General features: G+C 39.1%; 5 protein-coding genes across 6 annotated transcripts; 2 read left to right on the forward strand and 3 right to left on the reverse strand.

The window, feature by feature from the left end:
- Window positions 1–2,032: 2,032 nt before the first annotated feature.
- inka2 (inka box actin regulator 2) lies at window positions 2,033–13,565 on the reverse strand. Its single transcript, XM_026350075.1, has 2 exons — window positions 12,912–13,565; window positions 2,033–5,232 (listed from the first exon to the last, which is right to left on the reverse strand). The coding sequence occupies exons 1-2, from the start codon at window positions 12,981–12,983 to the stop codon at window positions 3,997–3,999; spliced, it is 1,308 nt and encodes a 435-aa protein (XP_026205860.1). The 5' UTR covers window positions 12,984–13,565; the 3' UTR covers window positions 2,033–3,996.
- An 8,012-nt stretch (window positions 13,566–21,577) lies between these two features.
- On the reverse strand, window positions 21,578–74,085 carry LOC113154748 (potassium voltage-gated channel subfamily D member 3-like). The gene is made up of 6 exons (XM_026349106.1): window positions 72,968–74,085; window positions 33,461–33,623; window positions 27,739–27,840; window positions 23,375–23,467; window positions 22,801–23,054; window positions 21,578–21,809 (listed from the first exon to the last, which is right to left on the reverse strand). The coding sequence occupies exons 1-6, from the start codon at window positions 74,068–74,070 to the stop codon at window positions 21,578–21,580; spliced, it is 1,947 nt and encodes a 648-aa protein (XP_026204891.1). The 5' UTR covers window positions 74,071–74,085.
- Window positions 74,086–90,371: 16,286 nt separating this feature from the next.
- Window positions 90,372–102,005, forward strand: LOC113155491 (CTTNBP2 N-terminal-like protein). The gene is made up of 7 exons (XM_026350259.2): window positions 90,372–90,466; window positions 92,841–92,945; window positions 98,426–98,659; window positions 99,049–99,156; window positions 99,286–99,474; window positions 99,595–99,765; window positions 99,866–102,005. The coding sequence occupies exons 1-7, from the start codon at window positions 90,428–90,430 to the stop codon at window positions 100,829–100,831; spliced, it is 1,812 nt and encodes a 603-aa protein (XP_026206044.1). The 5' UTR covers window positions 90,372–90,427; the 3' UTR covers window positions 100,832–102,005.
- Window positions 102,006–106,572: 4,567 nt separating this feature from the next.
- LOC113153307 (protein Wnt-2b-A) lies at window positions 106,573–115,109 on the forward strand. Its single transcript, XM_026346874.1, has 5 exons — window positions 106,573–106,857; window positions 109,514–109,734; window positions 110,646–110,923; window positions 111,975–112,239; window positions 114,382–115,109. The coding sequence occupies exons 1-5, from the start codon at window positions 106,679–106,681 to the stop codon at window positions 114,609–114,611; spliced, it is 1,173 nt and encodes a 390-aa protein (XP_026202659.1). The 5' UTR covers window positions 106,573–106,678; the 3' UTR covers window positions 114,612–115,109.
- Window positions 115,110–119,932: 4,823 nt separating this feature from the next.
- On the reverse strand, window positions 119,933–137,650 carry st7l (suppression of tumorigenicity 7 like). 2 transcript variants are annotated; one of them, XM_026350243.1, is made up of 18 exons: window positions 137,535–137,650; window positions 135,576–135,722; window positions 135,390–135,498; window positions 134,092–134,274; window positions 133,260–133,342; window positions 132,323–132,482; window positions 132,183–132,237; window positions 131,921–132,036; window positions 131,743–131,821; window positions 131,391–131,479; window positions 131,142–131,242; window positions 130,901–131,015; window positions 130,718–130,790; window positions 130,507–130,609; window positions 124,566–124,716; window positions 123,923–124,015; window positions 123,661–123,800; window positions 119,933–121,788 (listed from the first exon to the last, which is right to left on the reverse strand). In XM_026350243.1, exons 4-18 carry the CDS (start codon window positions 134,258–134,260, stop codon window positions 121,693–121,695), a joined length of 1,623 nt encoding a protein of 540 aa, XP_026206028.1. In that variant the 5' UTR covers window positions 134,261–134,274; window positions 135,390–135,498; window positions 135,576–135,722; window positions 137,535–137,650; the 3' UTR covers window positions 119,933–121,692. The 2 variants fall into 2 exon arrangements, with proteins under 2 accessions (XP_026206028.1, XP_026206029.1); XM_026350244.1 differs by lacking the exon at window positions 135,390–135,498.
- Window positions 137,651–144,179: the final 6,529 nt, after the last annotated feature.

The raw sequence follows: 144,179 nt of genomic DNA on the forward strand, positions 1-144,179 counted from the left end.
GCTTTAAGATGCAGTCTTTCATTTCCATTTTGGGGGGGGGGGGGTGTTTAAGTGCTACTACAAATGACCTGTGGTTGTTCTAGCTGCAGTGTGTGAAGAGGTCTCGTGTTTCTTGTGGGAACTTCTTGCAGAAAGCTGCACCGAGCGACGAATCTGGATTTTTAGTTGCTGACGATTATAAAAAGTGAAATGTGAGCGCATTCCTGAGGGTCAAGGTAGAGCAGTGCGGCTACACAGCTGAGGGCTTATTGAAAGATGAGTACTTAGCAGGAAATTAGCCTGCAGCATGATCGGGGGAGGGGGGGGGGAATTGTAGAAACGGGCATGCTCACACATAAATGCCTCCTCATGATACTTTTTTTTTTTTTTTTATATGGATGTAACACTAGTCCTATCATTATGACTTATGAAGGTAATAAGTCACTCTTGCTGAATCGTAACATGACCCAGTCTTTGTGTTCAGGCCTGCCATGAATCCAGTCTGTGCAGACTGTCTGACTTGGAAAGTTGTACAACTGTGCTGTGCTCAGGCTTTCAATGCCCCAGATTTGGGGTGGGAGTGTGGCAGTGCGGCTGTGGGAGAGCGACAGCTGACTAACTGGGACCAGAGAGGATGGGGAGTGAGGGGGGGACGGAGAAGGAGGAGGTGGTGGACAGACAGTCGGTGTCCACTGTTGGGGTCCCGGGGGAAACTGAGCCAGAAGAGAAGGGACTACAGTTGCAGCTGTTGTGGCTCACACACAGACACAGATTATTCTTAGTCCATCTGTATATGACTGTGGCATCTTTCAAATTTTATTAGAAAATTTACACTGTTATGTAAAAGTAATATTTTCCTGTGAGATGGAGGGAAAATAGACACACAAGACACATTAATCATCTGTGGAGAAATGATTGGAATATGTGTCCACATAATTTAGGAGAATCCTCAAAAAACCATTTTTAGAATTTCCTGTCCATCAGCTTTAATCAATACTCAGTGTTTGTCTGCTCTCAGAGCCACTGAATGTGACGTTAAACTGTGATTTTCAGGACCTCTGCAGTAGACATTACTTTGTTTTCTTGGGCAAAGTGCTCGGGGACAGAAATGAACTGACTGATGCGGTTTGATGTGTATCTCACAGAACGAGTCTCAGGGACCGAGTGTCGTGAAGTGCCTGCTATCAGCTGCAGCAGAGAGTTCATATTGCCTTTGTTTATTTATTAAAGACTGATGGAGTTGTGGTACAGATTTAGAATCAATTTAGTGCACAGTCGATGCACAGGCAGTGAGAGACCTGCCGTCTTTGCCCTCAGTGAACCTGTTAGTCATGCTGCAGCACTTTACCGTTGAGCAAAACAGAAAAGAATCAAGATCCTGTGTAAATAGTATATACATTTCACATTTTATCATGATATTAAGGACTACAACAGTGTACCCCAGCCCTACTGTTACGCCACTGCTAACCTTCTCTGTCCTATTCTCTAATCATTTACTGTATCTATATTTCTGGGTCTCTGCAGAAACATTTGATAGTTTCCAAGACCAAGACTGAACTATCCATGTCAGAAATAAGAACAATCAGTTTTACAACCACCTAGATTGAATGAAGCTACAGTCAAAGGTTGAAATAACCACCGACTGTGTCCATTTCATTTGTTTTTGTGCAGATTAATTAAACAATTTAGCTTCTCTTTTTATTATGAGAATGGTAAAAACGATTACGTCTAACGCTTATCATAGAAGCAACTAAGTGTATTTACAAAAGTGTAGGAAAGCTGTGTGTGTGGGAATCCCCACTAGAGCTGGGTAATAACCAAGTACAGCTATTTTTACTTGTAGTGGAAGTGCCACATGATTACATTGTGTTTTATTCCAATTTGCAACTACTACTGAACTGTAACTCATCATAATCTAATATTGATTGCTACCACTTTGCCTGAGAATACATATCATGATCCAATTAGTCGGATTCCACAAACTAATAAAGGAACAAACTAAACCTACTCAAGAACAAGACACAGTGACATTTCTTTCTGAAAGCAGATTTAATTTATAAAGAGTCAGTGACAGTTTCACGGTGCACATGACACAGAATCACTACTGAAGGTTCGCAGAACCCTGATGAAATATATCAACGACAGTGTTTAAAAAATTACACTTTGACAGCTGTAAATAGGAAGAAATAAATGTTTACATACACAAACTGTGTGATATGACATTTCAGACTGTGCCTTGTAGCACAATTGTCTCATCAGAAACCCTCCGTGTGTGTGTGTGTGTGTGTGTGTGTGTGTGTGTGTGTGTGTGTGTGTGTGTGTTGGACCCTCTTCTGTATATATTGACCTGAATACTGAGACGACACCATATGGATCTACTGGCCAAAACTCTCAAAAGGCCTAAGGCCTAATCCTGTTGGCTAAGTGGATCTGGTATCACATTTAAAACTGAGCGAAATGAATAAACTTTATTTTTTTTTAACAGGAGTATCAGATTGTCCTTGCATAACAGTGGTCCTGTATAAAACGAGTGTTTTGAGTCAGAGCAGGCAGTGCTATATGCAATCCTGAGGGAATCCTGATATTTATATAAATTTGTGAAGGAAGCTGTAGTTGAACAGTTAAGATGCTGCTTGAAATGTAAAAAAACATTGAAACACTGGACAGATACTGTACCTTTTTATAATGATGAGCTAATCAGTTTGTGGTTTAAATACAAGTGTTGTTGCATTGTTTACATGTTACGCTAGGACCTGCACTGTTACTGTGACACATTTATCTGTGCAGACTAATGAAATTCATGCGATGGGTTATTACAGTAAATGTTATGTGTTATTGCTGCAGTTTTGTTGATGGCAAATATGTACAATATTCTGTACACTGAACCTAATCTTATCTTTACCTCCACGTCATCACTATTACAGCCCTCTAATGCGTAACCTGTGTATATACAGCATGGAACACCATCGTCGTAATTTAGTTCATCCAATGCTTCAGGATTAACAAGCCATTTCGCATCTTCTTCTAGCCTGTGGCGAACAAGCTTTACATAACGTCCGGGTACCAGATGGCAGTCAGTCAGTACTTGTGGTTGGCTGTGCCATCTTTACCCCCTCCTCACTGTGTGTAACAACCCTGGAGGAAAGACGGTTGACTCAACATGTGCCATGTGTTCATGGCAGACAGCAAAATTAGTATTTCAACATGACAGCAAGCACAACATAGCTGAAACGCATCTGAAAGTTTAATGTGCACTCTCTTAAAAAGTCATGCACTGTATTGCTGTTGTGTCTTATCGGGCAAGATGAGAGGCGGCAAGACTTTAAACTCTATTTGAAACCTATTTAAATGGCAGTGTCACGCTTTCCTGTGTAGCAGTCATTCCCTGAGCATGGTGAATGAGAATTAAAACTGAGTTTCCAAAGCTTCAAGAGCTGTCGGACACAAAAGGGAAGTTGTTAATGTGTTTAGTGGCAGTGCGTTCAGTAACAGCTGTTTGTAGCATCCTTTTATAAAAACAGTAAACATGCAAACTAACTGTTGTTGTGTATTCATAGATACAAACCATTGAGATATGAAGTGTCCTGTACCATAGACAAAAATGGACAAAGTCTGTGTGATGTGACAATCTGAGAAAGATCATTTCTATGTACCGTCGTCGAAGACAGATCACTCACTCATACATGCATACACCCAAGAAGAAATTTGAATAATACAAAACTTGCAGTTTATAGAAATCCTCTCTCATATGCTCTGCAGCACACACTCTCAATCAGAAACGCACCGCAAACGAGGTTTAGGTTTTAGGATTGTCAGACAAAAATGTTGCCCTGATAATCTCTCTGTTGCAGGAGAAACAAGTTGTGGGTGTGAAGTTCATTAGTTAGTTTTTGGAAGATTACTGTATGCGAACCTCTGTCATTCATTCATTCCCTTTCAGCACAGTCTAAATCCCCCAGCACCCCGTCACTCATTCAGTCTGGCATCACTGGCCATTTGTTGGCCTGAGATTCCCTGTCAGACCCACACAGCTGTGTTGTAGTCAAACAAGGGCTGCATTTTCTCCAGACCAGTCTCAGGCTGTCTCCTGTCTAAATAAATCCCTGCAAACGGCTGCTGGTGGAACTGAGGGAAGTGTTGTTGGTGTTGGAGGTTCTGCTCCGCTTCAGCTAGATGTGGACACGGCCTGCCCTTGCCCGGCTGTCCATTTGCCCAGAATGGCAGGTAGAAGCTGCCTTTTGAACTCTTAGGAACTAGTTTCTTTGGTCGTTTGAAGAGGTCGCCCTCTGGCACCTCAGGAGCCATCCAGCCCGGTCTCTCCTTGAGTAGTTTGTCTCTGTCGGGCCGGACGCTGCGCAGGAACTTCTTGAAGATATTTGTGGTGAGCGAGAACTTCCTGCAGATCTCTTGTGAGCGACTGAGGTGGAGAGGATGAGCTGGTGTGTCCGGTCTGTCCAGTCCTCCATCAGCTGTCCTCTCCTCCCTTCTCTTCCTCCTCTCTTCTTCTTCCACCTCCTCCCTCTCCACCTCGGGCAGGTCCAGCCAGTTGCCCACAAGGTCGGCGAAGACGTTGTCGCCCAGCACTAAAGGCTGTCTGTTGCGGCTGCGACTCATGAGTGAAGAAGTCCAGTCACTGGCGTCATCTGTGCTGTCCTGCGAGTAGTCGCTGTCTAGTGAAGGACCCTCTCTGGAGAGGCTGTGCAGGATGCCAGGCAGGTCCACCACCTGAGCACGGCGAGGAGCCTGTGGGTGAGGGTACGGCTTTGGTGGAGGGTTTCCCACCATTGGTCCACAGAAGTCCACCTGCGGGGCGGTGTATCCTGACCACCGTCTGGGTATAGAGTCAAGGTCATTGTCACATCTTGAAGTTGTTTCACGTCTTTCACTTGTTTCGCTCCCACTATCTAGACTGGATGCGAAGGAAGACGAGGTATGCAGGCTGCCTCTGATTTGGCATGGGCTGTGGTCGTCTTGGCTAAAGGTGTTTCTGCTATCCAAAGATGGCCTTGGGCTTGGAGTTGGACTCGGGTTGGGCTCCTCGGGCATAGTTTGGCTAAAGTTGCAGGACCTCTGATCCGTTTCCACAGTTGAAGCTGCCGCGGCAGGATGTGGGATCCCTCGATTTATGGGCCGACCTGAAATATCGAGGTTTTCAAGCGCAGTCTGGACCTGAAGGAGCTTGAGTTCCTGGAGGGCTCCCATCATTGAATTCATCTGAGCGTGGAGGCCATCTCCAGCTTCTTTCATAGACAGCTGCATAAAGACAGAGAGAACAATAATGAGACACAAATCAGGACAAGTCTGGTTCGGCTGAAGTCTTGTACTGCTCATCACTTACACACAAGAGAGTACAAGAAGCATTAAATACACGTATTAATACAAATCAGAGTAAATGACCTGCTTCTCATCTCTATCAGTTATGTTCTTCACCTTGTTTAATTAAGGGTCATGTGGCCTAGTTTTGGATGGTAAGCCAGGGTCCCATATGGCTTGCGTATGAGAGGATCCAACCCGCGACAGCTGTAAAACAGACTCGCTTGGCATTTCTTTCTTCACTCTAATCCACTCTCTAGTTTTCTTCTTTCTTTCTTCCATTTACCTTATTCCATTTTTGCTTTCTCCTCTGAGCTCTTTGTCTTAACTCTTCCTTCCCTCTGCTCCGCACACTCTGCTTTTATCTTCTGCCGCCTCTTCCTCTCTTTCTGCTCCCATCTGTTTAAGAGCCTGTGTCATGTGATCTCACTAACCGTCCTCCACTGAATGGAGACAGAAAACCCAGAGGCAGCATCTTGTCCTGACCTGTGCCGTAACTCGCAGGCCCGAATCATTGCACACTGTTACCAATACACTGAATCGTTCTTAGATTTCCAAAGCACACCACCACACACTACAAGTTGTTTTTTTTTTTTTTTCTACACAAACCAACCTGTCAGTCAAGATGTTTAGGTTAAACTGCAGCATGTCAGTGATTAAAATTAAAATGCATTTTAATGCAAATAAAATAGACCGCTGTTGTGAAAACACAGCTTAATTCTAGTTCTTTAGCATTAAATAACGTGAGAATAAAACAAAAACTACAAGGACCACTTTCTTGACATGCACCTCATTCTCCTGAATAAAGCAAACATTAGAAATCCTTGCTAATAAAAACCCACCTTACCTTTTATAAACTCTCAAAGCAGGAGGTATATATCTGTCTGTCTCTCTGCTGTTCTTGGGCTACACTTCTGCCAGCCTGTCACTGTCTCTCACCTTTCAAACTGAGCCGTCTGACTGGCCCTATATGTATCGGTCTCCAATGGGGGGACACCGCTGGGTGCAACAGCCAATCAGCACTGCCCGTCTAGACTCTAATGCCCAAATGGTGGGGTGGGGGGGAGTGGGGTTACTCGGGCGGAAATGGACTGACAATGAGAGGAGTGAGAGGGGAGATGGTGAGACGGAGCGAAGGGGGTGGTGAGAGTCGGGAAGGAAGGGGGAGAGTCGATTGGGGAGGGATCCGTCGCCATATGTTTGGATGTCGAAGAGAAAACTGTTGATGAATTTAATTATGTATGACACCATAAGAACACATGAGGGGAGTTAGAGATGGGAGAAATGGGGGAGTAGGTGTAACACCAGGCTGTGATACTTAATCTTGGGGGAGCAGGGATTGTGTTAGCCCCCGGGGTGGGAAAAATAGCTGTGTAGGACATCTGACAGTATGGCATCGTCAAGCAAAACGATCCATAAGCTCTGTGAGAGCTGTTGACACAGGGTGGGTTGTATGGGAACACTCGCGTAACAAGAATGTCCATGTGTAATACTATTAATAACAAACACTGGACTAAAAATAAGCAAATATACTAAAGCACAAACCAACTTGGTTATTGTTGGGACCCTAATATCATGCTCCCTACAAAATTAATTTACTTTCCTATCAGACGTTTTCTGAAATGCTAATTTGGAAATGGTGGCGGTGGGTGTGGATGATATATATTTTACAGTGTTTTTGCTGTAACTGTACATGTATAAATGGTGATGATATGAAAGTAATATGACTCAACAATATATTTTCAGTCACATCAAAATAAGGTCTTTACAGCTCAGCAAACAGTGATTAGAGAATAAAAGGTTATCATCAAATACTTAAATTTCCCATTTATATCAGCAGTATTGTTTTGTTGTGACGTCTGGTACTTCTATCCAATACCCACGCACCTTCAACACTGACACCGTTGCTCATCACCAACATATGGCTGAGTGAGTAGGTGCACAGGGGCGTGAATAACATCAAACATCAGATAATAAGCCTATCAATGCAAATGCTAGGAACAAAAGCCTCTGAGCTTGAAGGTTCATATAATTGGCACAATCAGGTTGTCTCTTGTCTTTGTGCTTTCCACATGTGGCTGACTTAATAATAGTTATGATTTACTTTCTTCCACATCAAAGGTCAACAAATCTGAAGACAAGATCTGTGGCTTTATGTATTGTTGTTACATGTCTACAGTAAAGTTTTATGCACGTATGAGCTGAGGGGTTACATCACTCTGAGCTGCTACTGAACCACTTAAATGTACTAAATTAGTTTTTTGAAATATTATCTCCTGCACACACACACACACACACACACCCCATTCTTATGCAGTCTGAAAGGGTCCCACCTGTTTACATGCGAACCAAAAACACCCTAATTTCACACTCACAGTCCCCGAAATGCACACATTCCCCCAGGTTATTTAAAACCATAGTTTGGTTGTTTACTGGCAATTCTATTTTTAAGGCAGCATTAATAATTCATATTGGTCCCTGGGCAACAAACGGAGAAACAGCAGTAAACTAAACCCTATTATTCCACCTTTGTCATGCCAACTAACTCCAGGCACCCCACCATTACGTTTTCAAGGCTGAACTTTGTGGCCCAAATATGTCAGCCTTTTCAACTTTCATTCAGCCGTCTGCTCACGATACTAAAAGTGACTTTAAAACAACGTCCTGCGGCGGTGGCTAGTTTAAACACAGATGTTTGTCATCCTCCAAGATGTCTCACTTTTACAACGTGTGACTCAGCTGAGGGCCTTGTTAGAACAAAGACATGAGGATGATGCAGACTTGACAGGAGCTACACAAGCACCTTAAGGTCTTTAAAAAAAATTGGAGATGAGAAAAATGTCTGTCTAGTTTAATTTAATACGAGAACTGGGATGAAATTAAGGCTGTAGGGAATTGCTGTACTGCTCAGAAACACTGGCATGATTAACCCAGCCTTCTGAAGTTTAGCTAAAACTTTTTTTTTTTCTTTTTACTGAAGCCTCCAAGTATTTCTGCCTATTTTTGTTGTTTGTTTTTACATCAAGTCCTAAAAAAATGATTTTAATAAAACAAGCCAAGTGAAAACCTCCAGAATGATGAGTGGGGCCTGTCCAGATTTCCCCCCTTTCTCCCCCGCATCGTCTTCTTCTGGCTGCAGTGATGCCAGCCAACCAGACATAATTGCCAATTAAGGACTGAATGCTTCATAGTTTAAGAACAATGGCTGGCAGCATTGAAGTAATGCTGAAAGAAAGCTTATTAAAAAGCTCTGGCCATTTAAATAATGATTTAAAAAAAACAGTCGATTAAGTTTCATTTTACATCCTCCACCTTAAGATCATTCAATGTACATGCAAGTAAATTAAAATCGGTGCTTCTCCTCTTCTGTACTGAAGAACTTCACTTATGGAGGGAAAAACAAAGTCACTGTGTGAACACACCAAGCTCACATATCCACCAACGTGTTGAGACTCGCCGCGCTTGAATGAAGTCAGTCTTTTTTTTAAATGTATGTATGTGTGAATGCTTGCGTGATGTGTTCATTGACATACATTTCTAGTATTATTAGGTGGAAAATAAACACAAATGGTAAAAATAAGGAACAAACACCGCTCTATATAAAATACAGGCCATTCACTGTTGATGTTTGTTTGTTGTTGGCCAGAGGGGGAGGAGACAGTGAGGCCAAGGTTATTGGGCCCAAAGGTCTTCCTGTTTTGGAGCTGGGAAGCTTGTGTACAACATTTAAAATGAATAGTGGGCTGTGAGGGTCAAGGACAGGAATGGGGGTCTCTATCCTGGGGATACAGAGAGGGTCTCTGTAACTGCCCCAAGGTCATGATCAAGAGGGCAATAAAGCTGCACAGCATTCACCAACAGAAACAAATTACTGTTCACGTGGCAATGAATGCCTCTTTGACTAAACTAAGTCTTCACTCGTGTTCAGCAGTGTGAACTGTCCAACACCGACTCGCTTCCCAACAAAGATTCCCTGATGGCCTTTTTAGAAATGGGAGGTGGTTTAAGAGCTCATTTCCTACTAGCTCATTTATGCTATTACAAAAAAATCTTCTATGGGAGACGCTGAACAATTTGTATCCTCACTATCGTCATCTTTGGCAGATATGCAAAGATAGTCCGTTGTCTTCCTGGCTATAAATCCTCAGTGCAAGTAGTAATCAATTAGAAAGATGCTTGATAACGCAGCAATTGACGTCAGCACCTTTTTGTGTGTGGGCAGTGAAAGTGCTGGGCCAATTCTCCTGCCCACTGCTGTAGGAGCAAGTGTGACGTTAATTTTTCTGACGCACCACATCTTAAACCCACTCCTCGCCTAACATCAAAAGGAGTGTAAAGTTACATAAGCATTTTCCTGAAGAAAATGAGTGTGTGATTGCTGAAAGCAGAGCTGCAAGCACTGAGTTTGGTGTTGAAATGGAAGTGAATAGATCTTATATAGATATTATCGAATTCATCCGTTCAGCTCTATGAAGCGTTTTATAATTTTTCAGCTCATTGTTTTGGTTTTATGTCCTGCAGCTTTACTGTTTTGGTTCATTGCTCACCAATTAAACTGCAATAAACCAACTCCATGCTACCTGGTCCTCAAACAACAGACGGATCCCAACGGCGGATACTAAAACAGAGCTAACAGAACGGTGAATATTGGAGTTAGATCAGTCAGATAGCCAGAAACACAGCTTCAAATGAGTACTAACAATAGTTCTTGTCTGTTGGATGTGAAATATAGCATCCATGTGCTAACATAGTAATAATTGGTAGTATTCAGTATACAGGTTGTTCAACTGCCCTCTAGTGGCCAAAAAAACCCCAAAACAGAAAAAAACAAACAAAACAAAATGTAATTTTAAGGCTAACAACAGTGGAGAGCACAATACCAACCTAACATCAGCGTTAGACCAGCGGGTTCACGTGGGTTTACAGCGGAAGCAGGCTTAACCACTCAACTGTCTCTAGAAACCGTACATCCTGAATAAATCCGCTCTTTGACATCTCAGGTTGTCGTCTGACTTTCCATTCTATGGTAAAACAGGTTCTACTGTATTGTACTGTATGTGCAGTAATGGTAAACAGGCTTTGTAAAGGGTTGGTGCTTCCACCTCTAATACAATGATCACCCACACAAAACCCCACAGCTGCCACTAAGAGTTGGTCCAATTTTAGCTGAGGGGAAGGAAGGGCAGGTTGGAGAACAGAAGCCATGAGGGAGGCACAAAACAAATGAGCTGAAAGTTAAACCACAACACTGCTTTGTGTTTTGTGCAGCTTTCTGATCCCACACCCCAAAGGTAACAAAGAATATTCAAGTTCAAGCTTAAAGGTTTTGGCACTTGTAGTACGTGTGTTTCTCCGATTTCGTGACCTCATGTTTGCCAGCTTTGGCGTCGGATTCCGAGGTGACAGTCGCGTTTGAAACTTGCCTCAGATGAAGAGTGATGCATGTGAAATCGGCTTCAGCTCTGGTGATTTGAAAAGCTCAGATTTGGTCTTTGGTGTCTGACGTGACGTTAAGCAGGTGTGAACCCTACATTTAAACACGATGAGTCAAAGGCATGTCAGGGTTTGTATCTCCCACTCCAAGCAGACAGGAGGGGATTATGCTTCTTTTCACGACTCTTTGTCTGCCTGTTGTATGAATAATGAGTCATACATGAGTTTAAAAATATTCCATTGTATCTTAAGGATTTCTTCAGACACTGTGATGCTTTTACGTGAATAAATGGAAGCAAACAGCCTGTTGACAAACTGTTGTCAGAGTAGCAACTAAAAGGAAGAAATACAATAATACATTTCTGACACGTGCTTGATATGGTCAGAGAAATGGCTGCAGACTCTGTCAGGTCAAGGGTCAAATGTTCAAGCGTGACCTGACACTACCCCACACAGACCGACGACCCAAACCCCTCATGCAGCGGTCACACTTTCATATGACCCTTCTTTTTTTAGAGTTGACAATGCATTTGGTTTCTGGGTGTCCACTGTGGAGCGCTGACTTCAGCTGTGATTTACGTGACTTCACACAGACTTTGAATGCCACACACACATTTGTGGAATGATAAGCTGATTTCCTCTCATGTAAATAAGGTTACCTGAAATGTATCGGTAAACATTTAAAGCACCATGGTGGTGTTTTGTTTGTTTCGGCTCCTTATTTAAACATCGTGTACACTTAATAACTTTGCACACCACTTTGAAAAGCAAGAAGTACAGTTAGGTTTTTAAATGCAGTTCACCACCTGTGTCGATGAGGAATTCATCCATCACTACTTGGCCAATGACTGACTGAGCCATACAGTATAATATTCTCTTTCCAAACAGTGAACTTCTGATTTAAGGTGTATGTGATTTGTAGGAAATGGTCCAAATTATGCAATGTGCATATTAAAGAGCCACTCGACTCAGCCTCCCGGCTGCAAGTCGGTTGTTAGATGTTTGTGATCTGTGCCTTGCAGGTGGAGCCGGTTTACCACTCTCCAGTGAGCACTGGATCAGAATCTGTCACAGTGGAAAGAAAAGTGACAACCTTGGCAAAGACGCCGCTCGTTTCTGTAACAGATTGCATCCCACATGGTCCCGTGCAGGGGGAGACTACCTCGGCTTTTTAACGGGCATCTGCTCCCTGTCCTCCTGTTTGATCCGCGGCGTGGCGTGACACTTTCTCTTTTATGTTACCAAACTGTGACAAGGCTGCTAAAACGCAGCACGTCCTCCTGGCATCAATGTTTACTCCCCTGAAATCTCGAGTGCCACTTCACAGACTTGCGGCTAATTTGGAGCAGCAAATCAAGAAGTCACAGAGCAGATCATGTTGCAAAACACGTGGCCATGTGATGCTCTTCTGTGGGCCAGTGGCTGGATAGAAAAGGAGGTGGGGAGAAAAAGTGTATCTGCTTTGTAGATGATTCCAAATTAAATCTGTGCCAGTTAAGTCTCCTTTGAAAATGGGTGTACTGTGTGCCCCCTGCCAAATAATTTGGGTGTGAGGGTGCAGCGTACAGATTTTGTTTTACATTTCAAAGAAGAGGGTAAAAAAAAATGGCAGTCTAAATTTGCCATCATCAAACACATTGGCGCATTAGAGGAGAGATGTGAACATATGAAATGAGGGAGACTGACAAATGAATTTAGGGCATGATAATGTGATGAAACTCTCTGGGCCTGAGACTCACTGTGTGAAGGCAAAACCTCACCACAGTGGGTTTGATTCAAGTGACTACAGATACAAATGTTCTGTGGATCTGTTTATTTTAGGTCCTGCTTGGCAGAAGAAGAAAGCGGTCTTGAGCTCATTAAGCTTGAAACATCTGTCCCAGATGCGTGGACAGAGTAAAAGGGCATGCACATAATGCCTCTGGTGTGCTCAAAGCTTAAAGGCCACACAAATGAATGCGATTTAAAAATACACATGCACATACAACTGATGATGACAGTCAGGAAACCTAAAATGAACGGAGGCGACATATTTAGTTAATTTAGACATTTTACAATTAGAACACACTGTAGGTTTTGTTTGCGCATCCATGACCGAGCATCATAAAAATGAAGGTTTAAACCATACATTAATAAAGTAGAGCAGTGGTGATGGCAATGATAGAAGTAGACACAACAGGACATACCAGCTCTTGCTTCAGTCGCCTCAAACACGCATCCATGTTTTTGCATTCTGGCTTGGAGTGCTGTTGTTCCATTATTATTATTATTTTAAATACATGAATTTCAGAGGAAACGCTTCGATAGGAGCCGCTCCAGCATGACTACGAAAGCTTTCTCCTGGTCAGAAATGTTTTTAAAACGGCGCTCTTTTGGAGAGCTGGACGCAATTTGCGATTTGCAGATGCGCAAATCCTGCTGAGGAATGCGCGCTGTGCTCGTAATGACGCGAATCCTGTAATAAAAAAGAAAAAAAAACTCCTGATGACGACAACGTGTTTACTCCAAGAAGTAACAATGAAGTCCTTTTCTTTTTTTTTTTCTGGCTGCGTCAAGAAGCTCAGTCCGTGTCTGTCCCTCTGCTTGGCTGCTGTCAGCCTGCTCGCTCCGTGCGTCTCTGTGTGCGTTCTGCCTGTTTCTCCCCCTCGCTGCTATTTTCTCATTCAAGAGGAGCGCTTACGTTGCCCGTCCAATTTCCTCCAATGACTGAGCCTCTCGGGGCAGACTGAATCTCATTCAAACCAGGGTCAAACGGGACCTATCGCTTATTGTGGACGAGTAGATTTGTGCGCAGCAGTTGTTCCAGAGAGGAAATTATATCATGTGGAAATATTTGACTCTAGTCTGAAGAATCAGATAGTTGGAGCTTCACAAAGAACACAAAATACAAAAGTAAACCTCTCTAATAGAATCGTGCAGTCATGATTGCATCACACTAAGGAGGAAGTTTAAGGGGGATGAGCCTAAAAGAAACCAGATGTGTCATAGGGACAGTTTCCTGCCACCTTCACTGCAGTCGGAGAGGAAACACCTGAGCCACAGGCTTTTGTTGTGTGACCTGGATATAATCCTTTATTAGCAAGGGAAGGAAGAGTGGCACATACAAGGCAGCCAATCTGTTGTTTATCAGCCCTTCACTCACAATATAGACTTGACATTTGGGAAAAGGTCGCACGTTTATCTGCCACAATCTATGCACAATATGTAAAGGACACTAAATAAAGTAAATAAATGAAATGTTTGCAATAACAGTTGTATTGAAGAAATGTGTGATATTGTATTTTCTGCACAAATATATAATCATTTCAAAAGATATGTGTCACTACAGCAGAAAAAAGTTAATGGGGAGTCTCTGTACAGTAATGGGATTACATAATTCACCACATACACGATAAAATCTGCCTTTTTCTGCACCTTCATCCATTTTCTGGTTGTCCAGCGCACACTCAGGAAACCTGGTGTCTTTTTAGATACTTCGCTCATCTGGAAGTTTTAATATCACAGCTGATGTTGGTGATTTATTATTTTTTTTCCAGATGGATGGACGGATGTTTAGAGAGAGAGAGAGAGACGAGGAAGTAGGCCAATCTAAGATTCCAAAAACAATGAAACGGGTGGAGAGATGAATAAATCATCTTAGCACAAGTTAACTTCTGAGAGAGAGAGGGAGCTTTAACTGACTTGTGTACTTTATTCTGTTATCCTTTTAGAAATATTCAAAGTCCAGCCTTGTGCTGTGTTTATACAGTAAATCTGTAACCATTTCATGGCAATAATTATTGTTTTAAAAAAATAACAAACAGCAAAGGTTTCCACATGTGATCCGTCCCAACCTTTACCCTCACTCTGAGCTTTTATAGGTTATTTTTGACTGAAGTAGCAAAACATGTGCATCACTCTGTCCTAGAGCCTGATGTAAAGTGTTCAGCTTGTTTTACTTTATCTCATAAACCATTCAAAACCCAAATATGTTCAAATTGCTGTGAGATAAAGTATTTAAACTGCTGCTGTTGGTTGATTGATTGCATCATCAATTTGTTAATGGTTGTTGTTGTAAAGCCCCCAAAAGCCTTTGTTATTACTATGAGCTCAAGAACTACATCAAACTTTGAGACAGTTTAGTTATTTCTTCCTCTGAACGTCTTCCTGCTGGTCTGAGGTGATCTGGTTTCTGTTGGAGAAGGTGGTATCACGCAGCACTTCTGTGCACCAATCAGGCTTTTGCAATATTTGAATCCAAATCTGTTGACGGTTGTGGAGTTGTTACCTGTCAGATTAAACCACGCCCAGACTAGATTTGGGTTTTAGCAGCAACTCTAATGAATCCGGTGTTTGTAATTTGCTCTTGCGTAGAAAATTATTTGTTTAAAACTACAAATGTGTCTTATATAGGTCAGATTTTAGCAGCCCCTCCATGACGGAGCATGCTGCACACTACAGTATATCTTTTTCAGTCGAGACAGCCATGTCGTGACACGTGCATCTATTTAACGTTCGTCAGGCTGCTTCACGATTCAGAGCAGTTTCAGCCCCAACGTGACCCTGACCTGCAGCTGCTTTTTGTACATGTGTCCGCTTCCTCCCAGCTGTCGGTATGAAGACACGCTGGATAAGGAAGTGTCTCCTCAAATTACTCAGCACTGAAACACAGACAGCACATGAAGCAACTGTCTATATTTTGCTGCAGTTCATGCAGCGCTTTATCTACCTCACTGAGAGTTGGGACTTGTTTGGTTATTCTGGAGTTTTAGGATAGAAACGCAATATATCTGGTCCTGAAATGGAACCGTTCCCGTGAAAAAACAGAAGCTATGAAGCTAAAATGTGTTGCAGGTCCTGTTTCATGTTTACTTTCAGGAACCAGGCATGAAAAATATCCTCTTTTATTACTTTTGGAAGAAGCTGTCTTTCTTATTTTACCGACCAGGAAGCGAGGGCACTCCTAAAACAAACAATTGATTTATTACCCAGTATTTGTGATTACATGACTCAAACTTTATTAAATTCTTTAAGATGTGGCAATTGTTGTTATGTTCGGAGATGAATAATTAGTTATTGCAGTTTTTACTTAATATTTCATCATTATGAAACTCTAGATGATGGAGTAATAGCTGCCAGTATTTTGTGATATTTTATAGACCAATCTATCAAATTGATTAGAAAATGGAAATAAATGGAGAAATGTAATGAAAGTATTACAAAGATAACATTAACAGTGACTCCAAGCTTTACAGTAATATTATCTACTGTAATCAGTAGAAATAAGACTGGTGTATTTGTTTTTGACTTGTTAGTCAACTGTAGTCTTTTCTACTAAACATGTTAGTGCACTGCCATCTATAGTTCAGCATGTGTCATCACAGGAGCTGCAGGAGTTATCTCTTGTATGCTGGAGGACCCTGTGTGGTTTGATAATTTAATGTCCTTCAAATCATAGTTACATAGTGTAGGAAAACCTGACGTCTTCATTTGCAAAACCGCAAATATGTATTGAAACATCATGTAATTACTCTTATACTTTCAACCGTAAATGAATATTTGTAGGTGGACAAAGTATGTGAACATGTTGAATTATCAGTTCTTTGGAAGAGAATGTCAGTCTGTATGTCAAACAGTGGGAGATGTGAGTCTATGAACTCTGGTCTACTAGAGGAATCTGGTTCTTGATCACAGTCTGAAGTGTGTCATGACTCAAAGGAGATTCTGAAAGACCTTAGAAGAGTTGCTGGTTTTCGCCAGACTGTAAAGAGTAATTTAAAGAGTCTGAGGATCAGACAGATTGTTTCCAAATGGAGAACATTCAGTACCACGAGCAGCAAAGATCACATTCAGAAAAAGGCGTTTAATAGTCAGGGAGGTTGTGAGGAACAGTGAAACTCGTTAATATCAGTGTTCAGGAGTTCACCACCAGGAAAACTGTGAACGACGTGCACGGCAGAGTTGCAAAGAAAAAGCCATGTCTCCCCAAAAAAGAGCATTCCTGTCATCTACAGTTTGTTTAAGGACACGTAGATAAGCTGCTGGAAGGATTTCCTGTGGATGGATGAAACCAAAGTGGAAAAGTTCGGCTTGAATGAAAAGTGCTAATGTACGTTTGGCAAAAACCAGACGCTGCTTTCTATTATACCCATCGATGACGCACGATAGAGGCAATATCATGGTTTGGGTTCATAAACTTTCAAACTCTGATGATGATGATGCTCTGTTTGAGCCATTTCCTGAAACTGATTTGTGGGGCAGTTGGATGGGTGTTTAATCTGCAAACAGACTTAGTCATAGTGTGTTTGGGGCGATCAGCTCTTCTGTGTGACGACATCAGCCAGAAAACCACTAATGACAGTGAGAATGAGGATGGATTTCCTTGAGTCTTAATTAGTTTCAGGGTTTAGATGTTTGTTTTGTTTGGTTCTCTAGGTCTGCGAGACCGTGGTGTGATGTTACAGGACTATCCTGTTAAAGGTTTTAATGTTCCCCTTATATTGTGTTCAAATTAAATTTTAATGTAAGAAGTAAAGTGACATTCCAGGCTAATAAACCTACATTTATATTTTAATATCAGTATATGCACTGAATCCATTAACTCTCCTTATGAACAATAGTATATATTTTATTCGATTTACCAAACAAATAAGGGTAATAAAATATGTTGTACTGGCATTTATTTAGGAAACGTGTACAATAAGCTGTGAACTTTGCTGCCATCTAGTGAAGCATAGGCATCTACAGGTCTCTGCTTTCAAATGTGCAATGTTGCCACAAGAAGGTTTTGTAGGACAGAGTTGCACAGTAACATAATTTTTACAATTATGTTTTGTTTTATTTAACATGTTGTTGTAGTGAATTAATTCCTAAAACTCTGTAGACACCACCTGATGCTTAGTATCTTTCTGGTGCTGCTCTGTCCGGCCTTGACTGCAGATATCCTCAGTTTCTGTCTGTTCATGGGATATTTTCCTTCAGTGAGTAAAACGCCTGCTCATGGACTTTGCTCTAGCAGAACATTAAAACCAAAAGTTTGACTCGTGTTGCTTTTGCAGTAAGCTGTGCGTCACAGTCCATCTTCACTGTGGAGCAATAAGTACTCCACAGTACGTGACATGATACAGCTCATTGTGCTTTTTTCTCAGCAGCCACATCATCAACAAATACATGGAAGTGCTGTAGATCATGAGACATTCCTTCCCCTCTTCATAATCTGTTCGTCATAATGGTACAAGTGAATCTTCTGTCCTTAAGACTTCGTTCCACAGCTGTACAGTTTTTTTTCCTGGGTAGAAGATTCTACAAAGGTCCCATCTGCTATGATTAAAAACTGTGTCGCTGCCCGATCACTTATTGACTCGGCTGTATGTGACATTTTTATAGCTTGACCTCGAGATGGATGGATGTGTATATTGTAGAACAGATGTTTTGAAATATGTTGTGTTTCAAAGTATGAAAGTGAATTTATACATTTTCTTGCAGATATTACTGGTTCGGGGTCAGGAGCAAGAGATGAAAGGTGACACGCATCTGTTGTGGCAGATTTTAATTTTCACCTGACACTTCATCGTAGTTGTAACAAACAAACTGACAGAATACTGAAAACACCACAAACAGACAGAAAAGCTCAATTTTCACAAAGGATAATAAAAAACACAAACGGCAATGTCGAGACTTTTTTTTTTTAAAGTGAGCTCCACAATGCGGTTCGACTCAGGTCCATAGTAAAATAACAACCAATAATCATCATACAGTAGTCACACTGGTGTGACAGAAGTGCTGTTTAAGAAAACAAACATGATGGTGATCTATGATACCTTAATGTGTACAGTAGATAATGTATCAACAGTTATGAACACGACAAAAAAAAAATCTAAAGGTATTGTAATTTGTTGTAAAGCAGCATAGAAAGTACTATGATTTCACAAAGGATGGTAAAGGGACCATTGTGGCACAGTTTGTTTTTAAAACATATGCAACACAAAGCGTATAACACAGCAAACAAGCATCCACTTCCATTTTCCAAAGACAAAGAAAATTAAATCATAGTTTTTGCTTAAAGAAAACAAACACCTATTATTTTTTTCATAGATAACCATAGCAGACTTTTCAAGTGGTCACAAACAAGTCCAAACACCATGTGTCTATCAGCTTCGAATGAGCAATAAGTATCTTCTCTCAGGAGGAAGTAAGGCATAAACCAGAACCAGGGCTCAGTTCATTTTGTGTCAAAATTCATCTTTGCTTCCATGATTCATTAGAGATTCTCATAACGTTTGAATCCCCTTAGTTTGACAAAATAGTCTCAACACAAAGTCCACTTATGAACCTCTTCTGGTGCTTTCAGCTGTATAACTCGGTCTACGTCATGTTTAAATGACCTCATCGATCATGGAGATGAATCTTCTGCAGCTCAGTAGCTGTTATGATTCAACCACAGTACTTCTACAGTTCACCAAATGTTATGCAAGATTACTGCAATATTGTTGAAAGTACTGGGAAATGATAATAAGTGGATTTTGAATTTTATTCTTGGCCCACTTAAAATTATTCACAACTTTGAAAGTTGTAAAATACATGTAAAACTCATGCTTAGCTGATAGAAACAGTCATAACAGTTTTATGAAAAGTTCATTATTTCAGAAGGAAAAAACATTTTAATCTCAAGTGGAACCACATGTATTTTCAGTTGAAATCAAGATGCTAAACTGGAGGTGACCAATGATGACACAGACTGTTCCAGATGTCTGACAGGCGGTGCTTTGTCATTCTGACTGCTCTGTCAAAATGTATCCCAAAGGTAAAAAAGACAGGAGAGACATTAAATGATTTCCATAGACATAGTGACTGAATGTCTCCAAACATTATGATATTTATACATTTTGATATAATCAGGCTTTAATCTGAGATTTTAGTTTGAAACAAACATTATGCACATGAATTGGCCCCAGTCCTGTAAAGTTCCAGATACGTCTTTTATATCACAGGTGGTGCTCGAGCTTTTTGGTTTCAATGCCCACTCATGCTCACGATGAACACACACATTTCATTTTCCTGCATGCGAGACAAATGCAAGAGTTGCAGGATTTTATTTTTCCACAGAACGAAAAGCATCAATCACACGCATGAACAGGATCATATGTTTGACACAGTGAAAATGGATACGTCTGTATTTAACTTTTAGAAAGGATAAGGCTATTGCTATTCTATTTTTTTTTTTCTTGCTGTCAACACATTCAGTAGTAGAATGTAAGTAAAGGATCTACTTCATACTTCATAGTACTGTAGTGAATTACAATTCAGGGCATTCAAGGCAAATACACAATAGTGTATAGTTTATTATTTTGTTACTAGTTATGTATGTACAAAACCTAGGAAGAGGTTATAAAATACACACGGTTGTACACTAAACTATTATCCAACGCTATTTAAAAGTACTGTAGATATTTGAAGGTGTTGGCACGTGTTAATTTTTTAACAGTAAAATATGCTAAAATATTAATGTGCGAGTAATAATAATCAGCCACAGACTCTATATCTGACATCTGAACAGTAGTTTGTTCATTATTCTTTCATACTTTAACATTTTCAGTGCCGGACTCTTACTCCCCTAAACAAAGTCAAGACCAAAACCCACAATGAACTGAATGTATTGTCCTTCATTGTTCTGCTACCTTGACTGTGACGCTGAATTTATTTTATGTTTGCAACTTGTCTTGCATTGTTATAGGAATGAAATAGAGTAGTCTTGGAAAAAAAAAAAAAAAAAAAAAAAAAGCATCATCGCGTGACACCGTTGTAGTACGGCTGAAAAAAGTCTGCAACTTCTGTTTGTAAATGTTTTCCAACAACCTCAGTGACCTGATATTTAGCTAGTTAATTTTCCTTTTGACAAGTGAATCTATCTTACATTTTGATGCCTTTTTAAAAAGATATATAACTTATTTCAGTGGGAACTGATAAGCTTAGGTTAGAAGTCAGAAATTAAAGAGACTGTGTCAGTACTGGTGTTTTCACGAGACATGTTGACAGTAAGAAAATGTAGAATAATATTACAGTAGCCTCATCCTTTATTCAAAATATCAAACCCTATAGAACCTTGAATACTGTGCCCTGCTCGCCTTACACTCTGCAGTGAATATCCAGTCATAAATTTAACCAAGAAGAAAGAAAATGGCAATGGCATTTGGTTTAAATGATTTGACAATGATAAAATCTTTCTACAAAAACATACACAAAAGAGGGAAGGAAATAACAACACATGTTCCAGTGTCAGACCATTCAGCGATAGCAGCAGTGGGTTCTCTTCAAAGAATGCTGTAAAGAAAACTAAATTATTTTAATTTCTGTTTTCCCCCCCCAAAATACTTAAGACAACACATAACAAAGACAAGACCAATAAAATTCAAGTAAACACAGTCAATACTGTCTTTTGAAAAATACTCTTCACACTTAAATCTACTGTGAATTTGTGGCATGTTGACAGCATCTGCTGATGTATGAATATGCTAATTGCACATAGTCTTTTTATTTTTTTTTTTAACCACAGTACTTGCTGTAAAACACCTGTACTGCTGATAGAAACTATTAGAAATGCAGCAAATTCTGTCCGTATCTACAGAACATACACGACATGACGAGTGCGTGATTCTGGGTTCATATATCTACAACTGTCTACCTCAAGAGTCATCTCTCTTCTCCTAAACATCAAGCGGTAGCTCCTCTGGAGAACGGTAGCGGTAGCTCCTCCTGTTGTCCTGTTGAGACAGGACATTGCGCGTCCATCATCGTAGTAACACCTGCTTTTCATCGTCCTCTTCTTCTTTTCTTTTCTTCTTGTTGAGCTAAGTTTCATTCTTCAGCATTAGAGTCACAGAGCAGAGATTTTCACGATGTTGGTGCCAGCTGAGCTCGCAGTGGTCTGGATGCTCTGGGTTGGAGGGTGACTGGGGGGTGGAGGCGGCCTCCGCTGTGGGGGCCCGTGGAGACCGTCTCCATCGGGAGTCAGAGCAGGGGGTGTCGGGAGGCTGATGATAGCCGTTGTGATTCGGCCACCTTTGCAGTTGATCCTGTCATCAGTCTTAAGGTTGAGGTTTGAACGACTGGAGAAGGGAAGAGTTGAGATACTATGAATAACGTACATCTGCTCGGACTGTGTAACACACTGAAGCTCCAGGTAATCTGGACCTCGTGTTGAGTAATGCCAGAGATCTGTTTGTATGTCTAGTTGAATCTAAATTTAAACAGCACAGATTATGTAGCTGACAGTTCTGTAACTTCTGTTCTTCAATGAATTATTTTTAAGAAACAATGTCCTAGTTCCTCTTGACAATTCAGACTTCAGTCATTTGTAAGGACTAGAGTTAGAAGAGGTCTGGCATGCGTCTTACAGTAGCCAGGAATCTTATTTTAGGTTTGTTCTTTACCTTTCCTGTTCATTCAGTCTGGAAGGATGAGCTCTGGAGCATTTAAAATAGTGCAGCAGATAACATTTTGACATAAAACTTTCTTCAACAGAAAAACATGAAGCAATCGTTGTCAGCTAGGATGGACAGGATCTGCCATTTCTTATGTGTAGTCACTGGTGACATATCACTGCGCCATAAATGTAATATACTGAGTTTGAAATAGTTTGATATTTTCATGACATACAATGACGGCCACAGATATTAGCTGTGCCAGACATCTCAAACGTCTGCACAGCCACTGCGTCTTCTTACTCTGATGATATGCTTTATGTCAAAATGTTATTAAAATCTATTATTACTGTGTTCTCAATATTGAGCAAAAGCTTAAAATATTGTCAAATATCTGAAGTTGGGATACCGTTTCTGAAAAATTCACACTTCTAACAAGGATTTCAAATGTTACTTTTCAAGGCTTTGTTTGGCACAGAGTTGAATGCAGTGTTTCAAAACCTAGACGCATTAAATGGAAACATATGGCGTGGAATTACGCCACTTGGAGCAAGTGAGAATATGAATCATTCTGTAATGTGGCTCAACAACAAAGTGGCATTATTCAGCTAACAACCTGGATAACAAGCCTTTGTCTCTTGTTTGATGCGTGTCTGCGTATGCTGTTGAGTTTTACCTGGTGGTGTGTGAGGGTGGGTCACCACACTGTATGTGGATGGCACTGAGCTCCTGCAGGGGGCCCTGATGTTTTGCGGGTGCAGAGGGCATACTGGCATTGGGCGAAGGAGTGTTTCTCTTTACTCTGCGGCCACAGCAGGTACCCGTGGAGCTGTCGTGGCTGGACAGAGAGGGGCTGTGTGAAGGGTATGTCTGCAGTGCTGTTTCTGAGCAGTTCTGCTCGTATATCTGCTCGTCCACAAACTCATGAGCCTGCGAAGAACAAACAGGGTGAACAGGGAGGGAGTGGGTAAGAAGAGAGGGAAACGGTAAATAAAATAGTAAAAAACTAGAGGGAAGAAGACACAAATAGTATCTGAATTCTATATTTGAGTGAGAAAAACTCAAACATTACCTGTATTTGCAGACATTGCAAAATGTATAATGATTGAAGCACCTTTAATTACAGTGTATTCACTGTTTACACTTAAACCATGATCTTAAAAATCTACAGAGTGTACATTATATACACATGTAGGTAGTGTGCAAATACGCAGATAGTGTTATGATCAATGAAAGAAATGTGCTCTCACTGTGGTTTTCTCCAGACAGTGCAGTAGGTGGTGGTGTTGACTCTCTAACAAAGAGGTGGACTTAATCAGCTTCTGCTCATCCTCTTCAGTACCCTGAGTAGATGCACAGACATATGGTGAGTGTCAATTACTGAAGTCGCTCAGAAACGGTGGACATGGATCGCTCTGTGCATAGTGAGCCCGGCCCTAAAATGACTCCAACATTCACTGAAGAGTCTGAAAATTAACTTTGTCATCAGTAATGAAAGAAGTCAGTGATGTGACGCGTTCATTGTGCTTTGTTTACCTCCATTTTTTTTTTAGCGAACTGTCTTCATGCTCGTTGGTTTCATTCTCATTTCCATTATGAGCAGGTAGCTAACAACTCGTGCTGTTGGCTTTCAAATAATTTACTAGCCAATTAGTTGCATAATGGACCACATTTCTGCTTGGTGTGAATTGATCCCTCAGCCTTGGGCCTGCCTTGGCAAGTGGTTTGTTTATAATTTATTTTCTCTATTGTGCATCTTTTGTATCATTAGCATAGTAATTGCCCTTGGTTGTGTAAGCATGCTACAAAATAACCCTCTCTTACAATTTACTCGACTAATAACATAAATTCTAAAACCGTGTTGTTGCCAGCTCTCTTACTTAATTATTTAAGCATTATTTGATGCTTTGGGCAGGTATATAGTTATTGATTTATGAAGCTTTAGAAAAGGGAAAATAGCAGAGTTGAGACACACAAAAACTTATAAACCAATTTTTGGTATTTCTCCAAATGGGACTTGGTTTTAAGGCTCAGGCTCCAATACAGCTTAGTCTCAAAGTAATCACAATTTCCAAATAACATGAAAACTGAAAACAAATTAATTTTCCACCCACAGTGCACATTGTTACTCAAAGGATTTGGGTAGGAGGCAATCCAGCCCAAGGACTCTTCATTCAGATTCCAGACACATGAACAATACAGATGTAGGCACGAGAACAGAACGCCCTCTGATGTCTCAATATGTGGATTTACCCTCTGGCAGAAGCGGTATCAAAGGCATTATGTAGCATGAATCTGAGACTTGCCTCGAGGTTCAAAGTTCTTTACATGCAAAGAAGAAAGTCGATTTGCAGGAGTTCATTTGGAATAACCTGACCGTGATAACCTAATTGTAGGAGGAAGTTTTCTCACCTTGTTATTTAACTAATAAAAAAAAAATGACAGGTTTCTCTGATGGAGGAAAAAGCTAGCTCTTTAATTCCTCATAGGAGTGAGTGAGTTATTTTATAAAGCTTCAGGGTTCGGGGTCAAATGGCCTACAGTAGATATAATAGACTTTCACATGTTGCTGCATGACTGTCCTCCAGAGCTTGGTCTTCACAGATAAACCATCTTTAATTGGTGCATTAACTCGAGTGAAAGGTACATTTTCTTGTTTGCTGTTACTTTATAGCTCGCTGACTGGAGTAGCTCCTGCATGCTCGGTAAACCTCTCAATACTGTAAGATGTGGTGTATGGCTGTGTACACTTTGCTTTTTAAAGGCATCTTCGGCAGAGCTGTAACAAGTACTACAATGCCCTTAGTTTGTAAAGATTACCGAGTAGTTAATCACAGCTTTCTAAAGCGGACCGTCATAACTCGGAGCACCCGGACCCCAGCTGTGCTGCTTTCATCTTTAATAACCACTCTATTATTTTATAACTAACTGGCAACAAGACATTATGGGTTGGTGATATGATGATAATAAACTGTACATAACCAAGTAATGTTTGTTAAACCACTGTTGTAGACACATGACTGTCCTTTTACTATATTAACCTGTTTATAGGGATGACTAAGTGTTAGATTGGATTTATGTTATTTTAACATCAATGTGATGTAGAACTTTTTGTTCATTTAATTTCTTGTATTAGTTAAATGTATTTTCCAGCTTAGCTTTTTTTTCCATCAGGGTTTTTTCCCCAATTGATTTTTCAGACCATTTACTCCATCTCTTCACAATATACAGTACATATATTAAAATATTTATATAACCCTGTCACTCTGAAGGAGAAATCAAGTAAATATTACACAAAGGGAGAACACAGTAAGGGCTAGGCAAAGTTATCATAAATGTTTATAATCAATAAATCGCTCTCTGTGATAATGAGCCAGGGTCACAAAGCAAACAAACCCTTCAGAGGAAACTGAAAAAGACCAGCAGTGAACTTCTAATCTCGCTATAGGCTATAAGAGAACTAGTCATTTTGTCACATATTCCCACTCACTCCAATCGCAGACCCATGCAGAGCTGCTGACTGACAGCAGTGACACCGCCGTAATTTGATGCGCCAGAACTCTGGCAGCCTCATCACAGACATGCAGAAGGGATGAGGTCGCTCAGCACTCACAGATGGCATTTATATGATAATTCTAAACCACTTCCAGACACCCATGAGCTTTCACACCGGCCTCGATTAGATCCAAATGGATTTTGGTAACTATCTGCAAGAACGGGAGTGTGTCACTGAAAGCAAGAGTGATGGACTGGATGAGAAGGATATAGGCAATTTGCTTATCCATTACCAACCACATTTTTTTTCATGGTGGTGACAAGTTTAAAAAAAAAAAAAAAAGTGACTAGAAGTGGTGGGAATATGGTGGTGATTGTTGTTGTTGTCTGCAAGTGGACATAAAAAGAGCAGCATGTAATTTACATGTATTAAAGTGATTTGCTTTCTTCTATTTAATAAGAAGATTGATACCACTTGCTTCAAATCAGGGATCATGAAACTGCTATTGACTCCTTTTGTAACGGACAAGCAGCGTTCCCTATGAGCTACAATAACATTAGAGCCCTCCAGACTACACACTGATCCAGATTTGATCAACAGCCTCCCATGGCACATTTGTGCTGTAGTTCAGAGTAGTACCAGAGTAGAAAGAAGCCGGCGTGAGCACCTCTCTTTTATTCCTACAGCACCAGCAAAACAGGCCTGAAATTTTTGGTGCTTTCTCTCAGGCAGTGAATGCAGAGCATCCTGACAACTCCAGCTGCTAGAGCTGCCAATCGTAGGGCCAACCAGATCTGCTACCTCAACTCCAGGGGTTTGACCTAAAGAGCAAAATGGTCACTTAGGCCTTTAACTACTGCATTTATAATAATTTTATTACTATAACATATTACTGAAACCTCTAACCTCTTGGCTGATGTCAATAATTTGTGCCTTCATTACTAGTTGAATGGATTACGCTCTACTCTTTATCAGAGGGAGAAAAATCAGTAGAACTACAACTTATCCAGAAAACTCAGCTGCCAGGCTCTTACTTAAATAGAAGCAGGAAGAGTGAACACACTGCACTGACTTTAGCATAAAATGGATCTCGTTTACTTTTAGATTAGATTTTAAAATCATTTTAATGACTTAGACTGAGGGGGATGTAAGACGCAGATGTAAGATGGGGCACTTGTGTAGTCTTCGTTGATTTGGTGCACTGTGTATACTAACAGAAATTACAGAGCACTAAATGACCCAGCTAAAACTGCATGTCCCAAACTGTGCCCACAGGTCCTCTATTACCTCAATGCTGCTCTCACACCCACACTACCACAGCCACAAAAGCATTTGGGACGCATTCAGTAACAAGTAGCATAATTTCAAATCCATTTTAATGTTTAATTTTCCGTACATACAGTACTTTATGAAGCACCTTTTAAAATCAAAGTAAATGTTGCTGTGTCTGCAGAATATAGAAATGGGCACATGTCATTTCAACAGTATAATGTCACGATAGGCCCACAGTTTGTTTCTGTTTCTGAGTTTATCTCATTGTTCAGTACAGTTTTGAAGTTGGCTGCATCACCTTTCAAAATGCATTAACCATATAATCATCATACTCATCAGCACGAACAGCTCAAGCAAAGTAAGTGCAGTTACAAAACAGACGGTCACCTACCTCTGAACTTGCTGTGGAATAAGTCAAATCGAAGATGGGAAGACAAGTAAGAAGAGTACTTTCTACTACTTTGTGTGATTCCATTGATAACTCCCACATGGAGGATTATTAGCATCAATCCTCTGCTATCACCCTTGGCCTGTATACCAACAAGAATGTAATGACTGCAACTTCTGCTGCACTTTTATAGCCTCCAAATGACTTTTAAATTGTCCTTTGGGTTAATTATGGCAGTAAATTTTCTTTAGTCTGTGTGTGGATGTTTGTTTGTGTGTATGTGTACTGTGTGCACTGCGGTGAACTGAAATAATTAGAAGACGGGTGTTTGATGAGAAATAATATGATTAATCTCTCATTTTGAATTTCAATTTGGGGACATCTCATGTCATTTTGAATAAAACACATTTGAAATTACTTCCCTGTAATCATCGCGCCCACTTTGTTGTGTTTCTCACCGTCAGCTCCAGCAGTTCGTTGAGCAGTCCGTTGCGTTTGCTCTGGAGGAAGGCGTTGGCGCTGCCGGACTTGGCTATTCTTATCCTGGCCAGTCTGGCTTTCTGGGTGTGGGAAGAAAAGGTCACAGCATCAGACAAGGTGGGCGGGAAGTTACAAAACATGACTAATACCTTATTTAATGGTGAGAATCTGCCAACTCATCACATAAGCTCTGTAGTAATCTTCACAGTCACTATTTTCCTGCTTTTACAAATTCACATTTCTTTCGTTCCTTATAAGAACTGAATTATATATACTCCAATGTTGCTGCTTCTTACTTTGATCAACAGACGGCATGCACTGTGACTGCTGAACATTTCAGGAGTCATACATGGGTACAACTATGTTTTGGCAGATATTCAAACCATGAGAGCATGAAACCATATTCTCCAACTTTCGATTTGCATTTTAATTTCTCCCAAAGGTGTTGACAGGGTTGAAGACAGGGTGCCGGTGCAGCCCGCTATTGAGATTCAAAGCACACATGGACTATAAGGATTAAAGCTGAAAGAATTAGCAGATTAACTGATTTGCCGTTGAAGATTCGTCCAGGTGAAGTTATCTGGTAGTGTTATTATTATCAGTAATGGTAATTGGACTTCTAAAGCAAAAAGAAACATTCTCGTTGTTTTAGATTTTACAATCTGAGCATTTTTGGTTTTTCTTTTCATTGGTGAGGAGACTGGACACTTAACAAGCTGTTACAATAGGTCACCTTGAAACTGTTTTGCACTTTATGAACTAATTCATTATAAAGTAAATAACTGCTGGATTAATCAATCTTTAAACATACTTTGATAGTTGCAGCCCTAATGAAGATGGGGTGTCCAGAAATGTTTGGACATTCATTATAGCACAAATCAAAACTTATTTTATTCACCTATTTTACGATGCTTCCATTTGGTTGGTTCTGCCTCCCTTTAAACTATTACTTTGGTTTATTTAAATTTGCTGTTTAGTTTTATCATTTTGTGTAGCCCCTGGGGAGATCAGTAAACTCAAACTAATGAGGATCCAAATAAAGAATGAAAACTATCTTTGAAACTGCAATGTTTGCAGCAAGTTGCAGGATCTCTGTCTAAAACATTTGAAATTGATTCTTTCAAAGTGGGACGCGGCTGCAGATTCCACCTAAACCACAACTTAGCAGACAAATATAATCACAAAAACAAACAAACCAAACAAAAAAATCCCAATGCAGATGTAAATCCACGTGCTGATGACATCTGTCAGTGGCTGAAACACGCCACTAATGAGATTCTGAGCTCAACTTGCATCTGTATGTTGAATATAAAATGTGCTAATGTCAAAGCTAATAGTATATTCCATCATTTAAAGGATTGGTAATAAAATGAACAGTGCACTACACCTATTTTAGAAGCAGAAAGATTGTGGGATTTATCACATTTAACAATAGATATGAGAACAGAGGAGGGGAGATGGACAGATACAGGAAATGAGAGAGAAACTGTATTGGGAATTCCTTAAAATGAAGAGGATATTATGATGACTCTACACTATATAACACTACCTCAAGTTCTTCTGGACACACAGGGTGAGAGTTTTCTTTAACCTTGTCCTGCTCGCTCTCTCCCCCATAAATGCATTTAAGAAACACGAGGCAGCAATATCTGCTTCCCCAGAAGTGAATCAAAAGTAATTGATTTGGTTTGAATGCTCCAGAAAGTGTCTGTCAGACTGTAGATACCTCTGAAGGTGTGAGGAATGCTAGAGACTGAGATGTAATAATAATGATTGTGTGTGTGTGTGTGTGTAGTATATGCAATGAAGGGCGAGCTTAAAAAAAAAAAAAACAGAGCTGTTGACGGCGCCTTTCTTCACAGCTTCAGTTAAAGAGTGAATGAATTTGAAAGTGAAAGCGCCGTCTTATGATGTCTGCTTTTCTTGTTGATCAAAGGTTCAATTTGACACAAGGAAGGAAAAATATGAGAGACTACGTAACTCTGATCCTTCAGTAAGTTTAGCTGCACCACAATCGGTTGCACTGATGTTCCGATGCACATCCAGTCTCTTTGATGGTCTGTTGAGCCCAAATGCTTATCTTGAAAACCTCCACTCTAACTAACGTTGTGATCTGATTAGGTTTTGGCCTTTTCTCAAGTCTAGGAGCGACCAATCGAATTTGATTAAGCTCAGGGTCTGCCTGAGTTTTAAGTCACAATGGTGGGTCTCGCAGAAGGATCAGGGTTCGACAATACAATATGTATGTGCATGTTGATTTCTGTCCTTATTTTAAGACGCATCAGCATCCACTGACTCACAATCAGACGTTTGAGGTTTCAATACATTTGTGTGACATTTTTCCATAAAGGGCTCATTGGAAAAGCTGGTTGTGAAATGCAGCTGCAAACAGAAACTGTATTAAACAAACAATGATACTGGATAATTAACTATAAACTTTGTTTCACTACTGAATCTTTACTGGCACAGTTACACATGTCAACATGAGTTTTTTTCTTATTTCTGGATCAGAGCCTTGCAGAGTGTAGGGTCACTGTCTGAACTTTCTCTGGTGATTTGTGTGATTTGGCCTAACACTTGCTTATTCAATCATGTTGTTTCCTGATTTGTAATCATTATCAATAAACTTGTACTGTAGCGTAGTTATACTTATCAGTATTTCATAATTAGCTCAACCTGTCAAAATGCATTCATTAATAAAAACTTTTATGATTAGCAAGATTTTTTTTTGTAAAGACAAGTTGAAAACTAAGGTAATTAAGGTAATTTTCCTGATACAATCTTGTCACTTCTCTTAATTGTAATAAAGCAGCCATTATACAAGTATGCATGGATATAATTTTTAATATAATTGATCAGTTCCACCTTTGGAAACGTTTGTAGAAACTTTAAAATGATTATTTTTTCTTGTTTAAAATCCCTTTGACGAATGCCCAAGGGACAGAAATGTTGTCAATTAACACTGTAGACAATATATCTTGAGCAAGACAGTGTGTGGGAGTTCTTTTTTCACGTCTTTATTTTTGTTTGCTTGTCACGAATTCAGTGTTGGTTCTTAGTTTAAAATCAGTCTCTCTGTTACAGGAATTCACAGATCTTGAATGTCAAAGTAAAAGCCTCCTAAAGAAGACCTTAGAGCTAAATTACGCTCAATGTAAGGTTGGTTCACTGTCATTCCTAATGGGCCTTCCACACTCTGCCCAAAGCCTGGTGATGATGTATTCACATGATGATTTTTTTTTTTCTTCTTCCCCCATCTCTCATCTTGGTTGACCGAGCAAATCAACCTTACGCACTCCAACATCACCACCCACAGTCGGACAGACTGCAGCGGTCCAGGAAAGAGGCATGAAATGTTCACCTCCAAGACATGTGAGCCTTGAAACTACTCCACTCAGACCTTTTTCTTTTGCACTAATCAGACTCTCTCCTTTCTTCTCTTCCCTTGCTTTCTCTTTTTTTTTTTATTTGTCCTCTTCGTTTCGTCTCTCCTCTCCTTTCCTCTCTTGCGCTTGTCATCTTGTTTTGCCCTCACGTCTCTGGGCTTGGGTCTTTCTTCATCTTTTTTCTTTCTTTTTTCGACAACCTGCCATCTCTGTGTGGCTCCACTTGACTTTGCTGTCCCATTACCGGTGTGACCTCAGTCCATTTACTGCTTCGACACTCACCGACACCCTGATGGAGGCTACACTGCTGCACTGGTGATTTGTGCACGAATAAAAAAAGAAGACTTCAGCTTGGCTTCTTTAGCAGAAGTTTTCTTTTAACTTATCGAGGAATTAGGCATATTAGTCTTTAGAGGTTGTGTCTCTGGCTAGTTACAGCCTCTGTGGGTGACTGAACATGAAGAGGAGCCACTGCACGCTACACTTAGACTTACACACACACTAAAGTAGTTAGTACCGAACGACTATCATTAAATCCAATTTAGATTCTGTACTTTCTATTTTCTGACTGTGAAGCTGCGATAGGTACATGAGAGGACCTTATTGTAAAGTCAAATCCCAGATGACTACATAATTGTAATGGGGCCCTGGAGCAGCCTGTTGTTCAGGAAGAATGAAGACAAATGAGATCCGTAGAGGAAGGGAAGGCCAGGACAAATGTGGTATTAGTAGGGAGAACAACCTAAAAATGAGCTTCTTGTTTGTCTCTTTTCCTTCATCTAGTCGCAAACTCATAGTATAGCTAAAAAAACAAAGGGCACATATAGATATGGGGGTGGGATTTCTGTGCTCTGTTAAATAAAAATAGCTGAACTGTGCAGAGTAAACGTTTTGGTGACTTCACAGCCTCCGTAGTTGTGGGTATTTAACAATATTTAACAAATAAATGTCCGGTAAGAATATTTAATTACACAGACGGGTACAGAAAAAAATAACTACTACACACTACAACATACATAAATACGTTTAAATGTGTTGCCTTTCTGTTAATGGGTTTAATCTATAATGTCCTATTTTATGATCTATCTTTATAATCTACAACTAGCTACTACTCTTATATCAGTATCACTTTCCAAAATGTATTGCATCAATTTTGTTCATGACTCCTTCCTTAATGTCTTACCTGTAAAAGCTGCAGAGAAGCTGCAATAAATTTTCATTTAACAGCTCAATGTTAGTCAATTAGTTCTTCATTAGTTGTGGGTTGTGTATCCAAACATTTCACTTCACTGTTTTTAATGGGGTGGGTTTGCCCAAAGAGTCACGCACGCATGCACATGTACTGTAGTATCAGGCTGCAACATGACAAAACTGGAAACAGTAAAAAGGGGTCTCAATACACTGCATAATAACTTGAAGCGTTGGATGTATTTATTCTATCACTTATTGCCTGTTTTATATTTGTAATTAAGTTGAGCTGTGTTTTCACTTTGACATGAAAAGAGTCTTTTTTTCTGTTTATCAAAGCTCTGAAACACACAAGCTTTTTTAAATCCATCACTACTGTGGATTCAAACAAACACATTAATGGGAAAACCACCTTGGATTCTTACATCAGTATGGATTCAAACCAGACTTTTCCCCTACTCAATTAGCTATCAGCGGCTGCTCTCTAGCTTAATAGCGCTCTTATCCAGCCTGCAGAAAGGTCAAGTCCACTGGGTGAGTGTAGTCAGTGGATGGCCAACATTTAGTACTTGGATCAAAAGTGCGTTTCTGTGATAAAGACAGAGGGATAGGGAGTGTGTGTGCACACTTGAATAATGTGGGTCTGAAGGGCAACAGATTTCCTGAGAGTGTGTTAAAAATGTGAGACGATTTGGTTTGAAGGACAGTGATTTGCAAAGCAGACGTATAATTCCTAATTGGGGTCAATGCCTTTCACCATCACCTTTTCAAAATTTGTTAAAATGTGTCCTCTGTACTTTCTGTAAAAGAAACCCATCTGTCACAAAGATCTTTTACCCCGCTCCTATTATTTTAATGATGTGAATATAAAAAAGACCTTCAAAAGGTTTATTCTAGGCAGAACTATTAGTATCCACCTACGTGATGTTTTACTCACCACTTCAACCTCCCATTAATTCTCATTAACTCAATAATATCTAATAATGTGGAGCTACTGTGGCTTAAAAAAAAAAAAAATAAAATCAGTGTGCAGTCCTAATGATCACGTAATGTTTGTGCACACACTCAAACACAAACACGGACTTGACCCGCCCATAACCCTACAGCTAAAGACTTAGACTTTTACCTTCTGGGCGCGTCGTTTGTCCGCTCTCTGGTTCTGGTGGTAGATGCGGCTGAAGTTTGAGACGATGACGGGGACGGGTAGAGCGATCACAAGCACGCCGCTCAGGGAACAGATGGAGCCAAAGATCTTCCCAGCAATAGTCTTTGGTACCATGTCGCCGTATCTACAGATGAGATAGTTGAGAAGATGTTACAAAGCGTTTAGATAAACGGTACATAATCTTGTAGCTTAGGTGGTAGAAGAGCTGGCATATCAGAAAATGACAGGATAGATTTCTTTTTTTAGTACACTTGACACTGTGGGGCCTCTGCTATTGTTAATAAAGCATTAATTTTACACTGGCTGCCACTCATCAGAGGGACCCAAAAATAAAGAATAAAAACAGTAGCAGTAACAATATGTGTCTGAGAACTGCTGGAATAATTCAGTCTCATGTTATTGTGTTACCAATAAAGCTGTATAATGTATAAACATTTAATTGGCAAAATGACACAGGATGTGATCAATTTATCTAGTTTTATTAGCCACTATAGTCATACAGTACTGTATCTACCATTGGACTTAAAACATTTCCCTGAACTTAATTCAGTTATGGCTGAAAGCAATGTTGATTTTAATAATTAAAATAATAATTTGAAAGTCAATCCCACAACACCTGTGAGTGTAGTTTGCTTAAGAACTTGTTATTAACACATTCGGAAGATAAGCAACATAACCACACATTTGAAACTGCTGGCTCCTCAGCAGCTCATTTGTCCGATGTTTGGTGCTGGGCAGGTAACATAGGTGTTTTTTACCTGTCTGCGTTCTAAGAGTAGGTACAATGAACCCAAACAGTACAGTTGCTGGCTGTGAAACAAAAACAATGAGCTGAAAGATGCTGAAATGCTCTCATAGACATCCATGGTTACCATAAAACATTTAGTCCAGTTTCAACTATTAAGTGTCTCTAGTGATGGTGAAAGAATAAACCAGGCTGTGATAAATGACGCAGAAGCAGCTTTTGCTGCTTTTCTTTCTTTGTTCCCTACTTTAAATCCTTTGGGCACTGGATAATTCGATTACACAGGTGAATGGCTGCTGTAACAGTTGGACAGAAGTGCAGAGATAGGACCATTGTTATCTATTCAGTTCAGACAGGGTATACATGATGGAATCTAGAGCCAGGAAAAAAAAAAACACAAGGTGTGACTCTCCGGTCAAAGCTGTGGGACCTAATGGTGCATTGAAACAAATTCAGTCCAGACTTGTACACAAGTAGGAGAAGCCACAGGAACAGTCAACACAAGAGGCTGCTAACATCAGATTTATGTAGTGTGACGTGAACCAACAGGAAGCCATGTTTGCTGGTGCGTGATATACTGGTTTGTGAGGACAACCGTAATTAGAAAACCCAGTGGTGAGACAACAAGCAGCAGAGAAGCTCTTTCATCAAAGAGACCAGTACATGTTCTGCATACTGTATGACTAAAGTCGTCTGACCAATTTACTCAAGAGCCACTTAAAAAAAAAAAACACACACACACACAGGAGTTAGATGTTGATCCTTAAAGTTTCACTAAAACACTTGCACTTGTCAAAGACCCCCTTGTCTTTCTTCTCTTGCTGTTTGGCCTCTTTTGCTCGTCTGCGTTTCCTCTCCACTGCGTTCTCGACACAAGACTCTTGACAGGTAAGCCCTATGCACTGTTGACCACTGGGCCTCTTGAGGGCTGCTCTCTGCTCACATGTGGGTGGGTGCTGGCTTACCACTTTTCTCACTGTTGTTTTTTTTTTTGGCCCAGAGCTCCTATTCTCCATGATGAAAAGTGCTATAATCACTAGACTTACCTACCTCCTGCTTTCTACCCACAAACTGAAGCACAAGAGGATTATTACAAGCCCAGCCTTCTGCTCTGCCTGAATAAATATATGAGCGAGGGAACAAGATGTTGCTTAAATCCTCTCTCTTTTGAACAAAATAAAATAAAAAAAAAATAGAGAAAAGGTAAGTTTCACAGTAGAAAATAGCACAGATGACCCTGACCAAAATTAATGACGCAAATACAAGTAAGTTACATAAGAGTAGACAATGACAAGACAACAACTAAAGAATAACAGTTTTTAGTGTATAAGTGTTAAGAATTTAATTATTTATGGTAGATTATTAAAATATTCTGAGAATCCAGAGAAATCTCTGTATGCAAGGGATAAAGCTAAATGGAACTACATGAGTACAGAGGGAATCACTGCATGGGCTCAGAAAAACCTCCTCTAACATTATAGTTTGTCCACGAATCCAAGCTGAAACTCTGCAACGCAAAAGAAAAATGACATATGTATAAAGCACAGCAGCTTTCTCTCAACTCCATATACGCCACGAACGTTGTTAAAAGAAAAGGTGATGCAACACATGGGTAAATAAAATTTTCTGAAATGTGTGGCTGGCATCAAATTCAAAATTAGCATTCGATATGTTATCTTTGAAGTTTTTCCAATCGCTTTTAAATGATCTGCAAATCATTGCAATCCACTTCTATTTGCATTTTACACAGTGTCCCAACTTTTCTGGAAATGGGGTTTTACTTAAAACGGTCACACTGATGAAGCCCAACTCACAAGCTGCATACCAATGACTATTTTGAGGGGTTCACAGATTATGTTAGAAATACCTTCACATCTGGGACATCCACTGTGTTTTATTTATTGGTTCTGTTTGCCACTGCAGTGTAATGAAATAGTAGCAGTTTTGTCCTGGTTTGATCAAACTCACACTATTCCTGCAAACTTTTCCCGATAGTTGGTGGAGAGCGTTTGTTAGTCTCCGTCATCTCTTTACATAAATGTTATAGTAATGTTAATGTTAAAAATAAATATTTTATTTCCTTCAAACGGCCAATTATGATGGATCTCATTTATTATAGATGAAAGTAGGAATAAGGTATTCTTGTTTCTCTCTGTTCACCAAACTGAACGCAACTCTTTTTTCTCACTTTGTAAAAGTTTTTTCATATTGTTTCAGCACTTCTGGCAGGCTGGCTGATGTGCACCGCAAGAACAGAAGGTAGAGAGACAGAAATATGAAGGTTTATTAACAAGTAATGGAAATTTGACCACGGGGCTTGTTGTTATTGTTGCCGAGTCCTGCCCCTGGCTGCCAGACAAATCAGACAAATGATTTCACAGTTTGCTCCGCTCTCTGTCTGTCAGCTGATGAGAGATGACATTCTGCTGGCTGTGACTGCTTTGTTGTAATAATGTTTGGCACTTCATACTCACTATGATGTATCCAGCATCATTACAATTTGTATGTACTGGAATATTCAGAACACTGCTCTTTGCTGTGCGTTAGTTCACAACAGGGTGTCATGTTTAAAGGAGATGGACGGAAAAACACAACTAATGAATAGTTAGTTATTTCGACTTTGATGTGGGCGCGGACGGAGGTCGACCTCTCTTCATTCTGGAGCCAACGCCTGCTGTGACCAACCCCTTTCTCTCATTATAAAATGTAAATGTTTTTAATAATCAGTACTTCAGATGGTGGAAAAGTAACAGTAATTTAATCAATAAATAAAGTCACTCTGACTCAGCAGGGTATTAGGGAAACCAGAACTGGAAAGCTGCTCTCAAAATGACACCAAGTCGCCTGCTTTATGTGGGTCTAGACTAGAGCAGCTGTAGAAAAATGATATACCATTGTTGTTATTGTTAGTGGCTGTTAATGAACAACATCTTACATAAGCCCCAGATGTTCGTAGGCCAAGTCTCACAGTTTGATGTAAGAGGTGACTGATGAGTTCCGGTTATCAGACATGTCTCTAATAACTAACTACAGAAAGTATAAAAAAAACATTTGTGGTACAGTGAATGACTTTGTGCCATTAACGTGGTATTTCTTGTTCTTTACCATGCAATCACCATGAAGAAATATACATTTACTGCACCTGTGGTAACTCTCATGTAAAATACCATACTGTGTTTTGGGGACACAAAACGTTCCTGGAGTGCTACACCTACTACAACTACCAACACTATAACTGACACCAACAACGTACAATGTTTAAGTGTAAAATACATTAATGCTAGTTGACTAAAATAAAGAGAACATCAGTGAAATTGCTAGTGCTGCTAGTGCTGCGAAACACAATATTATTAATATAATTTTAGTGACTGGGATGATATGTATGTATAAAAAAAGCAAAACAAAAACAACAATTCAGGTGCAATATACAGAAGGATGAAACTAAATTCCTAAAATCTATGTGCTCCATCTTTTGTCTAAAATAGTTGCAATCCTTGATCCAAGACCTTGCACATAGACAATCTCCAAAAGAATGTGTGCAATGAAGATTTATTACGAGCAGCAATAAATGAAACCATCTGTATAGATTCCCTGTATCACCAAGAAGCAAACATTCCTCATCTGCTGCCTACACTTTTCAAATGCGTATACTTTTGTTTCCATATTGTTATAACTGATATGTCATGGCTACAACTGCAATAGTACATAAGTATTTTGTCATTCTGGGAGGCATTTCTGCTACTCCCATGGGTGGGGTGTAGTTTGCATAATCAAAATTGCATCCGTGTCACACAGCACTGGGGGGGAAGAAAAAAAAAAGAGAAAAGTCATCTGCAGTGTGAAAAGTCAACAGTTAGAAACGTCCCATCTGAAAAGCTTTTGACAGTTGGAATCAGAAATATAAATATTTCTGTATAAATAATGCAAAATGCTGCAGGTCAGGAAAGTGCTCATCTTCCAAATACGCAAATATAGTGGAAATGATTTTCCACGATGGCAGAACAAGCTGTTAGACTAACAAAATAATATAGTGGTGCTCATACAGAATGCTACCATGACATGATAGACCCTGCAGTGGGACTATTTCTCTTATTTCTCTCTCCTACCTGCCTACGTTGCTTTGCTTTTTCTGCCACAGTTGAATACACAAACTCTCACGGGCGAAAAAAGAAAATCAATTAAGAACTAATTTATTCAGCAACGTAGTTTATCATTTACAATCTCTTACTTGTTTTGCTCCTCATTTAAATAACCTCTGCTGTTGCGTCCACAACACAGGGTAGAACAGCATGTTCCCCGTTGGATCTGTAATGGGCATCAAATAAAAAAAAAAACTAAACAACTGGTTCGAACGTGCTGCATCAAAAAGGCACTACGAAAGCAAAGCAATCAATCTGGCTGAGCGATTTGTGCTTAAGGGAGGCCGAATTGAAAGCAGCAGAGTGAAACCAAGTCAAAGTTTGTACAGCTGTGATAAAAAAATAGAAACATATGGTGAACATTAAAAACAGTTACCACAAGAGCAACCACTTTTTAAATCATAGAATAAAGTACCAAACACCAAAAAACAATGAATCATGGCAGAGTTCCATGAATGATTTAAAGTAATGCACGATTGTTTCATGTCTTTAGTGGATTAACAAAAAAAAAAATTAATCTCTTTAATATTTGCTAAGCTGCAGAATCCTCATTGCTTTTTGTCACAAGCACATACCTGCTGTGTGACAGCGCAGGTTAATAGGAGATCTCTTTGCATGATGTTTACATAATCTGCCTCGAATCTGAGTAGCTCTAACAATACGCTGCTAGAATGGATAATTCCCCATTTTCAGATACAAGTGCACAGGGTGGAGAATGTCAGTCGACTTTGTCAGGCACTTGAACAAAACCCCCAAAGAAAAAGCTAAAAGCAATAAGCAAAAAAAAAACAAAAAAAAAAAAACAAAGCTTGTGCTGAGTGAAAAAAAACAATTGTGATTAGACATCAGGATCAATACAATAATTCCAGGCAGTGTTTATCTTGTCCCTTGTAAATACTGACTGTGTCTTTGAGCTTTACTTTGCTTGGTTGGGTTGGGTTGGAGGAATTAGCATCTCTTTTTGCACTCTTTCATTTGCACTTTACTCCTTAAGATTCTCACCAAACTTTCTCTGTGCTGGATCCAGATCGCTTGGTACACAGGAAACAACGCTTTATTTAAATCTGGCATTGCTGTTTGTGATTTTGCCTCATTGATATTTAGCTTCATCATTTACTTATCTCTCTTTACATCATATCAAAGCTGTTTTAAATAAGTGCTGTCTCACCTTAAAAGGTGAATCACCCGCTGGCTGTTATTGTTATAAAAAAAAATCAATGGATCACTTTTAAATACTACAGCATAAAATCAGATCACAGTTGTTAATGACATGATGGAGAAAGGCCAATTGTGTGACGGCCCCTTTTTATTAGAATATACTGAGTTCGTTTGGCTGCACTGTAAACAGAGGAAGCAGCCAGATGATCAGAAACACTGTAAACATGACAACAACCAAACGACGTTGGAGGTTAAAACATTGAATACAAGCATGGTAAATTACACTTGTGTGTCACCGAGAAGCTTTTCTCTAATATACGATTGGATGCTTTTAGAAATCACTTCATACACTTCCACTAGAAGTAAATCAGCGTTCACAGGTCGTCCACCTCACTGCAGCACCGCCGCTGTCTTGTTTGCTCTCTTTCGCACATTTATGATCCCCTCTTTTCTTCCCATCACTGAAGAGCCAACACAGAAGACAATCTGCTCTGCTAGACCTTGAGAAAGTGAAAGTGAGAAATAACTGACCTTACCATCCATCTAGGGGGGCTGCAAGGGTACACAACCTGCTGTATTGATATTCCCACACAGTCTCACCTTTCTGTTTTTCTACTCCAGGGAAGCAGGAGAGTGAGTGATAACAACGGGAAAAAGAGGGATGAATGAAAGCAGGTGGACTGGGATTAAACAAGAGGAAAAGAAGCTATCTGATGTCTGTTATTACACACGTGGCACGTGAAGGATGCAAGATATTAGTTCGTGTGACCTGCTGCCACTTAACCAAGCTGCCCCAGAGGGCTGAAAAAAATAACACTAACAACAGAGTTTATACAAAAGCATAATTAAAGTAGGTCCACTGCTGGCTAAAGGATGATATGAGACCAACATCTGGATAATTACAAAAAAAACAAAACAAAAAAAAAAACAGTACATTAGGTGTTCTCTACTTTGTGCAACAGTTACAGGCATTTGAGCATAACGTTGATCATTGCTCAGTTTAATGTTAACCTGCCTCTTGGTTGCCTGTGAAAATATTTTTGGCATCTTACTTAATGCTGTATTTCACTGTTCCTACTTTATTTCTGTCACCGTTCAGCTCTGTGATTAAGCCGCACTGACAGCTGAAGTAACGCTTTCTCATCTTCGCATGCTCTCCAACACAACTGCTTCCACTGCTAAATTTGCTGTGAGTTCATCTGCTGATTACCAGCGGCGGGAGTTGGAGTGGTGTACTGTTTAGTTTTTACTCCTGGGAGACAATTTTTGTGAATGAAAGTTGCCCACAATTGGGGCAAAACACTGTGTCTGCACAGGAGGAGCAGTGAGAGCTGTACATTAGTCGCTCAGCAGCAGCAGCAGCAGCAGCTGTATTACTCCGTTTGTCACAGTATTGACTACATGTGGGTCACCAGTGATTTGGCAGCACCAAAAGCCCTTTACACAACTGCTAACACAGGATGTATAAAAAAAAAAGAAGAAAGATTTCAAATGCAGCCTTGAAGGTGCGACTGAAAAGCCTTGGTGTGTAGACGTCCTACAATATGTGCACTGCCTCATCAACATGTGGCATTCCTCAAAGAAATGTGTGCAGCTACTATCAGCAACAACAAGCAAGCAAGGCATTGAAAGAAAAAATTAAGAAAAAAAAAACAAACAAAAAAACTAGATACTGCATGTACTGCATACCTTCACCTTCAGAGATCATCATTCTGAATCACTGCTCTCTGCTTTGTGTCTGTTTGTCAAGGCCGTGCAGGCTGCTGCCTCTTACTCTCTGTGCTGTCAGACAAGTTTCATTGACAATTTCAGCTACACAATCATCAGAAGTAATGAAGCAGTGAGTCCTGGGGATGCGACAGGAAATTCATATTTGTCTTTTTTGCTTCACTGTGCTGCAGAGACGTAGCTGTGTTTGCGAGTTTGAGGGGTGCGAGGGCAGCAGAAGAGTTAGGAACATTTGCGTGTCAGTGCTGAGCAAGAGAACATTAATGTATTGATTTTCTTTTTATTGTGCTAAAAAGACTACGGTGAAACAACATAAAGCCTGATAAACCTGACATTTCAATGGATGCAGACATTAACAGTTTATTGCCAGAATCAATTATAAACAGAGCTATAAAATACAGCTGGGTTCAATAGGCTTAGTTATAAACCACATCTCTCCTCATGATGAAAAGAGGAATGGCAATGGCAACGACAGTCTAACGAGGGCTGAATAATTAACATTTTTGCATGTTTGGAATGATTTAAAATGATGAAACACGTGGTAAAAAAGCGACCGTGTGTCCATGTTTTAAAAGACCCATGATTTAAACAGACTCTTTGGGGCGAATGTATTTGAGTGCAAACACTTCAAATCCTTTCACTGCCTGATGAACCATTGTTAGTAATCTCCTTTTTCATTCATTTCTAAAATCTGGTTCCCGATGATCATTCTTGCATACGGTGCATACACACAGGTCACCTTTTCTCCTTTTTAATGTGCGAGTGCCGAGCTGCTATGAACTTCACGTTCCAAACGACTTTCACTGGGAACTTTCCAATACATGTGACATCTGGTGAGTCTAATACCGAACTGAAGGCGTCATAATTGCAGCCAACAATTCAAACTATACCCAATTAATCTATCATCTGTTTGAATTCTGCTCATCTTCCTCCTGGCTTTAATGTCTATAGCCAGGGGCGTATCCAGCAGAAGAAACTCTAGCTCTTGATCAATGGTACTCGAATTGCCTCCGCCATGACATGATGGAACGCTACACAATTAGCGGTAGATCTGGGGAACTTGCCTCCTATGTTGTATGTGTGGCGAGGACGTGAAAATGTGAAAATTAATAATCAGGAAGTACTGTCCTGTCATTCTCTCCCTAATGGGCCAATCTGGTAATTCTGTGATTGTGCTCCATCACCTCAGCAATAACAAACTCCGCACTGACAAGTGTGTGCAGGAACCACACTGAATTCACATATCGGCTGGATATAACGTTGCCACACTCCTGTCCAACAAATGACTCTGAAATAGATGCATTTTGCATTTAGCAATTGGTTTCTGGGGGAAACCTAATGTCAGCCAGAGACATTTATACTGAACAAATTTACAAAACAGCAGTCATCTTCCGCAATAAGATACAGTGTGTGGCAGTAGCACAGAGATATTCCCCTCTGAAGATTTTGAATTGGCCCTTTGAACCAATCAGAGTCAGGGTGGGGGCTCATGTCACTTCTGCTCTGCTACTCCTTTCACACAGTCAAGCTCTAATTAAGCTCTTATTACACAAACATTCCCTAATTAGCACTAATACACAACGTGCACATGAAGCCAATGAGAATGTCATAAATGAAAATACTGGACACAAAGAAATAATACAGGTTTATATTCACTGCGATGGGGACGTGAATGTCTGTTTCAAACAGTTACTGGGACATTACAAAAACAAAAACGCCAACCTGCTGGTGGTGCTAGAGGGAGAAACAGGGGACTACTAACGTAATTAGGATGCATCCTACGAACACCACTGTTATCTGTACCATATGTTTTAGCAGTTCACCCAATAGCTGTTGAGATATTCAGCACTAAAGTGATGAATCGACCAACAGACCGACACGTTTATCCCTTTAACCATGCCACTAGAGTAGCTAAAAACATGCCCAAGTCTTTATGTGTTGATTGTTTTTGGGGAAGTATGCATCCATTAGAGAGTAAGACCACAGATGGTCAACAGGCACAGCTGATCACCAGTGAGTAAGAAGTGTGCTGAGTGGTTTGCTGGATTATAGCCACCTTTTTGGAAAAGACTCAAAACAGCTGCTTAATTACACTTCATCTTCAAAATACAGGCTTGTGAACATGACCAGGGACATTACGATACTGTTTCAACGAGCCAAAACAGAAGATGACAAGAGAAAGCCATAACATTTCTTGTTTATTAGGCCAGAGGAATTTATAATATTTAGAGGAGAATCAGTGAGATGTGAACAAAGTTGTTTGCCGATTAATTCTGCAAAAGAAAATATTTTAATTTACTACATTTGTATCTCTTACTTACTGATTTAGCAATAAGATCTGGTTCAGGGGGTAAGAAGAGCATGGGGATGGTTCTACGTGACGAAGGCTTGCTGCAGAGGTTTGGAATTAGTGTTGCTGTTATTGATTGGTGATGGAAAAATGAGGCAGCATCCGAATCCTACTCTTCCACAAAGCAAATGTTCAGAAAATGCTGCTTATTTCACACCTCATTTGACTTCTCGTTGGCTGACAAGAGTTCTGGCACGCATCACTGTTTGCATTTTGATTTCTGTGTGTCCAATTGCACTTTTCCATGTATGTACCTTATGGTATCACTTATGGTATATCCCTCTATGGGGTATGTCCTATGTCCAATCAGCTTTTTCTCCATCTGGTTCCATTAGAGAATGTGAGCTGAGAACAGAAATGAAAAAGCTTTTATTGGGGTCTTTTTAAAAAGCTTCCTAAGTAGGTTACAGTAGAAAGTAGGCTGCCAGAGAGGCTCAGGAGACCAAAGGAGCTACTGTTGTATCACTCGAGAGGAGTGGCATCCCACTTCAGGAGTCCACATAAAGAGAAAGAAGATGGGAGAGGAGAGATGTGGTATTTGTGATGCAGCAGGTAGAAATAATTGGCCTCAAATGTATCCTGGAGCACAGGGTTCATTCAAAGTGGGATGATGATACTTCACTATGGATTTGGCAAACTAATCAAACGCTTATGTTGTGTTTTTATATTGTGTTAAAAACCTATGGCAAGAAAAAGTATGTGATAAATAAGTATGTGGAATTTCATGGTTTTCTGCATTAAATGTGATCTGATCTTTATCTAAGTCAAGAGCATTAACAAATATAATGTGCCTAAAGTAATAACACTGGCCGCTCACTTCTTGGTAGATTAGCCACAGTCCCAAGGTGTCTCCATTTGTAGATTATTTGTCTAACTGTAGATTGGTGAATTTCTAAAGTCTTTGACTTTGAGTGGTTTTTGTCAAACTAGCTCTAGTCCACACCTTTAAACTAATTTTCTTAACTTAAACCCGACTTCTTTCTGTGAGTTTTTTATGGTTGTTCTCAATAAAGACATGAAAGATCAGATCACATTTTATGACAAATGAATACAGAAAACCATGAAATTCCACAGGGTTCACATACTTTTTCTCGTCACTGTATGTGTCACTTGTTTTAGTTACAATTTGACTATGCCCTCCTAATTTTTTAAAGCATTACCCTGAAAAAATCTCTTGCTCTCTTATTTCTAGGTACCTTTCATTTATACATGGGTAACCTATTATGCACATTTCATTTATACTATGGCTAATTTAACCATATATATAACCAATGTAATTCTCATTATATAAAAATTAATGTTTAAGAATTAAATTATACCTAAGCATGGCATTTGTAACAGATAATTATATTTCTGTGTGCTCCATGAAAAATGTCATTTCACTAAGCATCAGTGTCCACCAGCTTTCACTGGAGACTCTGAAGACTTCATCTAACAATAATGTATTGTAGTCACAAGGCTGTAGTTATTATTCTGATTTGTAGTATGGCCACTTTTTTGTAAACGAAAGGATTGTTGCTATAGTAACACTCATATCCTCCTTAAATATAATAAGAGTAGTACATATCTATGACTTGCTCAAAAATAGTAAATACAAATTTAGGTATTTTAGGATTTCATGTTTGTTTATGTGCTACTCCACTACTAACAGAACAGACATCTTGTAAGAAGAATAACAGCAGTAAGATTGATCAGTGTGATAACTTGGTTTCATTCCTGCTCTATAAAATATAAATGTGAGACACAGCAAATGATGGCAAATCGTCTTTTGTTTAGAGACAACTCTCAAAAATGTACACATGTAAGCTCTTGGTGAGCAGACCAAGAATATATTGTCTTTTCTAATCAAAGCTCAGATACCGAAAGAACCCTTGGACAGGTTCATATTTAAGGAAAAGGCTTACAGTCCTTTAAATCCAGATAAAACATAAGTGTTAACAACCTAGTGTTATCAACAGGACGATTTACGATGCCTCTGTTCAACTCCACAAGGCACCAAAACAAACATCAGCAAAACAGAGAAGGGGACCTTTAATAAAATTTCTTAATTAAAGTCTGGAGACAGCGATAGAATCTAATTAAATCATAACACTACAGTTAGTTTAGTTGTTTTTTCTTTTCAGCAGGGACAAAACTATTGGGAGAGAAGAACTAAGTGTACACAAAGAAAAGAGAACTACATGCTTGAACAGCACAAACAGCATCAGCTTTATATAACAAAAAAACATTTCTCGAAATCTTTTCATATGCTGTTTTAGAGGAATTCAATGAAATTAAAAGCCAATAAACTTAGATGATAAAAAACAAAAAAAAAAAAAAAAAAATCACCTGGCCTTTGGGTCCACTAATGCAGTGAAAAAAGTATAATTTTATCAGACTTGTAAATGTAAAACATCACTGTGTTGCTTCCAGAGGAGTAAAAAATGCATGAAAAAAATAAAAAATAAATAAACTGTTGCCGGAAATTTCATCATAAAGTCAACGTTGAGCATATGTGGGTAGTATTTCAGTACCTTTTCTTTGAGGCTTGTCAGTCATCTGTGAAACAATTTAAATTGCATGAATGGGCATGAAAGGTGGTACACAAATAAGATTTGATAGACTTTTTTTCCATTTAATTAAAAGAAGGAAATGATAAAAATAATTTAGCCAAAAAAATAATAACATACTTCAACAACAATTTCCCAAAAGGAATCAATGGACGGCTGACAGACAGTACATGTTGGTGCTACTACTTCACCTCCACAAATAGTAAGGAGGAACCAGGAATCAAACCTCTGAGCCTGGGGTTCATAGGCAATTAGGATACCCACTAGGCTACTGCCGCCCTGAATCATATTTACTTTCATTACTATCAAATATATACATGTAATCAGCTACAATATGCTGTGATTTTGCCTAAAAAGTATGAAAAAATTCTTTGTCATCAGACACATGCACAACAACTACAGGCATCCATATCGTTTAACTCAATCCTAACTGCAGCGGCTTTCAGTCCTCTGACGTTGCTAATGAAGGAATCTGAGTTGTTAGCGCGTAGTTTCCCCTTGTTGATCTGGTAAACGGTGCTCCTGGAATAACTGAATTCATATAAACATGAAAAAAAAAAAAACAATATCACAGCACTGCTATAGCTGAAATTCTGGATTTTAATTCACTTCATTAAAAAAAACTCAAAATCTATTTTCATACAAGTATGAAACAAGTTTAACAGAGCGGACTGAAGGTCTTGTGAATCTGGATTACACAGTGCATGCTGCACTTGAATGGCACAGATGAACCAACCTGTACCATCAGATGGGGTCAATTGTGATAGCAGCAGGCATTTTAAATCAGTAACAAAGGCATCACCCATCTCAAATGTGAGGCAGAACAAATGCACTCCAGACAAGGATTTTGTTATTATGTCAGTTTTAAGCACACATTCAGGTAATTCCAAGACTATTACCATCTGTTTGTGCTCGTCTTGCCATGTACTAGGCCTTTAAACAAACAGTATTTACTCCGTCGTTCCCTGGGCAAACATCTGCTCAGCTGCGATAGGTTTAAAAAATTAGGCAGCAAAGCTTCCCCAAGCTACCTGGCAATCGCAGAATAAATTAGACTTGACATTTTCCATGAGGGTGATAATGCAGGGATTCGGTGCCACTGGAAAACACTGTTTATTTTCTTGTTTTAGTTACATACTGTTTTTTTTTTTTTTATGTTTCTCAGCCATACATGATGCACGTGTCGTAAATGAATGAAGAAAACATTATCTTGTGGATTACCTGCCTGTGATTTTCACCATCTTCTGTTGACTTTGGGTCTCACTTTGTATTTCATTTCAGTCTCTTCATCTTCCAATCACTCTCTCCCTATGAGGCATTTCAACTGCAAGCAGCCGTGTGAGCAGAATGTAATATCATGGAAATGTGAGTTATTAACATGGAAAAGAAGAAGATGTAGATCTAATACATGTGTACATTAAAAATGCTCTCAATCCTCATTGACCTTACTTCACATATCTTTCCACTTTTGTACATATTTAATGGATAATTGCAGATTTCTAATATTTCCTTGGACCTTGTAATAATGAAATTTTCCAACTCCGTGGCCCAAACTACGTTTAGCTACCACGTGGTTCTGGATGGCTACCCTAGTTGCCTATATCTTGATTTTGCTTTCCTTTTTGCATCAGAGATATGCATAAATAAATATTTGACTGAAATCATGTTTATTCTGTGTACTCTTGGATGGAGGACTGATGAGCCCAAATGTGGAGGAGACGCGTTATGTTTGGCAATGACCAGTCACTGGATTCCAGCATCAGCATCTTATCTCGTCTGTGGAACAAGGTTGTTTGCCATTTCATAATTTGGCCCTGCTGTGCTTAACATTGATGGAACTATAAATTGTAGAAGGCAACAGAAAGTGGATCATTCAGCAAAACAAGAATGCGAAACACGCAAGTTCTACTGATAAAGGGTTAAAGCAGGGGAAAATTTTATGCCTTTGAAAAGCGGACTCAGAGTCCTGACCTTGATCCTGCAAAGATATTTAAGAGCCAGAAGCAGCCAGTTCACGCAGCGATGAGAGCTAAAATCCATCCAAGCTAAAGTGCAATGCTGGGAAACAGTTAACACAAAAATAATTTGAATTCGTCAACTTTCTATATTAGGTAAGTGATTGATTTAATTTTTATTTTAATTTAAAAGGGTTCACAAACCTTTAACTTAACTGTCACTTCATAGTTTTCCACTACTGTTCTAAGGCTATTAATTGTTTATTGTTGTGAGCTCAGAGGGTTTCATCTGGGTGTCTTTTCATCAGAGTGAGCCTTCTATAAACCCATTCTCAGATCACTTTCTTGTTTGGATTACAAAGAATTACATGTACATTAGGATAAAGCACAACGATAAGAACATAAAATAAATTCAACATCCTACTGGACATCTGAGAATCATCATGGACCCTGTCAGGAGTTGTCTGTAAACACCTGTAAAAATAACCTCTATAATACTGGACAACACATGACTTTGTGAATTTCCACGATCAGTCAGTTCAGTAACTTTAAAGCCCTGGAGAAGATACAATATACTATCCACACACTGTGTCTCTATAGAGGTATGTGAATCTGTGCAAGCGTGAGTCATGGTCACAGAGTCTCACATGATTATATCCATCATGCAGAGGTCACACACACATCATAATGTGTTTACATGCTGTTGTCCAGGTCTGCAAACCTGGGAAAGCACAGCCGCAAAGAGAAAGGTGAAAAGTGAAAAAACCTGTGCGAGTGTCCTAATGAAGGGAGCGGATAAATAAGTAATGTCTGTCATGTTTTCCAGTGGGGTTGCTATATGCTGAGAGGCATTTTTATTTTTATCATACTTCAGTTGATTGAACGCTAAAGGAAAGGATCTACAATCTATTTTGATCCACATGTCGAGCACTTGTATTAGTAAATGGATATCGGAGAAATTTCATTTGTCAGTCTATTCATTGCACTTCAGTTTTAGGTGTGCCGTTTCACACAGATCAAAACATAACATCAATGCAGCCAGTAAACTTTAACAAACCTGTCTCGTCTCTCTAAAGAGGACAGTATGGCACAACGCATCTTGTTTCTGAACTTTCTCAGCAGTGCAGTTTAGTTCACCTGCTGCACCACTTTCTTATTCTCATTTCAAACTAATACTAGTGCAGTTTCTTTTACCCAGGTTTTTGTGTCTAGTGTAACTATAAAGAGTCTGTTATTTTTAAACACACATATTAAACTGTGATATTAAGCGTCTGTGTCATATCTACAAAATGTAGTTTTTTCTCAGTATTTCCTTCTTCATCATTCTCAGTTTCACATGGCACATTGTAGTGGTAGAAAATATGTAAAAACTGATAATGCGGAAGACAAGGATGTGTGGTGTTATGGTAACTGGACTGCAATGAACTGGATTGTTTGGCGTAACCAGGTAATACATCATTAAACTAAATTTAATGAGATGACGTTACATGTGTTTGCTGAGTCCTAATGGCTTTCTTTTTCAAATTACAAAAACAAACAGACCTCACTGACAATGAAAGAAAAAGGACCAGTGTGATTCTCTATGCTCACTGTGGAGTGGTGCTAATGAACGCTCCAGCAGAGCGTTTTTGTGGCAGCTGCCTGGTTTTGCTAACTAACACCATCTGAGGGTCATCCTAACGCCAAACTTCAACACAGGCAGCTGCTTGTTAACACAGGCTGGGAGCCGAGTGTCGGACAGCTGAGACTGATGCTGTAGCTCTGGTGCCGATGTTCAGGACATGTGGTACTTCAATTAAACATGCTTGAGCATCATCAACACAAAGCGACACCCCCTGCTCTGATTATAGATGAATATCAGTTGCAATAACTGTTGACTTCTTTGACTGAAAGTGTGTGTGACAGTATACATGTGCTCCTGCAGGACAATATTTCTTAACTCGTTAAAGATAACATCAAACAACATCTGCTCAAAGCGACTGTCCTTTACATCACCTGAAGGAACTGCAGTGCTGAGCATCTATTAGTTACTCTCATCTGGACTCACAGCACAGTGGTCAGCACCGAGTACACACACATTACAGCTTGCACCATCTTATTCAACTATGGATAGGATGAGAGCAGCTGAAGACTAGCTCCATAGTTCTGAGGTACTTACTAAAGAAAGAAAGGGGGAGAAAAAAATAAAAGATTTTTTCCAGAAGCATTTTGCCAGGCTCCTATTTTGAAGTGAGAGGGAGCAAGGTGTCCATTCTTGTCCCCTGAGATTAGTCCTAACTCTCTGACAAGGTGGGAACTGTAAGGCAGTGTAAGTGATGTGTAATGAAGACAAGGGGATGAAATAAAAAGAGAGCGTAAGCCTTGGTTTGATAAAATCAGTTGCATAATAGCTGAAGGCATGAGGAGATCCGATGATAGAAATGACAAGCAGTATGTCATGAGTGCCTGGAAAAAGATAAGTGGAATGTCTACGCATTTCAAAGTATAACAGAAAAGGGGGAAAAGGATGCACATGTGTATGCACGGCCCTTCCTGACAGCCAAAAATAAAAAAACACAATAGGAACCAGAGTCACACACTTCAGCACAACACTCAGAAATAAACTTATCGATTCATCTGAAGCTCCATACTCCCCCTCACGTCACATCTCTTCCTGGGGTTGGTGAGAGGGAAGAGAACATGTTTGTGCTATTCAAAGCTCTCCACCCACTGTGGTCCTCAGCAGGGGAGTCCACGGCCCAACCTATCCCCCCCGCCCACTCAGAGTTTGAGATGTCACTTCGTGCCCTTTGAAACTGACCTCAACATTTAGTAGTCAGCAAAAAATAAATAAAAAAAATAAACAACAATAACTGCCTGTTTTGGTCTGTATGGTCATCAAAGACTGTATTACCAAAACACTAAAGACAAATGACAGAAAGGGGTTAGTCTTAGCTGGAGTGTAATGAAATGATCCTTCACTTTCAGTGAGAAACTACATTCTGGCTGAGTTTAACATGTTAATATGCTAAAATGATCACTTAAGACAAAGTAAGGTTAATGGAAATATACTGTATGTATTTAGTGATGAAACGTGAAGGGTCCCAAATTTGCATTTCACTGTGAAGGCAACATGAATAACTAACAATTTCAAGGCAATTCACACAATACTTCTTGGCAAAAGAAGTGAACATTGTAGTCGTAAGAATCACCTGAGAGGCATGAATGTTAGCCAGTAGAAGGTTTTCCACATAGTGTATTAAGTGGGAACTTTAACTGGTGGTGTTAGATGAAAAGTCACACGATTACGTTACGTTTTATTACCTCAGAAACTAAATAAATTATATGGTCCAAAGTGTTGGACTGAGCGTCCCGGCACCTCCATCCTAAAACAGCAGCTATTATCTGTAACTCAGTTGTTAGCTGAGGCTCATCAATGGAAAATCGGTTATTATAAATGCACAAAACAAACAAAACTAAACTAAAACTAAATAAAACAAAAAAAGACTATTTCAACCAGTGGTAGTCACACAACATATAAAGGTTATTACACATGCACTGACATCCAATAAACGGATCTGAACTTTAAGTTTATTCGCTTGTGCTCCTTTGAGAGCAAAGCATTAACACTGAAATTAAATAACTCAGTCAACCTTTGCCACCACTCACCGGTACAGAGTGCGATTCACCTAGAACACGGCCCTGTAATTTACAAATCACCTTTGTTTCGCTGTGTGGGGGTAGGGTGGTGGGGAGGGGTGTCTTTGCTGTCCAGCTGTCAGTGACTGAAAGAGACGTTTGTTTACCGCCATCAAACAGAGCGAGCAGAAGCAGATTCCACAAATTATCTCCAACCACTTAGCTGCACCTCTGTCTCTACTGAGCATGTGAAAAACACGGCACACTAAGATCAAGGCTATAGTAGATGCAGACGACGAGAAATGAATAGGGTTTTTTTTTTTTTTTTTTGGTATATACAGAGGGACACGGAAATGAATCTCAAGGCGCATTGCACAGAGGAGAGAGAAGTCATAGGGGAAATAATGTTTCCATTGCACTTTAGTTGTTTTTTTGTTTTGTTTTTTTTTTTTAACCTGCCTCTCTCTTCTCAGAATTCAATTCAATTCTTTCTTTTAATACAAGACATGCCCCTGTGGAATTTGGTGGTCAAAATGATTAACTTTCTAACAGAAGCAGCTCCCTCTCCAATATCTCCATTTTCTAGTGTTTACGCCGTGTATACTGTATTTGTGCAAAGGTCCACACATCCCCGCACTCTACAAATAATGACACACCTATTGTAAAATAATGGAAAAGGAGGCCAAGAAAACCCGGTTTGTTTCTCATTTCACAAACGGATGCACAATAAATCCTGTGTGAGCAAACTTTACTTAACTGTAACACTGATGTCTTTTGACATGACTAAGTCTGGAACTTCACGCCACATCTGTCGTTATGGTTGGAGCAGGAGCCTCACTGCTCCTACACCACATTATATAAAATGGGACAACATACATTTTTTAAGCACTACTGCAGTTCAGGTAGTAAAGGGATGTTACCATGCACACATTGCACATACACACCCACTACTTACTCCTTTTACTTTTTTCCTTTTAAAATAATTAAACACATAAAATGCTGGAAGTGGCCATGACCAAGTTGCCTAGGGTGAATAAGAATATCGTTGAACACCTTTCTATTTACAATAGATTAAGCAATCTACATTGCAGTCTGCTGTCTGCTTCCACATCAGGCAAAAACACTTCTATCACATTTTGAGTTCAGTCTGGCATATTTATTATTCAAAAGCTGGGTATAAGTTGCAGCACCCTGCAGCATGTGGTATATTCTGTATTAGATTACACAGCATATTTGAGATTGTTCAGTATGTCTTCCTTTGAGTCAGAAGTCTTTTCCGCCGGGTCCTGCAGTGTGCTCATTTCACAGAATCGGTTACATTTGTCTTTATTGTATGATGTATGAGGACACATGATTATTAACCAAATTTCACATCTAGCATAACGTTTCTGGAATCACATGGGTTAGGAGTCGAGGCGTTCAGTCTCAGCAGTCAAGGACGAGTGCACATTGAAACTCAGGTCACATTGAACTCCGTGTCCGTGGAGGTCCCTGGGGGAGGACTGAGCAGTGTGATCAGGCACTCATCTGGCTCAGTCTTCGTCCGCAGCCCAGGGGACCGAAGCCTTGTGCTAATGCCACAATAGCATATGTACACTCCACCACCACAGAGTTGAATTCACATTAGCATATGGTCTATTTCACTGCAGCACTTCAATACCAACAAATCTTTCAATTTCCATTAAGTTTTCTCTTCTATAATGACGCCATGACCATTTTATATGTGTGTGTTTTGTTGCCATATGGACATTTTGTTTTCTGCTGCTCCCTGAAATTATTTCTCTCTCTTTAATTCGATAGAATTCCAGTTGAGTCTTGGCTGGCTTCAACAGCTCAGTCATAGTTTAATATAATTTGCACCACATACAGCATTTTGTGTTAGTCTTAGACACAGCTGCATAACTAAAAGTGTGAATACTGTACCGATGCAGTATTTATTTCATCTACTAAATCCTTTGTATCAGCTTTTGTATTTACATTCAAAAGCACATTTCTTTTCTGACGTGCATAAAACAATTGTGCAGATTTGTGAAAACCATATAAAAGCCAGTCCTTCACCGAGTTTCATTCAAACATTTACATAAATACAATTATTTTTATTACTATTTGAATATAGATTCAATTCACTATTTGTAACATTATCCAGCAAATGCTCCATTTGCTTACTATGAAACATGTGAGGAGCTTCTCCACGTTCAGTCTGGCTGTATGGCAGCTGACAGCAGCAATGGACATGAGGCAAGTTAGACTGAAATACTGTTGCAGCACTTTTTTGTCATTAGATGCTCTCTATGCATATTTTATTCTTTAATACTGTGTAAAAATTAAATGGGTGTTTGGTCTTTGACAACTACTGCTGTATACTTAAATACTCAAAATTACAGAGCGTGTAGACTCTGAACTGAAATAAAACAATGGTGCAGCTTTAAAGTATGCACATCTACAGAAGTCTTTGAATGCAACACAACATCAAAACTGCCTAAAGGTCTCAGAATAATTCAGCAGCTTTGGTGACATGAGCATCTCCATGATGGTGATATCTGACTGTACTTTTAATATATGTTCACTTGTGTGGTTGGAACAGCCTCAGCGTTGTACTATTGTTGGTTATGATGTGGTTTGCGTCACTACACAACAGCCACCTACTCGACCTTCTAGCTCGGCTGCCTTTTTTTAAACATGCACACAGAATATTAACGAGCTAACATGTTAATGCAGAGCATGTGAGGGCCTGGTGGATGCCACCCGTTTTGAAGTGGGTGGACATCAATCACTAGTGTCGACATACACAATCATTATCATTATCATTAAAACCCTACCCTCTCCAGTGTAATGACATCAAGCAGTTGTAGGTTCAGCCGTTCATAAAATCACATTAGTATTTCATGACAAACAGGCTCAAGGGGGTGTTGGCTCTCAGCCTGAGCCCTGAGCCACATACTAAATGGTCTGATGGGGAAACAAATACCACAGCGATCACTTTCAACTACAGCTGTGATTGCAGAAGCCACAGGAGTCAGTTAACGCCGCTGCTGTTTGCTGGTTGTTTGAAGCTGGTCCTCTGTAGGTTGATAAAAGGCAAAATGCCAGATTCAGTTTTGAGCATCAGCTGCTTTATCTCTTCACCTGTTTGCTACGCGAGTCTGTGTGACTGATGTCACACATACTGAACGTGTCTTCTAAGAGATGATGCATTATTCGAGAGAGTAAATTAGGTCTAATTGTTGAATTTGGAGTAGAAAGAGGGGGAGGGAGAGAGATGAACATAAAGACCAATGAAGAAGTGTGGAGAGTTGGAGTTGGTGGGCTCAATGAGTTCATTTGAAAGCCTGGGCTATTCATTGTGCTTGAGTAGTCCTCTTGTAGCTTGCTCATAAAAGCACCATCATCAACCATTCAGCCATTAACACAATACCGTCCTCCTATTTCGCATCTCTGGTTGGAGACACATTGCAGTGTGCGAATTAGGGATGTTTAGAAACAGAGAAAAGATGGACTGAGAACAACAACAGCAGAGAGCAACTAAGCACCACATACTCTTGGTACTAAATGAGATGATATAATGATGACAGAAAGCTTCTATTAAAAAAATTACCAACGTCACCCTAATGAAGAGAAATGAACTGTGAACCTCAACATCAGGTTCTCTGAATGCAGTAGTGGAAAGTATGAACATTTACTCAAGTTCTGTACTTACTGTAAGATATTTTGCATGATTTGTATTATTAACTGTTAATTGAGGATGATGATGTATTACTATAACTATATTTCTTAAGTTAACCAGTAGTATTAGTTTCACCTTCACCAAATGCAACCAGTCATGTGCACATGAACACATCAACATTTACAGTTCAAATAAATAAGCAAAATAGCCATTCTGAAAATGTGGTTCTTTTTATTTTGATGCATATACCTTTGTACTTTTAGTAAAATATTTGAGCACATCTTTTTTCATTGCCTGAATAAGCACTAATCTTGATGGTTAAACTAAAGGACAGCAGTCGTCCTTATTTACTAAATCTTCAGTAACTCTCATACAAAACCAACCACAAATTGACTCCACTCACCTTAACATCTGTCCATTTTGGATAAACTTGGTTTTGCTTATTTAAATCCGCCATTGTGGTTGTCATTCTGCCTTCTGGAGCTTCATTTTTTTTGTTATGGGAAAATTACTGCTACTTATCCTTTAAGAACTACAGTGAGTTTCATTCAGGTAAAATCCCCCCGGCTCATGGCCTGTTGTTTTACTTTCAAACATTATTTTTTGTTATTTTGCCTTTGACAGTCATAATGTAGAGGAAGACAGAAAACAAGGGTCAAGAAAGAGGAATGTGACATGCAACATGTCCTATTTCGAGGTACAAAATATGAGGGCAGGGAATGGAACACAGCAGTGGTATGATTGATTTGATTTATCAATGCTGACCACTGACCAGTGCAGCAGTCGAAATTGCATCTGAAATTTAACAGGGGTGGAACAGTGAGTGAGAGAGACTGCTGTCTGAAAACATTTTCCAACAGCAGACAAGGACAGTGCAGCAAATTAACAGATGCATTACAACTCAGGAACATTTATGTATGTTATGATTTTAACTGTTCGTGCAAGTATTTTTAATTTTAATGACTCATAGCTGAAGAAGGCCAGTGCAATTCAATACAAGCAGCTAGTACATTTGTTATCTGATCTTTTATAACAAAAAATCTAATCAAAGGAGTTCACAAGTTGTTTGTTAATGATTTTCAGCCGCTTTTCACTAACTTAAAGCCTTTCTCTGACATGATATGTGTTTTTAATTCAAAAGATTAAAGAGGTTTGACAACCAATACTCCAGTTTAGTGGCAGAAACACATTATTTTGCTCTCCAGACAAACTGCAGTGAGCCACATTAACATGCAGTCTTAGTAAAATCTCAGATAAATTGAAAAACTGGCCATATACTTTGCACCCGTGACAGTAATTTGCAGCAGGGTTTCTAAATATGGAAGGTTATCAACACAAGTAAACTGCACAAAGCCGCACCCTTTGTATGTGTCCTTCTGGTGTAATTACTGTAATGGTGGAGCATTGTAGAAAGAGAAGAAGCCTCATTTTGCAGCTCACTCGTGGTGTTTTACTGTCAAAATGATTGGCTTGATATATGGGCAGGATCAAACCTGAAGCCACATCTCAAATCGTCAGCCCTTAAACTGACCATATTTATAAATGCAGACTTCGCAAGCTTGGATACATTACTCGGTGTCAGCTTTACCAGGTAATTGCCAATTCCTTGTAAAAAATGGATGTCTAGAAGGGCATTTCTTATGCCAATGGCGAAACTGTATTTGAGCCAAAGCTCCCACAGCCACAAGGTTTTCCAGGATGAGCACCAAACAAGACAGGCTGTCTATTGTATTGAGAACAGTAGAGGAACACATTGCTGACAGCTCAAGGGAATGAAGCATTGTGCTGTCGCTTCGTCTGAGGAGACAATGACAGAAGAGAAAAGGCCACAGGAGACAATTTAGACTGAGTCAGTTAGTCTCCATGGTGACTCCTCACTTTGAGGAGCTGCCCTGTTTTTGTACAGTCGTATTCGGCACTAACAAGATATTTCTTGGAAAAGAGTCTAAACATAGATAACAACACACCATGATGAGGCCTTGTTGGGACCGTTATTGAAATTTTAATGCTCTAAAGTAAAGAATACACTCTTTAAACACTCTACTCACACAGGTCCCCCAAGGCAATTTATTTTGGTTGCCTAGACCTATTCTCAGGGATTTGTGGTTGTGTACACTTTTTTCAGGTGGAACAACTTTATACCTTTGTCATTCTCAACATGGTCAAAGTTTGGTAAGTTGTGGTATATCACCATATTTATTCATATTAATAATTGGTGATAGACACATTTAATAATAGAAATAGAAGAAGTAATGCATCAGTATAAGACATGGCATGTCAGTTGACTGAAATAATAACCTAGATGCATCAATATTTGAAACCTAGAACAATGGCATAGTACATTAGGCCAAAGGTCTGTGTAGGATGGGGTGTTTGAATAGGTCAGCAACACGCAGCACTTTCCCACATGAGACAGAAATTTGAGTCCAGTGTGAGACTCAGATAGTAGTTTAAACAATATCTTTCACTTTCATTCGAAAAGTGGGATTTGAACAGACTTTGCCATGTCATGCTGTTAAGATGTAGCCGTAGAATCAATACTAGGTTACTATAGCAGATAACAAGGCGTGGTAGTATTAGTAAGAGCAGAGAAACTGGTCTGTTTCATACTTGTTGTAATTTTGCTCTTGTATTTTTAGTTTGGAAAAGGAAATTGAAGACACAACTAGTAATTAGTAAGTTAAAACTTACAGTCTGTCCTTGTTTAACACCTTAGATTAAATGACCTTAAGAGGAAATAACACACGTGGCTACCTTATTACTGCGGCCCTAGGAGAGTCTCTGCTTCGTAAAAGAAATGGTTTACTGATATTACGTGAAGGTCAAACAGAGCCGTGGCAGCCTGCAGGGACAGTGGGACTATGAGGAGGACTTCACATTTATTTACCATATGACCCCATTCATTATTCTTGCTCCTTGTGACAAGGTGCACATTTCCTTCTCTATGGCCATTTATATTTATTTTTTTCCAGACTGCTGTAAAATCCTACTGCTACATCATTGTGGTCCAAAATCTGTAGCTACAGTACACATCAAATCTCAGCAAAGCATTTCCCATCTCTATATTTAGCTAGTCTGTGACTAAGTCTGGCATCAGCGGTGTATAGTGTTGCCAGTGTTCCTTCTCTTAGAGGTTACAATAGCTTCATTAAGTAACATTAGCATTTATCACAAAGTAGCTACATACAAACATAAGAATTTCTGGATGGACAATGCTTGATTCCTACGTAGTGCCTTCTACGTAACGTCAGTGGAGGCCATATGATCCTTTAAGAGGAGTTGACTGATAAAGACTCTTAGTGTTCAAAGAAAACTTTCATTACTAAGACTATTTATTGGTAGTAATAGCTTTATGTCCCCGCAGCTGGAGAAATCGCTTTGGAGATTATTCTGCTTCTGAAAACTCAATGTTTATGTAATTGAATTCTGTCAGCCCAACAGATTCATCATTATAGCATCAGCTAAATATAGAGGTGAGTGAAGCTCTCATATAACCTCATAAAAAGGATGTCAAGGATTTCCAGGATGAAGGAGCAAAGCCGCTGAGGAGAAGAAGACCAGGAGGAGAGAGATATTTCCAGACATGAGAAAAAGAAATCATCACAGGACATTGTTGCAGCAGGTAGACAGTTGAAATTACGCATTACATAGACTTTCTACTCTGACATGAACGTGTTCGCAGATTGAGCGACAATATGACATTAAATTGTCTGTGTGTAAGACAGCCCTCAGTCATTTCCCCTTAAACTTGCAAATGTGTATTCATGGTGCTACTCACCTTGAGTGTGTGCCGACCTAGAAGGGATTTTTATTTAATCTTAGGACAATATGCTGTGCTGAACAGGCAGACTGGGCCTTCATTTTCACAGCATATGTATGATTTGGCCTTCAAACCGCCAACTGTATCAACACTTAGCTATGTGAGGAATGTTTTTTGGTTAATAAGATCATCGCTGGTCGTCAGAATTATTATCCTCTCTCAAAGACGTGAGGCATCCTTTATGCTCCGAGAGTAGTTTTACACCATTTGTCAAATTCAGGCTAGATTCAAGACTTATGCGCACTGCTTTAGATTCATTCTGCTCCTTCTGTTGGTGTTATTTATCAGACACATCAATCTTGGAGCGCAAGTGGCATGACATCTGAGGTGCACTGTGTGGGCCATCACAGAAGTGAGCGGATCTGCTTTATTCATTTGCATTAAAGGGAAGGTTGTACAAATAACAGACAATATCAAAGCACAGCTGATGCCGTGTGTGTCTTGCATAGGTTGATGGCACAGCTTTTAGTTGTTCCTTAAACCAGTATCTTCACATTTCCTGGAAATGCTTGGAAAATGATGTGCTAACCCAGCCTATCACGCCTTAAAGGGACAACATAAGAAAGCTTTTTATTTAGCAACACTGTTGGTATCAGAAGTGAAGCAATGAACAATATAAGAAGCTCTCAGATTAATCAGCTTTAATAAGGGTTGTGTAAGAACCTCGTCTTTAAGGCAAGCCAGATCACTCTGCTAATGTTAAGCTGACTAAGTTTGTTACTGCTACTGCAGTTTGTAGTAGAGGGCAGAGTAGTAAGTAATTTAAAGGTACAATACAGTATAAACTAAGATGGGCCCCACAGTACTGTCAAACTTTGTGGCCTTTTGTTTGCATGATAAATATTTCAAAATAGTCTTCAGGCCCCCACCATTTCCTAGGCCCCCCTTTATTCTTATTTCTTAAAAGTTTACAACCCACACTCTGAAGCAAAGTAGAACTTCAAATCTTACATGTAACTTTAACACGAGGGACAACAAAGACAGCTTCTGTTCCACGCCTTCAAATTCTCGTCTTAAATTATTAAAACAAAGTTTCAGATACAACAAACAGATGAGCCCTCCTCAGGCTGGAACCACAAGAAATCAATAGTGGCAATCACTGTTGGATCGGAGGTGACAGCTGTGTGGAAAACAAATCTATGCAATCTCCTGAAGAGTTTTACAAAGAGCGGACAAATAGTAATTTAAATGTGCACAATAACTGGAAGCAAAATGGGCTTGTCTCACACACACAATGTCAATGTCAAGAGAAACAGCAGGGCACTGTGTACACATCTGACCCTTTGCCACTAAGAAGCACCATTAAATTAAGACAAAAGTGCAACTGACATTGCTGCCTTGTTATGGGCCACTTAGAAAGATTCAGAAACCACAGCAGTGTCCAAACAAGCAAATCAAGAAGAGACTACAATATAATGAGACCAATATTAAGTTTAATGGGCCTGAAAGCAAAAGGCTGGGGACAATATGGAAGTCATATCATCTATCCACTAAATTTCAATGATACACAAGTGTGCAGCAGTTCAATAAAACTGCTGCACAGTGCAGGTTTTACTTCAGGGAAGAAGCTGGTTTAGCCATTTAAAACCAAAATGAATCATTTTTGAGGAAAAATCTAATGGAGGCTGAACAGTGGCATTCATCGAGATCAGCTCTCCATGTAGTTCATCTATTTAGTAACAATGGTCGCACACTTTGCTTCACCCTCACCTGAACTCAACACACAAAAACACTTGCACACTCGCACAAAAGCAACTGCGCTTATGTGAGGTTAATAGGCCTTCGAGTGGCCTCTGATTCTGCGAGGACACAGGGAGGTCATTGCAGCCTTGAGATACCAACGTAATTGGCACCCAGAGCTGTAGACTCGTTTCAACAGAGAGTCAGCCTGACACGGCCGAGAACGGAGCCGGTTTTTGTTTCAGGGAGAAAAACCATTCTGAATGGAGTCTTTCATGAAAACAAGGTAATCAGTGAAATACCTGTAGTTGTTTATTTTTGCTTGGGATTTTGTCATGGTTTCAGTGCTTTTGAACAGCAAACACTGAAACCGTGTCAGCAGATCTTTGTCAGTGAAGGACAGCACCCAAAACTGGAGATCTTAGAATATGTGGATAAAGCCTAACAAAATAAAGCTTAGTGTTTTTTATGGTTTAACAGAATAAAGGCAATAATAGTTTTCATGCAGACTTGGTGAAGCTGTTTGTGCTTTTGTGAAGGTAACATAAGAGGCTTTCAGGGCTGCAATAAACAGGTATTATCATTGTCAATGAACCCGCAATACTGTTTGTACTAAATGACAAGAAGTGAATAATGATAAATTAACGGTTATAAATTCTCAGAACAAGGTGACATCTCCAATTGTCTAGTTTTGTTTTGAACCAACAGTCAAAACTCCCCTGATTAATATTCAGTTAAAAAAATTTTGACTTACTGAGGAAAAAAAAAATCTTTAAAAAAACTCAAATGAGAACCTGATCATGCAAAAAATAAGTTGATGGCATTGCAGATGAAACTTTTAAAAACAATATGCACAAGAATGTTTTAAAAGAGTAATCGCTCTCTTTTCCAAAAGTGTATCTTAATGTGCTACAGTAGCTAAGACGGTCAATTAAATCAATTAATGCAACTGGCTTTCGCTCCACATACAACAACAAATAGCTCTTTGACTTTCAGTTTCTTTTTTCCAGTTGCATTCAGCAGCAATCAGCGACATGTCTCATTCTTGACACTTTGCACTTGTCAGTGGCCTTCATGTTGAAATAAGCAGTGTCACTTTTCCCTCCATTTTTAGATCACAGATAGTTTCTTATCTTTTTTTATTATGTAGCACAGCTGTGGGCATCAAACAGCAAATTCAGGTCATGCAGTCACGCTGTCATTCTGCATGCCTACATTATGCAAACTGTAAATGAGAGCAGCGAGTGCGTCGCAAAAGCGCATTTATGACGTTACTTGTTACATCAGCACTGTGCTGTGGACCGTCCCGCTACTGCTTCAAAGGTCTATGTCATTTGCAAAACATTACCAGACATTTTCAAGAGTATGAATGCTTTCTTTAAAATACAGCTGCACATTTGTTCTCTCCACAAGGACAAACTTCACAAGGTCACATATATTTTAACATATTGTGACCAAATGATTCTCATTCTCATTGCTGAAAATTTGATTTGAGATTGTAATTACGGGGAAGGTATACAGTATATACTTGGCCAGATTTTTATCATAATGAAGTCTCAAATGTTGATTGCTTTTGCTGTTCAATCAGAAAGCTCATTTTACTTAATGGATCTCAAATCTTGTTTGTCCCACATATTCACATCTTTACTATCTCATACTGAAGACAAAAGGCAACATTTGATACAAGTACATGTGAGAAAACCTACACTTTGCATGTTTTAACATCTGCTAAACTCCAGCTGCACATACATTGATATATAAAGTTGATGTGGTGAAAAGAGAGGAATTTGACTGCACCCTGAGGTGCATTTGTGACTAATAGACAACCGAAATAAACATTTCTGGTATTATTTATAATGTCAGGTAGGCAGGTGGGCCTCAGGCTAAAGCAGCTGACACACAGAGGTGGTTAAATGTACATTTACATGTAATTTGACATGAGTTAGAATTTATTTTGACAGTAAGGGACAATAAAAAGTTTCTTTGTCTCAATGTTTCCTGCACTTGATTGTGTTTCACTAGATGCTCAATTAACCTTGACAGTGTTGTCTCAGACCATTACTGTACCACCGCAGCTTCCCTGTCTGAATCCTCCTTCACAGCACATTGAAGGTTACAAGTACAATTTCTTTACCTTTTCTCCGAGTCTAACCCTTGCCAGCTGTGTAGTGAGATAAGGGCCAAGTATCTAAAAATAACCCAGTCATTCGGGGGGCTGAGCATGCCTTGTCATTCAACGATCTCCTTTGTGCCCTAATACAAATATTGTGAAAAAGCATGTTGGCAACTGTACTAGATAGCAGTACATCTTCTCTGCTTCCTTCCTTCCTTTTTATTTTTACATTTGACAATCAATCACTTAGTTCTGCTTATTGCCTTCAGAATACAGCTTTCTTCATTTTAATTTGCACCTTCTCTAGTCACATAGTCTCACCTAACTCTTCTTTCTTCAGTGTCACATTAAGATATTGTTTATCTTATAAAAATAAAAAAGTTCATATTCTCTGCTTTGGGACTTCTTGACTTTGCCTTAATCTACATTTCCCCTCATCTACCTTCACTGCCCCTCACTTTGTTGACCTTAAAATGCTAAATTCAATCACACATGCACTCATCTGAATCTTTATGCCAGCCCTCCACTTTGCTTACTGAGTGGAACAGCCTGCTTCTACTCTGAGATCACACAGGAGACTCAGGAAACAAACTCATTTATAAAAATCAGGCACATATACGGGTTGCTGAATGGGCTTAGCAGACATAGATGCAAAACAACAGCAAAGATGTGCAAAATTACATTTACCCCAAAACAAAATCCATATATACTGCAAAAAAATAAAATACTAATTATAATAATATGTTGATGTCATAAAATCTATATGAAATAATCACAATTAAAAAGACTAGGACTTTAATAGAGTGAAAAAACATGTAACATACTTATGAAAAGGTTTTTTTTTTTTTTTTTTTTTAAACAACAAAGCACAGGTCCTGCTGTCTGAAGTGCTGCTGTGTTCACGATATCTGAAGAGAACATCTGAGCATATGGCACATACTCATTAAAGCCTCTGGTGTTTACAGTATAGTCTGTATTGTGCTCACTTCCTTGTTATCACAAGTCACGTATGAAAAACAGTCATTATACCTAACTGGCAAAAGGGAGAGTCCTAAACAATTAGGGGCTCCAAAGAGAAAAAGACCAAAGACAAAAAGATGAAAGGGGAAAAAAATTGGAGTCCAGTGACAGCAGAAACAGAGAGCGAACAGTCCGGCCTTTTTAAGCTGGATTGCTCTGAAGATGGATAAAAGATTACTCCAATGCCTGAATTGCTTGATTTCAGATGAATGGGAACATGAAAGAAGTAACTAAATGAATAAAAACTTTGTAAGTTGTTATACTGATGGTGCGGCACATCAGCTGTGTTAGAGGGTGAAGAAAAACTAAAATTAATTTATTGGTTTTACTTCACTGAAATTTATATAAAATTGGTAGGTGTAAAGCTTAATGCACTTTTATATTTAGAATAAATGACATGACATGATGTGTTGAAAAGATTTGAAAAATGGTTTTGTTGCACCACTATCACAGCTCTTCTCGTTAGTGACTGGCATTCCTGAGCTTACATGGTTAATGCAGGTGTCGCATGATTTAAAGATTTGAAGAGAAAACTGATACTTGATGCTGAATTAAGTGTGAATAGAGAAGCACTGCTGCAGACTTATCAGCCAATTTCTCTTGTTTACTTCTTTCATACTAAGGGGTCAGCATTTGGATGTGTGTATTAGTGGTTGTGTGTGTGTGTGTGTGTGTGTGTGTGTGTGTGTGTGTGTGTGTGTGTGTGTGTGTGCTGAGCACAAGGTAGACTGAAATAAGGCTTTTGGTCATTTCACCACAGCAGAGAGAGAAATAACACGAAAGCATAGCGGTCATTAAGCTTTCCAGACACCACTATCCTTTGCAAGTTTAATTCTTTTTAAATTACTTTAGGTACTAAATGAACCTGTGTTGGAGCTAAATTAAATTCACAGCTATCATTAGAAAGGTTTCTATTAAAGAGCCTTGTGTTGGGGAAATTGGCTCCTAGAGCATCTTGGCCTGATAAAGGGGAATATTTTTAATTTCCAACAAGCTGCACTCATTTTGACCCCAGGGGTTCAGCAAGGCTGCAAAATAGCCCATTAATTCTATCTTCAAGCAGGCTGCTGTAAAAAAACACCACAATATATAACCTGGTGATGATTTGTGCAAGAACATTTCCACTTACAAGCTATGCAGCAATACATCCCAGTTCTGTTTGTGTTTGGCACAGACATACGGATTTATTAACAAAACTCCATAGAGCATGTTTATATATTGCTTTCTCAAATGTCATCTGAATTCTTCACTTCTGTTGCCAACTATCCATTATTAAGTGTAAACATCACACAGGCACACAGATACTTGAAAACTATAGCTTTGTTTTTATGCCAAGAAAATCAAACGCCAGGAAACCATACATCTTCTCCTCACACAAGATGCCACAATTTGAGAAAGGCCAAGGATACTTTAGGTATGCTGAAAACTAATATAGTCTGACAATGAATTCACTCCTAACACGAGAGGCTTTGTTCTACCCTGTGTTAATTACTCCTTTACACAGAACTGGATACCAGGGTAAGAATGTAGTCAAGAATACCTTTAATCAAATCTAGATGAGATTATTGCTGTCTTTATTGTCAACAACTCACTGCTCTCAGTGTGTTTATTTTAATCTGTAACTGCCATAAGGTTCAATGGTCGAGTTAGACAATTAACCTCGTTTACACGCTTAAAATACTGACGAGAAACAGCAACTTGAAGACAAAGAACATACTGTATGAATGCAGCTTATGAGTTGTTGAAGGATACCCGTTTCCAAGAAATCAAACAAAAAGGAAAACATTTGTCTTACTACCGTCTCTGTTTGGCAATATATTGGAAAGCTTGTTAGTCACAAGGAAAATTACTCCACTAAAAGAGAAATGAACCCCAACTTCTCATTAGACGTATCCTCAATAAGAAGTAGCTTAAAAGTCATGAGCGAGAGTGGTGTGAAAATAATATGTAAACACTGCCAAGTGCTGCTTTGTTTACAGTTTGCACACAGTATTTCTGCAGTCCTAGTTTTTCTTTTGCTTTCCCTCTTTGAATGGCAAATACAAACTACCAGCAACTACTGGTATAGAGTCACATCCTGGTTACACATTTTGGCCAATATGAAGACAAAATGAGGCAAACAGTCTGCTAGTAATTGAGCGCTGACTTCATTGATGAACAGTAATTTAATGATTAAAGAACCACATTTTTTAAAAAATAAAGATGGTTCTCCTGTATTACAGCGGCAAGAAAAAGTATGTGAACCTTTTGAATTTCCCATGAAATGTGATCTGATCTAAGTCAAGAGTATTAACAAAGATAATGTGCCTGAAATTATGACAAAAATTAATAAATTCTTTTTAATGTCTTTATTGAGAACAACCATAAAAACCTCACAGTAAGTGTGTATGTGAACTTTTTAAAACTAATTTGGAGTCAGGTGTTAGCATAAGTTGAGAAAATTAGTTTGGAGATGTGGACTAGAGCTACCTCGACTGACAAAAACGATCTACGACACTTTGGGACTGTGGTTACTCTACCAAGAAGTGGGTGGAAAGTCAAAATGAACCCAAGAGCCCAACAAACACTCATCAATGAAGTAAAGATATTACCCTGACTGACAGCCAAATATTTGAAGGCATTATTGGAACTGGTTAACATCAGTGTTCACGAGTCTACAGTATGTAAAACAATTGAAATAGCAGGGTGTCTATGGCAGGACATCACGAAGGAAGCTGCTGCTCACTAATAAGAACATTGCTGTACACCTGAAGTTTGCCAAAGAGCACATTGACACTCCACAGCAGTATTGGTAAAATGTTTTGTGGACTGATGAAACTAAGATTGAACTATTTGGAAAGAACACACAGCACTACATCTGGTGGAAAACGGCACATGAAAGATCAGAATTTGTGTTATTTTATTATTATTATTACATTTCTTAATACCCTTGACATAGATGAAGATCAGAGCACATTTTATGAAACCAGGAAGTTCCAAGTGTTCACATACTTTGCCACTGTATATGACTATATAGGTTGCAAAAAATGACCAGAACAGATATATTACAGTTGTGTGATGTCTGTATGTCTGTACTAAACATGTGTTTAGATGGGGGGTTACAAGAATATATAGTGGGGGATAGTGTCCCCCCCGACACTATCCCCACAGGTGACCAGAGTTCCACTACACTGTGAAACAACCTTCTGTTGTTGCTGTTGTTACTTAAACCAAGAGGACATACTGTACAGTATATGACATGACATGACGTGACATACATCTTGTAACATTACAGAAGCCGTAGTTTAAGCCACACATTTTTTTACTTTGTGGAAAAACGTAACTCGTATCTCTTTGTGCATAAACATAACCAAACCTCTATGTCTGCACAGCTGTAATTCTGGAGATTCTCAGTTGTCCAGTTGAGGTTTTTTTGGAAGTTGTGTCATTACTGTTAAGTCAAAATATTTCACTGCTCAAGTCTAAGGACTGTGGGTCTCTTACCAACTTTCCTCAGATGAAGAATTCGCTACTTGGATGAGATTTTTACACAACAATAAAGACGTCCAGTGACTCAACTTTCAGATAACAAAAGGTTATTACACCAGCTGCTGTTCTGGGGCTTTTTTGGACCAATGTTTCTGGTCCAGTTTGTACAACTTGTAAACTTTCTAATACCTTGTTTGCTTTTTCAAGTTCTAAAGAGCCACCAAAGTAGTTAGTACATACCCCTCTGCTTTTACAGCTAACAAAATTTAAATACTGTCACTGCTGTTCACAATACTTCCACCTGTAGCTCTTAACACAAGCTGTTCTCGGTTCTAGAGCAGAAAAGAGTTGACGACACCCTGGAGCCAGATTTCCTGGCTGAAACGTGGCTTGTTAGCTGCCAAAATGAGAAGAACTCCTTCAAAATTAGCCCTGAAACATGCTTGGTGGAAAAAGGGGATGAGCCCTTTTTTCTCCCTTCAACCCTAAATGCAGCACAGTTGTTGTGAACCCGAAGCACGACTCGTCTGACCTCCCTCTTCCTGCCTTTGGTCCCTGGGCCCAGTCCACTTTGTCTAATAGAGATGTTGAGCAAAGAACACATAAGGGAGCAAGCTAAAAGTCTATCTGAAGAAAGAAGCAGATTATATATAGCCACTGATTAAGGCAGAGATGGGAACATGACCTACATGCATAACAACATTTTCTCTCACTTTCTGCTACAGAACAAGCCTCCGTCCAGGACCAGGACTCCACAACTGGGAGAATCACTCTAATTATAACACCGGAGTCTGATTTCAATGCACACCTCATTAATATTCCTCTCATTATTGGGTTAATAGTGTATTTTAGAGGTGTGGGGAAACTGGAGAGCAGGTGGTGTGTCAGTGAACCTTTATTTCCACTGCACCTGTCACACCATTGTGCCTGTATTAAGTATTAGATTATAGTTGAAACTGATAACTCTCTTTGCTCACAGAATCAGTGTTCTTAAAGTAGCTGTTTCCTTGGGAGACTTATGGGGAATGAAGGCAAAAATGGGGAAAGCAAATAGGGAGGGAGAGTGGGCTTTCTCCCTTCTTCAGTCTTTTGGATCCTGTCCCACTGATGCCAATGACCGTGTATCCGGCTGGCTCTGACAGTGGCAGCGCCTGCGGGCAGCCGCGGGGGTGGACCTTGCTGAGATTCAATCCCGATCCTTTTATCAGCCACCTGAGGTTGATTTAACACCCCTGTTCCTGGACAGTGAAAGCGGCTGATTATACAGCTAGTCAGCCCCTCGACTCCCTCAGCTCCAGCCCATTACCCAGAACTGCTGCGCTCTGCTGTCTGGACTCATGCAGACACAGAGAGGACGCAGAGAGGCAGGCTATAAAGATGAGACAAGATCAAAAGCATTAACTATGTATGTGAATGAATGACTCAGCATATGAATGTCTATGTGCTCTTTGAGAATATATACTGTATTCATCTGGTGAAAATGTTGACAGAGTCAACTGTCAACAGTAAACACAAAACGTTTTCAAACTTTTATAAAATGTCTAAGCAAATTAATATATTTTGTGACTCTTTTCATGCCTATAAATGTTAAAGTGTCTGTTTGTTGGTTGTGTTTTTGCCAGATTTACAAACTGCACACCTATTTTTAGGGGACATCTGCAGACTGGCAATTGACTAAAGGAGATCACTTTGAGAAAATTAACCAGAAAAGCTCAATTACAGCTAAAGAGACTACAAAGAGCACAAGTGTTTCGCCTCACTTAAACATCTGTCATTTCGATAGCGATTAAGATTTGACAGATTGGTTAATTGTAACCTTATAACCTGAGCATATGTTTCTTCAACAGGTGAACAGATCAACCAGCAGGAGGCAAAGGGCTTTGTAAAAGTGTGCAGTTGCATTTGTAATTATTACAAAGATTACCCTCTCTTCCTGCATCTTAAAGGAAATGGAGAGGGTCAGTGTGCACATACTGCGCTAGCACCTCTATTTGAAGACTTTAATCCACTTGCTTTTGTTTTGCAGACGTGGGTTTGAGTGCTACGCAACAAAGATGGTGATGAAGGTGAATAATATGCCTTGTATTCAGATTTACAACCATATAGGTTGTTATGTTGTATGTCATTACCTTCTGATATGACCCACAGAAGGGTCTCCGGACATAGTGACCTTTACTGGTACATGTAGGAAGCATACCAAATGTCTGTCATCAAGGCTACAATACTAACAGATGCTATATAGTCAGTGACCATTTACCATTTATATTCCCACCCATGGATGTTTAATTAGGTATAAGGAACAAAAACAAGTAATAACAAATAAAACTTTACTAAATAATAACTCCTTATGTGACCTACGTTAAGTTGGAAATTTAAACAACAGCTCAAGTAAACATCTAGTCCCTTAAATTATAAATTAACCACAACAAGTATTTAGAATCGCAGTGCTTCCACACCTGCCCATCACTATTAAACATTCATTAGCCAGACAAAACCCCAATCATAAACATAACAAGCAATTCTACCCAACTTCAGAGTTTCAATGGGAAATGTACATTAGATCAGATTAATTTTGTTTGACATAAATAATTAAAGCAAATTTGAGCCATTTTCAGAAGGGCTGAAGCTTTTATCAGTACATAACTTGTGATATCACGGTATCTTCCTAAAGCAAACACTGATTTTATCACTTACTGTATATTAAATAATACATATACCCATCTTCATGATGGAAGAAACGTCTACTATGATGTGTAATATTTCAATTTAAAATATCCCTCCAGAGTTAGATAGGTTTTGAGTTGAAATGTACTATGTGAAAAGAAGTGTTCCTATCTTATTTGGGAAAAAAGACAATTAACAGATTTCTGTCCCAGAGCACAGAAAACTCAACAATTTAGGATTTTACAGTATTGTACAATGGCTTTACAGGGGAAAAACAACTTATTTATAACATATTTTGAACACTCTACTACAAATGTATTGTATAAACCTTGGGCATTAATTAAAAGTTTTGCTGATTGTAAATGTCAGTGCTGTAGATAGACTCTCAGTGCTGCTGCCTATTGTGTGTCAGACATAACAGCTTCACACTCAAACCCATTGTTCAAGGTTACAATTTACATAAAGCATTCACCTTGACATTTCTATCCTTTTGTGTGCGATACACAAGAGTCACTTATACACACACACACACACACCCACAACACAACACACACACAAAGTAGCAGAGGTAAGGTCAGGCAACCGGCTCTCACACAGCAGACTCGCACAGAGACTAATATTGCAATTCTGGTACATGGTTTTATTCCTCTTTGGTTTCTATTTCTTTGGTGAAGACGTGAAACGGTCACACCAACCTTAACATGAAGAATAAAAATAAATTGATTGTTATATTATTGTTTTCTTGGTTCTCAAACACCTGCTGTTATGGCTCCTTAAAGACAAATAGGTGCATATCTACCTACCAAGTAGGTCACTCTAACATGATTTGTGAGAAAGAAGCCACAAGTTCACATCATTGGACAAATATACAGCAGCATGACACTCATAGTCATTGAGCTGCTCGCTTTCAATAATAAACAATGCAGAAAATACTGAACTTCTAACACAATGTTCATTGGTTTTAAATCTCTCAGTCTGTTGTCCTGCTTGACAAGATCACACACAAAAAAAAAAAGACTCCACATTCTTACCTAGTCCTATCTTCAGGTTCACTATATCAATAAGGGTTATAGACTTGGGCTGGCAATGGCAGATGATGTATCTGACAATTCATAATAATTAGGTAATTTAATTATAATAAATATAATATTGCATGACAATTCAACAAAAAAAACGTCAAAACATTGTAGCATATATGCACAATAAGTCAGTTGCTGTAATTCAAATTCTAAACACAATCTGTGCAAAAACGCCAGCTTCAAGTGAAGCTAATATGAAACCTTCAAAGGTAAATAAATTGGGTATCTGCCAAGTTGCAGACTTATACTAACTTTATATATCTGCACACTTTGCTATTTCCTTGCTGAGCTGCAGCAGTGAGAAAACAATGAGGACGGTTTACACAAAAAAAAAAAATCCAAATAGAAAAAAAAAATCATAAAAGAATGATCATTTTAAGTAATATATCAGTAAAACACCAAACATGTACAAGTTTATACTGTGAGGATTTGCAGTTTTCTTTGTTTTATGAATGCATGCCATAATCCTTGACTGGAAAATATCCACTTACTTTGTCTTACTTAGACGGCTGTAGCCTCATTTTAGCTTGAAATAAAATTTTAATTAATTTTTTACACAATAACAACCTGTGATTTTGGACTCCTACACAGTCATCTGTCTTTGAGAACACATCTCTAGTTCCCATTTAAATGAGTGAAACTGCAAAATACAGTTTAGTATTGTCATGCCATTTCATCCCAAAAGACAATTTTGCAATTGCCACAGTGATTTTCAGGTAAGTCAATTACTCCTATCTTGTGCCAGTAAAGTGCTTCACTCCGTCAAACTTTGGGAATATTCTCAAGTTCACCCTGTCAGTCATGGCACTGAATCTCAGCAAGCTCATGTGAAACATTAGGAAGAGGAGAGTATAATCATAATAAAGGTGACAGAGGATCTCTCATGGGACACCTCGCCTCCAGGCACACAGCTATGAGATATGATTTTAAAATGCAGGAAAATGAATTCCTCATGAGGCATTTTTACAATGAATGCCTAGAGTATCACTATGGAAATCTGCTCGCATTACAATACAAAAGATATGTTTTCTTCTATAAAATAATCACATTAAACCAACAATAAAGGTAATAAGAAACTATGTCATTTAAATAAAAGAAGGGTGCTAAGGTGGAGAAATGATGACTTAGTTTATTGGATAGTTATGAATTGGCTGAACAACAATGGCAGCTTCCTTTATCAGTATCATAGCCCTGCTCTTCATCTACACATTGGCGAAACTAAAACAAGACAGACTGGGACTAAAATGAGAACAGTTACTTCTAAACAAAATGCAAAGAAAAAGAAAAAAAGCTAAATATAGCTCTATATAAATTGAGACTTTAGTGCACACACAAACCTCTGTTGAGCCTAGGCCTTGGTTCAATACTTAAATGTAGGTATTAAACCACTGTCGTCTTATTTGGTGAGCGCTAAGTGAGGCAAACAAAATGCCATGAGTATTTGTGCTACTAGATAAATGCTACACTGCCCACCATTACTCACACTGCCTGTCTCAAATAAGCTGTAGCGTAGTGAAGTAATGGGTGCCGGCTGTCTTATTGCTCATCTGAAATTCAAAGTGGCTTTTTTAATTATTCAACTCATTTAGAAAAAAAAAAGTCAACAGGACAAATGTATCTAGTGTTTTAGTTCTGTAGCAAATACCTGTGAACAGGAGCAAGGTTGCTTACAGGAATGTACACGTGTATATATATATATGTGTATGTCTATTACTTACCCCAGTGTAGTCATGGTGACAATGGTGTACCAGAAAGAGGCAGGGATGCTGGTGAACTTGCTGGAGCTGGAGCCCTTCTCTGCATAGAACATGACTGTGGCGAAGATGATTATGGCCATGGTGAGCGAGAAGAGGAGGAAGCCCAGCTCTGAAGCACAACTCTTGAGTGTATAACCCAGGATCCGCAGGCCCTGCGAGTGACGGGAGAACTTGAAGATACGAAACACTCGAAACACACGCAGCGTCACGAAGGCCCCGCTCACGTCCTCGTTGTTGGTCATCACCAGGCCGATGTAGTACGGCAAGATGGCCATCACGTCGATGATGCTCATCACTGAGCGCATGAAGCGGTAACGGCTAGGTGCAGCAAACAAGCGCATCAGGTACTCCACTGTGAATATCATGACACAGGCGGTGTCCATGCAAAAGAACGCCACTGTGTAGCGTTCGCCACATGGCATATCTTTCTGGTTGGTCGTCGAACCACAGGGTACGGTCTCCACCACATTAGTGATAACCGAGATGGCGATAAAGAAACCAGTGACATAGTAGAAGACCAGGGCCATGGTGGAAGTGTGGGGGTTCTCAAAGGCCCGCCACATTGTCTCCCTGAAATTCATGTTGGGCATCTTCAGGTCCTTGTTCTCCTCCTGATCATCCTGTAGTCGCTCCAAGTTCTCCCTCTTTCTATCCTTGTATTCTTCATAGCAACAGTCACCAATGATCTCAGGGATGATGCCAAAGAAGGTCAGCTCTTCATCGTAGGCAGAAATGCATTCGTGTCTGGGGTAGTGGAGCTTCCCAGTCCGGTAGAAGTTGAGGATACTTCTGAAGGCATCAGGGTCCCGATCAAAGAAGTACTCCTTTGTTTCCTCATTGTAAAAGAAGTCTTTTTCAGAGCTGCCCAGCAGGGTGTCTGGGTAGCGGTCCAGAGTGGTCCTCCATGTCTGAAAGCGACGGCCACTGACATTGAGGATGATCAGCTCATCCTGTCTCTTGGTGTTGTCTCTTGGTGCAACAGGCATGGGGCAGTTGGCAACAGGCATCCAGCCAATAGCTGCTGCCCTGGCAAAGGGAAGCCATGCTGCTACTCCTGTCGCCATTGTTGAGTAGAGTCTTCAAAGTAGTCCTCCTCACCTTCAGAGTCTGCCTTCAAGAAAATGTGACATCTGAGGAATATATTGGAACAAAAGAAAAAATGGCATCACAATGCTGGAAATGAAGCAGCATGAAGTTTGATATTTAGAGATCCAAAAAAAGTTCCCCTTTTATTAAACATCTCGTCTTACTTCTCGTCTTTTCTTTCCAAATCCACCAACACCTGACCAAAGTGCCATCCAATAATGAGGAAAAACTGAAAATATGGCAACAACTAAAGTGTCGGACAATTTGACAGACAGCACACAGGTAAAGATGAAGTCTGGCATCAGTTCATCTCTGTATGTAAGGTGGATGAAATCCACTCCATGAATCCTTCCAGTACCTAAACCCTGCAACACTGTTAACACTGGCTGACTGAGTTTTATTTACTTACTTAATTACTTAACTCTGTTTCAGACCTGAGCTAACATTATAGTAGAAAGTTAAATGTGAGTGGAGACACTGTAGTTAACCAATGAGCGGCATCATGCTGAGCAGCATGCTCAACGGAGCCACAACGAGGAGCGCCGGCTGTCAGAGACCGCAGCACACCTGTTGAATCGGAGGAAGGAGATGACCTGCTCCGGATTCATCTACGTTTACTTTCAGATTGAAAATACTGATGACATGACCCGTTTGTCCTCACGAATAAAAAGGATAAAGGATAAGGATAAGGCTGCGTAAAACCTGTTTCCTGAAAGTCAAACATTTCCGTGGAAAAATCAACTTCTACATGACAGAGCATGCATTTGTCCTCCTGGCATATAGTCATTTTTAAAACGCACCACAGCATTTTTTATTAAAGACGGAATTTGAGTTCAAATAGATACCAAACAGACACAAAACACGCACACAAAGAAAAACCATACTCACCGATAATCGCGGAGAAGGGAACAAAATCCCAACTCTGCCAAACAGAAACTGAGTTTCAATGAAGACTGACTCCTCAGTTTAAAGCGAGAGAAGACGAGCTCGCATCCATCCAGCGGGATGAAGCAGCGAGCAGCACCTCTCCTCCTCCTCCTCCTCCTCCTCCTCCTCCTCGATCGGTCGACAGACTCCTGCAGCACAGCACCAAGCAGAGTTAACCGGTGTCTGGGACTTCTGCACTCAGGAGAAACTGTCTGTTGAAGGATTTGTTGACGTCCCCTTTGAGTGATTCTACATCCTGGCTTCTTTGTTTTGCCCTCAGCGTTTTAAAAAAAGTGGCATGTGGTGGATGGATGGTGCGGGCATCTTTTTCTCCAGCACAAAGTACTATGTGCGTCTCTCTCACTGTGCCAGCTCTGTGTCGTCAGCCCTCCCTCCCTCTGCCTCACTTCACCGTCATAATGTGACAAACCCACTGTCATTTCGGCTAAATTCAATATTGTACTACTGCATTTCTTACTTAAGCAATAGAGAACTGACTTATTAGAATATTATGGTGGCTACATACAATACAATTCACATGCAGTTAGTATCCTTAACAAATATAGTTATTATCTGTATACTCATTTATCCATAAGTGGTTTTAACATGGCCTTGCACTATAAGTGCACCACATTAGGTAAAAAAAATTATTTCTCACCGTTTCTCATAAGAGGATACTCTATGATGTGTAGACAGTGCTCGCCCTTGAAGCCTTGCATTTCCTGTCAAAAAGAGTGAAACAGATTCTTGAAATACTTTTTTTCCTCTTTGCACAAATCTTATTTTCTCTGTGCCAGCTAAGCTTCTTTCAGGTAAGGGGTATCTCCTTAAACTGAACTACACTTCACAGCTGGCTTACTGTAAAGCTCATATTCTAATCCTATTAGATGATTCTGCAAATCCCCAGAATACATTCAGAGGTTATCCAGTAACAGTGTTTTTAAATATCCTGCCTTCTACAATGCCAGTGCATGACAACTATAGTTAAGGTTAGGTAGAGATTGCAGTTGAGTTAAGGTAACCTAACCCAAGATGAACGTATAAAGTTTCTATACAGCTAAACACAAAGTTGACTATGTTTTCTGTGAACATAAAGAGGGTGTGTTTTATGTAATGGCAAGTCATTAAACATATCAAAAACATGTTCATAGACAAACATTTTTTCCTCAAAACAGAACGCAGCTCATTTATTGCACTTCAGTGGCATGTATTCCTAGATCAAGTTTTTAATTAAATCACCACAAACACACCAAAGTGAGCGTCGGAGTTCTGTAGCCCTGCACAGTTGGTAATTCATCTTTGGGTTTTAACTTTTCATTTTCGTTAAACGTGTACAATGTGAGTGATGAATAAAAGCTAAACCAATACTAAAAACTCTGTGTGCTACGGTTTTCTCAAACAAGCCTTCATCACCAAACTCTGAGCAAAGCAGAAAAAGGGTGAAAAAGAGAACTCTAAAGAGCCTCCTCATCAGTGGCTATGAAGCAACAAGCCCCACTGGCTCTTCCTCCTATCGGACATATCTTACGCAGTCCTGCACATTTTATACACCTCAGGGGACTGCTGTGACTGGATGAGGAAGGTCTTTGAATGGATGGCCTTGTGTGTGAGCGTTAGAGGAAAGAGGCAGGGAAAGCAGGACAGACAGAGAGAGACGCTGTGTGGCCTGGGTGTTAAAACAGATAGGCTATTGATGGACTCCAGTACATTCAGATGTTCAGATGAAGTTCTGGCACATTGTGTAAAATATTCATGAATTGAACATTTGCAGTTGCAGTTGCAACAGTTGCAGGGTTTTCTCTTACAAAGAGCTCTGCTTTATAATATCTGTGGTCATAAAGTGCTGAGGAGTCTTACGAATGACTGTGTGTTTACTATATATTTTCTCTGTAGTGTGACCACGTTTTAAAGTACGTACTAAACCACACTGACACCAAACTTACAGCACAGAAGTTCATTCTACATCGACTCCTTTAGAGACATCACTATTTGAGAAATATTAGCACATAGCTTAAAAAACGTCAGAATTTCTTACATTGCCACCGTCTTCAGTTTCACACATTTCACCCCCAATCTGCCAAATGCCAATTTAGCCCTGTAGTGCTCTTAATCATCACCCCCCCCCCCCCCCATTACTCTCTAGGGTAGCAGTTGAATGTTAAAGACAAACACTTACATACAATTTTTCCACAAAGCCTGAGACAGTGACAGTCAAGGCCCTCATATTTTTTTACAGAGGAAAGACATCGTAAGACAATAAATGAGGAAAAAAAGATTGTTTCCAAAGACGGAAACTGATACACCAACGCTTTTAAGGTCATACACGTTTGTCTATTAAGTTTCTTTTTCTTAAATCATTGCTAACATCTATAACATATCAACTGTGTATAAATACAGGGTGTTTGTTGGGACTCATTTATAATAAATTCTTGTGTGAATAGCTGTTGAGGAAATTTAATTAAGACTTATTGTGCTCCAATGCCCACTGATAAAAACACAAGCAAACAAAATAACAATAAATATAATGGTTTATGTTCCATCATACATCATCCAAGTAGACTCTGATAAGGCAAAATTTAATCTTTGCAGCAAAGTGACATTTGGAAATGCAGATGTAATCAATCACCGTTTACCATGTAGTTACAGTAAATGTTACACAGTAATTTGAATCATTTCTGTAATTCGTCATTCAATTTCTGTTGACCATGGGTAAAGAGACAGCTGAGATTTTAAGGTGTTTTTCATCTGGCTGTCCTGCACCTGGGGCTGCGTCTTGCTGATTGGACGGAAGCCAAATATTATGAATTATAGCCCCTCACACACACAGACAAACTCCACGAGAGTACAAAACCTGAAAGCCTTCATCTGCTGCCATTCATCCGAGCCGTTTCTCATTTTGATTGAGGCATTTGAATTAGATTAGACTCCCACAATAAGATCTTATATTTAGATGTTTGATCATCATTATGCCAGGAAGTGTTATTTGGAGTTTTTTTTCCTGTTCATTCTAATATTGTTGATGGCTTTCAAGGTCTCATAACATTTCTTTCTCCTTACTTTAGTTGTGGCATTCAGTCCACCGGGAAAATATGCAAAGCCTGAAAAGCATAAACAGATGGTTTAATAGTAGAAGGATTAATAAAAGAGAGACTACCTTGAATTTACTATAGCAGTACAGTACTCACAACTTTTACAAACTATCACCTTCACTTTCAGAGATAGATCTGTGAAGTGAATGCATAATAACTTCTACCTTTGCTGAACTGTGCATTGCCACCTTTCAGGAACATCTCAGAGTGTTGATAATGATTAGATTGTGTGCACAATGTGCAAAATTTTAGGAAAATAAAAACAAACCTCGCTGCAAGGAGATAATGTAATGTTTAAATCAGAACTAAACTGTTGTTTAAATGTTAAGAATTCATTTAATGACTTGATGCATTATGAAAAGTTGTGAACTATAACAGTGAACCCACAGAGAATCATCAACAAACGCTGCAAGTCTCAGAGGTATGGAGCAATTTTCATCTCACCGTTTCTGTTTTATTGCCCACAACTTTAATGTTCTGGTAGGTTTTCACCTTGTCTCCAGCAGCAGCAGCAAACAGCTGTTTATTTGGAGAAAAAGCTATAGCTATATATATATATCTCTATATCTATATCTATCTCTATATCTATCTATCTATCTATCTATCTATCATTATATATATTATTATTATTATTTTCTATTCTGTTAGTCTGAGTAACCTATGTTAACTCCAACTTATGTAACTGTAGGTGAATACAGCAGGTGAATACATGGCAGGAAAACCAACATCTTCTTCTGTTAGAAGCCATAAGTTTGAGCCTCAGTGAGCTTCTGCCTGGCCTTTTCAGATCTGTGTGTCTGTGAGAAGAAATTGAGATAAAATACTGCAAAGAATGACCTGAAACTCTGAAAGGACAGAGTTTAAGGTTTGAAAAACACATCTTGAATTTTTTAAAAAACACATCTATAACATTGAAAAGAATGATGGACATTAAAATCTTAGACTAAAGAATGTCTTCTATTTTTTATGTTTCACATCATTTTTAGCTGTTAAAAAAGACTCAACAAGAGCAGATTTGAAACAATTGAAACAAAATGTTTAATGTCTGAAGAATGTCTGAAAAGTGTGATCTGAATCTATGAAAGGACAGAGCCAAACATTTGCAAAACACGATTAAAAATGTTGGAGAGAGTAATAACACTGATTAAATAAAACATTTTTCAGATATTTCAATCTTATTTTCCAATGTTTGAATCGTATTGTTCAGCTTAAAAAACATATTTGCCCCCTTTCAACATGGATTTTCAAATATTCAGCTCCTAGCTTTAGCGTTTCTACTTGTGACACTGTTTTCAGTTCTCATAGTGTGTGTAAATAGGCAGTTGTTCACTGAGATCAGCTTTATCTGGTGTGTCAGTGTTGTGTTTACAGCTCATTACACTGACCTTGTTACAAAAATGTAATAATAAAAATATCAATGATAGCAAGTTTAGAAAGTCTAAAGATGGTCGGTTTCACCAGTCAATAAGTGAATACAAACTTGCCAACTCATTCTTACTACTCAGTACTTAAAACATCTATCTACCCTGGAGCAGAATCGTCACAATCTTTTATTTACTTCACCATTCACTCAAATCAACAATGACAAAACTGTAGCCTCTAAAAGGCGGTTATTATGAAGCTGTATTTAACATTACAGTGAACTTTTTTTCCCCCCCCTTAAACTAACCTCACATTTTAAATTACTTTTCGCACAAAGATGAAAAGCAAAAACCTCCAATAGTTTCATAATTCATTCTGCACCATCTCTTATATATATTTATAAAACAGCCCTCGCTGTGCACCGCATGATGATTGCAAATGATTTCATATCCTGTAATCTTTCTGCCAAAGCCCAATCTACTAAATATTTAACATGAGTAGAGATGTTGTAAATAAAAAGTTTGATGTCTATCTTTATTTGGTAAGGAAATGAAGATAGACATTTGATTTGCCATTATCCATCAGTCATTAACCTGTAAAACATACTATAGCAGTATAATTCAATCTAGATATGGTATAGACTAGATGGGAAACACAGGCTGCTTCTTTGTTAATGTGTAATAGAAATATGGAAATATAGATAAAGAGAAGATAGAAAAAGTTAGAGCAAAGACACAGATGCTGAAATCGAGAAAAGGAAATAACAGTAATGAGGTGGGCATGGGCCACAGGTGTCCTCTGAACAATTACAGAGTATAAACAGTTGGAGAATTGACTTTAGAGGCTCCAAGAACATAATAAAAGGAAGGAGCTAATAGAAATATGGCACAGTCATTGTGATGAAAATAAATAAAAAGTCACATCAGTCTGACATTCTATGGACACAAAGAGACATTAATGAGTTCAGATGAAAGCTGGCATCATAGTATCCAAGTAGTTATGTTATGACTCAGTGCTTTACTTTCCTTCATTACCCAAAGTACAAACCGCACTACAGAGTAACACATGTGAATCCTGTTGATCCAATTTGTTGTGAAGATGCTGAGAACATCAGAGACAAAAGATGGTTAAACCAAACATAATAGGACTGGTTGTTGTTTAAAGCAGATGCTCATGGAAGCCCACCACTTATAGAGAAATGTAATTGACTCTGGGAACCTCTTATGCTTTGAGCAGCAGAGCAATTAAACGCAGCACAAAATGCTCTGAAATTCAGGGCAGTCAACGGCACAAACAAAACTCACTAATTCATATTAGCTGGCAAGAATAAGCAATTAGCATACACACACACTGCCATACATCTTACTGAAATAACAAATATTAAACTTTATGGCAAAGTTTTAAATGTCATTTGTCAACAGCAAATGGATCCAGAAACAGCAGGTGTGTGAAAGTTATGAGACATGAGACACTCAATTAAACACTGAAACAGCGATGGCACTGCACTCTAATTTGGACGTAAATAATGTATTTCTTGTTTGTAAGAGCCACTCACTTATTTACTGATATATATCCTACTTTAGAGGATGAACACAAGCTAAGTGCATATGGGATCCAGAAACAGAAATGCATAATCTATATTTTCATCAGTGTCCTTCACTGAATTTGAACACCTTTAAATATGCAGTACTACAGTGTAACAGAGTGCTGAATGATTGAATCATTTCATTTGAAAGGCAAAGTCACATTTCCCATCTGAAAGTAAAGGTTTAATTAAATATCTAAAGATGCCCAAACTGGAATATGTCAACAAAGTGATACACTCCTTAATATACATACAGTAATAAATATTTTTAATTATAGAAGTGTGTTTTGAATTTGTTTTTTTTTTTTTGGGGGTAATACTTACATGTACTGTATGCCCCTGCAAACAAATGACACCCTCGCACACAGTGCTGCAATAGCAGATGGAAATGTGACAACAGGAGAATATAAAAGCCCAACTGGGTCTCTCCTGTCTTGACCTAGTTACTGTATAATGGTTTGCATCATTATGTGCGACACAGTTTTTCAGAAACATCAAAGCATTAAGTACACAACACAACCACTAGGATTTTCTGGGAGGGAAACAGGCTGAGCAAGTTAGAAGAAGTCTGCAATGATCTTTCAATAAATAATGGAACACTAAAATAATTACTTCAATTATCTAAATTGTTGCAACTAATTAATTAAGTAATTTAATAGGTTTTAAGACCAACAATCTACATTGATGTTAGGAGTTCTGTGTAGCTGTTGCTTATGTCAGCACAATAACGGTTTGAACCAAATACTACACACTAATTAGCATGTTAGCATCCCACAGATTCTCAATGAAAGAAAAGGTTAAGGTCTAGACTCTGTGGTGGCCGATCCGTGTGTGAAAATTATGTGTCATGCTCCCTGAACAACTCTTCCACAATTTAAGCCCGATGACAATCCATCCAGCATCTTGGAATATGCCCATGCCATCAGGGAAGAAAACATCCATTGACCGGATAACCTGGTCATTCAGTATGTTCAGGTAGTCAGCTGACCTCATTCTTTGGACACATAACGTTGCTGAACCTAGACCAGACCAACTGCAGCAACCCCAGATCATAGCACTGCCCCCACAGACTTGTACAGTAGACACTAGGCATAGTGGGTGCATCACTTCACCCGCCTCTCTTCTTACCCTGATGTGCCCATCACTCTGGAACCACATGACCTTCCTCCTTTGGACAGCTCTTAACACAGTTTTAGTAGTTTCATCAATCTCCTTAGATGTTTTCTTTGCTTGATGCCAATAATTTGACCCTTCTGAAACAGATTAACATGTTTTCCACAACCACAGGATGTGTCTTCAGACATGGTTGTTTAAGAAATGAGAAGTTACTCACTGCATCAGTAAGGGTTAAATAACTTGTTGCCAGCTGTAAGATAATCATCCATGCCGTAATTATCCAATGGAAGGCTCTTAACTATTTGCTTAATTAAATCCAGGTGGTAATTGTTTTTTGGACTGGCAGTGTACAGTATTTCACACGGTCTGGCATGAGGAGGGTTCAGATAGACAATGTGCGAAGCATATGGACAGACACAAACATAGAAAAAATAAATAAATAAAAAAGTACAATAGGTCCCTGTGCGTGAACACTGTGACCAATCAGCTTCAGGTCAGTAGTCATATACACACACACAAAGAGATGTAAGGTATGATGTTGTGATGACATTTAGATGATATTTTCATGGGCCAAGTTAATTTTAACATGAAAGCTGCCTGCATGCTCTGAACCTGATGGGTTTTAAAAATCAAACACTAACAATTTGAATTTACTTTGATGAGGGCAGAGCGGGTTTTTACAATTTTCTATTCAACATGGAAGAGAACGCAGTTGACATCCCTGTCATTAATAGCGTAATTTATTCAACAGATAAATAAATGTATTAATGCTTAATTCCTCAGTATGGTAAAGAAGATGCTGTTTTGACAATGATGCACAGTTATACATGCAGCTACAGTAAAGGAAGCTTTCTTGTACTTTTGAGGACATGCAGCTCAAACACAGCTCCTAAAGGGACTTTGGCAAAAAAAAAAAAGTTCTAGTGCTCTCCAGACACTATCTCATGTGCACAAGAAACTATGCATCTTGTATCTACTTATGTGCAAATAACAATTCAAATATATATATTTTTTGCCAAAGTCCCTTTAGGGTGTCTGTAAAATCCCCCTACCAATATGTGAATTTTACCCTACACATAACTTGGCAATGCTAAAACTGACTTCATCAGCTATTATTATACCTTATTTATAAAAGCTCTGTCACTAACCTTATTCTGGAGCTCTAATATTCAACTCTATCTTTGGCTCACCTAACATGTACATGTGGGATGGAGGGAAAATACCTTAACTAAATACTCACATATTCTTGGTATCTTCAATTTCTTCCCCGTTTTTATTTACTTTTTTTTAAGCCTTACCTTATCCCTCCTCTGTTGTAACGCTTGATTTCATTTGAACTGAATTCAAATCAGTTCCTTCCTTCAAGTTTGTCTGAGTAGCTTTTCCAAATGCTTGTTTGTCATGTCAGAGTTGCCACTGTTTTCCTGATGACAGAAGTGACAGAACATGGCGCTCGTTCGAAGAATCTTTGCTGTAGAGAGAAATTGTGGCCAATTTCCAAGATTGAAAGAAGACACTGCACAACACATCTACTTCTGCTGGTCTGATTGGGCCTTTAAATCAGTCTGTCTAGTGAGTGGTAATGACAAAGCTGGAAGTAAACACTGTACTATGTGCGCAGTTAAAGCCTGCAATTTCACATCACAGGGAACTACTTTACTCTCCTGCTAAGTCAATCAGTGTTTACTCGAGCTACAGATCAACTTGATTGTGTCCACACAGATTTTGATGAGTTCAAAACATCTCATCACAAAATTGATATATAGTTACTGTACTCCATTTGGGCATGCTGACATTGTCCTGTCTCACATAATCATTGTCTATTCAGTCAGGGTACCTGCTGGATTTTCTTACTTGGGGGAAAAAAGGGGGGGTTGAAGTATTTGCTCAGATTTTGGTTTTCTTACAGAAATATAACTGCAAATCCTCTCAAACATATCTTTGATACAGAGGGGGGTAGGGAGATGCTTTGAAAGCCCTCACCGTTTGAGGCTCTGAATCGATAGTGCCACCATTTCAACATAAAAGTATAAAGTGCCTGGCTTTCAGAACCACACCAGCTGAATAACACCCTGCCACGCTTTGTCCTGTGGGACACTTCCACCTGCTCAAAAAAACCAAAAACAAACAAAACAAAAAACAGTAAATTAGTTATATTATATTTGGACTGAGGTTTTATTTTGTCAAAATCTATTTATACAAGTATACATACAGGCAGGAGCAAAGGTGTAGCAAGAATTGACGTACATGTAATTAAACTAGTAGTTTCACTGCATTTTGCAGTAGCTTACTGATACATTTTTGTCTTATAACCAATTTAATCTATTTATTTTTGTTTTACCACTGCTTAATCAACCAAACTACTGTAAAATTCTCCCTATAGTGTGGCTTTACTGTAGTCCAACATCTATTTCTTACCTTGAAAAGCTATGCTTTTAAATTAGCTTCCAACACTTTAGGGAAGCAAACAATGCGTTTCTCTGCTCTCACATGAGTTATAATGTTTGGCATGTTCGGTTTGCTTCATACTTAAGGCACTAGCTTATTATTGTTTTTTGTTTTAATCAAAGAACAATTGGGCAGCAAAATGCCATCCAAATCCCACATCAAACAGGAAGTGTTTAAAAAAAAAAAAAGATTTCTCTAACCTTACATCATAGCTGCCATGTGCAGACATTGTAAAAAGCTAAACTTTTGTTTGGCACAATGGAGCCATGTAAGATAATCTGAGGTCTTGGAGAACTACCCAATATTACTGTTCTTGCTTGGTGATATAGATTGGACTTTAAAAGGGTTCCTTCTTACATATTTGTCCAGACAGCTGCTTCGTAAATGGACTGAATTTCAACATTAAATCAACAATAAATATTGCACAGACTCACGAAACAAAAGTTTAATTAAATAAGCTTAATAACACTTAAAAAAATAAAATCATATCAGCTGTCCCTTTAAACACTCTCTGTGCAGATACTCAAACGGCACACTGTAACACAGGAGAAGAAATTAGTTCTTTGAGTTCTTATAGATACTTCTTATGAAGATAATCCAATTCACTTTTAGAAAATTGTTCATATCAGGCCTATATATCCATGTGTACTCTCTCGAGTTATTATAGAGACTGTTAAGGATCATTTCCCATCAGAAATGACCAGAATTTCCCTAAAATGAAATAAAACAATTGTCCTCAATAACCATCATTAAAATTCAAACTGCATACTTGTTACACAGGGGCAGACACAAGGAATTAGACTTTTGGAGAGTGTAGGAGCCATTATGTGATTAAATTACCATTCATAATTTTGCTATCTGGTGCTTTTAGTCTGGATGGTTGCCTGGATAAGCAGTCTGCTTCTTCCAACAGATATATGAATGGTATTGTGCTATTATTTATTAAAATGTTTTTTTTTTTTGTTTTTTTTTTACTGTATTCAGAATGTAATTGGGAAACAGGATAGAGACATGATGATTTCAGACTGTCACATTGCCCTTTTATGTTTATGGCTTAGATGACTGATATGATATTATAAGCTTTCTGCATGTGTGGCATTGATCACGTTATCATTTTCAGCTGTAGATAATAAACTATTCATCTTTTAATGTCACCAAGTTATGGCCCATTCCTGAAGAGTGAGACAAGTAGTAAAGTATTGAGTCCAGCAAACCTTGGTTAGTGCAGCTGTGTTCAAAAGGGAAAGCTATGATCCTTTTTATACCATATATAGAACTCAATATGTTTCATGCACATTTCAAGATTTGAAAGCTATATCAGTCAAGGAGTATTTGCAATTAACATGCCAATAACTTTATGTGGGAATGACATAATAAATCAGTTTGTTGGGCGTACAGTGCCTCATTGCTGTAAAACACAGTGAATATATTTCTCTCTTCAAAGTTTATAAAAAACGGTCACCTGCGGGAAAATGAGATGAGGCGTACTCAGGGCCATAAAACTTGTCAAGTTCCATGCTGATCAACCCTCTTGGTTTATAACTCGCATGCTTAATAACAAAGACTGCAGGGGACACCCAAATTGATGGCATCAGTTTGTCTACTTGGGGAGAAAAGATCTTTGTCAAAAAGTTGGTTGAAATGTCACCCAGGGTGCTGATAAATTATGTCCAACACCGCAAACCTCCCTGTTCTCTGTTCTCTTGTAAGCTTGTGATTTGTGATTGGCTACATTTTTTGTAACCTCATAAACAAGAGGGCTATAGTTTGTCTAAGCTCAGAGACTTCTTGCTTTCTCAACCATAAATTCAATTGGTTACGTTTTTGTTTTTCTATTAAACCTTTCAGAAATCGTGTTCATATTTTAGTGATGGTATGGCTAGACAGTGGTGACATGATTAGAAAACAAATACATTGGTCACAGTGACACAGTCTTCTGCTTGAAGACACTTTATGCGTACACAGTATGCAAAAGATTCATGACTTCAGGGTCAGATTTTTAACATGGCAACTGGCAAAACTAATCATTTTCCCTTACCTTTACTTCTTTCTTAGCTCTACAAGCAATCAGGTGAGACAAACATTTGTTTTACTGACAGGCCAACTCACTGGGGTGCATTGAGATACTCTATCCTTCCACACTTCTGAATGCATCATGTGTATAGGGAATCAGATGCAAAGAAGTGACAGATATGGAGCAACAGACAAATAACTAAAACCCCCACAGAAGTGGGTGCCAGGCAACAGATGCTGATAACTGCCTCAGATTAGGTCCTAGATTGTCTCGTCTGCTCCCGCCAAGACTGATGCTATATTTACCGCTCCCTCTTTCCATCCCTCCCTCTGATCGTGTCTGTGCCATCACGGTGTGTCATCTCCACATTATGTCTGGCATCTTCGATGGAGTGCCAGGTGTGAAATGGAGATGAAATATTCATTTTGAATACCACAATACTTTCATTTAAGTGAGGAATGATACTGTGGAAGTCAGAGAGATTGGAGTTTTGTAGTACATTGATTCAAGCTTGATTGGGGCCCCAGATGTTGAGGGTTAAATGTCTTTTTGCAGTTTGGGAAGAACTTTTGGAAACATTTCAGTCTGATGGAACCTGGAACAGCTTTCCCCAAAGCTAAAGAGACCCCATTTGAGCATAACCTTTATCATTTAGGTAGCTATTTTGAAAGTAAATGTATTTTTTTACGTGATCTCTTTGCTAAGCTTAATGTCAATGTTATGTTCAGATTTGGATTCAGAAACCTAGTGAAAGCCAGGACACCTTGGGAAAAATGAGCTATGGACTTGACAAAAACAGCTCAGTCAGCGATTGTGTCAGTAGAGATAAAAAAAAATAAGTGTGGGAGAAGATTATAGAGGGAAAAGTACAAAGGCACAAAAAAGTTGTGCTGACATAACATTTTGACTTGTACAGCGTGTCTTTCTTTTTAAGACGATATGAACTGCAGCATTTCGGCATCAAACTGTTTTGATGTAAATATTAACAATTATTTGAGAAATACAGAGAAGCACTAAAAGGAAGTGCAAAGAAATACTGTTGTATTTAACTAGTGGTGGAGTAAGTTTTTAAAAATCTTTTACTTAAAGACAGTGTGCAACTTTTTTCGAGTATATTTTTATTCTACATGTGGAGAGATGCTGTTATGGCCTCATGTGACCTGGACTCATTTAAACAGCACTGCCAGCACTGCATAAATATTCAATTGTAGGTTCTGAGCGATGCTTGCCCGTCAGAGAATTTCAGTTACTTCTACTGACTATTAAGTTTTAGAGAATTCTCATTTACTGTAATTTCATAATGACATTTGTAGAACTGGGTAGAGGGTGTTGAAGTGCAGTGAAGCAGGGAAAGGGAGGGCTGGGTAGAAAAAAAGGATTGATTCAAGTATCGGTCTAGCTTGCATATTTTAGCTTAAAGTAAGGGCAGTAATACTGTATTATATACTGTAGTCTCTAAGAAAAATAAATCTCACTAAAGTATTATTACCAAAATGTACTTGTGAGTACTGTACTCACACTGCAGAAAAGTGTGTTCTACTTTTATGTATAGTACTGATTTTACTAACTTACTGGTACTAATTTTCAATTTGTGACAGACTCTTTTGGCAATTTTACAGCGCATTATCATAAACCTATCCATTTCGTTATGATTATCATCTGCAAAATATCTTAACGGTCAAATACTGTAAATGTAAATGAGTAATATTCCTCTTTGAAATAAAGTAAACTGGAAACTTCGCACTGTAAATTGTTTGGAAAAGGGAGATGAGGACACAGAGCAAAGGCTCTGAGGACACAGATACTCGACAGCAGCCAGTCAGCAGGCTGAACAGAGCAGCTTAATTGAAGAGCCTGAAATAGAGACTCTATTAGAGCTGAAGAGGCTCCCGACATCAGCAGCCTATCAGGAGAACAATTCTCTGACTTTGCTCCATGTATACCCTCAAGATATGAGTGTGTAAAAAAGAAAAAAAAAATAAGGGACACAATTATCAAATAGCATAAAGATGCTGCATGGTCAGACGGTGGGTTCATTTTCTTGTGTATCAAGTTAGTGCTGACGTAGCTTTAAGCCAAAATGCTGATGTTTTGCTGTCTTCAAGCTGTGAAATGACTGTTCTATTTCAAATCACAGTATAATCTGAACATATCTGAATAGAATTACCTTAAGTGCATCAGTAGAGTCAATTATGTCTAATATTACATGCAGTTTGTAACTGTAAAGGTACTGTACCGTCCATTATTCTTGTCCACAGCTACTGTAAAATGCTTGTATTTATATCCCTTTGTGTTTACCAGCATGAGTTGCATGAGCATTGCGCTCTGCTGGCTGCTATTATTTATTACAGGAAGGACTCCAGTTTGTATTTGTGGCAGCCTTGAATTTTAAAAGGTCTATAGCTCAGCAAATACCTCATCAGATTTTTTTTTTTTTTGTCACATAGCATCTGGAGCTCTTTGCCTCACAGCTAACAGCAACAACAATAACACGGCTGTATTCTTTCTACAGAGCTACCCCCACAGTCAATTTATGGTTGTTGCCGAGTTGTCCTAATGAGATGCAGGAGATATGTGAAGTCTCTTTTATAACAGAAAACGTGGGTATGGTAGGATAGGTTATCGTTTCTCTTCTGCTCTGCTTTTAGTTTGAAACAGCTAAACCAGCCACAAACAGAGGACGCGGTCTTAGCACCGACCAATTAGAGGTGAACTGTGATATTAACAGAAAAGTCAAATTAATCCTTCTAATAACTTTTCTATCATGTGCAAACCTTTTGATTTTACACTCAAGAATCACTTCCTCCAAAAAGCACACATATGTTTACCACAGCTCGGCACCACCAGATGGCAGTCAACGCTTTAATCTCACAAAAAGCATGAATCAATGCAGGGGATTCATTAGCTGAAATTAAGTGATAGATTTTGTGCATCATTGCCACTGCGAGATCAAATGACCTGCAGACATGTGCAGTTGTAATGTCTAGATAACATCACATTTTTTTTTATTATTGATCTATTCATGGAGGTCCCATATTGTTTTGAAGTTATGAATATAACTGAGTGACCTCAAACATTTATACTTCTACTACACTAAATATCAGAGGCCAATACATTTAAGCAAATATTAAATGTATGTAACAACTGCAGGAAATGTCGGGAATATAACAGATCATACATTAAACAGTGAGGAATTCACCTTCATTTATACTTGAATAGCTTCTTTGTGTTATTACCTGCAAGAGTAACATGAGTAGAGATTATATGTACTTCCTGCACCACTGCAAAATACAGGCTACAGTACTTTACAGATACAACAGTAACCTATAACCTTGCTTCAAATAAATAGTATTACTTAAATATTAAGTGATGACATGAAGATCTGCACAGTAGGTTGGTGTACAGAAAAACAATTTAGGCGCTGGGAAAATGCTGATTAAAACCCACAACTTGCTATAATCCCACCATAATCTACCTAGTGCACAGAAACAAACACTAATGGCATCATTTGGGACAACATGATGAACACCTTTGCTCAAACTCTGTATGCTGCAGCTTGTTGAGGAGGTCCTGAACAAACGCTAAACAAAGAAATCCGAGGGGTGGGACGGCGTCTTCCCTGCCCCTTTTCCTAAAAGCTCGTCTCTCATTGGTCAGCGCCAGGACTCCGTGCTCTCCTATTGGCGGGGCTCGGCTGTCTGTTCGCCCAGCTCTCGGCTGTCCAGTGTTCCGCTGAGTCGGGAGCAGAGGACGCAAATTAAGTCAAACTAATCTTCTGACAGGAGAAAAAGTTCATGCTGGAGTTTTCAGAGACCTCCGAGGGCCACATGAAGGTAATAAAACGCGTTTGTGTTGGCGGTGTGAAGTTAGAGACGGTAGTTGGCAATATTTCGCCGCGTCTTGGACACGTTTGGTCCAAAAGAAAGGGGAGAAAAAAAAAAAGATGCAGCTGAAGTGGTCATGGCTTTAGGCCGAACCTTGAGCACCGGACCTTCTTAACATGAAAAGACAAACATCAGAAGTATTTATTCTTATTCTTATCAAAGTGCGAATGAGAAGGTTCGCACAAAGTGAACAAAGTTCCCGTTGGATTGTGCTGAATCCGGCTCCAGTGGCTCCTCTGCACCATCAACTCTGATGTGTGATGCGTTTGTTTGTAATACGTATAAAACCGGACTGTGTCAAGTCTAGTACTGCAGACAGGAAGCCTACACAAGAAATTAGGTTGTCTACCAAATCCAATTAGGTATCCAGACATGTTGCATCTGCTCTGCCAGCCTGATCAATGCATTTCCACCTCAGCTGGCACTGAAAGTTTCAAACACCAAAGAAAGTTTCTCATAGATTTGCAATTTGCAGGGTCACTGCTTCAATGCAAAAGTGTACAAGTGTACGCACGATTGCCTTGTTACTATGACTGAAGTGTGAAATACAAATGAAATAGTGTTAGTGTAACACTTGCTGTAATTCATCAATAGCAGCTGAATATAAAAAAGAAGAAAAACTGAATGGGTTTGATATGATTTAGGATTTCGGTGAAGGAGGTTTGTTTTCCCCTTATGCTCTGTAGAGAGAACCACGAACCAGTGGCCTCTTCACACTGGAGTGCAGCCTTTGCTGTGTTTTTAATGAGTTTACAGTGTTGCAGACAAGGCGTATGGTCGACCAGGCTTAAAGCAAACACAGATAAAAGGATTACGATCACTGGCGCTTTCGTCACTGGACGTGAAGCTACGACGACAACGTGTGGGAATATTTGTATTTCCCATGCTAGTGCTCCCTATTTGTAAATCCCGGTCATTACTAACATTAACTCAGGGGGGATTAGGTGAAATAATATTCAAATGGTGAGGATCTAAACAAGCTTGATGACACATGTCTGCGCCCACTGGGCCAGACATTTTTCATAACACAGCACACACTCTTCTCACAGTGATTATGGCGGCCTGTGAAATTAGCAAGCAAGCCTGTAAACCAAAACCAAGGGAGGTGTGTATGCTGTAGTTTAATTAGCATTTTACCCCTGTGGTTAAAGCCACAGACCATGAGTGCCGGTGCAGGCATAACTAAAACACTCTTTGTGAGACGACGCTGCTGTAGGGATTTGGCTGGTGCTCTTCATCCTTATTCCTCTTCTCACTTCTGCATTCTGCGCCAAATCAGTCTCAATGGTATATTTAAAAGTTAGAACTACTTTGTTTGTCATGGCAGTTTTCATATTTAGCCTTCTTTGTTAATGAAAAATGGGAAATATTGTTGCCACAAGCTGAAATATGAAATCTGGCTGGTGGCTCTAGCCTCTTCTATCAGTCTAATAGCAGCCCACCCCCCTACTGATGACTTCATGATGTGGAAACTTGTGGTGGCCACAAAGTGCTCAGAGCACAGCCTGTTGAATGAATACTGGCTCAGGTGTGGATTCAAGTCCAGTAAACAGCAAAGCGGGAGATTTTTCAGATGCTTCAGCCGCATACTGAAAAAGAAAGTTTAACTGATTCACTTTATTCCATCTACCAGAGCAGTCTTCAAACCTGTGCTTCCCATATGACGACTCATCTGAATAGGATACACAGTGTAATAACATGAGCAGCTTTGATCTTATTTCAAAGAGAGGCCCGCATACATTCACTTGGCCAGAGTGTGGTTGGAAATTTGACGTGTGGACACCCACAGGGCTTGTCATCAGAACCAGCACAGCTGTGAGATTAGAGTGCAGAGACACTACAAAGAGACCACATCACATCCAACACAAAATAACAGTCATGGCACCCATTATGAATGGAATATGAAGTGGGAAATCAAAACAACAACAACAACAACAACAACAACTTGATGTTTTACAGTTAAAAGTTAATTTATTTGACTTTTAGCATTTAAGACGGATGATGGAACAGATAGGGTACTTGAAGAAGTCACTTATTTTAGCAGTTAAATAGATTTGTTATTCTTTAACAACATTATAGCTACATGTCCACATAAAGCTCATAAATCAGTGGACTAAATGAGCTAGCTCAGATGTCTGCCTGATGTGGAGATGATTGGAAAAGACAAGATTTGCCTTATTTTACCTCAATTAAATGCCCATCCATAGTATTACTTTTTGTGTGAATGAGATAAACTACCACACATCTATTTGCATTAATTTTAAGAGATTAAATCTAAAGTCAGTTTGTCAGCTAACTTATTTTCTCTCATTTGCTTTTGTAGTCCAAGTTGAACATGGAGAGTTTGACAAAGCCAGAGTTGCTGATGCTCTTCAGCATCCTGGAGGGAGAGCTGGAAGCTCGGGACCTGGTCATTGAAGCCCTGAAGGTATCTATCAATGGAGCTGGGAACATAAGTGATTGTGATGGTTGTGCAGAAACTGTATTTGTTATGACAAAGAAGAAACAAACAAACAAAAAAAAAAACAGCTGTAGTCGGGTTTCATGAATGTCAGCTGCAATGTAATTCAGTGTTTTCACAGCTGACAGAGGAAAGCTCACACAGTACTCCTGCAGCAGCCTGGCACAGCACTGCATGATTATGTTTGTGCTTATTACATTGGTCACCACAACAAAGATAAGCTACGTAATTGTATTGTAGGCAACAAAAAAGTATGTCAGAAACTAGCAACAACAAAATGAGGAGGGAAAAAAAAAAAAAAACAGGTAACACAGTTAAGTTTCAACCCATATGACCCTGGTGATGCTTGTGATTTCCTTTTTTTTTTTTTAGTCAGTCCACTTTTCTTTGTGAGATTTTTTTGAGGCATTTACATAACATAAGTCAGCCTTTGCATAAGATGAAATGAGACTTCTAGTGAACGAGCATAACCTGAATTAGAAACGGCCACAATGTAAGCTAGTTCCAACCTTAGGAGTTCCTACTTTAGCAGGATTAATGCTGCATTTCAATTAAAGGATTATCAGGCTATTTTCTTACACCGTGTCCTTTGTTGTGTGGTGTCCTACAGTCCCACATACTCAAGACTTCAGCGACTGCAGTCATGGCATGGATGTTTCATTTAATAAGAGTTGTAAACTTGATAAACTACCAGCCTTAGACAGAGTGTAATACGTTCAGCCCAGGCTAAAGTGCTGGGCTGAAAGTATCCAAGTGAAGCAAATTGTCAGAAGAGCGAGGACAGAAAAGAATGGATCCCTTTCACACATTGTGCTCAAGTTGTATATTGTAGCATTGACTAAGCAACCAAATGATGCAGCATTTCTGCAAGATTTACAGCTGTTACACTCTTGGTATGCACTTCCCTGCTGAAAAATTCACCATTGAAGAAAAAAAAAACAAACTAGAGAGCAGCAGTCTAAGAACCTACTGCTGAATGTTCATGTGTTGTGTCTAGACCACATTCCTTCATCACTCCTGGGATCTGGCCATCTAAGGCAAGAAGAGTTACAGCACTCTGGGTGCCTGATGACTCAGTGTGAGCAAGAGTAGGAGTGAACAAATAAACATTGGCCTTAACTGGAGCTTGAGGGGAATATGGCTGCGCTTCTTTCATGCCTCCACTGGTACAAACTGTTAACCCATTAGGTCTGGGTCTGGATCAGTGCTGCAGTGTTACCTCTTACGGTCCCTTAATTAAGGGTATAATCACTAACCTGTAGGAAATAATTTGCAGGAAATGAGTGAAACCTGATCTCTGCAGAACTGTAGGTCCATAGGTGAAACACAACTTCATGCCTCTCTGCAGTTAAGTAACTGCTGATGTGGAATGTTGGGTCACACTCTTACATGAAAGTAGATCATTATCTGTAACCCTCCCCCACCCCAAATTCATTTGTTTGTAGATGTGCAAGTGGCACAGCTCTATGGATGGCAATGATGTCTGTCAGTTGCTCCACTGCTTTGGTCCTGATGGAAACATTAATGACTTGACTTACTCTATAAGTCATTCGTGGACCCCTAGATATTCTTGTTGTCCCAATAGGATATATTCTACTGATTTTAAAGATTTTGTTATCCTTCTTCTGGTGCCACTGTGAAATTGTCTTTTTTTTTAACTCTCTTTAACTTGGTGTAACTTTCATTTTTAATCTATTGCTCATATATTGTGTTCACTATGCAATGCCCCTAATGTTTAAAATATTTAAATACATAGTTACAAGACTCAAAGTCAATCTACTCTGCTTTGACCACACTAATCCCTGCCTGTTGGGTATTAGTTGTTATGAAATTACAATAAATCAGAAGTTACAGATTATTAGTCAGGCAGAAATACTGACTTTATTGGATTAGTTAGAAGAGCAAGCACTTGAAAAGAATTTGCACTGCTAGCAGGCCGTTAAGCCTTTTGAGTGTATTTCTATAAAATAATGTTTTAAAATACAAGTTACATACTATAACTATGAGATAATGATCAGCATTAACATAGTCATTGTGAGCATGTTTGCTAATAGCACTTCTGTGTCTAAGTATGACATAACAGAACAGCTATTTCCCCCCCAGACTCATAATTTTCTTCCAATAATAAGATTGCAAATGCAACTACAGTAGTTAGAACTAGGTCCAGTCATGTCCTTAACTGACGTGTCACTTCTACACTGAATGTCATGTAGGAAGTGTTTATCTCAACAACAAATCACCATGGTTTCAGCACCACACACAAGTCTTTTAATAAACTCATATGAAATCACATGACAAGTTAACGTATTTGCTTTGAATGCCTTTGCTTATTTGGTTAGAAGTAGAAGAACTGAGAAAGTTTTCACGCATAGCCACATTTCTCAGTGTTTTTAAAATCTAACATCCTTATCAGTGATTTTCTACATGATATAGTCCAAGTACAGGATGTAAGGTTAATGATGTGTTTTTTTTCTATGGCCCTCTATATTTAATTATGCAGAACTATCAGTGGCATTCTAACTATCCGCTGCATTTTTACCCTTGTGAGTCACTTCTGCAGCTGCTCACGCTGTGGCTTTCAGAAGGAAGTTAGTCTCTGGCAACGCTTGTATTTGGCACACAAAGACCTGCAGTGATCCAGTAGTCCCTTTGCTTTGGGAAAAGAATATGAGTCTTTACTTTAAGTTCAAAGAGGACTCAAAAATGGAAATGAGCCTTTAATTAACTGTCGAGTTCACATACTGTGGTTTTACTAAAGCTTCCAAAGGGACATCAAAACTTACCTTGTGTGTGGCAGCACTGAAATACCTATTTTTGTCCATGTGCTCTGCAGGTCATTCTAATTGCATACACGAACCCCTAAGATTATTTTATAATCTACCTAAGTAGCTCTGAAATATAGAGGACTCTAGAGTAAGAAGTTCATGCATCACCTTACTTCAGTATTGTACAGATCTTGTCGCCAACACTACACAACTGAAAGAGTCCAGACGTGTTAGAAAAAGATTAACTGGATTGGAACCAGTGCAGCCATGGCACAAAGACGACTTCTCAAGCAAAGGAATACAGGTTGCCAAGAACTGTGGCCAATACACAAAGGCATGAATAATGGAGGCAAACTATAATGCATACAGTAACAGCCACACATTGGATATTTATGGGTATTGTACATGTACAACACGATGCAGTGAATAACCTCAGATTTGGATGTTAAGTATTACTCTTCACTTCTTCCACCCTCCTTGCAGTGGTGGAGGATTGATGCAGAGAGAGAGAGAAAAAAAAAAAACACAGCCCCTTTGTGTTGTGGACATGCGCGTCTGTCTGTGCATTCAGGAGCTGTGGAGGGAACTAAAAGAGAGACAGGCAGTCTGTTCATGACCGAGCAGGAATCCTATGAATTAGAAAATAACTGGGAATTTAAAGGCCAATTATCCAGTAATGGGAAAGTGTAAAGAGTGAATAAACAGAACATAGTAAGGCAAATAATGAACACTATTTTAGAATGGAGAACACTACTTTAAGTTTGTGTTTTCTTTGTATGGTTGGATCTTGCATGCAACTGCAGCCATGTTGAGATGAGAGACTGAGTAAATACTTCACTAAGTATTCACACTCTGTGATGTAGACTCATTTGCAATTTTTGCCTTTAATAATTACACATCTATTGCAAATAATGTAACAATTACCCTCATCACAATGAAAAAACATGTTTAGAAATGTTGCATGATGCATGATTTGTAGACAAATCTAGTGTTGAGGTACTGAGTGATGATTTGGCTTTAGCTAGTACCCACATCTGAGAGGCATTTTTGAATCCTCATGGGCGTCCTGTGTTTTCCTGTTTCACCCCTTAGTGCTGTTTGATCCGCCTTCACGCCGTCCTCAACAGACTGGATCAAATAACAGCAGAAAAGCCTTGCAGCCTTGCCCTTCTATCTTTGTGTCAGATGAGATAATACTGATGATGTAGCAAAATGACAGCCGTGAAGCCTGTGATCTCCCGTGGAATATCGTTTGAATGAGGGTGGGCGTTATGACGAACCTTTATCGTAATCGATCTTTAAGATCGACACCATCTTTCATTTCAAGTAAACTGAAGTGATTTTGTCTTGTTTGCAGACTTTATACAACTTTAGAGAGCCTTAATAAAGTGGCCCTGCACTACATAAACCAATAGACTGATATATACACACTATTAAATAAAGGTATTGCACCATTAGTGTTATCGGCCAATACCTTGAGCTCAAGTACTGGGTGTCATGGCATACCTGTGTAGCTGTAACACTCACAGTGTCATTGTTTTGGGGCTCTGTAAAAATGGCAGTATATTCCCCTTTATGTCCATCCACACTCTTGACTACACTTTAAACTTTAAGGTAATCTTGGTATCAGTCATCAGGAGCTCTGTCCTCACCCTGCCAGAGAGGATTCTCTTCTCTCTAATCTCTTGATCCTCTTTTGTTGAACCCTCACTAAGACACATTGGCAGCTCTGCTTACGTCCTCTCTCTCCATTCCCTTTCACAACAAGCCCAAAGGCATCTACTGAACCTGAAATGTCATGCTGCTGTTATCCCTCCTTTGTCATGAGTTAAACAGAACAGGTCTGCCTTGGCTAAGGCCCAGTCCAGGGCAGCTGTTCTGCTAAGGCGGACAGACGTACACCATCTGTTGGTACTTCCTCCTGCTAGCAATATTGTATTCCAAGTATTTTTTTTAATGCATTTCCTCTCTTTCTCCATCTACTGTTTATTTATCACTCTAGTATTAGAAATGGAATTTCTAGAGAGAAATGATTCAACCATAATCATAGCTGCCAGTGATTATTATTATCATATGATTCAGTAATAATGTTAACTAATGACTGATACAGTGTATAGAAACTTTAGGGATCATCACTATACAGTGGTGCTATTCCTAGTTTGCATTTTAAGGCAGAAGGTAGACTGTGGAGACAGAGAGCAAAAGTCTACTACTGTACGTTAGTGTCTCTCAGGCTGTACGTAGGCAAAGACACATAGCATTTAGCTAACATCACCATGCAAACCTGTTCAGAACAGTCTGTCCAGTGGTTAAGAAAGAATTAACTTAACCACGATATTACCCTCTTCATGGTGCTAAAGGAGAATTCAATGTAATACTTTGATCAATCTATTACAGTTCATCCTGTGGGAAAGCAGAATACATTTCATGGTGCACGGTCAGTAGCATGGCTAGAAACAATCAGTGTCTGAAAAAGCATCTACTGGAATCTAAAAGTTAGGGAAGTTAGAAACGTGTTCCAAGGGAAGTTTTACATACTATCAGGTTACAAAAACCTTCTATAAAAAGGCAATTATTGCGAAAGCATCAATAGCCAGGCTATTCCCCTCAACATTTCCTGCCACACAGCTAATTCTTTTTCTGCCATGTACAGTGTACCACCTCTTCTTCTCATCTCTTTAGGCCCAGCGTAAAGAGCTGTTTATCCAGGAGCGCTATGGCAGGTACAACCTCAGTGACCCCTTCCTAGCCTTACAGAGAGACAGTGATACCGTGGGGGGGCAGAACAAGGACCCAGGATGCTCGTCCTCCACCACCAACCCTCTTGTGGTTCTCAAATTGGTGGTAAGCCACTGTAGGAGGATGCAAGAGAAGATGTTGGCCCAGCTGGCTGCAGCTGAGAGCAGGCACAGGAGGGTGAGTCTGGATGTGTGGTTCTTAATTAGGAGGATTCAGAAAATAGCTGGTTCCTTATGCTAATTATTAAAAAGAACATTTCTAACCAAAACTCAAGTGTTGTATATCTCAATGCAAGGGAATACACAAAGTATAAGGGATGGAGGCAGCCAGAAAAATATGAAAATTTAAAATCCAGCACTTCAGGCAACTTAATCTTGGATTAGAGAAATAATTAGACTTAATTGCCCCTCATACTGTATTGCAAACCTTTTGTTTGCAAAATGTTTTTTAAGGAATAATAAAAGTAAAATTAAAAACATAATTGTTTCTCACACAGACCCAGAAGTGCTTCTCAGTACTTCACAAACACAACATAACTCTCTGTCTCCCCGCTGTGTTTGTTTTAGGTCATTGCGGATCTGGAGGAGGAAAAGAGGAGACACGCTGAGGACACAGCAGAGGGAGATGATGTCACTTACATCCTGGAGAAGGAGAGGGAGCGCTTACAACAACAGGTGCCCTCTAATTAATATTGATGTAGACTGAACTGGAATTGTTTGTTTCTGAGAGACTGGCAGAATCGGGGAGTAAAGTGTAACTATCCTCTGGCCAGTTTGTTTATTGTCTCTTGACTGTCCTTTTAGCTGGAATTTGAGCGTAGCCAGGTTCGCCGGTTGGAAAAAGAACAACGGCGAGTTACTGACCAACTCGAAGAGGAACGGGCTCAGCACAAAAAGCTCTCCTGTGCCTTGGCCAAAGAGTGCAAGTGGGCGAGTGCCAGAGCTCTGGAGGAGGGTCACCGACTGACTGAGCTGAGCCGTAAACTTGACAAGGTAAAAATTGGCGGTTTACTTAATTATTTGTACCTTTAGTATGATGTCCCTGTGTGGTACAGATTGTTACAAGGCTTTGCCAATATTTTCTCTCAAATTTATTTAAAAATTCTCATTTAGGAAAAGGAGACCTGTCAGGTCTTGAGGAAGGAGCTGGAGGATGAGCGGCAGAGAGCCCTGAGGACGGAGGCGAGGGTGGAGGAGCAGCTGGCAGAGTTTGACACAGAGCGAGAGCAACTCCGCTCACGTTTGAAGAAGGAGGAAGCTCACTGTTGTCAGCTACAGCAACAGGTTTGAACACTTTGTTACACAGTCGTCATTATAGTGGCAGTAGTTGGCACATTGTTCATACTAAGACACACCTCTGTCATTTCCTTCATTCTATTATCAGGTAGAAGAGCTGAAGAGGAAGCTGGAAGAGGTGAATATGACAAGAATTGTCAGGGGGGTAGTTACAGCTCCAGTGGAGGCAGGAGATAAGGAGTGGGCCACAAAAGTTCCTCCAGGAAAGACAGCACTAGATATAATGGTTGAGAGCATCGAGGACGACAGAAACCAGTCACCTGTGCAGACAAAAATCAACGGCCACCATTGTCCATTGGAAACCAATGGGTACCATAGTCCAAATAGTTCTCCGTCAGAGAAGATCAGCCTACAGAATGAGAATGAAAATCCTCCATCTCACACCCAGATGCCATTCTCTTCCTGCAGTTCTACCCCCTCTGCTCTCTCACCATCCTCCCCTTGCACCTCACCTGTCCTTTCCAAATGCCCACCTGGCAACCCAAGTCCCGGTAGCTACCAGTCCCCCTACCAGGCTGGGATCAACCAGCGCTTCCATGCTGCTCGCCATAGGTTCCAGGGTACCACTGAGCCAGAACTTCAGTCCCAAGCCACACAGACTGTTCTTCCTGTCTCAAAGGACCTCTCCCCTGTTGCCAGCAGCCCTTCCTCAGAAGCCAGCCCAGTCAAACAGATGGCTCGGAGCACAGTTACTCAGGTCCTGTCTCGCTTCACCACCGCCCAGCAAAGTGTCCCACCAAAGCTTGCAACACCAAACAATTCACCCTTTGGTACAGACTACCGTAGCCTAGCAGCACCTTTATCTCCTGTCATCGGAAGGGCTGCAGGACCACTTCCACAGGGCATCAGATCACCCACCATCCCCAGAGCAGACAGGGGCAATCCTCCACCTATCCCTCCTAAGAAGCCTGGTCTGGCCCAGGCCCCTCCTTCCCCAGCTGCGGTGCCCAGGTCAGCTAGTCATTTTTCTGACAGCCCCCTCTCAGCCAGCTGTGGCCTAACCTCCACCCAGGAGGGTGTCAAGGAACTTGACATGGTGGTTTCATCTAATTAACTGATCATTCAAGATTTATTGTTTTACTGAGTCAGCCGCTGCTCTGTTTTTGTCAAATCCACATCTCAAGATTAAGACTAAGATAATGTCTTGTACATCACACAATTTCAGTCAAGTCATTTATTTGAACAGATTATTTGTATTATTCAAATTTATAATATGTGCTCAGGCACTGTTATAGATGTTAGATAAGAGCCTGGTACTCATGTAGTAACTAGTAGATTCAAGATGTGCCTATTCTGCTTGTTGAGCACAGGGTTCTGTTATAGTATCTCAAGTCTTTTTTTTTACAGTGTCATATTTCCATAGAATACAGATCAACCTATTAAACGATGAGGCAGTTGAATTACTGTATTTGTTTCTATCCACCAATCCTATAAAAAGACTCAAACTAGCAATGAATAACATTTACTCATGGTATTGTCTGTGAAAAAACCTGAATTTAGCCAATTCACTTATTTAAGACCAACAACTGTTAAAAACATCAGTGAGAGTATTTGTTTAAAAAGAGACAGAGAGAGATCCAAAGTATAGGAACATGTCACTGACAGCTGTGTGACCCACAAACCATTATAACGTTCTGGATTTACAGACATGACTTTGAGTATAAAGAATTTATTGTTGGTTTTAATCATTTTATAAATTTGTTGGCAATACAACATAGTATTTAAAATACCAGCCTTATCCTTCATTAGTTTTTTTTCCTTCTCCTTTTCTTTTACACTTTGTTTCAGTTACGTTTCTTGTTATAACATCTTCAGACCAGATCTAATTAGTCATCTTTGGACTAATGTATTCTTATTGCATTGTACAGTTACATTTTTATAAATATGTATAGTTTATTTTATAAATGTACCTTAGTTATTAATGTACAGTAGTTTCATAATCTCCTATTGTGTTATTCTTCACAATTTTTATGTATTATTTTAATGTTACATAATGAGAAAAATCAAAAATCACATAAGATTCCCAAGACTAAATGAAATGTACATCTATTAAAAAAATATTGTTTGTTCAAGTTCACTGATCATGATGAATGTCTTTAGTTTGTCATTTATAAGAAACGGTTATAAATTCTTCTTCTTTGATAAATAATATAACAACTGCCATATCTGTTACAGTACTGTAAATGCTGGAAAGTGACAGATTTAATAAATGAATTGTCATGTCATCATTTATGGGGGTTTAAGTCACAAATTGCTTGACAGATGCACTGATTCAGGTTAATGTATAACGTAGAATAATTTATGTACATATACATGTAAAAAATGCATATGTTCAGACACAGTACCAAAACACTATAGTCCCTTATGAAAGAAAGAAGCATTCTGTAAAAAACACATAATACAGTGTAAATATTAAAAGAGTCTCTAAAATATAAATGCATGCCGATATCTTGCACCGTTGTATAGTGTCCTCCAGGGGTCAGTATTTAATAAGTATACAATAGAAGTAGATTTTGGCAGACTAGAAAATATCATTGACTGATAGTGTGGACACCTTACATTTTGAATACAGTATGTACATTATGTTATTTAACCTATATTTACTAACCATTCAAATAATTCTTAGTAAACATTAGAAAGCCTTCCTACTGCATATGTAACCACAACATACTGAGTCAATACCGTCGTTTGGCTAAATTCTACCATCTTGTGGAAGCAAATATGAGGATGCAACACTGTTTGTTTTAAGAATGTAGGTTTAGCAATTATAAATACATTATCTAACTCTTGCGCCGTAGTTATGAAACATTTGACTGGACAGAACTATTAGTTTGGACATTTATATATGATATAAGACATGTCTTTGTTGTATGTTGTTTAAGTGATGCAGTTTAAGAAATGGAAAGTCAATTTGTAATTGAGCAAATACACAAAAAGTAGAAAGAATGCCAATTACTTGATACATATAATTCTGTGTATATAGCATCGCTCTCTCTCTCTCTTAGCCAATATGCCCTGAAATCCATGGAGCAGATGAATGCAGAGTCTATGCTGACTGTGCTTTCCATCAAACTAAATCCCCCCCCTGGTTGTTGGGGAAAGGTTGGCTGGTTAACAGGACAGGTCACCTCTCCTTTGCTCAGCTCACCTAATTAACATTCCTGTGTAGGTAAGCACGGCCGCATCCCAAATCCAGCACCGGCATGCCTGGTCCTCCAGCAAAGCCCCATTTTTCCCATCCTCCATAAACACAGGCTCAGGTTGATGAGCTGTGAGGGGCCATATCCTAGCTGCTGTCACTGGCAGCGTGGGTGTTCAATCTGCTTTACTGTACATGGTTGGAAGTCACAGCAACCCACAGTTTATAGACAATAACGTAGGTTTTAAAACGTATTGGGAAAAATCCTAAAACCATTAATACAATAAAATGTCTGCTCATAATAGAAGGCTCATTTTGTTTTTGAACTTGTGTGGTGGATTTATGCAATCCATCTTGCATTTCTATGCTGACGTAATGTAAAACATCTTCATAAACATTCATTTTCAACTGACTTAACTCTGACTCCAGGCTTTGGGCTGCCTCACTTGGATAAACATTATGCCGTTTTCGCTGTGACCCCTAACGGGAAAAGTGGTTAAGATAATGATTAGATGGATGATGCAATTTTATTCCGCTTATCGTTCATGACCCTAAAAATGATCTTGGCTCTCACTGTGTTAGGATTCCACGAAAGAAGAGCGGCAATCAGTAACTTTTTTAGTTAGCATAAATCTCAGATAAGTGGATTACATTTCTTCAAGTGGACGAGCTCAGAAAGTTGTGGATTCCTGTTTTTTCTTTTGCCTGGGTGGTGTTTTAAGACCGATGCAGATTGCTGTGGACTCGACTGTTTGCAGTGCAAAAGTTTGCACAGAATGTGCATGTTCTAAAGCACTATATAAATACATGAACTTGGACTTGGAGTGGACTAAGCCACTCTCCTGGGCAGACCCAGTAAATGCTGTTACTTTGTGAGACACGGTCTCGTGGCTGCAGTGTCATGTTGTATGAATGAGATGACAAAACAGAGGTCAAGGAGGGAGCACGCACCTGTCGTGAGTTAGACCACAAGTTTACGACCGTCTCACTGCAGACCATATTTGTCTTGCCTTTTCTTGTGTTAATCAGTGATGACTGCTGTCATTGCACTAATCCCACAACAATGTCATAATCACTATCATCTGAATTCTCATCTGTATTTTGGCCTGTAGTGACGCAATCTTCTCATTCTTTTGCAGTCCCCCCCCTTTTCTCCCTCTCGTCCTATTTTCTTTATCCAAATTTAGCCCAGACCAAGAGATGGGCCTAGAATTTGAGCTCAGGCCCCCCACACACAGAGCCTCTTAAAGACCACAGCTGGAGCTGGCTCAAAGTGAGACTGAAGGAGAGGGACGACGGGAGTGTTATCGCCACGATCACCTGCTCTCTGCGAAGCAATTTGTTACAGAGTTGTCACTGTAAAAATCTATAGCTTGTCCTAGGGTAAAGAAAGACAGGGTCACATGTAATGATGATCCGAGTGTTGCGCCAAATCCAGATATGACATAACTGAAGCAGAAACAGCTGGGCTGCATGTGTGTGTGCAGCGTATAATAGGAGACGGAAGGACGTAGGATGGAAACCTAACACTTATCTATCTTCTAAAACCTACAATGATAGGTACATTTCCTATAGTTTTAGGTAAAAAAAAAAAAAAAAAAGACAATTTGTAATTTGGGAAATTAATACCAGTCTTCGCCACTGGACAGTTCTCACACACACACACACACACACACACACACACACACACACACACACCCCTAATACTTCTACATACAGTACACTGTGTGTGTTGTAGTATTTTTAGGAAGCTGCATTGTTACTGACCTTTACTGAGGTCTCCAACTAACACTCCTGGATTTGCACTGATTAAAATGACCTCACACTCTCATATACACATACTTTACTGTGTGCTGTTGCCAGTGTCGTTCTCTACCTGCTGAACAGCAGAGCACCAAGTGACTCACTCAAGTTGCAGGGACAGAAGCCAGAAATGTCCTTGAGGTGGGTCAGATGTTTCCACATTGGCTCAATGAGACAAACCTGTTCCTGGATTGGGACTGTTGATATGCACTGAACCACAAACATGGACTGCGGTGGCATTACAGGGGCAGTCAAAGTGCTTGGGGACTGGAGGAACATTTATTTTCCTACCTCAGGTTGTGCACATAAAAACAACAACAACCAAAAAAATATATATAAAATTATGTTTTTCTATAGTGAAATTTAACCATTGTTATTTCTTCCTATGGATGTATGTCATATGGGACCTTCCTTTCATTGCCAATTCTGCAGTATCCCACTTTCTCACAGTTATTTGGGATGTTTTTTCCCCATTATAACAATTATCTAAGCTCAGAGGGCATTGTAAGCTATATACAATGAAGTTATTTTAGCCAAACTTCAAATTTGTGATCTTGGGCTGTATTTGAAAAACAAAAACATGAAAACTTGGACCAGAAACAAATAGTACAACAGTTTTAGTTTTTGGACTTAAACCAATGCATCTTAACAATTGTGAAACTGCTTATAAATGAGTCTGGGCCTGTTTCAATTAAATCACATAAATCAATTGTTATCAGAGTTTCATGCAGCAGTTTATGTTTCAATACTATTCATATTAATGCTATAACAATCTTAGTTAGTTAAGGTAATATGTATTCAAGTGCAGAAAGTAACCAAAAGTACTGTAGACAGATTACTCTACAGGTTTTTTTAAATGTAGGGGGACTCCACACTCCTATAATCAGACATCGTAGAAGTGCAATCTCTATAACATCTAATAGTGCAAAATACTTGCTACTTGCTGCACTTTTCTTCAGATTTTTACTGATATTAAACTAAATTACAGTACAGTCCACTAAAAAGAAAAATGTACATATTTAAAACAGTATTTAATTGGATGCTGTTGATTGCAAATGTGCAGGTATTGTCCAGATTTGTTTTGGGGGAAAAGAAAATATGGCAACAAAAACGTCAACTGGTAATAGTGGAGCTCATTTTAACCATTTTATGTGCTGACAGGTTAAACTATAACAAGTCATTTATAACAAGTCATTCGTTCTTATTTTATATGAGGAGTTTAAATCTGCAAAAAAATAGTAACGCAGTTTAACCATTGTTATGGAGTAAAATTATAAAATGTACACAGACCTCAGAACTGTACTTAAGTAGAGTACTCGAGTAAATAGATCTAGTTATTTACCACCTCTGTATATAATACATTCAGATTTAAGCAGGCATCGCTCTATCAAACTAAACATATAGGCTACTTGCCCTGCTGTCTGTAGATCTGCATATCACTGAGTAATGTTCTGCCAAAGGGGGAGGCGGTGGGTAGGTAAGGGGGTCACAGACAGTTAACGCACCGGAGCGCGGCGCAGCGCTGCGTGTTCCGCGGCGCATCTTCATTCTAGCTGCACAGGAGAAAAGGTGCGCTCAGCGCGCGTCCTCGGAAAGACAGTTTCCACTCGACTCATCTGATTTCAGCGACTTTTATCACTTTCTCTACCGTTTACTGCCTCGGACTCGCGTTACACCTCCCTGCAGTTTTACTTTTTATTCTATTTGATGCGCAACAGCTGACAACAACATGTGAATTTATTGATTCTAGAAACAGTTTTAGAGAACCGGCTTTGATGTGAGCGAATATTAAGGATGTAGTTTGGGAAAACCCTGCACGGCTCTGTTAAACTAACAGAAGTTCAGTGATGGAGTTCAAGACCACTTTTTCTTCTTGGGAAATTCTTTTTATTCCTCAGTGATGGACCACAGACAATCGTCAATGACTTCCACATCTGACGCTGCAGCCTTTGCAAATACATGGAGGAAAGAAACCCATCTGGTCCGATGAAATCTCGAGGCTCATCAGACAGCAGTGTGGCCATGGGGTTGAGAAAGGAGACGAAAATGCAGCATCACTCCAAACCCATCTCTAGAATGTGCTTCACTTTTATTTTTCTCCTGCTGATTTTCACACCGAGAGTGGATTCATCGTGGTGGTGAGTGAGATCTCTGAGGCGCAGTGGCTGAAGTTTAGATCACAGTTAACTTGAATTAATTAAACATCTATAAAGGTAAAACTAACATATCAAAGTGTTAAATGCAACAATAAAAGTTAACATAGACGGAACACAAAACCTCATTCTTACTCTAAATATATTACATCCAATTAATGTAATGGTTACTTGTTTTTCATCCAGTAACTGTACATTTTACAGTCTCTGGCTGTTTTAAGTTATGCCATTGGATCGTTTTTCAGCTAAAAAGAAAAAAAAAAAAAGCAGAAATATGGTATGCACATAGCTTCCATCTCATTATTTAACAAACTAGATTTCATTGAAGTCCATTTGTTGCATGGACATCTAAAAAATTCATTTTGCCATAGTTCATGTCTGTGTTTATAAAGGATTAAAAAAAAAAGACCTTCATCTTACTTTGATCATGCATGGGAATTTTCTGAATGTGTGCAGATGTTTTTTTGTTTTTTTTTTTAAACATCAACACAAAGTGCGATGCTCAGCACAGCAGTGCATGTCAGGGGTTTATGAAGATTAATGGTGTTGGAGGAATCTCCCCTATCCATCCATCTTGCCCAGAGTAAACGGCAGGTGCAGGCACTGGTGCATGAATAAATGCTCCTTGATGATTTCTCTTGAGGTTTTAAACACCCAGAGGGGGGAAAACCCATGTATGAGGGACACTTAGCACCCCCAGCTTATCCCACCCACCTGAAATAGTTGTTCTCATATGTCAGGTCAGACTTACAAAACTATGTGATGCACACTTAATATTTGACCAACCACAGTAAAGCAATGTACGTTTTCTTCCTTTATCTTTAAATGATGCCCTGCATCCCATAATAATTAGACCATGTTTTTCAGATGGATTAGATTAAAGCACACCCCTTGCAAACAGGGCTTGTAAATGAATGATCATTTCGCATGAGAACGAAAAGCATATGCTATGATATTTGCTGTTGTGTAATCCTTTTGCTGTTGCATGCAAATACATTATGAATAAACTGATTAAATCACTGAGGAATTCCAAAGAAAGAGAGAGAGACAGACACACACACACACACACACACAGAGCAGGAGATGCCTGGAAGTCTTTGTGTCCAGATGATTAATACTTATTTAATCCTAGTTTATATTGTTAGGGCCTATTTTTAACCATTGCGATAATTCAGAGGAGCACAGTGCGTCTTGCTGCACAGCAGCCCTTTCACTCTCTCTCCATGTGTGTGTCCTCTTGGAGACAGTCAGGGGTCTTTAGGCACAGCTGGTATGTACAACACACAATAAACAAAAGTAGTGCTTCTGCTCTGCTTTACTGCTCAGGCAGATAGTCACAGATAGAACGGGACTAGAACAGCCATAACGGGACTGGAAACTGCCTGCTGCATCTGTTTCTGTCTCAGTGGCCCGGCGACACCGATGTGGCTGCGATTAGGGACTATAATGATATCCGGATGGAGAGTGAAGCGTGCAGGTTCTAGAGGGAGGGAGAAATCATATCTGTGATGCTGTTAGGGAAAAGTTTGATGGGTCACTTGTACTGTATTTGACTATCCTCCTGTTCTGTTAATAAGAGCCCCCCCTACCTCCCCAGTGTCACAATACCATGTGATTTGCCTTTTTAAGATTTGCTACAAAGTCAGGGATTATGTCTGAATAGAGCAGGAAGCAAAGGCTTCTTAGAGCAAAAGAGGTGTTTCTCACTGAACGTGAGGAATTTAATAATCTCTTCAACATCCTGCATATCCAAGCCTCAAGTAGAAGTGGGCTAAAGATGTGAAGAAAAATAAGCAATAGACTGAGAGGAAATGTTCAAGGCCTTAGGAAATGCTTATTTGGTTATTTTACATTGATTATTAGATAAGAATATGTTAAATAAGAATTGAAATTAATGATTAATACCACTGTTATGAAGTTAACTATAGTAGCCCAGCTAAAAGCACACAAGAGCACAAAGATTTGAAACTGTGGAAAACAGCAAGCCTAAAGGTCCAAAAGGGAACATCGTTCCTATATGAGCAGGTTTAGTTCACTACTGTAATTCATATCTTATATCTTTTTTCTTAAATCCATTAAAAACGGAAGTGTTGGCAGCAAATCCATTTTGTTATGATCCAGTAATCTCCGGAAGTCGCTGCTTGCTGCTCTACAAATGGTCCCAACCAGGACGGAATACCAGCACATAATGTCATCCCAGATTGAGACAGTGATTTGTCATTTTAAAACACATGAATCAATACTTTTTTTGCACGCCAGTGATTCTGCGAAGTTGAGACTGAACAAAATGAAAATTCATATAACCTTTTGTTAGATCCTCCCTGTCTGGGAACACATTTATATTCCTGTCTTCTCTACAGCTATTTTTAGGTCACATGGTTATAACTATAATCATGAGCAGCTGACTAAGAAAAACAAAAAAAATATCTCTGGCTTCTAATTTTGAATCCAAAATATTAGTAATTGTTAACAGAAATGTTTTCGCACCCTTCGTGAGAAGAACCGCAGGCAACAAACTAGTGGAAAAGTTGCAGCAGAGCTCCCACAAAGCCACAGAGTAAAACAACTTCTACTTGTGATGTAGAAATCCGGTGAATTTCCTCTCCGACTTATTCTAAAACATCGTTTTCTGCATCTGCAGGTACATCGGAGCGTTGGGTGCACGGGTGATCTGTGACAACATTCCTGGCCTGGTGAACAAGCAGCGGCAACTCTGCCAGCGGCACCCAGACCTGATGCAGTCTATTGGCGAGGGAGCCAAAGAATGGATCAGAGAGTGCCAGCACCAGTTCAGACACCACCGCTGGAACTGCAGCACACTAGACCGGGATCACACTGTGTTTGGCAGAGTGATACTGCGAAGTGAGTTTGTACATAAGCAACTGGGATTTGAAAATTTCTGTCTGTGTGGCTCTTTGTGTATGTGTGTGCGATAGTGGCTGTTCAGCGACACTGAAGTTAATCATCCTCGTAAATGTCTCTGCCGTTAGCAGATAAGCAGAGAATTAATAGGTGTCTTATTAAATTAACTTTGCCCTAAAACACAAACAGAAAGATAAAGTATTTTTTTAACTTTCTCCAGAATGAGGGAACATTGGGAAAGTGGATATTCTCTAAAAACAAGTAGCAGATCGAGAGATCCACACTGGTCATGTATAAACAGTAATAGGAGATGTAAATATTTGGGTAGATGTTTCTGGCAGCCAGACAAAGCTTTACTCCCTGACATATCGCCTGTGTTCTGCTTCATTGCGTGAGCAGGAATGAGGACAGGAGGTGGGTGGGAAAGCCAGACCAAATAACCCCCAAAATCTCCTCTTGTCTGAAATGAAAACACAGCCAGTGAGTAAGAAAGCTGCCATCTGTGCAAATTAAAAAGGTGAAAGGAGAGCTTGCTGGACTGTGATGCTATAGTTGACATCCTACTACCTGTGTCTGGACCATCCACCATACATGGACTGACTTCTCTGCTCCCGCTGACTGGATGTCAGGGGGGCAGTTACCGTAACAATGCACTCAAAGAAAAACTTGAATCTTTAGGTACCAAAAAAGTAACTGTTGCATTATGGCGGTAAATAATATCCACAACATTAACGGAGTTGTAAATACTTATCAATCTTGGTACATGCAAGCAAAACCTTTTCTTAAGAGTATTGAACTTGACTGAACAGTCACAGCTACAGATACAGATTAAAGTATAAAGATATTTTTATCTTCCAGCTATGCGTTTCTGATTCAATTGCAACCATTTTTTATTTATCCTGTGGACCTAGGCAGCCGAGAGGCAGCATTCGTGTACGCCATCTCCTCAGCTGGAGTGGTCTATGCCATTACCAGGGCCTGCAGTGAGGGGGAGCTTAAGATCTGCAACTGTGACAACCAGAAGCGTGGACGAAACACTGACATCAGGGGCACTTTCGACTGGGGTGGATGCAGTGACAATATTAACTACGGCATTAAGTTTGCCAAGGCCTTCGTAGATGCTCGAGAGAAGATGGTGAAAGATGCTCGCGCACTGATGAACCTGCACAACAACCGATGTGGTCGAATGGTGAGCAAGAGCTTTAATGTACATAAATTACATTTAATGAACCTACATCGTAAAAACACAGGATGGCTAAAATATTAGAAATACCTTTTAACATAATGGACTGCAATATGACTCCAACACCTACTATGACCTCAATAATAAACATAGTAGAATTATCACCTCACATTTTCAACAAAAATTGAGAAATTATTATTTGAAAAGTAGAATTTATACTGTAGCAGACTTGCCGTTTTGGACAACATTTAATTGTACAAGTGTACCTAATAAAGTGGTTAGTGAGTACATGTAAATTATAAAATGTTCATCCAAGTTGCAATTATGAACAAACAATTTATTGTAACTAACACATAACACATACATCATTGTGAACTTAATTTCCATATTTAATACATCATTCAGACATTTACAGTATAGGCTGGAAAAAGTAGGTGAACCCCTAGGCTAATGACGACAACAAAAGCTAATTGAAAACAGGAACTCCTGAACACAGCATCCAATCAACTAAACTACATGTCAACCACTTTCATTTATAAAAACGAAGACATCTTTAAGTGTTTAGTTTTTGCTTTTCTAAAGAATCATCTCTGATGTGACCTACGCTTCGCAAAAAGTGACTTCAGAAGACTTGTTGATTCCAGTTACCTATAAAGCGGCTGGATAGTGTAGTCGTAAGATCGCCGCCAGAGAGTTGGGGTTCAAATCCCGATTGTGGCCTACTTTCAGTAGGGGTCATTAGGCAAGACCTCCTTATGCTTACCCCATCTTTGCATTGTACCTTGTACCCTCGTAAGTTGCTTTGGATAAAAGCATCTGCCATATGACTAAATGTAAATGTTTAAAAGGGAGACTAGTGCAGTAGCTTCTCTTCCCAGAAGTGGACTCGCAGCTGACCCCAAACACAGAATGCAACAGAATTGTTGTGTCTGTAAACACAAGAACCTACAACAGCTAGTTGCCAAGTTGCTAGTGCCAGCAGAGCTGATCACACCTACGTTATGCCACAGGCAACATTATAGACTTAACACCCTGTCACCTTTGACCTCTGCTCTAGGCAGTGAAGCGCTTTATGAAGCTGGAGTGCAAGTGTCACGGGGTAAGTGGCTCCTGTTCTCTGAGAACCTGCTGGCTGGCTATGTCTGACTTCAGGCGAACGGGAGACTACCTTCGCAAGAAGTACAACACGGCCATTGAGGTGACCATGAACCAGGACGGAACAGGATTTATGGTGGCTGACAAGGATTTCAAGGGAAGCACCAAGAACGAGTTGGTGTACATTGAGAACTCACCAGATTACTGTCTCATGGACCGAGCAGCAGGTGAGTGAAGGAATGAAGAATCAGGTTTTTTCACTGAGCAGTTCTGTACTGTACTCATTTGCACTTTATAGAGAAATTTTACTTTAATGTTATGCATTATATTTAAAGACCTTCTCTGTTATGTTCCCCCCACTTTTGTTTGATTTTAAATTTAAAGATCAGGAAACACAAACATTTTCCTTAGCACCCTCAATAATCAGTATTAAGCCCTCCATGATGTTAGAAATCCAGTAAATGGGTAAAAGAAATATGTGGAACAAGGTAAACTTGTACTTTCTGGAGGACAAACTACAACTTCTCGAGATTTGTTTTTGTTCTGAAATTTGCTATTGCTTTTTACCAAAAGTACACAGGCTAGTCTAGATCTCACAGAGTAATTAGCACCTGCATGACCATGTAGTTAGTTGTTTTATTCCTTAAAGCACCAAGGCTGATCTGACTTAAAAAAAAACAAAACAAAAAAAACACACTATTTGCCACAATTTGATTTTTTTTTTCTTTTAAATCAACAGCTATTGTATTGAATGTGGAATATTTTATAATTGAGACATACAGCTATATTTTGTACATTACTTTTACATCAGCAAAACATCAGTGTACATTTTATTACATTAGTATTTTTGAGCTTATGTTAGAAAATTATCTAATTTTAAATAAGAATCCTTCTCATTTAAAAGCAAACTGATGCTCAGTTTTACAAAATCTGAGAATCAGACTTGCCCACTGAAGACTTGCATTCCTTCACAGCTTAAAGTTCAATGATTTGACCTTTAAGATCTCCTTAAATTCCTAGTGTTTGCTTTGCCTTGTTAAGCTTTGTCTTTCTCCTTCAATCCAGCCCCTTCAACAGAGCGTGAAAGAGCTCACTGTTAATAGGTAAAGTAAGATGGCATGGGGCATGTGCAGGAGACATAACTTAACAGATTCTCCCACTCCTCCCTGCTGTTAGCTTGGTTGCAGACAACTGAGAGGTAATGAAGGTGTGTTCATTGAAAGGAACGCTGTCTTCCCTTGTTAAAAGGTGATCTTAAAAGGAGCTTATTATCCTTGCCAATAATCTCTATTGTATAGGAATTAAGAGCCTAAGGATACATTCAGCCTTTTCAAATCATTCCTTTGGTCAGTATTAAGCTCCACTCCCCACAGCCTGAAGGAAATATCTCCTCTTATCCTTTTCTCTTTTACTTCATGGATGCTCTGTTATTAGATGTGGCATCTGATCTTAGGCTGATCTTTAGGATTTTACACCTGCATTCGCAAAAAAAAAGTATGAGCCTTTTGGAATTTCATGCTTTTCTGCATTTGATCTTTATCTAGGTCAAGCCTAACTGTAGACTGGTGAATTTCTGAAGTATTTGAAATCACTTTGTAACCCTTTCCAGGTTCATGTAAATAATTGTTGATTGTAGAGACTCTGAAAGCTTCTTTTGGCGAGGCATGGCTGACATAACCTAACCCTAACTCAAAAGGTTTGTGTGGTTTTTGTCAGTCAAAGAAGCTCCAGTCCACACATTCAAACTCATTTTCTTAACAGGACTAAAGGTATGCTAGCACATGACTCCAGTTAGCTTTTTCATTTGAATCAAATTTCAATAATTTGTCATTATTTACATCCTTTTTGCTCTAGTTTTTAATGGTTGTTCTCAATAAAGACATGAAAGATCAGAATTTCTTTGTGTTATTATTTTAGGCACATGATTTTTGTTAATAGTCTTAACTAGGAAGATGAAGATCAGATCACATTTTATGACAAATTATTACAGAAAGTCATGAAATTCCAAAAAGGTTCACATACTTTTTTTTTTTTTGCCACTGTAAGTACATGCACACCTGTTTGGATCTGGGATTTTGTCAGCATGTCTTGAAACCTAAACCCTGGTGACAGAATGTGGGAAAACTGATATTTCACTTAGGAAAAATTGGGCTTATATATCACATATGTACAAAATACTGCAATAACAGTTAAGATATTTTACTCTAGATAAAAATAACAGGACAACTGAACAACAGATTGCGTTGTATGCCATCAGGCAGGATATTTGTATCATGCTTTCGGTCTCAGTTTCAAATCCATCACACCCCTGATGCGCCGTACGCTTACGCCAAAATCACAGCCTTTCTATTCTTTCCATCTCTTCCCAGGCTCTTTGGGCACAGCAGGCCGAGTGTGCAACAAGTCATCAACAGGCACGGATGGCTGCGAGGTCATGTGCTGTGGGCGGGGCTATGACACCATGCGGGTCAAACGTGTCACCAAGTGTGAATGCAAGTTCAAGTGGTGCTGTGCTGTGGAGTGCAAAGACTGTGAGGACGTGGTTGATGTTCACACCTGCAAGCCCCACCGGCGACCTGATTGGCAGGACATAACTTAATGAGACCTGACCAATCACAGTAACCAAAAACTTATTCACCTCTGCACTACTGGCTACATTATATGAGAGAATATATGATTGGGGACTTTTAACTGCAATACCTCTGGTTTTTGACTCCTTAAAACCTGCAGAGACTTCACGGACCTTGATCTGATACGTACGTTTAAGACTGTGTGAGCATGTGACTCAGCTTAATTTAAGAATTGTGATAACTTGCTTGGAAAGTAAATGATATAGATAAAGACAGAGATAGCGAAACAACACCTGCATTGTATAATGTAAAAATGACATGAAGTCATTGTATAATACTGCTAAATATCTTTAAAATACAAAAAGACAGTTGCTGCTAATTAGTGCATCTCTATCAAACTAACAAAAAAATTAAGATGGAGCTTATTAAAAAGCCAAATAATCACACTGTGAAACCAGATGGAACCACAAACAGAACAAGCAAGGACCTTCTGTTCAAGTGGCAGCATACTGTACTTTGTGTGCAGGTTTGGCAAGCGAGAGAGCACCAACAGGAAAAATTCAGCTTCATGTGGACCATTACTGAAAGACACAATTTTTGCACATTATCCCGCACGTTTGACTGTCTACAACTGGTCCAACACATTCTGATTGTGTTGCATTATGGAAAACTTTCTCATTTCTACCTCTGGTTCATTGTCTTTGTTTCCACTTTTATCTCCATTGGAGGCATTGCTCTTGGACAGAGAAGAGCTATATATATATATATATATATATTTTATTTTTTAAATCACAACCCCCTCTTGTCATTTGAAAAAGTTGACACAGCTTGTTTGCCACTACGCAATAGGATGACGTTCAACGATCTACTGCATTAAACACACACAAGTGCACATTCATTGTAGATAACTTTATTATGTGAATGCTGAAAATCTGTTTCCTGGAAGGCTGTCATATTGGAGGATATATCTACTGACATACTGACTTGTAACTTCCTGTGTCATAATTTTGTGTTTAATAAGCCTTCAAATTCGCAAACATGTCTCCAACTGGCCTTCTGGGATCATATAAATTGTCACACTGGTACTCTGAATCATGGCAATGCAAAGCAAATCTGTTAGCCATCATAATTAATACAGTGTCACAAAACATTTGAACGTTACAACAATTTCATGCATGCTAAGTGAACTGAACAGCAAATTATGAAATTGGAATATCCTAATAATTTGGGAAGACCTTAAAACACAATGTTTCTGATCAAAAGAGTTCTGTGAGATCCTGCTGCCGCTTACAAATCTGTCATTCTTCCATCTCCAATGTGAATATTCTGTGTTGGCTTAAATATTAAGGCTGTGAGTGGGGGTTTTCTTATTACTTGGTTATCATTACAAAAGAGCACAGCCTGTTTCTTCTGTCATCATATTGTGACAGAGCATTTTTACAATGCAATCTTATGCAACTGTGCTTTCAGGCCTTTGTGCACATATTCACTGGCTCTGACTGGTTTGTGAGAAATCAAGTATTTGACGAAACCAAGCCAAGATATTGCAAAAAAAAGAAAAAAGCAATGAAGTAGCTACGGACCCTGGGTTTGACTTCTCAACATCTGGTAATGCAGCCAGACAACATGTTAGGCCATTGGAGACACAAGCCTCATAGGGGTTTTATAGATCTAAATGAATCTGACAACAAGCCGTGGATGCTGAGAGTCAACAAATTGTTTCAAGTCCATGTAATGAGGAAGAGAGCCAAAATAAAGTGCTTTGAACAATGCCAAATGACACACAATGTCAAAGGTTCACAAGTCAAAAGTTAATTGCAAACAAAAGAGCCTGTTTTGAATGTAAATGAAGAGTATGTTGGCTGTGTTTTTCTTAAAGATTAGAAAGGTGACAGCTGTTCACGCGCAGCGGGGGCTGACTTTAGTCCATGCTGTCCCAATCCTCAAAATTTCATATTTCAATTCCCCAGTTTTGATATAGTGACTTAAGTCTTGAATATGGCTTTTTAAGCCCAAATCCTCATTGGAAACCATGGATTTGGACTAGCTGAAGATGAATGTTTACATTTATTGGTATGGGTCTATGCTTAACTAAAACACTGCATTAAACTGATTTTCATTTTCAGACTTTAAGTATTGCAGAGAAATACATTTTATATCTATCTGATATCATGGTCCCACAATAACTTACTGATTGCATATTAAACGCTGGTGATGTGATTTCTTATTGCCATTAGAAGTCTTCTGTTGTTGCAGCTTCTACAATCTCCTATGATTTAACCTTGATTCAGTTGTGTCATGTGATTGGTAAAGATAATGCAACCAACCAGGTTAGTGTTTTATAATAATAATAGTAATAATAATAATAATAATAATAATAATCATAATAATAATACATCATCATCATCATCATCATCATCATCATCATCATCATCACTTCTACTTCATTAATGTAGAAATTCTTATGGTAGAAAGGCAGCTCCTTTAAACTGCCAAGGACATTTCAACATGTGGTCAGGAATCAAGGGGAATCAAACTACCAACTTTCACAAATAACTGCTCTACCAACTAAGCCTCAGTTGCCCTATAAAGTTCAGTGAGATTAATGTCATGTAAATCCTGTGTATATTATCTAGAACCTGGGAGATAACACGCCTGCATAGCAACAGAAAATAAAGCATAAAACCTCTACACACCTGAATTATTACACATAACCGCTGCTACTTTGTCCCACACAACTTGCAATCCAGTTGAAGTCTATAAAAATAACAGGACTGTTGGACTGTCATAGCAGGCATTCGCTTCCATCATAGTGATATCAAATAGGCATCACAATTTAACAACATTTCAGAGCTAAAATTGGCTACGGGGGGAGGCGGTCAAACACTGTTGTCAACATCGATGTTTCACATTCAGGGAAACCAGAAAAGAAAATTTTGTAATCCATGCTCACAAATCCAGTCAAAAACAATCCAGTTTTGGGTCAGTACGACATCAATATGTTTAGGTTTCTGCTTGAACCCGAGTTTTCCTCCAGTCTTAAACACTCCACTCCATATGACTAATTATCTATGATGTATTGTACAAAAATATGGGAAATGTGTTGATATTTGTATCTTGTGAAATTGTTGCTCTCTAGCCTACTTGAAAAAAGAAAATGCTGAAAATTTGGAAAAATGTCCCAGTGATTTCACTGCTTTTCTTGGAATAGGAGATGGCTTTTTTTTTGACACTATCAGCAGTAATTAAGAAGTTCATGTGCACATAGAATTCGACTTTAGCTCCTATTGTGTGGTGTTTATTTTGTCCTTTTTTAGTGACAGACCAATTTGTGAGCAGAACAAAGAGTAAAATCCACATATACATATTATACATCTATAATATGGACAAGGGAAAGACTCCCAAAAACCAAAAGGCACCACAGAACACAATGGGAGATGATTAAAACCACGAGCAAGTCATCTGATGTGAAGAAGCACATCAGACTATCAAGAACCTTTCAGGAGGAGCACAGCAGTTTACTTGTTATGTATTAAAGCAAAGCAATTAAATTAGCAGATCAGATCAGATCTCAATCATCAATTCTTAGCCGAACATGAAACGTGTAACAAAAAAGTGACCTTGTTTACAGCAACCATTCAAAACTACAGCCTGGGGGGATCTGCCCCCACCGCAAGCCACAAAATGCTCAGGCATGAGTATTCATGTTTCCCCACTACAGACTAAAAGGAAATGATTGATCGTACCAAAACAAGAAACAACTAGCTTGGCCCAAAAGGAAGATGAAAGCAGCGTAACACAAATGTACAACTGGGCAACATGGAGCAAGAAAACACACGGCAGCATCAGCAGCTAAGTATTTCCAAGCACATTAGAGATATAAGTAAAACATACATATTAGAAAAACCAGCACCTACCTTGTTGGGGTGAAGTGAAGAATGAGACAGGAAGTCGGTGTCCAGAGTGATGTTTGGAGCATTTGACAACTCTAGCAGGACAACTGAGTACTGCCAAACTCTGGACCCCTGGTAGTTTAGTTTTTTTAAATAAATGCCACATTAGCAAGGGAATAAGTTGTAGTAGCATATCAGCAAAGGCTATATCTCTCTGCTAGCAATTAGGCTAACATAGCAAACCAGCAGGTGGGGCACTGCCAGTTTAAATACCCCGCCTTTTCTCCAAGGGTGCGTTTGATATATGTCCCAGCTGGTCTATCACGTCACATGACAGTGTACCAGTTCAGAAGGAGTGTTGAAACAGGTCTACTTGATGTCTTGGACACATAACTGTCGATGTTAAAGGTTTATAAGCTGGACACTTCTGCAGGGGGTTGTGTACTTTAACAGTGAACCAGCCCCATGGATAGACATAACACACCTCGCCATCTGAACAGTATGTTCCTTTAGTCCGACAGGGTGACCTTCAGGGACACACTTGGCTCAGAAACCAGGTCACTAGAGTTCATCATGCTGGTGAGCTTGTATTCGACTGGTATAGCATCGGCACATGAAAACTGGTCAAGCGTCAGGTCTGTCTTCCTACTGGATTGTGATTTTGAAGTTTGCATTGGATATATCGCAGGGACAATCTCATTTCACGATTCATACACATTCACTGTTCATGTACTGTTCTTTGGTTGTGTAAAGCTGCTTTGTGACAATGTCAATTGTAAAAAGCGCTCTACAAATAAAATTGAATTGAATATATCACAGCCATTTTAGTGTTTCCAAAATATAAACAATAAAAAACATTTGCGTACTATATGCCCGGTTCACATATTTGTTAAGATGCTCACCACCTATGTTCTTTCTACTTCACCTCTCGACTTTAAAGCCGTCTGCAGTGGAGGTCAGTGAGCTATCCAAGTTTCAACACGCTGCATCAAACCCACTCTGGCACTAAGAGAAAACACTTAAGCAGCCATCAACGGTCCTTAATGGTGATTTTCATTACTGTTGCACACTACTTCACTGTGAGTGTCTGGACCATGATTATGGCACAGCGGTTCACTGGGAACATGCAATGTAAGCATCTGCTGAAAGTGGCAGAGTGGTATAATCATAATGGTGGGCATGATGGCTCTTGGCTTTATATAGTCCAGGATCAGCAGTACGATGATGACAGAGTGAGTAGTCTGTCCTTATAATTAGCTTGAGTGTTTTCCTGTGTATGCATACTGTAAAGTCTTTCATCAGACACTTTTCCTGTTTGTCCTGTACTCAAGTAGGTTCTGTAAAACTAGTTCTGTATCTGCACATTATAATTTAGCACTTCTAAAATAATGACATATGTTACAAAACATAATACATAAAATCATATATTAAACCAAAATAAATGTCACACATGGAAATTGAATTGAAAGAGGAATTTATTATGAGTTTTGCTTTCACCCATGGGTGTTGTTCACAAATGCTCCTGTCTTCAGCACCTAGTTGTATGTTTCCACTGCACAAAACACTTTAAAATTAGACATTTCATGTGTCAAGAATTTTAATTTTACAGAGCAGCATTAAATGCTAAACTACATGTTTGTTTTTTAGACCAGTTAGCAGTCGCATTTCCAGTTTAATAACACTTGATTTTTTGTGCCATTACGTCACGCTTGCCCCTTTCCACTTTTTCATGAGCATGTTTGAATAATTTGTTAAATTGTTAGAAATTACATTTTGAAGATATATTTATCAAACTCAATACACCAACCTTACATCAATATTGTAGATGAATGCCAAATTAGTGTTTAATTCATGTAAAGCACTAAAAAGGCACTTTATTATCACATTGTTTGTCAGTATAATGTCACTCACGGTTTATTATGAGGCATGAATACTGTATTGTTGTAGCTGCCGATAATATTGGGTAACATAACTTGACAAATTAGGCCAAACATGTCCATGTTAAATGGTTGGAAAATGTGATAAAATCTGTTAATGTATGTGATGAATTGTTGCGATGTCGCAATATTACAATACATCAGTTTCTATGTATTTCTGAAATATGAAATACTACATTCATCACAGTCTGTGTGGATCTGTCTGTGGTGGACATTATGAACAGGTTTTTATCTTTTTTTGTTTTAGTCAGGCACATTTGTTACCAACAAGTCCTTATATTATACTTTACAACACGGTGGAAGTGTAATTTCAGTTTGATAAAACAGAAACACTCAAAGGCAGGGCAAAAAGATTGTATGCACTCAGTAAGGATCTTACTTTTTACAATACGTCTATCTGTAAGGAGGCCTGACTGAATATGCTCAGCGCATTATGAGAGCCAGAGAAGGTTAATGTTCCTAAGTGAAGAAACCTGATACTGTTCATTGATTACTACAGTCCTGTGTACTACATATTTTGTTAAACTGACTTTGCTGCGTGAATCTCAGTATACCCCATGTACATTTGGATGCTGCGGGGACGGTGGTTGCCCCAGTGATATAGTGCTGAGATGTCATGCCATGGTAACAACTGTTGAACTGCCGAGGCGTTGTATACACTGCAGCCACTCCAAGGCTGTAAATCACAGCTCTGTTTTTAGGTGTTCTCACAGTGGTTTTAATCTGCCCCGATGGATGTGTGTGGGTTGATATGGGACACATACAGTAGGTTCACATACTCAGTACCCTATAGGATCATTCTGATACAAACACAATTATGCTGTGAAAGAGAGGAATAGGATAAATTGTGTTGCTATTTCCTGTTAAGGAATAATAAAACACTTTTGCATTATTTTTTTTTTTTACATAGTCGTGAATTCATAGATGTGTGCATCTGACATATTCCTAATTGGATATTTGTACCAATTTCATTGCTAGCGAAATCGCTGAAAATTGTATCATCTAAATGTGTTCTAGTAAAAGCCCTGACTGCTAGAACAGTGTGGGAGAGCATCTTAGGGGTGGTATTGCCATGTTGATACAACCTCAGCCAACATAATCAGTAACAATGCAGCAAGTTGACAGTAATGCTGAAGACAGGAGAGCAAACACTTTTTGTCTGAGGGTTTGGAGTGGTATTGGTGTCTCTCTTTGTGCATCTTGTGTGTGTGTGTGTGTGTCTGTGTGTGTGTGTGCGTGCGTGTGTGTGTATGTCTGTGTGTGTGTGTGTGAGATGGGGGTCAGATCTGAGTCAGCTGGTGCCAAAAACTGGAAGGCATGAAGCTTTCCATCTTGTCTGCGAAGAAACCCAGAGGTGCAAAGAGTGTGCTGAAGAACTGTAAAGAAGAAAAAGTAAAATGAAGATGTAAGAAAAACTTTCAAATCCCACAGTTTCACTGTGGCAACAGTGAGGACACCAACATTTATCACCGCAAGATAATATTTTTATACATTTATCCACATTGTCTATTCTGCCTTAGAGACTTAGGTACCCTCATACTCTACCATTTTCCTATACGTATAACAACTGTTTCCCCAAAATGGTAAAAGACATTTACATTGCTGCAGTGCATATAAGACTGTGCCTGTCTCCGTCTCACATTTCCAACGTCAGCCAATATGTCCATCCTATAAGTTTTAGGAGTAAAATAAAACCTATGCTGTAATTTATATTGAGTACATTTCCCCCTAGCCTCCTTTATATATTTGTTTCCTGTGTTTGACAGTATGTTTAATCACTCTTCATCACTTGGTTCACAGATGAAGTTCTTCTGCCAAATGATCCTCAGATATTTACACAAATCCCTGTGTGATTAAATAATATTTTAAAATTATTATTATTTATTTATAAGTAATAATTCAATCATGATGTAAAAACATTAAACATGTAAAATCATTATAATTTTATCAAATACATTTTTTTGTAATTAAATTAAAGTCCAGCATGAGCATGAAAGACATGTTGCTTATATTTACATATCTGTGATTATTTCACACCTCTTCCTGGGCACATAAATGGATATTTGGCTTTGTCAGCTGTTAGTTAGGATCTTTATCATTTTAAAAGTTATATTTTTATATAAGCAGTATTTGTGTCCAACACAAAGTTTGCTCTAACAACCTAAAACATACCCATTCTAACTGCTCATGTTTTTATAATAACCAGCATTTATTATCTTAGGGTTTAAGATAAGATTAAGATCTAGGATATATACAGTAGTATATTAAAATAGGTATGCGTATAATAAAGCATTTAAAATACATGTTTGTGATAAGTGGGAAGCCCTCTGAAATATTACAATATGGTTTTTTGCTGAAACTCAAGAGGTGTTCCTGATATGCTTGACACTTTAATAGTCTCATAAGTGGACATATCGTCCTGCAAAGCGAGTACTTTCTTCTCCCATTAAATATATGAAAGATATTCAGCTGGTCTACGTGTCTAGCATCCATAAATAAAAACAACGGTCTGCTGCCATCACCATTACCACTGTCTTGCCTTGCTTGGATCTTCTTTTCAACAGCAGTAGAGTCATAGAAATCTGTTTTTACTCAGAAGGCGGTGTGGACCTCTGTGTTCCTCCTTCAATGGCTTTCATGCGCTCTATCTGAACATTACACAAACCAGGCTTGCCGGCCGTGCTGTAAAAATCCTATCTACACCCAATCTTTCCCATAACAAAAGGAAGAGCACTAGATGTTCTCTGTGGTCTTGTTTTTGCTACAAGTCTTTCAGTCTCTGTAAAGGCAGGCCCTAATAAACAGGGTGAGCATAAACAAAGGATTAGCCAAAGTAAGGAGTTTGCCAAACTGACTGAAACAGATAACACAACACTTCTTTAATAAATAAACAGTAAAAGGAAGTCATGCACGCATTTAACGTTTCTAAATCTTTAGGGCTGGAAGTTACACTGATATGTTAGCTATGGAGATAAGATGTTAAATTGTGGTTACTGATAGCTCAAGTTGGACTACGGTTTATTTTGGCACAAAAACCGTGACTTTACAGTCCTACAACTCCCATGAGCCTCCACTGTTACTGACAGTGATGTAAGGCAGCAATTACTGCACAGGGGTTGAAAGGTTCAGGTTACAAACAGCATACATTTAAAACACAGATAGAATAGTGGACTATTTGAATTAAGGTGAAAAGACTGAAAACATATTTCCATGAAACTGAAACTGAGATGTGTAATTATTGTACTTACTGCTTTGGCAAAGACACCCATGAGCTCAGGGAACTGATGTGTGAGCATGGCCAGCATGGCAGTGAAGGAGCATAGGCCTGCTGTGAAGAGGATGAAGAAGGGAAGCTCTTTTTTTGGGTACACAGAGACCTCGTGGAAAGCTGTTGTGTAGATGAGAAAGAAACAACCAAAGCAAAGGAGAGCGAGACAGCAGAGGAATTATTATTTATCAAACTGGGACGAAAAAACACATTCATGACCTGTAAGTAAGTTAGGTACTCACAGGGCAGTAGTTCTCTGTCTGCTGTTTCTGTGCATCCTGGGTAGGGGTAAAACAGGTGACCCTTCTCTAGGGGGTACGGAATTATCCTGAAGGCTTTAAAGAGCAAATAACTGAATGAAGATTATAGATATAATAAACAGTTTAACTGCTGACACAATTTTCAGTAACTTAAACACAATCTTCAGCTGTGTGTATCTAATTGTATGCAGGTATCCTTTAAATTAATAAACATGCATTAGCAAACACAATGTTCAATTGCAAGACAGTACTAATGTTTGCTGATTATAAACCTCTGTACGTTTATGTAAATATTCTATTAAAAACAGCTGTTTCCAGCTACAATAGTCCTTTACAATATTAACAATGTCTACATTGTTTTTTTTTTAATCAATTTGATGTTCTAAAATCTGCTTTTCCTCCAAAAACATGGAATAACTACTTTCTGGGTGGAAAGTATTTTATCCCAGTGTGATGACAAATTCAATATTTGTGGATGTGTGGTTCATACAAAACCTATGAGGCAATAACTTGAAAGTAATATATAGCTAACAAAGCGAATATGCTGAATTTCCTTTAAAAAAAAAAAAAAAACTCAATGCCCACGGTAGAGGCAGACAAAAGAAGAAGTAGCTGTAATACATACTGCCCTCCCAGGTGCAGTGTAGTAAGTTTAATGCTCCCTCTGCCCTCTTCCAGTGCTGCAGGTGGAAAAAAGCATATGCCACTGCCTCGCTGTCACCCCTCTTCAAGATGTGCTCTGGAGGCAGGATCAAGCTCTTCATCTCTAGTAAGTACTAAAAAAAGGAAGAGCAAGTAATACAAGACCTCTGTTCAGTAAACACTTGGTATCTAGATCAACAATGATTTGGCAAGTTAAAGAGTGTTTTTCCAAATAAGTGAATATTTGTATCCTTTCATTCAACAGATAGTGAGAAGTAGGCAACTGTTAGCTGAGACTTGAGACTGAGACACATTAAACTGTGCTGATATAAAAAGAAAAAAAAAATTAATTCCCTCGTGGTCACTAATCACTTCATGCAGCTTTCATGCTTTCGATCAAATTTTCTCCATCTTTGTCAGTCAGCACTTCACTCTGTCCTATTGTGTAATTCCCTTTGGCTAACTCCCTGCAGACCGAAACATATTTTCTTCATGTGAGGTATTTGTTGAGAGCCCCATTTTGCAATTGTTCAAGGTGGGAGGGAAAATCTTTCCAAAGCTGCGTGTGTTATTATTACAGTACAGTACATTCATTCCATGAATGTGTAACATCCCCCACTCGCCCCCACCTCTCTTTCCCTACTGTGTAAGTTTGTCCCATTGAGTCAGTTTGTTCACTGTGCTGACAGAGGCCTACATCCCAGAGTAGCAACCTAAAGATGAGGTCCGCTTTCAGAAATAGCATAGAGTGAGAATGCAGAAATAACAGCCTGAGTATATCGCACACTGCTTTGTTCCAGCTTTGTCCATGGACAAGTCATTAATGGATGGTATAATGACTTTGATGAACCTGCCACTCTATGTCATTTATCTGTGTGGTGCCCAGTGTGGCAGGGGTCAAACAAAATCCATGTGCAGGGCTGGGGCCCCCTTGGGCTGGATTCCCAGGCGGCCAGCTTCACAGTGCTCTGGATCTCAGACTGACACTCTGGGAAGGTTAGCCCACAGCTAATCCTGTCTAATCCCTTCCATGGTCACAGGCTCAGCCAGCCATCCATCCATCCATCTACCAACCAGTCAGACCATGCTGCTTCACCCATTTCTCAGTGTTTCTGAACTCTCTCCCCCATGATCACTGCCGTCTCAGACACTTCAACCTAGCTCATCCCTTTTCCAGCTGTCTGTCACACTCTATAAGCCTGTCTGAAAATTAGCCTGGAGTCAACCCCCAACACACCCAAACTGGTAGACTGCCTCACACATCTCTCATTCTCCCTACATCTATGTACCCCACTTGCAGAACAAACTTTACAGAGCTTCAATACCAATCTGCAATTACTCAGCAACTTTTTCCTTTCTGATGAACTCAATAAGTGCATTACAGAACTTTTCCTTTGCAGCTCCCAAAGGAATGAAATTACACTTTATCTGCCTCCTACCTCCTTTTCATTTACCTATGCCAGTAGATGTTCCTGTCTACTAGACATTTCTATTTCCACCCCTCTGTTGTCATTACATGGACAGACAGCTACAGACCACCAGAAGTTGTTTGTTTGTTCTTTCCACTTATCCTGTCGGACTTAATTAAACTAGATACAGCCAGGACATTCAACTGTCTCCCTTTATCTTCTTTACCATATTGATCTACTTTATTCTGAGGACAAACCTTTCACCATCTTCTTCTTTGGCACTAGTGTTGAGGCATGCAGCTAGATTAAGAACAAAGCACTGCCAACTTTTATCTCTACAGCACAAAACAATAACTGCTTTAATAATGTACAGTGATTTTTGTAAGTCTCCAAGATGGCAGGGTATGCATGTAGAGAGGAACGACAGGGAGGCAAGATTTGTTTTTAGGTACAGTACTAAACCTTTGGATTGATCATTTTGACAACCCATAAGCTAGCCAAAAAATTTAAATATTTACAGTTTTACATATATGTCTACCTTCATATTAGTCTGTTGCTGATAATGAGACGACAGCATTTGGCACCGATGTAGGTCTGGTTCCTCTGTGTTTTAAGATTAACCATTTAGAGAGGCTGGCTGCCCAGCTGTCCTTCCTCGCATGCCATGGCATTAGACCTGGTGACACTTCAGCCTTCTCTGCGGGCCTCCCCCCTCCACTCCCTGTCGCCTCTTTGATGAAGGGATTGAGTTTCATGTGTTCTCCTTTTATCCCTGGGCAATCATAAGCCCAGAGCATAACTCATAAGCTCCCTTCTGATTCTAATCTGCAGCATTTTGCCTCTTACAATGGGACATACAGTAGGACAAAGGCTTACAAGGCTCTGTAAAAGTCAGACCAACACACACATGTACAGTCAATGAACATAAAGCCAAACAGGTGTTCAGGTCTACAAATGTTTAAATGGCTGCTCCAAACTCAACACAAAAAGCAATTTTTAATGACTGCTGCAGTCTTAAAATTATTCAACCCCTTCAATAGAATCACTAACAAGACTCCCTTTTGCACATCAGGTACTGTCTTGAGCACACCTGATGCAATTAATCAATTTTAGTTGCACCAGGTGTGCTTGAGACAGAACATATTAAATACTTGAACTGGCTATAGGGGTTTGTTGAGTGTCATGTTTGACTGCATGTTAGAAATAAGTCTGAAGAAAAACCTCAAAGTGGCTGCAAAAGATCTGCAGGAAGACTTGGTGGCAATGGGTCCTAAGTACACAGTAAGGTGCACGCTAAACGCCAAAGTAATATACATAAGCCACAGTTTGGTGATTCTGTTCAAAAACAAAACTGGAACATTTTGGGTCTATGCATCAGCATTAAGTGTGAGGAAGGAAGAATGAAGCAATGATCCCAAGCAGACCTCAAAGTCCACTAGGACTTGGTTGCAAAAGAAGTCTGAGAAGATTCTACAGAGGCCGTCAGTCATTTGACTTGAACCACATAGGAAATCTCAGGTGGGATTTAAAGAAGTCACTTGCAGCACGTAAACCCATGAATATTAGTGAACTGGACGCCATTGCCCATGAAGAATGGAATAAGATTCCCTGCTGGAACGCTGCCAGAGGCTGTTGTCTGGCTATGTATCACATTTGAAGCAGGTCATAACAGCCTAAGTACTGAAGATGCTAGTCATTAAAGGGTTGAATATTTTAGAGACTGCAGTAGTCTTTAAAATTAGCTTTTTGCAGCAAGAAACCTCACAACATTCGTCCCTTAATGGGCTGGGATGGAGTGAATTGTTAGTACCTCCTTTTCTTTCTCTGAATAAAACCTAATCCATCTTAACTCACAGCAAACCCGGGACTGCTACTCTATCTCAATTCACAAACCAAAAAGCCAATTTCAGAGGTAAACTAAGCAAAAGTCCACATTTCTAAGCTCTGAGAGGCAAGTTAGATGAGATCATGTCAACCAGAATGGGGTGAGATGAGAAAATGCCCTTCAAAGTGGAGTAAATTAGCAAGGTAGATGGGATCAAGTCACCCTGACTGCTTCAAAATGATCAAAGTGGTTTTAAATGTAAATGTAAAACAGATTTAGGTAGCAGAAACACTTTATCAAACATCCAAACATCCGACAAATTGTCAGTTTCTTAACCACTGGCCGGTAGAGAAGTTGATTGGAATGGACAGAGAGATGGAGAAGGAAGTAGAGGTGGAGGAGAACGGGGAGAGGAGGATAAATAGGGGAAAATAAGAAGATGAGGAGGAGAGGAAAAAGGAAGGGAGTGAAGGGGAAGAGGGAAATAGGGGCAAGGTAAAGGGTTCATGTGTGTGGAGGATGGATTGCAATAAAACAGCTGTGGGCTTGAAATGTGTGTGTGTGTGTGTGGATGTGGGTTTACTGTGTGTATATAGCTGTTAGAAAAAGCTCATGTGATGTAGCCTAGTATGATATTCATATAAAGTATAATCTCCTTAGCATGCTTGATATCCACACACAATGCTTAACCCAACAATGTTCCTTCTTTCTTCCTCATGTTCATGAGTGGCAGAGGATTTTGGACAGTTTCTATTAACCATGCTTGTAGCATGGACAGCAATGTTAATCTGTCAGTAGGTCACTGTAGAATGAAACACCTCAATAAATAATGTATAAAATATGTATAAATAAGTACAGTGCCTGTAGGATGAAACCTATTGACTTTAATGATAATCAACCATCGTCTTTTTTATCTAGTACCAGTATAAGGAAAAATGTCTTCTCAAATATTGACTATTCAAGTTTCCCATGGGTCACTTGCTGGATTGCCATGATATTCAGTGGGGGTTTTCGCAGGGCTGCACAACTGTCACAACAATCTCTTGAGTTCCCTATTCATTGTGTAAATCATCCTAAAAATGTATTACTAGTGAAAGTTTCATTAGTTTGAGTCCTATGAAGTTACAAACTTTGCCAAAGCATGCACGGGTCTTCACAATTTAGGAAACCCCGTGTCAAAACTACAACCATAACCTCTGTGTGCAAATCTCCTGTGTAAAATCTGCTTTAGGGGACGACAGGTCAGCTTGTGTCTAAAAAGGCCAGTCACAGGTGCACTCATCCTTTAGACATGTCAGACAACACAAAGCAACACTGCCCCTCCTTCCACACACTACCACATTTTCAAAAGCTCAACACAACTGTGATGCCCAATGCCGAATAAAGTGTCAGTTTAAAAATAAATATAAATGAAAAGATGCATTACAATATTCATAATGTCATTAACTTTTTACCCACTCTCACTAAAGTCTTTTTGATAGTGTTGGCAGTAGTGGTTATATTCACTCTCTGTCTGTTTGGCTCAAACAGGGGATGAGGGAACATGAGAGGATAAGAAACAGGATGAGGGTACATGATGAGAGGGGAGAGAAGTGCTGCCTCTGGGCAGGATAGGAAGCAGTTGGAAAGACACTGAAGATGAGGGCCCTCACTTTAAAATCAAAGGCTGGATCAAAGTGCTGGCTGTCGTATACCCCCCTCCAAACACACACACACATACAAGTTCTCATTCTTTCTTTCAGAAAAGGAGTCCATGGCATGAAACAACACCACACTACAAAGGCTAAATTGAGACAAAACTATGCTGCAAATGGTTGTGTATGACTCTGTGTGTGCTCTGTGAGCAAGTGACATCTAATCCAGTGATAATTGATGGGAAAGAGATGTCCAGAGTAGTATTATGTGTGCCCTGGTTGAGCCTGGTTCTCTCTATCAATTTTTTGAACCAAAGGAGGTTTTGTGCTTTATATTTACAAATTTTTCTATGATCCAAGTAAAACTACAAGTAACCTACTTGTAAAAACACATAATCCCTGCACAGTATAGTACCAAATGCATTATCTTATAATGTGACAATCATAAGCAATAGGCCTATTTAAAAAATAATCGTAATATATACTTTAATAATAAATATAAATTATATAAATGAAACACTTAGAAAAAGACATCCCACAGTCAGTACAGCTGACACTAAGGATGATAAGAGAACTATTGCATGAAGAACTACAGTGACACCTACTGGTGAGTTAGTATACAGCATGTCTAGAATGAATAAATAAAAAATAAATAAATTGAATAGAATGAAAGCCACTGTTTGAAAATTACATTACTTGTAACTGCAGACATAACTCTACTTGTCCTGTGTGTGACCTTAACACATGAAATGATTGCAAGCCCGACATGAATGAAGAAATGTAAAAAATAAAATCCAGACAGTTACGAATTCTGAATTTGTTCTATAACATCCCAATGATCATCATAGCGAAGAGATGTCTGTCGGGATGGATGTAGAGGTGAGAGGTATTGATATCAAATTTCTACATCATAAAAAAAGTTTTTTTTTCAGGTTGAGTCAAGTCGCAGTTATTCAAGTTTACAGCCTAACATCACATCACAATGTGATCAATAGGTTTTACAGGCCCACAATAGCTGTCAGACTCCATGCAACACTCATTAGTCTGATTACTGACCTTTGGCACATGTGGATTGAATTCAACAGCTCTGTGTATGGCCTCCACAGCATTCATCTCTGCTGTACTTAGCCCCCGCCTGGACGCTGCCTCTGGAGAGAATCTGTAGCAACATTCCCCACAATGAGACACTGTCGGAGACTTTTGACTGATGCAGAAAAGATGCAGTAAACGTTAAGGAGTAAACATTATGAACCCAAAGTTAACTTACTTATCTGATACAGCCCGCGCTTTCAGCAGTGCAGATGTGTAGCATATAGTGGCTGATTTTGGCAAACTGATATCTGTAATGAGAGAAAAGAAACTGTCAATATACAATATAATTTCAGGGAGAATTAAATAAAACAGAGCTACAATGTTGGAAATATGAAATGTTTATTTGTTTTATTCGTACCATCATATTTGGCAAGGACTGCTTGGACATCAGCATATGCCTGAAGCTCTAGAAGTGCCTCCAAGAGGTTTTCGTGTATATTTAACATTCCCAACAGTGGGAACTCCTTCATTAACTGTAAAAAAAAAATATATATATACATATCACTGTTATTAGCACTATCATTGTGCTGCTATAGTTTTAAATACAGTAATTCAAGCTACACACTATTGTACAAGTCACTGTCACACAGGAAACTCACATCTCTCATCATTTTCACTGCTTCTTTAATCCGTCCCAGCTTGCGTGCACACATTGCTAGCCTTCGTTTAATGTACACTAGTAAGTTGATATCTTTTCCAGCTGTGGATGGCAAATGGAACACGTGACAGTTCATAAAATACACCAGTTTGTCAGAATTTAAAATACAAATGGCAGGAACAGATTTGGATTTTTCACATTTTGAGTGAGGAAAATCCTTATTATTATCAAAGGAAGTGTCGATCCCTACCAATACTTAGTGCTTTTTTGAAGAGACGTTCAGCTTCTGTGATAGTTGTGGCTTCTTCCTCTGCTAGAAGCACATAAGCTGCAGCACATCTGCACACATACACACAAAAGTAATGCCCATCCTCATATTGTATTTTTCTTTGGGTTAAACATAAAACAATAGTTGTGTTTGTATGGATATCATTCAGTCAGGGCAATAATTAGAGTATAAAACAACCCAACCTTAACTGAAGCAAGCTCAAGTAAAGTAAAGTTTGAGTTCTCCTATTTTAACCCCATTGCTATTGACATGATACAGATTATATTTTTAGTATTAAGAAGATAATATGTAACTGTGCAATAGCATGACTCACTCATGGTTCATTTCTATGGCCTGGTAAGCTGCTCTGATCCTGGCCTGAGGATTTCTCTCTCTCCAGGCTTTCTGCATCACTGTAACGAGATGATGAACTCAGGCTTAATATAGATATGACCTCACAGTCTTGACATACGCGGTCAAGCTACAATTTCAAATGTACGATTAAAACTCACCAGCATCCTCTGGCCTCAGCTGCTGCGTGTCTCCCGTGAAGAATGTCTGATGGTCTTGAGCAGACAGGTTCATATCATAGTATGTTAAGGGCTCCTTCCCTGTTACCCAGGTGTACCTGTAGCCAAATAAAGTCAAATATAAAATCTACTGCTAGAGCTTCGTCATCATTAGTAAAAGTTAGTATGTCCCTTTTTAAACAATTCACATTATGAACCTTTAATTTTAAGAACTATTATATGTATCCTGAGCTGTCACACATACCTGTTGTATTCTGCTCCTCTGAATAGATTTAAAGGGTTCCTCCACACCTTACACTCTAACGGAGGGAATAAATTCGTTATTAGTTCTTGTAATATTGAGAGTAGTATTGTGGTTATGGTTGGTATATATAATATATTCACCTGAAACACTTGGTCTTGGCTCTGCCTCACCATTAACCGATGAGAACAGACCAGTTGCAGAGCTGCTCTCCACACCCCCCAGGAGAGGCCGCAGGTGGCTCACTGAGACTTGTTCAATGAATGAGGTCCCATATTTACGAAAATACCACCACTCAAATATCTATAGTCAGAACAAAAAGTGGTCAAACCATAGTTTTACTAAAAGACACAAATGACTCAGATATCCCTTAGTGGCAATTACTCATATCACTAGCCCAATGACTTCATAACTTCTTCTACATTTAGTAGTAATGTGCCTAAAATTGGCTTCATCCATGTGCAGAATTTAGAAGAATCTGTACAACTAGATGCGTCCATGGGCGTCAACAATCAGGTAACTGTATGAATGGTCCCATATACAGATTTGATGTTTGATATAATTATTCTCCCTAACAGATCCACTCCCAAATTCACTGCAGTGTACGTCTGGGTGACAAAATCCAATTGTCTGTGCTTGTAAAAATACACAGCAACGTTTTATCTGAAGTTAATATGCGACTTCAGCAGTTTCCACATTTTCTGTGTTTGTTGTATTAAATTCTCTTCTTTGTGTTTATGTCTCTTCAAAGCAACTCTTTTAAAGGGAAACTCTTATTAAGAAATGATCTTAACTTTGGATTTTATCCACCACAGCAGATTTACTAAGACTAGCTAAAGCTGCATATTAACTTTACATATACTTTGGATTTAGTTCCCTTTCACTCAAACTGAAAATGAACTGCAAAGAGATCATGTGCATGATAAAAAAAAAAAAAGGCAGCAAACACAACCTGTTCCACTGTTCATGGAGGCCCCTGGCTATCGTTTTATAACGAACAAAACCTGAAGCGAAAGCAAACACTCTTGTACAAAATACCAAAGTGTTGTGCAATAAATAATAATTGTTGTAATAACTCACAAGGATGAGTCCAGATATGAGAGAGGAGGTTCCAGTGAGAGCCACATAGAATTTAGGGGTCAGTGTGTTTAAAAACACTGAGGCTGAAACAAGAGAAAGGACAGATACTTCCATCAGTGCTGTGGAAGATGTGACAATAATAATGTGAAATCATTAACAACAGCTGTAAACTAACAGGAGATAAAATGATCGTAGCTTGCGCGCTGCATAGTTTCTCCTATATAAAAATACCCACTGCAGCAAACTTGGTGACACCATAATCCTTAAAACATACCTCTACCGGCGAGCCTTTTGCGATCTTCTGTAAGCTAAAACAAATCTGTCCTTGGGAAGACTCTCCATTAGATTACAATGTCTTTACGTTGGAACTGGTCTCCCCAAGGACCGATGTGGTAGTTGTTTGTATTATTGTTTTGTTTGTATAGCTGTTTCCTGCTCCCCAACCGGTCGAGGCAGATGGCCGTTTAACTTGAGCCTGGTTCTGCTGGAGGTTTCTTCCCCCAGGGGGAGTTTTTCCTCTCCACTGTTTGCCTAGTGCTTGCTCAAGTTGATCTTGTTGGGCTACATGTGTTTCTTGTCTGTCTTGTGAAGCACTTTGTAACATATGTTTAGAAAAGTGCTCTATAAATACATTTATTATTATTTATTATAATAAACTACTGAATTTCAGCGACGAAGTGTTTAACTTAAGCCTAAGCAAAAAGTCGCCTTTAATTGTGCCTGAATTAATCAGCCTCTGAGCTGTCAAACCAGTAGCAGCTCCCGCTTGTTGTAAGCTAAAGCCAGAAGCCCGAAGGCTAACAATAGCTAGCTAGCAGCTGCATTCATTTACCTGAGGTAAGAGTTTCCTGCAGTTTCAGCGGGCTCCACAGGACGTATATCATGATGAGCACCATGCCGAACCAAATGAAGCACACGTAAGTCCATGACCAAGAGAGCCAAGACCTTAATTTCTCTGTGAATCCAAGCGACTGAGGATTACTGCCAGTGGTGTCCTCCATGTTTCTCCGGATGTCTGTAAACAGAGGAGTCACGTGACCGCGCGGCGAGAGGACTTCTATTTTGAAATGTGGAATAAAATGCGTTTCCGGAGGCTACAGAAAACCAGAAAGAGGTCAGCATCCACGCTCTGGGACATTACAGTACAGTGGTGGGGTGTGATATGAGATCTAAGTAATGGTAGCAATGCTATGGTTTAGAAATGTTCCATTACAAGTCTCATTTATACACAGTAAATGTGTAATATGTGTAATTTAATGTTGCAGTCTGCAAATGACATGCTTCACAGGGAGCTACTGTACATACTACTGGTTACTACTAGTTACTTTGCAGCTGCAGATGCAGATTATCAGAGAATAATCAAATAAATGGTGATGCATTATTATGGATTAACCCCCCCCTTCAACAGCCTACACAAATATAGCTCCACCCTTTTCAGCTGTGCTGTTTTTCTCCCCTCTGTCAAGTATTATAAGTTATTTTCCTCCTGCAGATGAGTCAATCAAACCATGCAATTGACTTTAGGGGTCACTGACTATGTAAAAATGTTGACATATAGCTACGCTGTATGCAGTGAACCAATATATGCCATTTAATAATATAACAACCTTCCTTTAATAAATGGAAAATTATCTGATTAATAATTATTTAACATACAGTATAATAATAATGATATATTTTCACAACCAAGTAGACTTTACATGTTTGAAATATTAAATAAATACACACTGACTATTGTTTGAAAGATGTGCTTGACTTTGCTTTGAGTAAACCTCAAATTTAATAGATGTGCGCTTCAAGCTCCCGGGGATATTTGCTGAAATTCATCCTCTCAGCTATAAAACTGCAGGCAGAAACTTTCATCAGCTCATTTCTCAGCCCGCTGTAGTATATAGTACTGTTCATGCCCACTAAGTGGGGCCATTGCATCATAAGACCATTCAGCATGACTGCCACTAAAGAACTGCAGGTGGAGACAAAATTCAGCTTTGTTTACTTCCTTGTAGTTACTGGACTCATCATAATTCATTGCAGTATTTTAGAAATTCTGTATTTCGGGCATGTAAATGTCCTATGTTTTGAGCTAACATTTTCTACAAATCAGTCACTAACCTATTTTTTAGTTCTTACCTACGGCTGAGAGTTGGATCCAAATGGTACGACTTTGTTGCAGCTGTCAGTCATTGTACATTTACAGTTGTCTATTCCCATGATTTACATATCGTGGGATGGATATGCTCTGTCAAAAATAAACAAGTCAACAAACAAGACTTTTGCAAGATAGGGTTGATGTATACAACCCGCAGCACTTCTCACCTTGTGTGACAGACTCACATCTCCTTACAGTGCAGGAATAAATGTGATTTGTTGGAGTGTATTCTAGTTGGAGGTTACAGTCACTGAATGACGGAGAGCCAGATTTGGTCCTGCTCACACATGCCCTTGGGTGTTTTCTGCCTGATGCTGATGGACAAGCACACGCAGGGTTAAAGGCCTGTCATATAAATCAGGTACAATCACTTTAGAGGTGAAAACATGCATGATGCCACTGACAGGGAGAAAGAGAGGCGGGGGGAGAGAAAAGAAGAAGAAGAAGAAGAAGGAGAAGGGGAGAGAAACAAGACAAGTCTGTAGACGTTATCTGCAGTTTATAGTCTGACTTGTACGTCTGAATATATTTCCAGACGAATGGATATTTCCAAATAACCTCTGCTCAGTGACTCATTCTGTGATAAAACATACATGTGTCTTCCAAGAATATACTGTGCAGGTTTACAATCTTATCTTCTCCTGTATTTACACTGCACCACTTCAGTTAAATCAGTTAAATATCAACACAATTACAATAAAATATATTTAAATCAATGCAAGGACATTCACAGAACTTCTTCAAACATCATAATCACACGCCTTAATTAAATTCTCTCTACAGCACCACAAATGAAAACAAACTTTTATATACAGGTAATGCAAAAATAAAACACAACATTGATATAAACAACAATAGACAATAGCTTAGTACAAAATGTGACAGGACCTGCTCACAATGGTCAGCCATTGCACAGCCATGCAGAAGCAACAGTGCTGTTGCCATTCTGCAGTCACCTGTATACTTAAGGTTCATTTACAATTTCACGTCTGGTATCCATCCAGCCATTCTGGACTTCGTGTTCTGTTTATGTAGTTTCTTTCTTTTTTTCTTTCCCCAAAGCTTTTAAGAGTCTTCTAATCATACATAATTAATCACAGTTTTCACTTAAATGCACTGCATTTCTCACTCTCATTATTACTTAAGAGGCTGCTCTTTACCACTTGAAAATACCCAGCGTTCTGTTGATCATATTGTTCACAAAGCCAAGTGTTTAAACACACGGAGTCAAAATATACAAAATATTTCACACACAAATTTTACACTAATCTCATCATTTTATTCACATGAACATTTTATTCGTGTCAGTTAAATATTTTTGTGAAAACTCTGCAGACATTTGGCTACAATGTCGTTTTAATGAATAATGAATAATTTGACTGGTCGTTTGTCAGCTCTGCATTTGGTGGTCCCCACTGATGGAAAATGTCAAACTTTATGAAACTGGTTCTTGTCTCCCACACTGCTTTCTCTCTGTGAGTTTATATTACTTGTCTCGATGAAGGGACTCTCCCTTTACATCTCATTTCTCTCAAAACACTTCATTTTCAGAAAATGTGTGTTCTTTTTTTTGCATCAGGAGACCATGCCGTTTGACCACATCTGAAAGCAATGCTGCCACAGAAAAATGACTTTCCCCATGGCAGACTCACTCACAGACCAGCTTTTAAACCATTTCCCTTTAAATCTGTGAGGACAAGTGGACATGCAACAACTGCAAGTGCTAATGCTCCATAACTACATTAATGACTAATTCATAGAGGAATGCGCCATTCAAGCAGCAGCAAAGTTACACATCCTGTAACACTTTACAAACATGTTCTACTCTTACAGCACAATATGTTTTTTTATCATTTGACTGTTCATAATGTCCACTGGAAATGCACATTGTAGTAGCAAGGGATGTAATGTAAATAATTTAATTGTGAAAAATAAAGCATGAAGTGTAAGCATCAACATGTTCAGAACTAGTTATATGGGATCAAACATAAAACATGGAATAATAGCTTATAAGGGAAGCGAGCTGCCTCTTGTCCACGTGTACACTGGCTTTCTTATTGTATACAACTCTAGTCAACTGTACGTATAAATGGAAGATGAGGAAATAAATAATACATATGAATTACCTTCATGCAGTCAGGTTCTTTTTTCCACCCCCCTGTGCTGCAAGAACATCATTTTTAGTAACAATAAAATAAAAAGCCAGGTGCACAGATTAAAAAAAAACAACAAGGTCCTGTGAACAGCAGTGCGTCAGTAGTTGCAGAAGCCTGTAAGGTGTTATGGTACTTTCAAAAAGGTGTCAAATAAAGTGTAACTGCAAACAACAAGAGTAATGAAAGTCTTTGGTGAACTGAAAATTAAAGCTACACAGATAGAGCAAATCCTGTCTTTTTAATGTTAATAAGACTGCTTGTGTTTGTATTGCGAGAGGACGCGTCAGACATCATTGCAAGTTCAGGTACTTTGTTCACATTCTTTGTTTTCTTTCTTTTTCCCAGTGGTATGTTTTTTTTTAAAACACGAATTCTCTCAACTCCCATCAGAGTAGCTTTGCTTGTCAGTGTTGAGAAAGCAGATATGGATCGGTAACCAAAGTCCTAATCCATAATCCCAATATAAACAAAAATGTCACCAGAGCTGCATTACATAAACGAAAAGCAAAACATGATAAAGAAACATTTTTATCCTCAAATGACCTTGACTTGCCTCTAACACCGAAAAGTGTCCGTCTTTGAATTGCTGCACAGAAGGTTTACAGATATTACACAACAGCACCTTGAAATGAGAAATGCGAGTATAATTAAAGAAGATGGAAAACACCAGACAGGTCTTTTATGAGTCAATTAGACTCAAAAATCAAGAAAACTCTTTTTTTTTTTCATTCAGATCTTCTGAATGAGAATCATATTGCACTTGTGTGGTTGCTAATTTTTTCTCTGCATTGTGAATGTTGGCATGCTGATATTTGCTTGGTGCACCATGATCCCATATCACTTTAGCATGTTAGCATGCTCTAATTTGCTCATCAGCACTAGATGCAAAGTTTAATCAAAACCGCAAATGTCATTCTCAGTGTAGGAGTCATCCTCCATGAGAGAGCCATGAGAGTCTGTGCAAAAATTCATAGCAATTCTTTCGGCAGTTGTTGAAATATTCAGGTTGTGGTTTGACGAATTAACAGTTACATCCTTAGATGATAGCCACTGGCACAGTTAAATGCAGTCATTGTTACAAATGACTGTTTCTTTCTTCACATCTCACAACAACAACAACACCAGATGATGAATACAACAATTTACTTACTCACACACCTTTATCTTAAACAATCAGCATGCAATTGAATGTGCACGAGTGCTGACAATCCATTCACAGAACCTGATCAAATTTGACTGAAATCACGTGTGCGAGCATGACACACATGAGTGTTTAAGTCTCCCACCGCAGCGGCCAGGCCTTGATTGCAGTTGCTGCTGTTGAGAATCACATAACCTTTATGGGATGATTTCAAAGATGACTCATCTGCAAGCTAATTTTAGAGAGCTTTGTGCAACAGATTGGCCTTGAAGTGTACAATTAGAAAACATGAAACTGAGTGACACAGACAAAGACTGAGACATACTCAGCTGCTCTTCACTATAGTCGCATGTTCAGTCTCAGTGAGGAAAAGGAAAATACAACCTTGAATATTTGGATGTACTGTACACTACTGCATGGTCCTCAGTTGCTCAGTGGATCTACTAAAACCGTACGTGTACCTAACACCCTGTGCTGATTTCAGAATTTGGGGGGCGTGCATGGGCTTTACTGGCAGTAATTTAGGACAGATGTATGCCACTGCATGTGGCAAGTGGAAGAGACGTGAAATGAAACTGCAATAATGCAAACTGAATTATTAAAGTGATGTTGAGTGTTTTTTCCCACGGAACAAGATGTGTTCATTAGAAGTCACCACAAGCTCGAAAAGCACTATTGATTTGGGGTCAGTCAGTTTCTTTACTTATATAGTTATAGCATTTGTTCCAAAAAAATATGATGCAGAACTATTAAAACTTGGCATTAACTGTAGAGAGGTGTTGATACTCGAGTGATAATGAGATGTTGTACCAGATTTAATGCATCTTTACAGCAATTTGAGAATATAGTTCAGTGACACCTTTCATCTTTTCAAAAATCTTTTTTCATCTTTTTCAGACACATTCACTTGCACCACTACCAATAGATAGTTTATAAATTCTACCAACCACCTTTTATAAATGAATGCCAACCCAAAGACACATTTTTAAAATAAAAGAATGAATTACATCAAATACTTTAAATAAATAATTCAACAGCCACATGAATACTCTTAAACTGACCACATTATCTCAGCGGAACTTGTTTTTACTACTCAGCAATAAGAGTTACACTAGACATGAGTTCAACTTTAAAAAGATGATATCAAATTGGACTTGGCTTTTATTATTGTGGCAGTTAATGTAGTAATGTTCATTAAATTTTCATGGGTTAGTTCTGTGGGTTGCCGAAGAATGTAGAAAAAATAATGTCACGTAAGAAACAGTGACAGAAGGAATCAAAGCTTTCAACTGTGGTACCAACAACGATATGTTGAGATACATTTAATGTATATATGGACTTTATCTATGTCACCGTGGTTACATTAAAACACAAGTCTGCCTGATAGGTATTTGTCAGCACAGCAGACAGATTAGGGCATAGCAGTTGGATAATGACAGAAAACAAAATACCACATTGAACCACAGCTAGTTCCACTGCTGTGTGATTGACCTTTTACAGCGAAACGAGACATGTTTACGTCACCTGGAGAAAACAGTGCAGATTAACGCGGCTACTCCCTCTCCCTGACGTCATTACAAATCAATGTTACCTAGCCACTGGTATTTGTGGTCGACTACTGAGTCACACATCAGGAACCACCAGATTCAAACTGACAGAAGGAGGGGGACCGGTTACCTTTCATATTTGTGGGAGTCTTTTTTGACATTAAACTAAAAACTGGGGCAAAGTAAAGATTTGCTCTTCATGTACAACGGTACTATGTGAAGTGTGTGTGAATTAATCAAGTCCGTTTTTCTTTTCTACTGCTCGGTCTAATGTAGCACAATAAAGTTGTCGTTTCAAAGCAATCACCACGATGACTGGCAAACAAACTAGAAAGATTTCAGAAGGTAATCAGTGCTTTGAAAGCCGAGGCCTTGTCCAACAGATGATTGACAGCATGCAAGCAAAACCCATTTTGCAATCAAGCCTAAGTAAAACACATAACGGTCAATAATATAGTTATATAACTGAGCCACCATGAGTGAAACACATATAAAGTGAAGTTAACAAAGCAATCAAATATCTTAACAAAAAACTAAAACCATGATATCTGACCTGCCCGAAGAAACAAAGGCTTTTTTTTTTGCTAAGCTATTTATTCATATACAATGCATATAGGTACCTACTATGGTGACAAAATACTTTTAGATGGTTATGGACTGTCAGGGTGATACCAGTGAACCATGCAGTAACATGTTCCCTGTACTGACCCCTGGAATGATCTAACTATAATAGACATCCTGATTGTCCTGGCAGAGTCTCTACAACCTCCCATAAAACACATTGTGAGACTGTGCCCGTGTGGTTTAAAGACTACTAACTGCAGTTGCAGCCCATTTAAAAATACTGACTGCTGCAAAACATTTTCTTTTAGAGCAAGAAAAAAAAAGTGTACTGTAGATTCTGTCTTTGAAGTGATTTTTTTTTTCTTCTCCTATTCACATTTTGTGATTCACAGAAGCTGTGCATTTCCAAATTCCTTGCCATCTGTGTAAATGTGATACCTCTCCTTAGTACAATGAACTGGAAATGGAAGCTGTGTTTCATATAATCCCCAAATCCATCCAACTCTCACATCCTATCATGCAAATGTGGTGCAGTTTGAAGAGAATCCGGTCTCCCAACCATATGCCTGAGCTGTGTAAAAGATACAACAATTTATTATGCATGCATTGCACCAGGCTTATGGTAATAAGGTATTAAATTAGTGCTGGACATTATTGCTCTTCTACTGTATATCACTTTTACTCAAAAGATTTTCATATAAGTCACATAAAACAGAAAAAGGAATAAGATTTTAGAGCAGATATGCTCTGATTTATTCATTTAAAATAACATTTGACCACCGCTGAAAAGTCTCACTTGGACCAAGGTTCAATTCTACCACTGTTGGGTACAGTATGCTAATAAATATTAATTAGAAACCAAGCTTCTAATGAAGAGAAACATTGATATAACCACATGATGCTACTAGTCATATACATATAATGTAATGAAACTAGTGCTGTTAATATTGATCTGCATATTTGCACCAATATCAGTGCAAGGATATCAGTAAAAGAATCAACTGCCCCAGTATATTTTAGTTTCATAGTCAGTTTAGTTGTTTTGATGTGAAAGTGAAAATATTTTTAAAACGTTCATTTCTTTAACGACAATCCTGAATCTGCTCTTAACTATCATTAACTAAAGTTGTGGTTGCTCCTGTTGAACAAAGACTGATGCAATGACACGTTTGTGTCTGCTCCTGCTGATCTAGTTAAATTACAGGTGTGTGACGTACAAGTTCCATCACAGTTAGCACCGAGCTCATTGTGCACTTAAATAGACACAGAAAGTTTCCATCATGTCTCTGCCCTTTAAATTAATAGAATGAATGTATCTATAAAGCTTTAACCATCAAACCATGCATGCTAATCTTGTTTCTTTAGAAACTGAAGTTAATGAGTTTGGAGCAGCACATTCATTCATTACATTCAAGTGTAATTTCATGTAACAGACAAAGGAAATCTAAATCTGGCTCACAAGCTTCTAAATTGGTCTGAAAATGACAACCAGAATGTTTCATGCTAACAAAAATGACTCAAACCTACACATATAGAAACAAGTGGATATCCCTTGTTTAAGTCTGCAATGTCCAGATACAAGCATTTGAGGATAATTTTTTATTTAATAATGCAGAAATTAGTCATCTAAAGAAAATGTATGTATTTAAACACTCATAGTATGAACCAATTTTTTTGTCACATATACAGTACATACTGTACATGACTGCAGGTTTCATAAAAACACTCAAACCTCACTGATATGGGAACATTGTGCTTCTGTGATGTAGCAGAAAAGTGACAAAACCACTGTGAAATTCTTCTGATACACGTATTTTTGTCAGAAGCCAGGAAATGCTCTCATTACAGAATCTGTTGCCTTGTTAGATTGTGTTTATAATGTGGAAAGTCATTGAAGTGTGATTTTCTTAAGTTTCGTGTTTCACCACCAGCTCTCCGTGTTTCTCGGGGTGTTTTCCCTGGAACCAAGCAGCGACCTTGTAACTCTCCACTGAGAGAGAGAGAGAGAGAATGTGAGAGAGGATTACACCAGCCTGTGAATAGAGTTTAATAATAACTTAGGCACAAAAAAACGACATGTCCGCGGTCTAATGCACTTCATGTGCAACAATTAAGCGTATGTGTGACATATTCACACATCATCCATGCGTATAAAATACACATATTTGTGCCTGCGGATTGCACTTTTATTTTATAGGCCAAGGTTTGGTTCAGTGTGAAACCCCTCCCTGTGTCATTTTATTGCATGATATGTGCAAAATGTGAGAAAACACCCACACGCTCCTTACTGCCCATAAACACACCTGCTTTTTGTTTCACCGTCATAAACAACTGCCCTGTGGCTGTCGTTTTTCCATGCTGCACGTAAAATGTGTAAACTAGTGTAGTGCAACGTTGTCATTACCAGTGTCGTACCGTACCATTATAAATGCTGCCACAGCTAAATCACCATCAGCTGCTGGTGATGCTGCTGCTGCTGCTGTTGCTGCTGCTATTGCTGTTGATTTTGTTATTGCAAATTTGTAATGCATCGCCTTCGGGCCATAAATCTTGTATGAGATTACTGTGTATAAGTCGTTTGTATGGTCTTGACTCATCAATCAGAGCTGGAATGTTTGTGTTACAACTGCCACTTTGTATGATGGATGAAGATGGGTGTTTTCTAACAGTACAGTAACTGTGGTAAGGGATGGATGTTGCGTGTGCATGTGTGCGGCTGTGTGTGTGTGATGGAGCACAATGTAAGCGGTGACACTCATTATTCCATCTGCGGCAGAGACTGATTGAACACGCCACATATTAACTGTCTTTTCCTCTTAATCCCATTGTGCTCGGTGAGATTAAATTTGAACACTAATAAATGTTTTTTTTTTTTTTTTTTTAACAACTAATTAATGTTTCGCACCTTGCCAAGAATCATTTTCTTCCTCAGCTGATTCTAATTGGTCCAATTAATCATGCAAAAGGTAATTAGCATAGTTTGATGTGCAGTAAAGCCACTCTGGAGCCCACGGGGGGATTTGGAGAGCTTTTGTTTCTTGATACAAACAGAAAATTAGTCAAGGGTGGTAGACGCTTGATGCTGAAGCACAGTGCAACACAATACTAATGAGCGTGTTCCATTGTGATGGTTTTATGGGACTGACAACCATATTCATAGCAAAGGCAGATGTACATTGCGAGTGGATGAAGATGACTAGCTTTAGCTGCCTGAGAGATATCTGCAATGTCCCGGAGATTTACAGTAAGAAAGGCCATTCATTAACACACGGTGACATGCTGGAGCTTATTCCCTGGTGCACACAGATTTTCAAAGGTCCCTTGCTGTAGCCTATAATAGACATAATATTGATCCAGCATTTG

The sequence above is a fragment of the Anabas testudineus genome, chromosome 5 (genome assembly GCF_900324465.2).
Source record: "Anabas testudineus chromosome 5, fAnaTes1.2, whole genome shotgun sequence".
Lineage (NCBI taxonomy): Eukaryota > Metazoa > Chordata > Actinopteri > Anabantiformes > Anabantidae > Anabas > Anabas testudineus.

Coding starts and splice junctions, on each gene's coding strand:
- LOC113154748 (XM_026349106.1), bottom strand. CDS start 74,070: ATGGCGACAGGAGTAGCAGCATGGCTTCCCTTTGCCAGGGCAGCAGCT. Junction 33,624..72,967: donor GTCACCATGACTACACTGGG/GTAAGTAATAGA, acceptor TCTCATCTGTAG/ATACGGCGACATGGTACCAA. Junction 23,055..23,374: donor ACTGTCTGGAGAAAACCACA/GTGAGAGCACAT, acceptor TGTTCTTCGCAG/GCTCATGAGTTTGTGGACGA.
- LOC113155491 (XM_026350259.2), top strand. CDS start 90,428: ATGCTGGAGTTTTCAGAGACCTCCGAGGGCCACATGAAG. Junction 90,467..92,840: donor CCTCCGAGGGCCACATGAAG/GTAATAAAACGC, acceptor TTGCTTTTGTAG/TCCAAGTTGAACATGGAGAG. Junction 99,475..99,594: donor TGAGCCGTAAACTTGACAAG/GTAAAAATTGGC, acceptor ATTCTCATTTAG/GAAAAGGAGACCTGTCAGGT.
- LOC113153307 (XM_026346874.1), top strand. CDS start 106,679: ATGGAGGAAAGAAACCCATCTGGTCCGATGAAATCTCGAGGCTCATCA. Junction 109,735..110,645: donor TGGCAGAGTGATACTGCGAA/GTGAGTTTGTAC, acceptor CTGTGGACCTAG/GCAGCCGAGAGGCAGCATTC. Junction 112,240..114,381: donor TCTCATGGACCGAGCAGCAG/GTGAGTGAAGGA, acceptor ATCTCTTCCCAG/GCTCTTTGGGCACAGCAGGC.
- st7l (XM_026350244.1), bottom strand. CDS start 134,260: ATGGAGGACACCACTGGCAGTAATCCTCAGTCGCTTGGATTCACAGAG. Junction 133,343..134,091: donor GCAGGAAACTCTTACCTCAG/GTAAATGAATGC, acceptor CTCTTGTTTCAG/CCTCAGTGTTTTTAAACACA. Junction 131,822..131,920: donor GCTGAGGCCAGAGGATGCTG/GTGAGTTTTAAT, acceptor ATCTCGTTACAG/TGATGCAGAAAGCCTGGAGA.
- inka2 (XM_026350075.1), bottom strand. CDS start 12,983: ATGGAACAACAGCACTCCAAGCCAGAATGCAAAAACATGGATGCGTGT. Junction 5,233..12,911: donor GGCGACTGAAGCAAGAGCTG/GTATGTCCTGTT, acceptor GTCTTTATGCAG/CTGTCTATGAAAGAAGCTGG.